Consider the following 131,604-nt stretch of genomic DNA (forward strand, 5'->3'; position numbering starts at 1 on the left):
AAAATTATTGAAGACTCTAAAGAGTTTTAGTTTGGGTCAGTTATATCTATGCATTTTATCATATTAGAAATTAAAAGTGATTGGGCCGGCCCCGTGGCTTAGCGGTTAAGTGCACGAGCTCTGCTGCTGGCAGCAGGGTCCGGATCCCGGGTGCGCACCGGCGCACCGCTTCTCTGGCCATGCTGAGGCCACGTCCCACATACAGCAACTAGAAGGATGTGCAACTACGACATACAACTATCTACTGGGGCTTTGGGGGGAAAAAAAAAGGAGGAGGATTGGCAATAGATGTTGGCTCAGAGCCGGTCTTCCTCAGCAAAAAGAAGAGGATTAGCATGGATGTTAGCTCAGGGTTGATCTTCCTCACAAAAAAAAAAGAAAGAAAGAAATTAAAAGTGATAATTTTTTAAAATAGTTATTCATTTAAAAATTGCACTAAGCTCATTACATGAGGTCTGGATAGAAGATGAATGAAAAGCAAAGAAAGATGTAAATATGTGGACAAATATGAGCAAACATTGGCTGTAAGATGTGGGGTTAAAAAACAGGAGAGGCTAGGGGCTGGCCCCGTGGCATAGTGATTAAGTTCGTGTCCTCCGCTTTGGCAGCCCAGGGTTCACCGGTTCAGACTCCGGGCGCGGACATACACACACTCGTCAGGCCAGGCTGTGGCGGCGCCCCACAGACAAAAAATAGAGGAAGACTGGCACAGGCGTTAGCTTGGCAACAATCTTCCTCAAGCAAAAAGCAATCTTCCTTCTCACCAAATAAATAAATAAGTAAAGAAACAGGAGAGGCTAGAATTACAACACAAGACAACAATAACTTGTGCGTCTGCACTGGTTAACTGGAGTTACAGCGTGTTAAGCTCCCGAAGGAGGGTGCAAGTTAGATTAATTGTATATTTTTCCAGCGATGTTATATTTCTTGAGCTGGGTGGCAGTTACACAGATGCTGTTTTATTACTATAAGCAAAACTGCACATATGTGTTTTAGGCCTCCTTCTGTCTGAATGTGATATCTAACAGTTTAAAAAATGGTTAGAAAAATTTCAAAAGGCACAAAAGGATATGGGATGACAAACTGCATCCTTGCAGAGATTCCTTACGCATAAACAAACAAATACATGGGGTTCTTTTCTTTCTTTCTTCCTTTTTGTTTCCTACCTTTTACATAAGTGGTAGATTTTAGGCTCACTGTCGGCACCTTGCTTTTTTTACTTATAAATTTTTGGAGATTGCTCCGTATCAGTTTATAAGGTGCTCCTCATTACAGCTACACACTGTTTCACCGTATGGATGTACCATTTCTTTAACTAGTTCCTTATTGATGGATACTTAGGTTGTTTCCAACTTTTTTGTCTTGCAAATGATGCTACGGTGAATAGCCTTGTTAATATACCATTTTGTATGATTACATCTATAAGATAGATTATCTGAGATTTTTAATGATGATATTTTGACACGATGCCTCAAGAATTTTTTTTTTACTCTGGCAACTGCCTATCTTAACACAATACGTCTCTCGATCATGTGTTTATTTATTTATTTTTTTAAAGATTTTATTTATTTATTTTTCCCCCAAAGCCCTAGTAGATAGTTGTATGTCGTAGTTGCACATCCATTCCAGTTGCTGTACGTGGGACGCAGCCCCAGCATGGCCGGAGAAGCGGTGCGTCGGTGCTCGCCCGGGATCCGAACCCAGGCCGCTAGCAGCAGAGCGCGTACACTTAACCGCCAAGCCACGGGGCCGGCCCTCGATCATGTGTTTAAATAGGCTGTTTCAAGTTACGTCTACAGAGGCATATGTCTCATAATCACAGCTGCATTTTGAGTGTTTCTAATTTTTTTTTAAATAATTATATTTATTTATTTATTTTTCCCCCAAAGCCCCAGTGGATAGTTGTATGTCATAGTTGCACATCCTTCTAGTTGCTGTATGTGGGACGTGGCCTCAGCATGGCCGGAGAAGCAGTGTGACGGTGCGCGCCTGGGATCCGAACCCTGGCCACCAGCAGCAGAGCGCACGGACTTAACTGCTAAGCCACGGGGCCAGCCCATGAGTGTTTTTAATTTTTGTAATATCTTTTCTCATTTACCTGCAGCTGTAGGAAATGAAATGGCATTGGCTTAAGGTTCTATGGTAGCAGATGACAGAACCTGGCTCTGGCTAAACAAGCCAGAAAGAGGACTTTATTGAACAGATGGTGGAGAAGCTCACTGAATCCAAGGAGGAGGATCCAACAATAGGTCCAGGAGGTGCAGAGCCAGTGCAGCCCAGAGGCCTGCCTGGATGAGGAGTTCACAGCACAGCCCTCCTCTCTAGCAGGCACCATTAAAGCCACTTGGCTCCAAAACCACAGCCTCTGAGGTTCCGTTCGTGGTCAGGGACCTGGGAGAGAGCGGCCGACAGGCTTAGCATGGGTCCAGTCTCTCTCCCTGGATCACTTGACTGGGCCAGAGGGAGCTCAGGCCCTCCCTGGGCCTTGCGACTGTTCCCAGAGAAGGGAGCATCGTGAGCCACTTGGCCGTGCCAACCAGCACCTACCACCAAGTGGAGCAGGGAATCATCAAATGGACCCTGGGGTGGCGAGCACCTGGTTCTTTCTTCTCCTTAAAAAAAAAGTGTGAAAATCCAAAACACTGACAACACTAAATGCTGGTAAGATGTGGAGCAAAAGGAACTCTCATTCACTCCTGGTGGGAATGCAAAGTGTTACAGCCACCTTGGAAAACAGCTTGGAAGTTTCTTACAAAACTAAACATACTCTTACCATATGATCCAGCAATCGCACTCCTTGGTATTTACCCAAATGAATTGAAAACCTATGTCTACACAAAAACCTGCGCACGGATGTTTATAGCAGCTTTACTCATAATTGCCAAAACCTGGAAACAACTAAAATGTCCTTCAGTAGGTGAGTGGATAAACAAACTGTGGTACATCCAACAATGGAGTATTATTTAACACTAAACAGAAATGAGCTACCAAGTCATGAAAAGACATGGAGGAAACTTAAATGCATATTAATGAGTGAAAGAAGCCAGTCTGAAAAGGCTATATACACGATATGATTCCAACTATATGACATTCTGGAAAAGGCAAAACTATGGAGACAGTAAAAAGATCAGTGGTTGCCAGGGCTTGGGGGAAACGAGGGAGGGATGAACATGCAGCGCAAGAGGATTTTTAGGGCAGTGAAACCATTCTGTATGGTACTATAATGGGGGATACATGTCATTGTACATTTGTCCAAACCCACAGAATGTACAACACCAAGAGTGACCCTAATGTAAACTATGGACGCTGGGTGATTACGTCGGTTCATCAGCCGTAAGAAATGGACCGCTCGGGTATGTGCGGTGTGTTGATGGTGGGGAGGCTATGGTGTGCAGGGACAGGGCGTATATGGGAACTCTCTGTACCTTCTACTCAATTTTGCTGTGAACCTAAAACTGATCTAAAAAATAAAGTCTTTTAAAAAGTGTTCCCTTTTACAAAGTTAATACATTTTACGGCAGCAAATTTAGAAAATACAGAGGGAAAAATTACTCACAATGCCACCCAGAGAGAATCAGGCAACACTTTTCCCTTGCAATGATTTTTCTAGGCATGCCTTTTCTCCTTCCTTCCTTCTTTCTTTTTTTTAAGAAAGAAAGAAAAAAAAAACAAAACAAAACAAAAACCCAGGCGTGTCTTTTCACTTAACAGCACCTCATGAATGTCTTGGGGAGTCTGGATCCAGCATGCCTGGTTCCAAGTCCCTCCTGCCACTTACAGCTGTGTCACTTTGGGCAGCTTCCTTAACCTCTCTGTGCCTTCGTTTCCTCAAAAGTAAAATGGGGATAATAATAGTACCTACCTCTTCAGCTGCAGGAAGGATCAAGTTGGTTGTTTACATAAAGCACACAGGACAGTGCCTGGCACACAGGAAGTGTTCACTATCATCATCTTTCTATAATATTCGAGATTTTTCTCTAAGACAACGACATCACTTTTATTGGCTGCATACATTTCTTCTGTTCAGACGTAGTGTAATTTGTTTAACTAGTCTCCTAACCTAAAACATTTGGGGCCCTTTTGTTTCTTTTATAACCAGCACCATGATGAACATCTTTACAGCCACGTTGAAGTAGAATTAGACACATTTTAAAACTGGAATCATGGGTTGCTGAGTTGCCCTGGAGAATGCGGTACAGTTAATACCTCCTCCAGCAGTGGGGGAGGCCCCTGCACCACACAGGCATTGCCCTATGCGAGTACATCTTCATCTTGGCCCACCTGACAAGCAGCAAATGACATCTCATTGTTTGCAAGCCATCTTTCCATCAGGTAGACACGTCCCCTGACCCGAATCCTGGGGATGCCTTCCGTCTGCTCCAGGGAGGGGGTGGAAGCCAAGCCTGGCTCTGCCCTTTCTGTCCAGACCTGAGTCCTACTGAAAACTTTTCCCAGAAAACAGAGAGCAAAGATAATCCTCTTCCATCCTCTAGCCAACTGGCCTGCTCTCTTTATTGATTGCTCTCTTTGTCGCACGTTTATGCCTCCGTTGTTTTCTGTGTGCTCTGACAAAAGCTCCCAGCGGGGACGGGGATGTACTCCTCACCTTCACCGGGGCGGCTGTGGGCCCCACGTGCTGGACGGGGAGGCCTCCCTCATTCCCTCCACCTGGGCCGCCGCCACAGCGGGTGCTCTGCAATGAGTTGGGGGCCGCTCTGACTCTCCCCAGACTCCCCAGGACGCAGGTATTGTTGGGTCCCTTTTCTTTTAAAAAATATCTTTTTGTTGTGGTAAAATATACATAAAATCTTACCATTTTAACCATTTTTGAGTGTACAATTCAGTGGCACTAAGCACACCAACAATGTCGTACAATCCTGGCCACAATGCTTTATGGAAATTTTCATCATCCCAGACAGAGACTCTGTACCTGTTAAGCAATAAGTCCCCATCCCCCTCCCCCAGGCCCTGCTAACCTCTATGCTACTGTCTGTCTCTATGCATTTGCCTCTTCTAAGTATCTCACATAAGTGGAATCATGCAGTATTTGTCCTTTTATGTCTGGTTTATTTCACTTAGCATAATGTTTTCAAGGTTCATCCATGTTGTAACATGTTTCAGAATTTCATTCCTTTTTATGACTGAATACTATTCCGTTGTATGTATAGACCACATTTTGTCTACCCATTCATCTGTCGATGGCCACTAGGGTTGTCTCCACCTTTTGGCTACTGTGAATAGTGCTGCTGTGAACATAGGGGTACAGGTGTCTGAGTCTCTGCTTTCAATTCCTTTGGGTGTATACCTAGGAGTGGAATTGCTGGATCATATGGTAATTCTATGTTTAACTTTTTGAGGATGTTGTTCCCGTTTTAACAGAGAAGAAAATCAAGTCTCAGAAAGGTGAAAGGACTGGCTTCATTCCAGGGTGAGTGTAACGCAGGATCGTCTCCCTCTGAGACCCACGCTATTTCCAGCACACTCTGCCTCAGCGTTGAGAGGTGGTGCTGAGATGTGGACGGGTGCTGGGGCAGGCACTGTAGGACAGTCGAGTGATCCTCTAAACCGCAGCTCACACTGGTCACTTTTTTCCATTTCCAGTGCTACCACCCTGGTCCAAGCAACCGTCTGGTCTCACTGGGATTCTAGCCACAGGATCCAGTCTCCCTGCTGGTCCCCTCCAGCCAGCGGAATCTTACGAAGACACAAATCAGATGGAGTAACGTCACTCCCCTGATTAAAGGCCTTCAGTGACTTATCCTTACACTTAGGGCCAAATCCTGGGGCCTGCTGGTCCAGCCTCTGCCTGCTTCTCCAGCTTCCCCCTAGACCATCCTCTTCCTGCACAAGGTGCACTGATCTGCAGTCTGTCCCCTGAACCAGCAAGGCCCCTTCTGTCTCAGGACCTTTGCCCATGCTATTCCCTCTGCTGGGAGCCCTTCCACACACTCATTGCCTGACTGGCACCTTCTCAGTCTTCTGGCCTCCTGTTTAAGGATTACTCCTCAGAGAGGCTTCTCTGGCCCCCGTATCCAAAGCAATCCCCCTCTTCCCACCTTCTTCTCCATAACTCCTGCTTTGGCAGTCCGTGATTCCAGAAGAGCCCCTTCCAGCCAAACGTAGACATCTGTCCTTCAGATCCAGCTCACACAAAAGAGGGGCCTGGGGTTGGGTGAGGTCACCTGGGCCACCAGTTACCCTGGGGGAGGGCAGCTCCCGCCTCAATCTGGCCAGGACCCCCAGGTCAATTGGCTATCTCAGAGGAGGAGGCTTCTGAAGTCCAATCTGATGGGGTCTCACCCTGTGTAAACGCTCTGGGACTCCGTGCTGCCCTCTAGGGACATGCAGGCACTTGAAGCTGCTGGGGCCTTGTTCGTCTCCCTTCCCAGCCTCAGCTCCCCCACCCCCACCCACACCCTAAGCCCCAGGCATGGTGACTGCAGAGGGTCTGCAGGGCACCAGTCCCTGCTCCAGTGAGGCACAGGGAAGCAGATGTGTCACTGAGGACCTGACCAGGCATCAAATCTACCCCGACACCAGTGCCCACCTGCCCAGGCCCAGCTCCCAGCCCCCGTCAAGGCCACCCACAATCTGGCTAACATCTTTGTGAGTCTGCTGACAAGCATTCTGATGAGATGGTGCCAGTAAAATGCAAATCAAGGGCAAATGAGAAGACAAGTCTCGCGAAAGACGCAGGAGGCCATGAAGCTGAGGACAGAGCGTCAGGGAGCCTCACGGGGCCCAACTCAGTCACCGACAGTCGGGGGCCGGAAGGGAGGCGGGTGGACAACCATCAATGGAGAGAAATATGACAAGGAAAATGATGCGACTGAGGCAGCCACAAACAAGAATGACGTGACACACCAGGAGGAGGAGAGGCCCTGGGGAGCCCGCCCACCTGTGGCCTGTGCTCTGAAATCAAATGCAAGGTGAAGGATGCAGCTGACTTGGCCAGAAAAGTTACACCTTTCCCCAAATCAACGTTTGATTCCGTTTTGGTTTGCTTTAAGAATTGAAACAACTGGGCCGGCCCTGTGGCTTAGCGGTTAAGTGCGCGCGCTCCGCTGCTGGCGGCCTGGGTTCGGATCCCGGGCACGCACCGAGGCACCGCTTCTCCAGCCATGCTGAGGCCGTGTCCCACATACAGCAACTAGAAGGATGTGCAGCTATGACATACAACTATCTACTGGGGCTTTGGGGAAAAAAATAAATAAATAAAATTTAAAAAAAAGAATTGAAACAACTGTTAATATCACAACATTTATTGACCATAAGATGAATTTATTTTCCTTTTCATTTCATTTTGTTCAAGACAAAGTCCCAAAGTTATTTTTTTTTCCCCTAGAATTTTTTTTCACATTTTGGACTCCATTTATTTTATATAGCCCTTTTTCTGGCATGAATTTTCCTTAGAAAATGATCCCTGTTCTTACTGTGTCAAGGACAGAACTTTCTCTTATATACACTCACATTCTTGTGTTTGAAGTGCCTCCTTTCTACCTGGTGAACTCCTATTCCTCCATCAAGGTCCATGTCATATGGCCCACCCTTTCTGAGAAGCATCCCCCACTGTTAGAGAATTGACTTTGTATCTTGGTAATTACTGTTGTGCCTGACTCATCTCTACGCCCACAGTGCTTAATACAGAACACTCTACGTAGTAGGTGCTCACATCTGACGAAGGAATGAATGAATCAGTCAACGAATGAAGCCTGAACGTAGGAAGCAGCACGCCAGCAGACCCCTAGTCTCCTGTACTTCTTCTCTGTAGCAGTCATGGCATTCGTAAATCCTGCTCTAATTCTGTCTCCGCTGCTAAACTGTGGGCGCCGCAGGGGAAAGACAGTGTTTTCGTGCTCACCCTGCACAGAGCCTGCCTCATAGCAGGCTTATAACAAATAGGCACTGCCTGAATGGAAGAACAGATTTATTTATTCTGACTTTCGAGATAAAGAAATGCACTTCTAGGGAAAGAATAAAAAATATGCCTGTTTGCAATTTACTCGCCACCTTTTCCAACTCCCCTCCTCTGCTCCTCCCTGGCCAATAGTACACATTTATTAAACACTGTGGAAGACACTGGGGAACCCAACAATGAGCAAGATCCCTGCCATCATGAATCTTCCACTCTGCTGGAGACAAACAATGAATAAATAAACAAATGCATATATAAGACCATCTGAGATAGCAATCAGTACTAAGAAGAGAACTCAGCTGGGTGATGTGATGGAGGGTGCTTGGGGGTGGCGGGGGAGAGGTGTTTTAGACGTCACAGTCTGGCAAAGCCACACCCTGGAGGTGATGTTTGTGTTAAGTCCTGAATGTTTAGATGGAGCAGCCGTGGGAAGATCTGAGGAAGAGAGTTCAAGGCAGAGGGAGCAGCTTGTGCAAAGGACCTGAGGTGGAAATGACCTTGGCACGCTCAAGAAACAAGAAGTGTGGTCAGAGCTTGGAGCACTTGGGGATTAGGTGGGGGATGGAGGCACATGACACGGAGTTGGGGAGGTCAGCCTCGCAGGCGTGGGGCAGGTTGATTCGTTGGTCATAGGTCTCCACTCCCCTGCCTAGTATTTGCACCCATGCCTAAACTTCCATGACTCTTGACTTTGGGCTCGCCCGTGGGACTTGCTTTGGTGAATGGGACGTCAGCAGATGTGACACAGCAGAGACTTGACATGTGCCTTCATAGTGGGGTTGGCTCTCTTGTGCTTCTGCCATCACCGTGGGAAGAAACTGCTCTGCCCGCCCGGGGTCCAAGGAGGAGCAGGGGTGCCTGGAGCAGGCCTGACCCAGCCTAGGCCTGGGCCGAGCCCCCAGCCTGAGCCGATCTCCAGCCAACCCAAAGATGTGTGAAAGAGAAAACCTGATGGCTTCAAGCCACTGGGTTGGTGGGGCAGGCGTGCCTCACAGCGTTATTGTGAATACAGTTGACTAACAGAAAGCCACGGTAGGAAGACGAACGAGAAGCCGCTGGATGAATGCTGCCTTAGATGGCCCTTCGCTCCGATGTCTCCACAGCAGACGCGGCGGCCGTGGGGGCAGTCCACACACACTCTATTTGTCCTCCTGCGGGGCACGTGACACGATTGCACTTCCCCACCACCTTAAAGTTATCGTGGCCACGTGACTTGTGAGTAGAAGCGATGTTAACATGTCACTTCCAGACGAAAGCTTTAAGAGCCAAAATACTGCTGCATCTCCCATGTTTCCTCTGCCAGGACAACCAGTAAATCTCTCTCAATTCCGCCCACTTCTCTCCGCTTCCACTGCTCCCACCTTGGTCCAGGCTACTGTCTCTCTCGCCTGGGTGACCACGGTGGCCTCCCAGCCAGTCTCCTCCTTTCCACTCTTGCTTCCTGTGTTAAGCAGAATAACAGCCCCCCAGTGATGTCTGCAGCCTAACCCCCGGAACCTGTGAATATGCTACTTTATATGGCAAAAGAAAAAAGAAAAAAGAAAGCCTTGCAGGTGTGATTAGGTTAAGGGTCTTGAGACAGGAAGATTATCCTGGATTATCGGGGTGGGGGGTGCAATGTGATCACAAGGGTCCTTATAAGCGGCAGGAGGGCCACAGTCAGAGAAGGTGTGCTACTATGCTGCAGCCAGGAGCCAGCAAATCAGGCAGCCTCTGGAAACGAGAAAAGGCAAGGAACAGCTTCTCCCTAGAGCCTCCAAAAGAAATGCACTTCTGTCGGCACCTTAATTTTAGAACTTCCAGCTCCCAGAACTACAAGATAATAAATTTGTATTGTTTTAAGGTACTAAGTTTGTGGTAATAGAAAGCAAATGTACTTCCCTACAGTCTATTCTCCACACGGCAGCCAGAGTGATCTATTAAAAACCAGAAATTGGACACTGTCACTTCCCTGCATTAAGGCCCTCCAGGGTCCCCAGTCCTTCTAGGGGATTCTGAACTCCCTGCCTGGGCAACAAGGCTCTGCCCCCTCGCCAGTCCCATCGCTCACTTCTGGTCACCAGCTGCAGCTGCACTGGCTTTTCTCAGCTCCTGCCTGCACATCCCTTCTTTCTGCTCACAATGTTCCTCTCCTCACGCTTGGTGTTATCTCCTCCTCCCCCCTCAGGACTCGGCTTGAATGCGGCTTTCTCAGAGAAGAGCTCCCTGAGCTCCAGTCTAAATGGGGCACCCCCACGTCGTCTGCTTCAGTGCCCCTCATTTCTGTCTGTTGCTCCGCATATGCAGGTGCTTTGGTTCATTGTCTTCCCCTCTAGACTGTAAGCACCATGAGGGCAGGCACCGTGCAATCATAGCCAACACTCATTGAGCAATTACCAAGTGTCAGGCTGCACTCGCAACATCACGTTGAGTCCTCACCACAGCCCTGGAGATAGACATCACCGTGATCTTCATTTTATAGATAAGGCCCAAAGTCTTAGCCACAAGACACAGAGAGGAAGGGACAGAGCCAGGACTGAACTCAGGACCCAGGCAGTCCAGTCCAGCGCCTGTTCTTCTATTCACTGGACTCTACCGCTTCTGTTTGGTTCACCACTGCCTGGCACACAGTAGGTGCTCAATAAACATGTGGCAAAAGAATGGATGTTATCGGAGGTGCAGTCAGAGCGCTGAGAATGTGCTGTGCCCTTCTTAAAGAGTGGTCATGCCGCAGAGAGCCCAGCTGCCTCGGCTAAAATAAAACACGAATGAAAATCAAAAGATGACAACACCAAAATATTTGGGGCCATCTATAGCCCAACTGCCCATCTCTTCCCTGTGCCACCCTGTCCCCTTTAAGTGTCAAGTTCAAGAAGTTTCCTCTCAGGGCCGGCCCCGTGGCTTAGCGGTTAAGTGCGTGCGCTTCGCTGCCGGCGGCCCGGGTTCGGATCCCGGGTGCGCGCCGAGGCACCACTCCTCCAGCCATGCTGAGGCCGCGTCCCACGTACAGCAACTAGAAGGATGTGCACCTATGACAGACAACTATGTACTGGGGCTTTGGGGGAAAAATATATAAATAAAATCTTTATAAAAAAAAAAAAAAAAGAAGTTTCCTCTCGTTAGAACTGAAACCAAGCCCCTCCTTAATAGTGTTTACAGACAAGGAGAGAGCCACCCGGCCTCTTAAAATGAGGGCTTTTAAACCTGACAGCGTTTCCCTCCAGGAAATGAACTGTTTGGTCCTGCAGGAGTCATCTTCAAAGCCAGAGAACCTGGGTTAAGCACGGCATTCAGAAGAAGCTAATCGTGCCTCTGGCTCCCACCAACCAGATGGCTGGGCGTCTTCCCCTTGTGGAATCGGGGGCCTGCTTCACGCAGCTGTCTGAGCTGCGGGCTGAAATCAAGATGCTGGAATTCATCCTCTCTGCTCTTTCATCCGCAGCCTCTAGGGCCTGTGGTCCGCAGTCAAGTGTGGGGTGAGCCGCAGGGGCTGCGGCAGGTGAGGCCTCTCAAGCAATTAGCGTCCCTGCCCAGACACGTGCTCCTTTTTATGTTCCTGATCTTTTTACCAGAAACGCTGCAGATTTTGTTCTGAGCTGTGCTAGAAGCAGCATCCTCCTCAGAGGGCAGTGGGAAGTCAGGCGTTTTCAACGCCAGAGCGGTCAGGCCAAGCTCTGTGGACCCTGCGGCCTGGACTGATGGGGTCAGGAGACCAGAGAGGAGGAGAGATGGCAGAGCACGACAGTGGAGGACACCAGAAGCCAGGGAGTGGAAACCAGGACATTCTATTAGAGGAAGAAAAAGTCCTTGGACCTGTCAAAATTCTTTGATGTTTGGGAGGCAACCTGATGGGGAACCAGAAAAGTGGGGCCTGTGGGGAGACATTGCAGTTATGGAGAAAAGACACTTTCTCCTAAGTTCTGAGATTCTGAACCTGGACCAAAATGTCTGCCCGGCATCAACAGTGCTCATCTCTGGTGGGATCATGTGTGTCTCTTTTCTTTCCTTCTTTCTGAATTTTTGGAGTCATCGTATATTTCCTTGAAAAACTGAAAAAAGTAAATTTTATGTTGAAAAATAAAGAAAAAAAAGTCTGGCTGTCCCTGCAGGATCCTTAGAACAACCCTAGCAAGTGCTCAGCCCAGCGTTCAGTGACTGTGCTTCCTGTGAGGGCCGAGGTACACCCCCGAGCCAGGGGGCACCTCCCTCTTGGAGCTGTTTGCAGAGAGAACGCCCCGTGTCACCCTGCCCCTAACAGCCAAACACTGACCTTGGAGTTGGTGCCTTGGCCGGTCACTTGAACTTTAGGCTTTCCTATCCTCAAATGAGGGTGAAAAGATTTGTTAGGCAGACTTGTGAGCCATCAGTGACCTGATACGTGTGCAAACGCCGAGCCAGAGTCCAGCATATGCAAAGCAACTGATAGAATAAAAACTCGTTGGTTGGACTGGAAATCGGAACTCAAGCCAGCCGCATCACTCAAGTCCCCCCTTCACAGTGTCGACTACGGCCACCCCCCACTTGTGTGGGTATTTATATTTTCCGTTAGGTTCACTGTAATTGACTCACTGCTTTCACTCGCCTAATCCTGAACAATAATATCTGGGAAATGACAGCTTTGATATGCCGGTATATTTCCCCAAGGTACATGAAAATAAGTGCAAAACTACTGAAAATAATACGTTTCTTGTGCACCATCTAGAATTGTCTCTCGTGCTCCTGGGACCTGCGGTCACCCCGCGGGAAAGGCTGCCCTCCCTAAGCCGAGCGCCTGTCGGGCGTCCACGCTGGGTTGCCAGTGCTCAGAGGGGTTACAGTACAGCAGGGATGAGGCTCCCAGAGAGGTCACCCTGCGGGGCCAGCATCCCTCAGTCTTCCCAAGCGCGCACCCCACAGCGAGCCTCGGCGCCCCCCAGAGCACAGCCAGATGCCAGTGGAAGAGGCCAGTGCACTCCGCCCGGCAGCAGCCCTGGGCTCTGGCCTGTCCTCTGCGTCCCCATGGTCACCACCCTAGTCAGGCTCCATTGCCTCCTACCGGCCTGGAGGGGCTCTGTCCCCGTCTCTGTCCCCACCATCACCACTCTAGTCAGGCCCCATTGCCTCCTACCGGCCTGGAGCACCAACCCTGCCTCTCACTCTCCAATCCATCCTCCACACAAATCTCTCCCCACCACGTCCTTGTTCAAATTCTATCACGCCCTCCGTCACTACAGCCAAGGTCATGAACTGGCTGCGTTGAGCCCAGGCAGGGTTAATTTTTTTTAATGAACACAATGTACGTGATTTTCATGAATATTTATGCAACGGCTGTAAAGATTATACCAGGAGCTCAGAAAATGCCTTGTGGTTCCTCCTCACCGCAACAGCGAGGCTGCGGGGTCAGGCTCTGTGCTGGTCCGGGCTGGCTTCTCTTTTGTCCCGCGTCATTTCCGTCCCAGCTGGCCTGGTGTGCATGGGACTCACGCTGCTGCTGTCTGGAGGAGCTACAGTACTGTCCCTCCAACCCGAGCTCTGCCCGTCTGAGGCCTCGGGGTTGGCTGCTTTCTCAGGAGGCCCTGTGCTCCTCCTCTACACAGGCTCGGTGAAAGTTAAAAATCCAGATTACATAACTTGAAAAATTGGGATATCTGGCCATGGGAGGTTCATGTTCCCACGTGGCAGCAACTAGGAGAGGCTGAGTAGCAGCTGCCCCTTGACCTGAGGCATCTACCCTCCATTCACCACAGTCCCCACCACTCCCTGTGGCTCCCCGGCAATGAGGTGGCGCCAGTTGTTTCTCTTATAGCAGAGTTGAGAACAGAGAAATCTTTTTTATATCTGTGACTCACAAAATTGGAGAAATTAAAGATAGATGAAGAGGATCCTGTATTTCAAGAAGAGAAAAGAAGATATTTCTTGGTGAAAAGAAGCACGCAGTCTGCCTTACTCATCTACACGGCTCGCCTGGCTCCTGTCGGCCTTTGAGTTTGCAGCCCCTGCTCTGGGGATAAAACTAGACTCCTCTGCATAGTGCAATGAAGTTGTAGGATACAATGGTTAGGATAAAAGTTAGGCGGCTATAACAAAGAGACCCCAAACTAGAATGGCTTAAACAAGTAAGAAGTTTATTTCTCTTTCATGTAAAGTTTGTTGCAATCTATGGTTTAATGGTATTCGGAGCCCAGGTTCTTTCTAACTTGTTCTGCAACTCATTCTAAGTACGCAGCGGCCACCGCATGGTCTGAGATGGCTCCACCATCTCATCCACATCCAGCAAATGGGATGGGGAAAAGCGGAGAGGGGCGCTGTTCCTCCTTTAAGGGCACAATCTAAAAGTTTCACTCAGATCTTTGACTCTTAACCCATTATCTGAAAATAGCCACTTTGCCAAACCCACCTAGCTGCCAGGGAGGCTGACAAATGTAGGTTTAAGTGAGTATTCATGTTCATGCCCATCTAAAAATTAAGTTACTGCCGTATGATTTCCCCACTCATCCCTTCAGCCTCATCTCCCACCTGTCTGCCTCTGGAAACTTGCTCTCCCACACAGTCTCCCGATAGCCACAATCTGTCACTCCCTGTGCCTTTCATATGTCCTACCCTCTGTTTGGAAAGCCCTCTCCAGACTGAGTCCCTGGAAAGATCTCCTCATCCTTCAAGTCCCGGGGGAAATGATGCCTCTTGTATCCCACCGCTGCCCCCTGCCCCAGCTGAGCTCAGTGGTCCCTGCCTTGGGCTCACTTTCTGTTTTGTAGGAGCTCGGACTCTGGTGCTAACTGCCTAGGCTGTGTTCTGACTCACTTACACAGCCACGTGACCTGGGGCCAGTTACTTACCTTCTCTGGACCTCAGCGCTCTCATCTGTAAAATGGGACTATCAGGGCCTACATCGCAGGGTTAAGACAATTAAATAAGAAAATAGAAGTAAAGCTCTTAGCACAGTGCCCGACACATAGTATGTGCTCACTAAACATTAGCCCTTATTATCATCATCTATGGAGAGCCTGGTCTCTGTCCAGCCCTGTGCCAGGGACCAGGAATCCAGCAATCATGCAGCCTCCGGCTAGAGCCCATGGTGTGGTGGATCGTTCATTATTCCCGTATATTTACTCTCATCCCCCTACTTCCAGACAAGGAGTACTTCCTGGCCCCTGACTCTGGGCTCAGCCATGTGACTTGCCTAGGCCAATGGGATGTTAGCCAAAAAAACGGCAGCAGAGGCTGGAAGGGAGCTTGCGTGGTTGGGCTTGTGCTCCTGTGTTTCTGCCTCCACCAAGAGAAGAGCAAGCCCAGGAGAGGCAAGCTCTGGGAGGAAGGGAGACACACAGGGGGTGGAGCCAGCCAGCTGAGATCAGCTCAGCCCAGCCAATGCCCAGCTGGCCCACAAGAGCCACAAGAGCTAATTTAAGGCTTACAGTTGAGCGCCACCAAGGTTCTGTGATTTTTGTTGTTGTTGTTATGCAGCATTATTGTGGCCATAGCTAACTGATACAGAGAGAAAGAATTATAAAGAGCAAGTGTGGGGCCGGCCTTGTGGCTTAGCCGTTAAGTGCGCACGCTCCGCTACTGGCAGCCCGGGTTCAGATCCCGGGCGCGCACTGACCCACTGCTTGTCCGGCCATGCTGAGGCCGTGTCCCACATATAGCAACTAGAAGGATGTGCAGCTATAACATACAACTATCTACTGGGGCTTTGCAGAGAAAAAGGGAAAAAGAAAAAAAAGGAGGAGGATTGGCAATAGATGTTAGCTCAGAGCCGGTCTTCCTCAGCAAAAAGAGGAGGATTAGCGTGGATGTTAGCTCAGGGCTGATCTTCCCCCCAAAAAAAGAAGAAGAAAAAAAAAAAAGAGTGTAAGATGACATGGCAAAGGCTGTAGTGGCAGAATAACAATTACCGGAGCCAGAATATGAACCCAGGCTTTTAGCCTCTGTTCCCTCCCTCTCCTCCTTCTTTTCTTCCTCCCTTTCCCTCCCTTCTGCCCAGTGCTTGGTAAACATTTGGTGAATGAGGTGCCCACTGGAGCTCAGGGGCCATCTCTAAGGGCGTCTCACCCTGGGGCCCTGTCAACCTTCTTGGTTATCTGCAGAGTATCCTCACCCGGAATCTACGGAAAGGCTCCTGAGGGTCATGGTCACCTGGGCCTTGGGCAGCATGAGGGCTGTTCCCGTCCCTACATGCCTTTCAGCCCAGCCCAGCCCAGCAGTCCCCACCCTCTTATCTCCAAAGGGTCCAGCCCTGGGTGGAAGGACCAGTCACATCCTGTAGCCACAGGCAAGCAGGGCCCATGGTTGACCGTCCTGGAGCAAGAAGCCCTGTCGGACAGACAAGGACCTGTACTCCTGGGGGACAATAGAGGGAGGTTCGAGGAGATCTTCTGGAAGGGACCATGGGGTAGTGGAAAAAGCACTGGTTTTAGCACCCACTGACTTGCGTTATTATCCCAGCTCTGCCATCATGAGACTTGGGGCAACTTGCTCCATCTCCCTGAGCATTGATTTCTCCACCTGTAAAATGGGCTAATAAAGCACCCCCCCCCTGCTGTTGAGAGGATAAAAATGGGATAATACAGGGTCTCAACAAGTGTCAGTTCCCTTCCCCACTTTCCATGGGTCTCTGTCTCAAGCAGCAGGAGACTGGCCAAAGGCAGTGTCAAGCTGAGCCCCCAAAGCTGAGGTTCCTTGCAGACGGTCCCAGGCGGGTGGAACTGGAGGTGGGGTGGCGGTGTGGCTAGACACAGGCTCCAGGCACAGACAGCCCTGAGCGCTGCTGACCAGCCGCGTGACCTTGGCCAAGACCCTTCGCGCCACTGTGCTTTGTGCTCCACTTGTGCGCTGTTGGGTGGGGTCACGACATCCCACCTCATCGAACTGCCTTGAGTGGACACTGGGCCGTGGAGGCATCGCTGAACGGCAGCTGTTGCAGGACCTGGAAATCACTGAATGGGGTTTGTGCAATGAGGTTTGAACAGAAAGAGATTCTAATGCTGGCTCTGTCTGTCCAGTGGCCAGCAGCCGGCCGGTATGACCGTTTCTTGCAAGAGGTTTGCCGAGTGCGTGCGTCCACTCTGCTGTCACCGTCCCTGGTCACCTTGGCTGCATTCAGAGACCAGAAAGAAAAGTTGTAGTGGCAAGATGGGCCTGGAAAGGGGCAGGTTAACAGGCCTCGCTTAGCCACATGTACCGTCACACAGTTGGAAGGGAGGGGCCCGAGCAGCCCGCTGCCTGCTTTCAAGTTCTTCTATATTTACCAGCGCTGCTCTGTCTGTGGGGCCGGGTGAGCGCTGATCCCTGCCCAGCGCCTCCCTGGCTCCCAGGGGCGCCGTTATCACTGACACGGGCGCCTTATCTCCAGGAAGGCTCAGGCAGCAGCTTTGCTTTCAGTTGAAACCTCCACAAATCAATTCTTGAACGTTTTCTACGTGACAAACTGAGGCTGCGGTCACCTCCTTGGTCCCCTCGACTTGGGTCTCTGCCCCTCCACAGTGGTTCAAAGGGAGCTCTCAGAAATGTATTTTCCCTCCGACAAGTCTCCATTCCTTCGTTCATCCATGCATGCCTGCACGCAATCAGTGTTTATTGAGACATTGTGCTGGGGGCTGGGGATATGAGTGTTAATATGATACATCAGGGCCCTGCCCCTCCCGGAGCTTGTAGAGAATCAAACAATGACGTGTGGTAGTGAGTGCTGCGGTGTGAAGAGATGTGCAGATGGACAATAGAAGGGGGGAGCACCTTTGGATGGGGCGGTGAGCTCATGGTATAGCTGATGCATCGGGGTCCCCAGAGGTCTCCCCCGGTGGAGAAGGGTGGGTGCTCCACGGGGGACCTGGTGAATCCCCCCAGGCTTGGTTCTCATCCGCATCCTGCTGGCTCAGAAGTCTTTTGATCAGTATCCTGGAAGCAGATCCTTATCTCAGAGGTGGACTTATGTTATCCAAGCTGTAATGGGTTGAATTGTGTCCCCCATAAAGACATATGAAGTCCTAAGTCCCAGTACCTCAGAATGTGACCTTATATGAAAATAGGGTCATTGCTGATGGAATTAGTTAAGATGAGGTCATCAGGGCGGGTCCTAATCCAGTATGACTAATGTCCTTATAAAAAGGGTAAATTGGACAGAGGCAGACATGTACAGAGGGAAGACTATGTGAAGACAGAGGGAGAGGACGGCCATGTGACAATGTAGACAAAGACTGCAATGATGCATCTACAAGCCGAGGAATGTCAAAGATTGCTGGCAACTACCAGAAGCTAGAAGAAGCAAGGAAGGATTCTCCCCTAGAGCTGTCAGAGGGAGCAAGGCCCTGCCCACACCTTGATTTCAGACTTCTAGCATCTAGAACTGTGTGACAATAATTTTCTCTTGTTTTAAGCCACCTACTCATGCACCAAGTACTTACTGAGCAACTACTATATGCAGACACTGTGCTAGGCCCTGGGGACACACCTGGAGGCCTGGAGGCCAGGTCGGGGGACGGATAAGCTGGTGAAGGGCCTGGGCCAGAGGTGGCAGGACCAGGACACCACCATCTTGGAGAGTCGTTTGTGGGTGAGACTGGAACCAGAGGCAGGGAGGTGACGACCACTCCTCCCTGATGGACAGAGCTGGGGGTTCTGTGAGGAGAGGCTTCAAAGGGGCAGCCCTTTCCTATCCTTTTGGCTGCGGTAGGCCCAGGTTGTTTCTCTTGATCGGCACAACACAACAGACAGGGCTTCTGCTTCCAACGCTGCTGTCCCATCCCATAGTTGGTCATCCCGGAGATTGCCCCAGATGACGTGCGTTGGACTTTGGGGTGGCCCCAAAACTCTTCATTCACACTTACCAAGGTATTACTGGTTTAATCCTGATGTCACAAAGGGCTGCCCCCACGGCCATGAGGTGGGTGTTCTGTTTGCAAGGCAGTGTCTTTGCCCCAGGCCCCGCCACCCCCTCCCGAGGCCCCATTGCCACACTTTTCCTGCATGCCCTGCCCCAGGGAAAACGCCTGTGCTCAGACCTCCGGCGGCTTACTCAGCCCGTCGGTAATGCTCCATTGTCTACCGCCGTGCAGCATAGACCACTGCCGCCTAACTCTCCGTGAGTCAAGAACTCAGACAAGACACGGTGTGGACGAATGGTCTCTACTCCTTGTCTGGGGTGCCAGCCGAGGAGACGGGAATGAATGGGGGCCAGAATCCCCTGGAGCCTCTTCACTCACTGTCTGGTGCCTGGGCTGGGGTGACTCGAGGATTGGCCTCAGCTGGAGCTGACAGCCCGAGCATCCACATCGGCTTCTCCAGGCAGCGTGGGCTTCCTCGCGGCATGGTGGCCTCAGGGTAGTTCTTACATGGCAGCTCAGTTCTCCGGGGGCAAGCGTCCCGGAGAACCAGGCGGAAGCCGTACGGCCTTTGCTCACCTAACCTTGGAAGTCATGCAGAGTCACCTCCACCGGCCTCCATCGGCCAAAGCCATCCCAAGCCCTCCAAGTTCCAAGAGGAAGGACACGGAGCCTGTGGGCATAGACACAGACTCCTCCTCCAAGGAGCAGCGTCAGAATCTGCCGCCATGTTTCAAAACCCCCGCAGACAATCACATCCACTAGGTAGGCCACCCGATTTTCCTCAGTTCTGGGTTTGGGGGTACATGTCACTTGACTGACAACAGCTGGCCCTGCCTTCCAGCACAGAATGAGGTTGAAACCCCTTGGCACGAAAATCAAACTCCTTCATAGCCTGTCCCAGCCTGCGTTCCCGCCTGCTCCTCTGGCCACCTGAGCTTTCCCAGAACTGGCCAGATCCTGTCGCACAAGGGTGCCACCCACTGGCCAGCCGTGGGCCAGAGGACCCGTGACCCCCGGAGGGGCACTCTTTCCTAACTCCCCAAAGGTGCCATTGAGGCTGGTGACGTCCCGGGGTTATTCTTCCAGAGGCTCGGAGTTCCCCGAGGGGACGCTGAAACCCACCGGGAGCTCCGGATGCTGGGCCCGAGGATGCTGTCCCCTCGTCCTCTGCTAATGACTCAGCCATCTGTCTTCCTCCCTTGAACTCTGCTGCTCTGGAAGCTGCACAGACGCCCCAGCTGGGGCTTCAAAGCCGGGTGGATTGAGTGGCCCTAAGCACAGGAATCGGAGCTGCCTGCGATTCTCTAGAATTCCGGCCCAAATTCATAACTGTGGCACACGGCACGGACAGCTGAGCCCTGTCTGCTCTCTTGAAAGGGCCACCTTTGAAGCCAGTGCTGGGGTGCTGAACGGCCCCCCGAGTGGGCACCACATCCAGCGAGGGGGAGACAGGGGACACGGGGCCACACCTGGAAGGGCCACCCTGTTAAAAGGACACATGGCCTCTGCCAGGTGGGCGGGAAGAGAGACAGGAGGGATGTGCTTCCGCTGTCAGTGACCTCTGGTCCCCAACAAAATGGATGGCCATGGGACGGGAGGGGACTGAGGGTCCAGGAGCAAAGCCACTTCCCATTTCAGCTGACAAAGCTGCAGCCAGATCCTTTCCTGGTGGACAGTGATGACCACAAGGAAAAGGACCCTTGCTCTTTGGAGGTCTTTGGAGGAGGGAGTTCTTTCCTTCCTCCCACCCTTCACTCGTTCACTCATTCGTTTGTTCTTTCCATCACTCAACACATAGTCGCTGAGAGCCCACCTTGGACAAGGCCTTGCTGGGCTCAGCACCGGAGGTTAGCAGGTGCCCAGGACAACACCCACCCCCTTCACGCCCTCCCCGGCCTCCAGACCATCAGACTGGCCTGAGTTCACATCCGGTCCCGCCACCTGTTAGCTGAGCCTCTACGGGCATGGTGGGCTGAATGGTGGCCCCCAAAAGACATGTCCACGTCAAACCCCTAGAACCTGTGACTGTGACCTTGTTTGGAAAAAGGGCGTGTAACAGGTGCTCAGGAAATATTGGCCATTTTTTTTATTGTACCCCCTGCCCCATAAAGTGACTCTTGGTCTCCAGTGAATGTCTAAGTGGGGCCCTGAAGTTAAAAATGCAAGACTGGGTTCTGATGCCATTTAGAGGTTTCCAAGGGGCTGCTCATGCTTCCGCCACCTGAACTGCCTGCATTCCGTGGTGTGTTGTCTGAAGGTCCTCGGGCTCCTGGACAAGAATGAACTCTATGGGGATCAGACAAGTCAAATTCACGAGCACAGAAGCTAAGGGACACTCTGTGCTGGGACTCATGCCCCCGAGCAGTACCTAGTGATTCGGGGTGAGTAAACTGAACTCCAGCGTCCAGCGCAAAGTTTTCTTTTTTGATTTATATTCATCTGCAGTAACGCCTAATGTTTAGGGTTTCTAAAAACTTTTTATTTGGAAATCATTATAGGCTCACAGGAAGTTGCAAAAATAGTGCATCGGATTCCATGGACCCTTCGCCCAGCCTCCCCCAGTGGTGACATCTTCAAGACCGATAGTCCAGCGCCAGAAGGAGACTGACGTGGGTCTGTGAACTGGGCCACCCGCCTGATTCCGTTTGCACCAGTTTTCACACATGCTTGTTTGTGTGCGTGTGTTTCTATGTAAGTTTATCCCACGGGTAGATTGGTGTAACCACTACCACAATCAAGACACAGACCCGCTCCATCACCACATAGGAATTCCCTCACGCTACCCCTTCACAGTCACAGTCCCCTGGCAACCTCTGAGCTGTTCTCCATCTCGTTAGTTTTGTCATTTTGAGAATGTTGTATAAATGGACTCATAGAGCATGCAACATTTGCAATTGGCTGTCTTCACTAAGCATCATTCCTACGAGATCCATCCAGGGTGTCTCATATATCAATACAGTCATGTACCACATAACGACTTTTGGTCAACAATGGACAGCATATACAATGGTGGTCCCATACGATTAGTACCATATAGCCTGGGTGTGTAGTAGGCTATACCATTTAGGTTTGTGTAAGTACACTCGGTGATGTTCGCATAACAATGAAATCTCCTAACGACGTATTTCTCAGAACGTCTCCTCATCACTAAGAGACCCATGACTGTAGTTTGATCTTTTTTATTGCTGAGTAGTATTCTATTGTGTGGATGTACCAGAATTTGTTCAGCCCTTCACCTGTTGAACGACACTTGAGTGGTTTCTGGGTTGGGGCCATCCAAGCCACCGTGACCATTCATCTACAGGTTTCTGTGTGCACATAAGTTTTCATTTCTCTGGGACAAATGTCCAAGCAAATGTTTAATTTCAAGCTTCTCTGTCATCCAGCACATGTCTGTTAAGGATTCACAATCTGCAAAGACTTTAGACTTTGTGTTTTAAGGCCCCGTGTAGTTAGTCACCTTGGTAAAGGGAAATCATCTTGTTCTCACACCGATTTTGTAAATGGGGCTTTCTCTATGTAGAATTCCCATAAAAGAAAATATTTGTGTCAGTTTTATCCAGGAGATAATTGTGCTATTCTTATAACCAATTTAAAAAACAGAGACGAGACAGGCACTGTACTGCCATTCCACATACAATGACATTGAAATCAGTGGTCGACATGCTTGTTTTTTCATACTCCGGAGCCTGAAGTGTGACAGTGGACTGACTATCCATGGGCTTTCAGTGGGATCCTGAGGGGATTCGGAGGAGAGGACACAAATAGTACGGTGGGCCTGGATTAGAAAGATGTTGACAACAAGGGTGATCCAGGCTTCTGGATTCCTAGTCGTCACACTTTAAAAAAGATGTATGTCAGACATACCAAGAGGTATAAAGCACTTTTACCAAAATGGTAATGTTTCTATGGCAAACTGCAGTAAACAAGAGGGTTTTGGCATCTCTCTATGGGGCTTCATGAAAAAATTCACCACACCTTCATATTACATAACTCTGATTAAAAAATAAATTACGAAGAGTAGAAAACATTTTTAACAAGAAATTTGAATGAAATGTTTTCAAAACTCTGAATGAGAATTTCCTTCCATGACTGTAACTTTCGTGTCAGGCTCCAGGCTGCCGGCCACCTGCCGTCCCTGCTTTAATGTTGAGAGCTTCAATCCTTAACAATTATTGCTGAGAAATTTTGCTTTCACAACACAAGTGGTTAAAAAAAAGGTTTAGAAAATTTTGTTTTGCCACTTTGAAAAATTTACAAAGGTCAAAACTGCATTTAAAGAATCTTTTCTCTCATTGGCAATTATCGCATAGGAACTCCGGGTTTTGAATCCAATCACATTTCTTCATATGGAGTATTTCAAAATAATGAGGAAGCTCTAACTCGTAGAACACTCGTGCATGGCTAGGACGGTTGCCTGCAGGTGGTATGGTTACCTCTAAAGGGGACACATCAGCCACACCTGCAGAAGTGTCTGTGCGAAAACGGAGACTCAAGCCAGCAGACTGGAGCTGGGCCTGCGGCGGCGCCCACCCCCATCCTGCCCTCCCACATCCCTGGGCCCCACTGCGGGCTGTAATCACTGCTTCTGAGCACCTGGAACATAAGCCCCTTCAGCCCCATGACCCTTGCCCAGCTCAGGCAGCAGAGCACTCTGGCTACTGTCATCCACATCCATGTGGCAGCAGCATCCTACTGACTGGGCATGCCACCGAGGCTCACAGTGCTCCTGAGGACTTTGGGGCACCACAGGGCCACCGTCGGGCCCGCCCACTCATCTGGGCTCCCTTGAGTTGGCTCACAGCCAGGCTGCCCCGAGGACTGTGGGTGTCAGTATCGCAGGCAAATCTGGGCGTCAAAAGCAGCACACCTGTGTGCTGGGTGCAGCACACGTGCTCTGGCATAGAGAACAACGTAGGGTACCTCATAGCACTCCAGCACCAGGCTTAGAGAGCAAGCTATTGCAAATCCCACTGAAGCCCCATGACATTGTGATTTATGATGAGCAATATATGTTTGGTTTGACCTCTTTCCAAGCGTAGACCTCCTAAAATCCTTGGCGTTTCCTAAGAGATGAGAGCAATAAAGGTGTCTTTTGTTACATTAATGAGGTTACTTTTGGAAAGCCCGTAGTTAACCTAGGGGTAGGGGCTGGTTGCCAGGGGAACCAAACCTGTGATTAGAGGGTTGGAACTCTCAGAAGCATCCCCCTAGACCTCCAGGGAGGGGAGAGGGGCTGCAGATTGCGTTCAATCACCAATGGCCAATGATTTAATCAGTCATGCCGATGTAATGAAGCCTCCAGAACAACCCAAAGGACGGGGCTCAGAGAGCTTCTGGGCTGGTGAATGCGTGGGAGCGCTGGGAGAGGGGTGCTCTGGAGGGCATGGGCGCACCATGCCCCTTCCCCGTCCCGTGCCCTGTGCCTCTTCCATCCGCTGCTCCCGAGTTATAGCCTTTTATGATAAACTCATAATCTAGTAAGTAAAAGGTTTCTGTGAGTTCTGTCAGCCACGCTAACACATTAGTCGAACCCGGGGAGGAGGTGGTGGGAACCTCTGATACAGCCAGTTGGTCAGAAGCCCAGGTGACGACCTGGACTTGCGACTGATATCTGAAGGAGGGAGGGCAGTCTTGTAGGACTGAGCCCTTAACCTGTGGGATCTGATGGGTAGATAGTGTCAGAAGTGAATTAAATTGTAGAACACTTGGCTGAAGTCAGAGAATTGGTTGGTGCTGTGGAAAAGACTCACACACATTGGAATTGGGTGCAGACTATTAAGCCCCCTGCATGCCCCTCCCCAATTCCATCTCCCCTCTTCGCCACAGAGGCAGCCACTATCCCGATTTTAGTGTTGATTATTTCCATTCATTTCTTTATATTTTTACTACCACATGTGTATGTGTCCATAAACATATAGAATTGTTTTGCATGTTTAAAACTTTATGCAAATAGTATTCCACTATAAAATTCCTTCTGTAACTTGGTTTTCTCGTTTAACATTGTGCGATATATCCATGTTGATACACATAGATTTCATACATTCCTTTTCACAACTGCATAGTAGTCCATTGAGTCAATACACCTCAATTTACCCTGTAAATGGACATTTAAGTCATTTCCAATATTTGCTATTACAAACAGTGCTTTAATGCCTCTTCTTGTGTATGTCTGTGCTTAGGAACCTGTTCAACACATGCCGTAGGTAGCAGAGCAGAAGTGTAGTCAGAGGAACCCTGGGGATCACCAGGATACTTCAGGGGGCTCATGAGAACCTCCCTTTTCTAACTACATATATGCATGAGGCCACATTTTCTTTGTATACTTCAACCAACACAGCTTATTGCAACAGACTGAATGCAGAAGCAGATACAAGAATCCAGCTGCTTCTACTGAGTCAGATATTAAAAAGATTTTCAAAAATGTAAAACAATGCCACTCTTCCCACTATTTTTTTGTTTTGAAAAACATGACAGTTTTTCATTAAAATTTGTTATTTAAGTTAAATTATAATTGGTTTGTTACTGTTGTAAATGAGAGCTCTTTAACTAACTCTCAGTGGTCATCCATTTTGGTTAGCTGCATAGCAAATAGCTTCCCCCAGTTGCAGCTGTCACTTCTCTTTTCCTCTATAGTGTCTCTTTCTTTTATTTAACTGAGGTATATTGACATGTAACATTATATTAGTTTCAGGTGTACGACCTGATTCACTCTTTGTACTCTATGGTGTCTTGACTGAGGTACAACACATTTAGTTTTAATGCAGTCAAATGTATTCATCCTTTCCTTTAGAGTTCATGTTTTTGTTTAGTTTTTTTTCTCTTTTTTTGCAGGGGAAGATTCGCCCTAAGCTAACATCTGTTGCCAATCTTCCTCCTTTTTTCCTCCCTTTCCCCACCCAAAGCCCCAGTACATAATTGTGTATAGTTGTAAGTTCTTCTGGTTCTTTTATGTGAGTCACTGCCACAGCATGGCTACTGACAGATGAGTGGTGTGGTTCTGTGACCGGGAACCGAACCCAGGCTGCAGAAGAGGAGTGCACCGAACTTTAACCTCTAGGCCATCAGGGCTGGCTGTTTGTTTCTTACTTAAGAAATCCTTTTCCTCACCAACACCCCCCTACCCTGCCCCAAATATGGTCTCAGAGATAGTCTCTTGGTTGTCTTCCTAAAGTTTTGAAGTGTTTCTTTTAGCATTTAGCTCTTTGTTCTGTGTGTGGGTCCTGGCCATTGGCCTCCTGTTCCACCCCCTGCCCTTGCTGCTCTGCTTTGCAGCACAGGGCCTGGCCCTGCAGGCTGTGCCTCCCAGCCTCCCCGTCAGCTGACTTCCAGGCACTCAGCCAATGGCAGGAGACCAAGCTGGAGGAAGGGAGAGACCAGAGTACTTCTCGCCTCCCTCTCTTGGCCTTGGGGAAGTGCCTCTGGCAGCAGCTACATCTCTGGTGGTTCCAGCTCCTCCAGGCGACCGCAGCCTCTGAACTCTGTCCCTGACACCACCTCCCCTCCTGCCCCTACAGCCCAGGGGTGGGGGTGGCTTCCTGCTGATGCTAGCTCCTTGTCCCCTTGTTAGTTTCTCAGACTTGTCCATCGCTTATATGACCAATTCCCTGCATTAAACTGCCTCTGTTTTAAATCTTCAGGAGGTTTCAGTTTTTCTGGTTGGACTCTGACTGATAAATCCACTAGAAATTTACCTCTTTATTCATCTATCTATTTATTTTTATTTTTAATTGTTGTAAAATACACATAACATAAAACTTACTATATTAACCATTTTTAAGTGCATAGTTTGGTAGCATTAAGTATATACACATTGCTGTGCAACCAATATCCAGCACTTTATTTTTTTTAAATGGTGTGAGATGGGGATCTAATTTATCACGATCATGATTATCCTTGGTGGTGTTAATTGGAAAACCAGTTGTCCCAGTGCCATTCATTGAGTAGCCCATCCTTGTCTCAGTGATTCAGAATGCCACTTCTGTGGCATACACAGTTTCTGTCTACGTGAGGCACTCTTTCTGGTTCCTCTCTGTCGGTGTATCTGTGCCAAAACCACACGGTCATAATCATCACAACTTTATAATCAGTCTCGAAACTGATAGGGTACATACTCCCAACCTCTTCTTCAAAATCGTCTTGGTGATTCTGCTATTCCCTTTAAATTTTAGAATTAAATGATCAAGTTCTACAAAAAATTCTATCAGGATTTTACTTTATTTTTTTGGAGTTGCATTGAATTGAGAGACTAATTTGGGGAAAACTGGGCATTTTTACAATATTGAGTCCTCCTATCCATGGACTGCTAAACATGTTTTAGATCACTTTATTTATTTGAGGACTCTTGATTTTCTTTTTTTTTAATTGACATATAACATTATAGTAGTTTCAGGTGTACAACATAATGGTTCAGTATTTGTATCTATTGCAAAATAATCATCACAATAAGTCTAGTTAACATCCATCACCATACATAGTTACAAAAATTTTTTTCTTGTGATGAGAACTTTTAAGATCTACTCTCTTAGCAACTTTCAAATATGCAATACAGTATTTTAACTATAGTCCTCATGCTGTATACTATATCCCCCTTTATTGTTTTTCAATACATTTTTATAATTTTCTCCATAGTGTTCAGGCCCAGATCTAGGCCCATCTGATTTATTCCTGAGTTCTTTTTTTTTCCCGCTATTATAAGTGGTATTTTTTTGGATATGCTTTCCATTTTTTGCTTGTATTAGGAATGTAATTATTTTTTATACTGATCTTATATCCAGAAACCCTGCTGAGTAATAATAATAATAATTTGTAGACTCATTTGAGTTTTCTGTATAGCCAATTATATTGTCTGCAAATAAACAAAACAAAACAACAAAGGTAGTTTTGTTTCTCTCCCAATCTGTCTTTATAAAAGTGTTATGCTCCCTTCCTGCACAACATTCCCAGAGAACCAGTAAGTGTCTGGGGAAGGCTGCCACTGACCCCATGCCCCTCACGAGGCCAACCTGTGTGTATGCCTGGAACAAACTCCCATCCCCCCACCTGGGATCAACATTCAGGCCAGGGCTGTCCCAGGAGCCACCCCTACTCTGAGGACCTCTGGTTTCTGGGACAAGTTGCCTCCCTTTAAAGTAATGTGGTCATTGAAGTGTTGTTTTTAACAGTAGAGGATTGATTCTGTAAGCACGAGACATCTATAAAATGGAATACTACTATGCAGCCATTAAAAATGAGGACATAGGGCCAGCCCGGTGGTGCAAGCGGTTAAGTGTGCGCGCTCTGCTGCAGCGGCCCGGGGTTCGCCGGTTCAGATCCCGGGCACGCACTGACGCACTGCTTGTCGAGCCATGCTGTGGCGGCGTCCCATATAAAGTGGAGCAAGATGGGCACGGATGTTAGCCCAGGGCCAGTCTTCCTCAGCAAAAAAAGAGGAGGATTGGCAGATGTTAGCTCAGGGCTGATCTTCCTCAGAAAAAAAATGAGGACATAGATCTATAGTTATTGACATGGAGAGATGCTCAGAACATATTGATAAATTTTGGTTACGGAGAATTTGTTATTTTTGCTGTGTAACATGTCACCCCAACACTGAGTAGTTTAGAACACCAACACTTATAATCTCACAGTTTCTGTGGGTCAGGAACTGGGGTGAGGGGGGGTACCCTGGTTGGCTCCTCTGGCCCAGGGTCCCCCTCAAGGCTGCAGTCATCTCGAGGCTCCATTGGAAAGATCCGCTTCCCAGCTCACTCACGTGGTTGTTGGCAGGATTCAGTTCCTCCCCAGCTGTTCTCTGGAGGCCTCCCGTGGTTCCTTACCACGAGGACTTCACCACAGAGCAGATCCCAACGCGACAGCAAGCAAGCAAGAGGGCAAGAAAGAAAACCAGCAAGAGAGAAAGAACTAGCAAGACAAAGCCACAGTCCTTTGTAACTCATCCCTTTTGCTGTGTTCTATTCGTTAGAAGCAAGTTGCTGGGTCCAGCCCACCCTCAAGGGGAGGGATTACAGCAGGGCCTGAATACCCAGGGCTGCAGCGCTGGGAGCCACGTCAGAAGCTGCCTGCCCCAGAGCAGCTACAGGAGGATGTTGTTTTGTTTAAAAGAGAAAACAAAAGAGCTCACCATATCTCATCAAATCTAAGGTGCCCTAGACTGTAAGACCACCGTTATCTTATGTACCACAAAGAAAGAAAATATGCTGCCATTTAAACTACAACACACGGTTGATTGTGAGACACATTCTAAGTTCAGAGATGTTCAGTGTAAAACCATGAGCATCTTGGAATCGATGGAATTCAGGACACGAAAAATCAAGATGCACTCTCCGGAATGGGTAAGATTCCCTCTGCGTGGAGCGCCTCGTCCTCACCTGGTGACTTCTACTTCCCTCAGGGCTCAGCTCAGCCCCAGAGAGGACGTCCCAGGACATTTGGACTCTATTCTGGAGCCCAGAAGTTGCAGACGGATGGCCTGCGGGTCAGTCTGGTCCAGAGATGTATTTTGTTTGGCTCATGCAGGGTTTTTTTGTTTTTGCTTGTTTGTTTGTTTTTTAATTAGTGGCTAACATCTAAAAATCAAGAGAGTCACAAAAAGTTCAAATATCTAGCTTTTAGAGAAAAACCTGGAAGTTTGGCACCACTGGGCCTGGGTCCCCGCTTAGCCTGAGGCCGTTTATGTTTATGACCCCTGCCACAGGCGGTGGGACCACTGAGGGTTTAAGGAAGGCAAGGCACGAGCCTCTGAAAGAGAGGGGCTGCTCGTGGGCGCTGATTTAATGAGGATACTGACTGCGACAGGCAGAAGCTGCCAGAATGATCGAAGCAGGAGACAGGCCTGAGCTAGGCAGAGGCTGAATGTAGACGTGGAGCCTCAGTGACTGACCAGTCAGAAGAGAGAAAGGCGAAAGAGGCCGAGTTTCTGATCTGGGCGTTGGAGGCCACTGGATGCGAGGAGCTTCAAGGTGGCAATTAGGTTTCAACCAACATGAGCAACACGGGCTGGTAGAGATTTTGACACCAGCTTCTTTATTGGTGGTCACTGGTGGGATTTAAGCAGGCATCCCTCACCCATTCTCTGTGGTCAGGTGGGGCCTGGTCTTGGGCCAGAACCCAGTGGTGAAGCCAAGGGTCAGGCTTAATGTCAAGAAGGGCCGAATCCCAGACTTTGGGGCAATGTTAGTCCCAGCTCTGGGGAAGACCGGTCCACAGTCAACTGAACAGCTGGTGGTAAAAGTAGAAGTGAGCCACGAGGGCCAGCGGCCTGCACCGGGCCTGGGCCTTTGCAGGGAGGTCTAGACAGAAACTCTTATGCTTTTGGACATACTGATGTGGAGGACTCTTCTCTGAAAGTCTTATTGGGGAGGGGATTGGCCTGCCAGTTGCCTCCCTCTTAGTCTTTCCCTCCTCCAATACACAGGGGCTGCATTAGTAAGGACACTTTGGGTTGCAAGTGATGGAAACCTAAAGTAAAGTTACTTTTTGGCTGATCTAAATAGGAAGACCAGAGAGAGATTTAGTTTCAGGCATGGCTGGATCTAGGGGCTCAAATTATATCACTAGGATGCTGTCTTTCTGTCTCTCAGCTATCCTCTTGGGCAGGCTACCCCAAAGATGACCTCTCAGTAGCTCCAGGGTCCCTTCCTATGAGCTTATTGATCCCAGACAAAGAGAATGCTTCCTTCCTGAGAATTCCAGCAAACATCCCAGGACTGATGCTTGGCGGCCTGGCTTTGGTCATGTGAACCAATCAGTGAGCCAACTCCTCAGCCTAATTGTCCAGGTCACATCTCCAACCCTGGCATTGAGGGTTGGGACAGCTCCACCCTCACCATGTAGACTGAGAGTAGGGAAGGGTGGTTCCCCAAAGGAAAACCAACGGGGTATTCCCAGATGAAGGAGAGTGGATGCAGGGCAGGCAGACACCACAGATGCCCACCACAGGGCATGCTCGCCACCTGAGGCTGAAGGGAGCGGGACATCCTTCCCTGCCCTGCTGGTCCTTCTCCTAGACCGTTCCTACCACAGCCAAACAGCCTCATCTTTGCTTAGCTAGACCCATTTCCCCTATCTCTAAAGAAAGGGGGGAAGTGCTTCTCGCTAGCCAGGGAGGCCCCCCTCAACCTCTGCTCACACCTGTTTTTACCAGTTACGTCCCTGCTAGAAAACAAGAGGAAGAAAGCAACTTCGAGTGTGTTGTAATGCATAAGGAAAAACATTACCCTTGTGAGTAGAGTCTTTCAAGTCAAGGAACGGGAAGTATTTTGGTTGGAGGATTAATAAAATTCTGGATCACTAATGCTATCTGCTCAAGCGTACTTCTGCTTTTTGCTTTCCAGGTTTTTGGTTTAGAAAATGGTTAATAATTTGGCTTCAGTTGCTGCCACATTCCTTGTAGACCCTGGGATTACACAACCACATTTGTTCCTGAGAGTAGCTGATGGCAATGCCTATTCTTGCTGGGTAGAAGTGTTTGAAGTTCGTGTGACGCTGAGTAACACGTGCAGCACGATTGAAAGATGGATGTAAATATCAGCCCGAAGGCTCACCTTCCTATGGAAATCTGTTTTCCAGAACGAAGATGTTTGTGATCTCTTTACTGACCTGGGGTGAGTCAGTGCTCCGGATGGGGGAAAGCTGACAGCACCAAGAAATGCTTTTCTACCTGGGAAAGCCTAATGTTAAGGTTGCAAACCTTGGGGCGGCTTGTCTGACTCTAATTTGCTGTATCCTGCTTCCGTCTTGCTCAGCACAGGGAATTCCAGAAGTCAAGAATCTCCCACCCTAAAAACCTGCAAACAACCTAAATGCCCAAAAATGGACAGAAGGGGTCAAACCCAACATCCTCCACCCATCAGGTTCATTCACTTACTCAGCAAATATTTATTGAGCGCCTGTTATGTGCCAGGGATTATCTCTGGGTAATAGGTTTTCAGGTGATTTTTTTTTCTTCCTTAGAATTTTTCAGTTTTCCAAATTTTCTAAAATAAACATGTATCACTTTTATCACCAGAAAAAAATTAATGTTCATGCAAAAATGACAAAATCAACAAAAGGAACTGATGTTCTGAGAGCAGTCTGGCAGCATGAGCCAGTTACCTGTTGCTGCATAACAAGTCACCCCAAACACAGTGGCATAAAACAAGCACATTCACTCATGATTATTTTCTCTCCTAGTTCTGGGGTTTGACAGGCCTCAGCCAGGCGTTTCTGCCTTGGGGTCTCTCATGCAGTTGTAGTCAGATGGTGGCTGGTGCTGGAGTCATTTTTTTTTCTTTTCAGTGAGGAAGAGTGGCCCTGAGCTAACATCTGTGCCCATCTTCCTCTATTTCGTATGTAGGACAGCGCCTCAGCATGGCTTGATGGGTAGTGTAGGTCCACACCTGGGATTCGAACCTGCGAACCTCGGGCCACCAAAGCAGAGCCTACCGAACTTAACCGCTGCACCACCAGGCCGGCCCTGGAGTCATTTTGAAGACTTCCTCTCTCACGTGCCTGGCATTTGATGCTGTTGGCTGGGGCCTCGGCTGGGCTAGAACACTAGCACGTGGCCTCCCCATGTGGCCTGGGCTTCCTTACTGCATGGGGGCTGGGTTCTAGGGGCAAGCGTCCCAAGACAGCCAGATGGATGCTATATTGTCTTATGACCTAGTCTTGGATGTCATACAGTGTCACTTCCTCCACAGTCTATTATTAGAAGCAAGTCACAAAAGTCAGCCCATACTCAAGGGGGGAGGACTTACACTTCACCTTTGGATGGGAGGAAAGTCAGGAAATTTGCAAACATCTTTTAAGGTGATTGCATAGTGTTTCCTGAACCAAAGATCCCAAGAACCTCTGCAGTGCTCTGACACTACAACCGTCCTTCCCACCACCCCGTGAGTCCCTGTCTTGTCCATCTTCTCAGCAGCCCTAAACCCCACCTTGGACCCCCTGCTCTCAGCAGAAGACCTTATCTCCTCATGAAAGGAACCCAGAGACAGCAGATGTCTCCACACATATACCCTCCCTCTCTCTAAGTGCTCTTGGAACTGAACCTGAACCTCCTTCCCAAGGTGGACCCTCTCCCATCACCTCCTCCATGACCTCGCCCAACCTATTGTTCCATCCTGTCCCTTTACCCTCACATTCTTGGAATGTGCTTGGTTTCTTCACCTTAAATAAGCCCATCCTTCAGACCATGGTGGAAGGAGACCATTCAGAAGGTTATTGCAACAAGCCAGCCACAGTCAGACCAGGGCAGTGGGAAATGGCAGGGAAAGGGCTGGACAAAGGAACGCTCACTTTGGAAATAGAATGGCCATCCCTGGGAGGTGATGATACGGGGGTGAGGGAGTTTTTGAACGTGACTTTGAGGTTTCCAGCTTCTGCATTCCATGAATCCTTCCCTAGTATCTTTCTCACTAAATACGGGAGAGTTCCCTCTGTCCTCTTAAATCCCAGAGCAGTGAGTAGCCATATATCCTGCTGTGAAGGATATATCCATCTGTTTGGTTTGTCTTTACATTTTTGTGTATTAATTAACTAGTTAATTAATTAAAATGAAATGGAGCATGAACATGTTATCATTGTAAAATGTCAAATAACACAAAGGCATATAGAGTCGTAAAGAAAAGCCCCCTTCTCCAACCCCGCCACCAGCCGCTGACTCCTTAGCAATAGCTGCATCAATATCAAGTGTTTTACAGCCCTCCAGGCTGTTTTTACACATTTACACACACGCACACACACATATCCAGATAAAAACATATAGCTTTGTTTTAAATGTGGATGATTTCCCAGAAATGGCTTCCTTCTAAGTCTGGCTCTGCAGCATCCTTTGCTCATTTAACAGAGTGTCCTGCAGGGCTCCCCGCTGCTACACATCAGAGTCCCTCATGCCTTCTCGCTCTGCCTTGTCTCCCTACGGTACGGATGTCTCTGAAGGTGCTGAAGGTGCTGCAGGACTCCCTCATGTCCGCATTAACAGACATTTAGGCTGCTGCAGGGTTTTGCTAGTACAGTGTTGCACATGCCCCTCCTCACACACAGGTAGATACGTCTTTGGACTGACCCCTGGAAGTGCAATTCCTTGGGGGAAAGGACACACACATTTTACATATCAACAGTCATTGCCCAATTGCCCTTCTCAGAAGCTATGTCAGTTTATCCTCGCCTAGAGAATCAGGGTGGCAGCTGTCACTCACTATCTGCAAGCTGTGGCGGCTTGCAAAAATGTTCACCCAAGTTAGCTAGTTGAATTAAAAACTGGCTGTCGTGAACCTGCGTGCATGCACCGGCAACCACATGGACGCTGTGCAGGGCCTGGGGAAGAGGACGGAGAGCCTGTCTCAGCTCTTCAGGGTCCCATCTCAGGCCCACGTGTTTAAACAGGCTGAGAATTAGCATATCAAACACCCCATCAAATGGAATGGAAATGTCTTCTTAAAAAGTAGAACAGCTTCTGAAGAAAGTGTATTGCCTAAGAGACCTAGAAGAGAAGTTGGAAGTGACAAAGAATAATAGATTAATATCAAAACACACAAATAAATAAGGAAAGTGTCATTGGTATCAGATACGTTGAGTATTATTTGTGTTGAACACAGGCACACTCACTCTGTGTGTGAAGCAGTTGCTTAGAGTCCAGAGTGCTAACCATTACACCATGGGGCCTTGAAGCAATTGTTTAACGGCTTGATACTACGCAGAAATTTTTGAGGCGTTGTGTATTTAGGTATCTAAGACTGCATATGTGCAGTGATATTTGGGGAAATCGGTTGGGATTTTTCTGGATGAACTGGAAATGCAGTCTTTCCCATTTAAATAAAGGATTGCATAGCCTATTGCTTTCTCAAATTCACAACCCAGCAAATTTCAGGATTGGGATAATGAAGGGTGCTTGTTCCCCTCTACCCGCACCTTTGCCAACACTGAATAATTGTGGGTCTTTTTCGTTGTTGCCACTCTGGTGGGCAAGACATGGTATCTCGTTCCATTTCGTACTGTGGATGGCGAGTGAGGGGGAGCCTCTTTCCATCCTTTACTGGCCGTTCATATTTCCCACTCCCGACAGCTGCCCGGCACCTCTGGGGCTTCTCAGTCCGCAGACCATCTTGCCTTGTGCAGAAAGAGACCCGTTTCTGGTCTGTGCCCCAAACTCCCAGCACTACCCTGTCCACCTGGCTAACCTTCCAGGGATTCTCAGGGGCCCCTACAGGCTCAGCACAAGCAGCTTCCAGAACTAGCCGACAGGCAGAGACACCCCTTCCCAGAAGTAGAGTTGTCTGAGCTTCTCTGGGAGCAAGTCTGGCCCAGGCACCCGAGTCCCTTCTCCAGGCCTCCAGTGTCTCCCTCCCAGCAGATGAGCCTGGGGCCCTGGCGGGCTTGCTCAGGGAAGTGCCCAATAAGACACCAGCTGGCATGGCCACACTGAGTGGACAGAGCATGAGGCATATGACCGAGGGGACATGACACTTGCCCAGGCCTTTGGGAGAGTTTTCCATACTACGATGCCACTTGTCATTTGGAAATGCTGTAAGGAGCAAAGAGGCATGATCAGTCAGGGTGGACCGACTGTCTCCGATGTGACATAAGACCATACGGTTTGTGTGACCACAAGCTTCCCCGACCTACAGAGCCAACTTCATTACCCAATTGCAGTAACCAGCTGCATTTGTCAACTCGGGGGCCCATGTGGGTTGGCTCTCTGAGCAGCGGGCCAGGAGTAGGGACCCCGAGTTCCAGACAGTGCTGGCTTTCTGACTGGCTATTTGTCTATATCAGGAACAGGTCAGAGAAGATAAAGACACCTCAGTGACTCCTGCTCATTAGTGTTTTGGCAGGAGGGCAAGTCGCCTAAATCACAGAACCAAACACATACACCTATGATTGAGCAAAAAAACACATTTTTTTTAATACAACTTACCCTTAGAGTTCCTAAACAACTTCTAATTTGCAACATTCCATTTTTTCATTTAATTCTCCCCCAAACCCTACGAGTTGTTAGTCTCTTTTTATGGCTGAGAGTTGCTGAGGCTCAGAGAAGTTTAGGAACTTGCTCAACATCACACAGCTCAGAAATGTCAGAGCCTGGGAACGTAAAATGGTGCAGCCACTTTGGAAAGCAGTCTGGCAGTCCCTCAGAGAGTTAAATCTAGAGTTACCACATGTCCCAGCAATCCCACCTCTACATATAGACCCAAGAAAAATGAAAACAAATGTCCACACAAAAACTTTTACATGAATGTTCATAACATATTCATAATAGTCAAAAAATGGAAACATCTCAAATGTCTATCAACAGACAAATGGATAAACAAAATGTGCTTCCATACACTGGAATATTATTCAGCCATAAAAATGAAGGAAGTTCTGATACATGCTACAACATGGATGAACCTTGAAAACATTATGCTAAGTGAAAGAAGCCAGTCACAAAAGACCACGTACCATAGGATTTCAATCATATGCAAGTCTAGAATAGGGAAATCCACAGAGACAGAAAATCGATTAGTGGTTGTTTAGGGCTGGGGGTTGGGGGCGGGATGGAGGAGTGATGGCTAAAGGGTACTGAGTTTCTTGTCGCGGCGATGGAATGTTCTAAAATTGGCTGTGGTGATGGTTGCATGTATCAGTGAATATACTAAAAGCCATTGAATTGTACACTTTAAGTGATAAATTGTACAGGATGTGAATTATATCTCAACAAAGCTGTTAAAAAAAAAAAAAACCAAAGCCAGGGCCGGCCCGGTGGCGCAAGCGGTTAAGTGCCCACGCTCCGCTGCAGCAGCCCCCCCGGTTCGGATCCCAGGTGCGCACCGAGGCACCGCTTGGCAAGCCATGCTGTGGCAGGATCCCATATAAAGTGGAGGAAGATGCGCACGGATGTTATCCCAGGGCCAGTCTTCCTCAGCAAAAAAAGAGGAGGATTGGCAGATGTCAGCACAGGGCTGATCTTCCTCACAAAAAAAAAAAAAAAAAAGAAAACCCAAAGCCAAGACTTACCACACGAGCTTTGGATTATCACTCCACCCACTCCTCTGGCAGACCACGCTGCGCTCCAGAGGGTCAGCACGACTCACGGGGCGCCTCAGCATGACCGCAGAGACAGCTGACTGGGTGGCGAACGTTCACAAGCAACAATGTTATCAAACAGCCTGATGAAACAACCTAGGCTGGGAGAAAAGATGTACGTATAAAGATATTAACCCAGCATGATTCCAATAGCAGAAAAAAAGTTACTGGCTGAAACACTCTTTGAACTACGGAATTGGTTAATTGTATCATGGAGTACGATGCAATCATTCAAAAATGATGTTATACTAGAAATAATCTTGACATCCACCAACAGAGTACAGAGTAAATCATTTCAAGTATGTCCCCACAGTGGAACACTACATAGCCATTTGAAAGAATGTGGCAGCTCTGTGGGAACTGAAAGGGGAGGATCGCTAAGACATACTGATGAGGGTGCAAAACTGGGTGCACAGGATTCTTCCACTTGTGTAATTTTACACAGTTTTTACAGACGTACATATAAACTCAGACATATATACTTGAATACAGGCGCAATATTCAAATATTTAACCACTAGTAGAGCAGGGCACCACCCAGTTAGCACGGATGCTGGCAGATACGCCACGTTGCTACATCCCAGCTGAAGGCTAAGCCTGCTTTTGTGGATACATAAGAACATTTTTGGAAGGAGATATAAGAAGCTGATGGCACTGATTACGTATTAATTACGGAGCTTTTGACTGAAAGTAAGATAATACACAACTAATACTCAACAATAAGAAAACAATAAAAAATGGGCAAAATATTTTAATAGATACTTGACCAAAGAAGATATATGGATGGCAAATAAGCACATAATATCATTAATCACTAGGGAAATAAAAATTAAAACCACAATAAATACTGCCACACACACACCAGAATGGCTCAAATTTAAAAGGCTGACCGTACCAAGTGTGGGTGACGATGTGAAATAACCAGAACTTACTCACACTGCTGGCGGGAATGTAAGAGAGCGCAAACACTTTGGAAAACAGTTTGGCCGTCTCATAAAAATTTAAACATACACTTATCATATGATCCAACCAATACACCCCTAGGTATTTTACTTAATAGAAATGAAAGCATAGATCCATACAAAGACTTCTGCATGAATGTTCATATCAGCTTTACTTGTTATAGCAAAAACTGGAAATAACTGTAATATCCACTATCCAGTTCAGATAAACAAACTGTGATAGATCCATATAATTAAATACTACCCAGCAACCCAAAGGAATGAACTATTGATACATTCAACACAAATGAATCTCAAAATAATTATACTGAGTAAAAGAAGCCAATAATTATACTGAGTGAAAGGAGCCACACCCCCAAAATAGTATATACTGTATGACCCATTTATATAAAATGATGAAAAATGCAAACTAGCCTATAGTAATAGAAAGCAGATCAGCGGTGCCCAGAGAAAGTGCGAGAGCAGTTGGGGAGCAGTGAGGGCACAGAGATTACAGGGGGTCACAAGAACACTTTTAGCGACAGTGGGTATGCTCATTTTCTTGATTGTAGTGGTATCAAAACGCATCAAATTGTACAGTTGAATTATGTGCAGTTTATTATGTATCAATTATATCTCAGTAAAACTACTTTGTAAACGCACCCAGCACAGACTGTAGCCAGAGCACACGCTCAGTAAGGTTCTGGAATGGATTGGGTGGGGGTTGGGGGGAGGTCATTCCGGAAGGCAGCCAGGAGCTTGCAGAGTCTAACAGCACACCCCCTTGGTCCTCTAATGCACTGGTTCTCACCCCTGTTGAGGTGGTGGCAGAGAACGCCACGGAAGAGCCGCCTCCCACAAGCCAGGAACACCTCTCTCCAATACCATGGCATTCGTCAGGAGCACTCCTGTCTTCCTACCAGTCAAGTTGTCAGATGAAAACTGATTGGCTATTCCTCATTTTTCAGTCTGTATTCATTTGCTACTTGATGGATTCATTTTATCCAGGAGCGCTCTTTGCCAGCAAACAAGATTGCAGGGGGAGGAGAAGAGCAAAAATTTAAGACTAATAAAAAAGAGAACATTTTACACTGAGCTACTCTGCTCATTGACTTTTTTTGATGGATTGGGAAAGATGCCAGTTTGCCCCAGCCAGCTCTGTCCCTCTCAGCCCTTTGCCATTTGAGAAACCACACTGCATCCTTGGGTCCTGATTCCTTGCCAACCCCAGCATCCTCTTCTTTGCCTAGGCACCATTCCCCCAGATAAAGCCCCAAAGAGAAAGGGGAATGAGGCCACGGGCTCTTGATTAGGAATGAATGCAGCGGCCCTACGGGTTACTGTGTGACTCTGGGCTGAGCTCTGTGCTTTAATCCTCCCAGCACCCTCTTAGGGCTGTTGGCCATCCCTGTGTTCCAGATGAGGAAACAACGGGGGCGGGGGGTGGGGGGGGAGGCAATCCCTTGCCCCGGGGCTTAAGGCCAGGAAGAGTACAATTAGAACCCAGGCCTCTCTGCCACCAAAGGCCACACTTTTGACCACTGTGCACTATGGTTCATTGAAAACACAAATTGACCAATACCACGGGCCCTGGGGCTTTGTTGTTGGGGACCGAGGGAGGGAGGGTTGATAACACTCAGCCCTCCCCTGCCTCAGCCTGCAGCCCTTCATTCCTGACAACACTGCTGAGCCTCCCTCTGGTATCTCTTAGATTAGTCCGCAGCTATTTTTATTCTGCCCTTGCTTAGGGAAGAAACACAGCTTGGGCAACCCTCAGGCAGGGCCCCAGGGGAGACCAGCATTAGCCAAGGAAGAAAACAGAGCTTATTTTACATTATACTCTTTTTTTTTTTTAAAGCATACGTAGTTTTATTTTTTTTATTTTTATTTTTTGTGAGGAAGATCAGCCCTGAGCTAACATCCATGCTAATCCTCCTCTTTTTGCTAAGGAAGACCGGCTCTGAGCTAACATCTATTGCCAAGCCTCCTCCTTTTTTTTTTCTTCCCCCCAAAGCCCCAGTAGATAGTTGTGTGTCATAGTTGCACATCCTTCTAGTTGCTGTATGTGGGACGCAGCCTCAGCATGGCCGGAGAAGCGGTGCATCGGTGCGCGCCCGGGATCCGAACCCGGGCCGTCAGTAGTGGAGCGCGCGCACTCAACCGCTAAGCCCCGGAGCCGGTCCCTCTCTTTTTTTTTTTACTGTCTTTTTTCCTTAGAAGCATCTCCTAATTGAGTCACCCTGCTACATTGCCTCCAGCAGGGCCCTTCTGAGCACCTAAATTCACCCGGCACAATGTATGTACTGATACCTTCCTTGCAGAACAATGTTGACAGGTATCTGTTGAAGGAAGTCTCATCGCCTGGACTGGGTGGGAACGAATGTCAAGGAGAGGGGCTTGGTGAAGGGAAATGGAAAGCAGGAAGGGGAAATGGGAGGCACGTCAGAGAAGATGGAAGCCTGGAGAAGGGCAGGCTGTTTGTGGGACGGCAAGTCAGGGACACGCTGAGGGGAGGAGCCTCAGAGACACCCGGATGGAGCTGACAGAGGGGTGGGAGCTCTCCTGAGAATCCCCAGTGGAGCTATAACTCTGGAATTACTGAGGATGATCCTCTAGACGATGACCGAAGCTGTGGGGACGTGGATGGCCTGGCCTTTGAAAGAACATATGGAGGGAGAAGAGCTAAGATCTAAGCCAGCATTTAAGGCTGAACAGAAGATGAACGAAGAAGAGTGAGAGGAGTTGCCAGAGAAGCAAGAGGAAAACCAAGAGCGGGTGTGTCACAGAAGCAGGAGGTTTCTGGGGAGAACTAGCGACCAACGGGATCAACAACTGCCGAGAGATGAGGAAAGGTGGGCGCAGCAGCCTCCAGATGAGCGGCCTGGGGGTAACTGAGGACCTCAGCAAGGCTTGTTTTGGAGAGGGTGATGGTAGCCAAAGCCAGATTGAAGTGGCCTGGGGAGCAGGAAGGGAAGAAATGGAGACCCGTGTCAGAGTTGGGCAGTGAAGAGACAACAGTGGCTCATGGGGGAAGCAAACTCTTCCGCATCCTGTCCAGAGGAAGGCTCTCTCACCCCGCAGATCCCACACGGCACCCAGTGCACAGGCACCGCTGGCATTCTGTATTGTCCATGAGGGCACAGGGCCTCAAATTTCTGTGCAGTCCTCGGGTATCTGACATAGTGGGAACTCAACAAATATTAGATGCTTTTGATGACGGTGATGATGACAATAACAACGACGAAGAAAAATACAGATTCTTGAAGATCAGAAAATCTCCTTTCTTGGTGATTAAAAGCACAGCTAGACTCCCCAAGAAGCATCCCTGGTGAGAGCGCCTCCTCTCTCTGGTCGTTCCCTCTCAGTCTCATTTGCTGCTTCCTCTTCTCCCTTTGCCCTTTTCTCTATACTCAAATCTCTGGGTGATTTCACCCAACTTCTTGGCTTTAAATTCCATCTATACCCCAGAGACTTCCAAATTTATCCCTCTATCACCCTGACTGCTCTCCCAAACTCCAGACTTACACTGTGACCCGTGTACCTGTCATCTTGACCTGGGTGTCTAATAGACATCTCGACCCAACGTGTCCTCAACCCAACTCCTGATCTTCCTCCTTCAGTTACGTAGGCTAAAAACCTCATAGTTTCTTGCTCTCTTTCCTTCAAGAATGACATCCATTCCTTCGGGAAACCCTATCCTGTTGGTTCTATCTTGAAAGTACATCCAGAATGTGACTACTTCTCATCACCTCTACTGATATCAGCCTGGTACAGCCACCATCATCAGCCACCTGGACAGCTACGTTGTCCTCCTAACTGCTCTCTCTGCTCTGCCCTTATCCCGGTGCACTTTGTTCTCAATCCATGTCATGTCAAGTCACTCCTTTGCTCAAAGCCTCCCAGAGGCTCCCCATGTCCCTCAGAGTACAAGGCCAATCCCTCCAGTGACCTACAAGGCCTTTTATGATTTTGTCCACCACTGTCTCTCTGACCTCCTGTTTACTTCTCCCCGATTCCTCACACTCTGCTCTATCCACACTGGCTTCCTTGCTATTCCTCAAATATGCCAGTCATGCTCCCATTCTGCACCTAATTGCAATGTGGGTTTTTTTCCCACACCACCAAGCAATTGTCCAACATCAGCTGGGTGTTCTACAATTCAACTTAATTCTGAAACTATCTACCTGGAGAGAGTGTCAGATCCCACAGGTTAAGGGCTCAGTCCTCCAAGACTGCCCTCTAACCCCCCACTTCAGAGGCCAATCACAAACCAGATTGTCACCTGTGCTTTTGACCAACAGGCTATAGATTGGAGGTTCCCATGACCTCCTCCTCCTTGGGTTCCATTAATTTGCTAGAATGGCTCACAGACCTCAGAGAAACATTAAGATCACTTACAAGATCACCGGTTTATAATGAAAGGGCATAACTCAGGAACATCCAGATAGAAGAGATGCATAAGGCAAGGTATGGGGAAAGGGGGCGGAGCTTCCATGCCCTCTCCGAGAGTGCCACTCCCGCGGAATCTCCATGTGTGTTCACCAACCTGGAAGCTCTCTGAACCCTGTCCTTTTGGGGTTTTTTGGAGGCTTCATTACACAGGCATGATTGATTAAATCACTGGCCACTAGTGCCTGAATTCAATCTCCAGCTCCACTCCTCTCCCCTCCCCAGAGGTCAGGGGGTGGGACTGAAGGTTCCAACCCTCTCATCACATGGCTGGCTCCTCTGGCAACTAGCCCTTATCCTTAGTGCTTTCCAAAAGTCACCTCATTAACATAACAAAAGACACCATTAGCACTCTCGTCACAGGAAATTCCAACGGTTTAAGGAGCTCTGTGCCAGGAACAGGACGAGCACCAAATATAAATTTCTTACAATAATTTACAACAGGCCTTTGCTCTAGCTGGTTGCTGTGTGGACCTCGGCTGTCCACATGGCTAAGTTCCCCTGCCTCCAGTCTATGCTCGAATCTCACCTTCTCAATGAGACCAACTCTGACCACGTTACTTAATATTGCAAACGTGCCCCCACGCCTACGCGCCAGCTCGTCACTAGCCGGCTCCACCTCCCCCCAAACACTTACCTTCTAATGTAATGAATGACTGACTCAGTATGGTAATTGTTTATCATCTGCCCGCCTTCCCCCACATAAGTTCCATGATGACAAGCACTCCTCGTTTTGTTCACTGTGAATCCCTAACAGTGCCTGGCACAAAGTAGGTGCTCTATAAACACTTCTAGAATGAAAGATCTCTTGACAACTGCTCTATACTTTTAATTCCTTGACTGTCAGCTAATACAAAATGTGGAATACAAGTTTGCCTTACTGTTTAACAGTGAAAACTCAGGTCATTCATGAAATGTCTTCCCAAAACAAGATATATAGGTAAGCTTCGTACATTTGTATTTTTTTAAAAAACCTGTTAAAAAACAAAAATCCATAAAAGCATTTCACACAGACTGATGGAGATAGTCGTACTTACAGCAAGATGATAGAGCGAATGTGAACACTGCCCCCTCATGGCTGAACATGGAGATGGCCTCGTCCTGCACAGCCAGCCCGCGTGGGGACGACTTTTAACCCTGGCGGCTGATTGGAGTTGTAAGATAAAATGTTGTCGGTGACATTTCAAAATGGGTCAAATTCAACCCTATTTTCAGAAGCAGGCAAGTAAAAGAGGAATAAAGTGTCAAAGGGAGAATTTTTAGGGAGTACAGAGCCCACATATTTCCATATTGTGAGGAGGATGTTGACAATTAGCGGGAAGTAGTAAAGAAAAATGTTAAGACAAGAAAATCCTAACTTGGTAACATCCATCTGCTGCACTTACAGCTGGAATCTGAGTGGGAATTTCCCATCTGTGCTTTATTCTCAGCTTTAATTTGACTATAAATAAGACACATGCGTGCACAATTTGCACTGAGTGTCTTCTGGGGCCAGAAATTGTTTAAGGATGATATATAAAGAGAGAGAGAGAGAGAGAGAGTGTGTGTGTGTGTGTGTGTGTGTGTGTGTATGTGCGCGCGCGCACGCACTCAGAACCTACACATTAAACTAACTAGTCTGAGATGTGCAGCCAATCTCTTATAACTTGGTCCCACCACAATCTGGCATTCCATAACTGAGGCCTTAACTGTTGACACCCCCTGCCCAAACAGATCTAAACAGAACTTCCAGTGCCCAGGCCAGCTTTCCCTAAAGCCCCTGGCTATTTCCTGCAGGAAACCTCAGGGCCCAGTGTCCTGGAGGCGGCTACATTTGGGAAGCCCATTGCTCAGTCAGACAGAAGTTGCACTTGCTACTTTACATTCTTGTTTGATTCTCAAATTGACTCCCTGAGCATCTATATGGACTATCACCTCCTATTTTACAGGTGGGGAAATTGAGGCTTAGTGACATAAGGTAATTTGCCAAGTCATGTGGTCCATTAGTAATAGAGCTAAGACTCAAAACCAAGTCTTTGAGCCAAGCTTCAAAGTCCATGTTCCTTCCACTTTCCCCTCTGCCTCTACATTACCCCTCTAAGGCTATAATTAGTGTGTGTTGTGGGGGGGGGCTGGGATTTCATGTGCAAGGTCAGCCAGGCCTACAGCACAAGGAAAAACGAACATCTCCAGCCTGGCCTAGCCCAGGCCCTATCCCCCTGGCCTCAACAGAACTCAGGCCCAGACAGGCCTCAGCTTATCACTAGCTTTGCTCTCCCTGGTTATATTTAGCTCTGGACCTCAAAGAGAAAGGCGTGGGCTGGCCCCTGAGACACTGCACACTCCCAAGCCAGGCCAGGCCACTGTGCACAGAAAGAGGAGAAGGCTGTCTGCCTCAGCCTTTTCAGATGTTGGGTGAGCCACCTCCAGTGGGGGCTGTTTGCACGCTCCTTCCTTAGACTCCGAGGGATCTTGTTCTTCTTGCTCCTTGAGGGAAGGAGCATGGCTGCTTTACCAACATATTTGTAACAGTCAGCAGTGTCTATAATCCACTGTGTGCAGCTGCTGCTTAATAATTCGTTTAACGAACAAATAAATGATTTAAGTTTACGTCCTACAAATCTGAACATCACAAAAGAGGCACACAAATTCCCAGAGGTATACCTTATACAACCAAATGCATTTCATTCTGCTAAATACAGTCAAGTTTATTCAAGGAATGGATTTGAGTTTTCATCGTCTTTCTTCCCCCGCTTCTCTCTTCCCTCCACCAGACCTGGCATTAAAGCCACAGTGGGAGAGAGAGAGGAGAAGCATCAAATCCTGGAGGCTGGCCTCTGAGTGCCCTACATGGCAGCCACCCATAGTGTGCGATGGCTCTTGGAGTCCCTGTGGCCTGTAGGTATCCTGATGACAGGCCTCTCCTTGCTCTGCTCGCCCTTTAACAGCCAGCCACCTGCAGAAACCTGGGGGGCTGTGTCTCCATTCGACCTGCTGAGCAACTGTATCCGACTTGGGGTGCGTGGATGGGTTTGGCAGCTTGGGCCAGGGCTCAGGAGCACGGCTGGATCCTGACACTGGAGCTTAAAGGGCAGAAGCTGGCAGCACTCAGATCTTACAAAAATGGAAAGAGCCGCTTTTTCACAATATAGAGGACTGTAGCAAGAAAAAGGGCCAGGGCAAGGAAAATGAGAAGCTTGTCTGTCAGCTCTCGGCGATTATATTTTGTGATGAGCTTCCGGCCCAACTGGATGGTCCCCGACATGGACTTAAATTCTTCATTTGCATCCAGGAGAGTCCGTGAAGAACTGACTGAAACAAAAGAGGGAGGAAGCCTGCCTCAGAGACTGTAGAGCACAAAATCCAAAGACTTCGCTCTGCCAACTGGATTACCAGCATAGAGCACTGCACTCTGGAGCAAGTTCCTCTGGGCCAGAAGCAAAGAATGTGAATAGGGACAATCCAAAGGAACAAGGGAACAAGGACATAACAAGGAAAGGCACCTCCCTAGGTCCCAGCCAGTTCAGAGTGACATGGCTGTTTACATACAATGTCACAGGGCCATAACTAGGAGTCCTCTGACATGGATATCACTAGGGAAAAGGGCAGAAGAGGGTTCCTTTCCTCACTGCTAACCTCAGCTTTCTGAAGCAGGCAGGCGCTGCTGAGAAAAACCAGGAGCCACAAAACTACCCCGGGTGATTGTGGACAGGCACTGTGAGCTCTGCATGGGGGCAGAAACTGGGAGGCACCAAGACTTTCCACCTGTGAGGTGCACCCTGCCAGGACACCTGATGGTCAGATCTGCTCTTTGTGGGACCATGAAAGCTTCGGCTGGGCCCTGCCACAAGCCGTCACACATATCAGTCCTTCTGTCCTGGGACAGTGGCTGTAGCTTTGAAGATGTGACACCTGTGCACTGGCCGCTGTGTGAAACCTAAGAGGAGGCACATATCCCCTAAGGCTCATTGTGCCCAGGCGTCAAATTTACTTCTGAGCATGGCTATCTGGGCCTGACAACTGGGGAAGGTTTACCTGGCAAGACTCTCCTACAAAGCTGACAAGCCGTCATCAGAACATCCACAGAATGGAACATGTTGTTAAGCGAAAAGGCGAGGTGTGAAAGAATGTGTGTGACATGCTTCCATTTATGTAAGAAAGGGGGATAAATAACATTTAATTTGCTTGTGTCATGCGCACTTGGAGGATCTCAGAAGGATATAAAAGAAACTGGCAACAGCAGTTGCCTCTGGGGAGCAGACCTGGTGGTCAGGGGTCAGGGGGGTCAGAGGGACAGCTTTCTTTCTGTTTTCCTTTTGTCCTGTCTAGGGCTGTGCAGCCCAATACAGCAGCCACTGGACACACATGGCACTTGAGCATGTAAAACGTGGCTAATCCAAATTGACATGTCTCTAAGTGTAAAATACCCATGTGGTTTCAAAAACTTAGTATAAAAAAAAGAAATTTAAAATATCTCAATAATTTTTAATACTCATTGCATATTGAAATGGTAATATTTTACATATAGTGGTTAAATAAAATATATTATTAAAATTAATTTCATAAGTTTCTTTTTACTTTTTTTAATGTGCTTACTAGAAAATTTAAAGTTACATATGTGGCTCACACTGTTTCTATTGGACAGTGCTGGCCTAGAGGTTTTTTCCTTAACCATGTAATTTATATTACCTTTTCACAAAATTAAAAGTTAATAAGTAAATAAAAGAAATTACCAGAAGAAACACAGCAGCGTTTTGAAAAAGGGAGTTAAGGGGGTAAAACAAAGACATAACAAAAATCCCTCTCCGCCCTCTTTCTCGATGCCTGCTGCCATTTCAAAAACCTAAGTAAGTAAGAACCTGTTAAGTAAAAACCTAGTAGGCCTTTCTTTTTAAATTTGCTTTATACAGAATTTTAAACCATGACAAAAGTAGACAGAATGGTATCATGAAATGCCATGAGCCCATCACCCATACCCAAGAACCACCAACTCCCTGGCAATCCGTCCCTTCGCTACTCCCACCCAATTCCCCCCACTCCTCTGATTTTACAGCAAATTCCAGACATCATAACCCTAACAGGATTTTTTAAAAAGTTATGGTCATAATAGGCTTTTAAATCCACGCTGAATTTGTGAGCCATAAGGAAAGGATTAAGAACTGCCTTCTTTCTTCAATAGCTCTCTCTCCTACAAAACATGCCCCAAGAACAACCCTCAACACCCTAGAAACCATCGGTATCTGTGCACCCTTCTCACCACTTAAATTCACTGTCTGTTTCTGTGCTGGGGATGGGGTGTCCCACCACCGCCTCAGATCAGAGAAGCCCTCGACTCTAAAGTCAGGTGGTCTCCTCTTTCTCACGTTCTCCGAAGCCTCCCCCAAGGCTCAGGGCTGCCCTCAGCACTCACTTAGAGGAGGTGACTGGCAGGTCCTGAGCCTGAATGTCCAGGTAAGTTTCAAACACAGGCAGTGACCTTGGGGACAAGCTGCTTGCTCTCCTTTTGCTTCTGCCTGTTTGAATAGTGCACTGAAAAAAACAAGTGGTTCAAAATTACAGATAATTTTTAGAGGTAATAATGGTATTGTGGTTTTGTTTCAAGATTCTCTTATCTTTTAGAGAGACATACTGAGATATCTGTGTACGATGTCTGGGATTTGCTTCAAAATAACCCAGATGGGGGCACAGTGAGGACAGAGTTGAAACAGGATTGGCCGTGAGCTGACAACTGTTGAAGCTGGGTGATGGGTTGGTGGGATTCAAGTACCACACTCTCTACTTTCGTCTCTGTGTGAAATCTTTCAAAAGTGTCTCAAGGAGTGAACTCTCTTCTGTTTTCCTACACTGAAGACCCTGGAGAGAACCAATTCTCTTCTGCATTACAAGGGAGACACCATGGGGGCCGGCCTGGTGGCACAAGTGGTTAAGTGCACATGCTCCACTTTGGCGGCCCGGGGTTCACAGGTTCGGAACCCGGGTGCGGACCGATGCACTGCTTGTCAAGCCATGCTGTGGCGGCCTCCCATATAAAGTGGAGGAAGATGGGCATGGATGTTAGCTCAGGGCCAGCCTTCCTCAGCAAAAAAAAAAAAAAAAAAAAAAAAAAACGAGGAGGATTGGCATCTGATGTTAGCTCAGAGCTGATCTTCCTCACAAAAAAAAAAAAGGAGGGGGGGAGACATCATGGAAAGCTGCTGGAGAGAACCAGATGGTCTCAAGCAGCTTCTGCTGTGGCCTCTGACTATATCTCTTAAAAGGAGCTCACAGTAAAAATAACATTGGGGAGTATAATTGTAAGCTGAGGTCCTAGCAGACTAGCTGGCAGTCAATACACTAAACATCTCTTGGGGCAAGGATTCCCAAACTAGCCTGGCCACATGCATCCCCAGAGCCCTTGATAAAAAAGACTCCCAGGCCCCTCTCCCTGCCCTGCTGGCACCCACTCTGCAGGAGAGGGCCTGGGCATCTCTGCTTTTCACAGGAGCCCCTGGGAGCACTTCTGCTGGGGAAACATTTTGACACGTGTGTGCGGATCTTCCAGTATAACCATAAAAACCAAAAAGAGAAATAAGGGCAGCGTATCCAACTCTGGGCAAGACCGTGCTGTCAAAGAAGTGAGAAGCCATACACACAAGTCCGTAAGTTTGGGGACCGAGTGGCCGAGCAGAGGCGAAGGAGTTCCCCCGGGGGCAGGTGCCGGGGCAAGGGCTCTGGAGCCTGAGTCTCTGGGAGAAGCCTCCTGCTCCAGGTCCGGCTTTACCTAGCGTCTGCACGGCTTCCTCGCTCTGCTGGACCTGCTGGGACATCATCCTGCTGATCCCCATGAGGCTCTCTGTGATGGCACTGGACGTCTGGGCCAGGCTCTCTTTGGTGGTTTTCCTAAGAGTCCAGAGTGAGGAGAGGAATGTCAAGAAAAGCCTGGCTGTAAGAAAGCCCCATATTCCAATGACATCCCCTTTTTTTTTAATCTATCAAATTAGTACATATTTTTTAAATGATCACAGTCAACACTGACAAGGGTGTGCTGAGACCACACTCGTAAAGACTGCTTGCAGGAACGTAAACTGATGCTTCCTTCAGTAAAGCAGTTTGGTAACATGTATTAGGAGCCTTAGAAATGTTCACGCCTTTCACCCTATTCTCATCCCTGGGAATCTCTCCAAAAGAAACATCCAAAATGTGGATAAAGCCTTATGTTCTAAGTTGTGCCTTCATGTGTTATTTACAATACCGCAAAACTAGAAATGTAAACAAACACAAACAGGATTAGTTAACACCAGGGAATACTATATGCTGTTACAATTTTGTTTAAAGAGATTTTTAAAACACAGGCAAGTCTTTGTGCTATAATAACACACGAAGGGCCGGCCCCGTGGCTTAGCGGTTAAGTGCGCGCGCTCCGCTGCTGGTGGCCCGGGTTCGGATCCCGGGCGCGCGCCAACGCACCGCTTCTCTGGCCAGGCTGAGGCCACGTCCCACATACAGTAACTAGAAGGATGGGCAACTGTGATGTACAACTGTCTACTGGGGCTTTGGGGAGAAAAAAAAAAAAAAAGGAGGAGGATTGGCAATAGATGTTAGCTCAGAACCGGTCTTTCTCAGCAAAAAGAGGAGAATTAGCATGGATGTTAGCTCAGGGCTGATCTTCCCCGCAAAATAAATAAATAAATAAATAATACATGAAGAAGAGCAGGATACTAAGTTTTATATATGGTAAGATGATGACTTTGTAAAAAATAAGAAAAAATAATGGGAGGAGGTAATATATTAAAATGTTCATAACGATTATGGCTTATTTTCATCTTGTAATTCATATTTGTCTTCATTTTACCAATTTACTAGAAATAAGCACATATTTCTCCCATAGTTTAAAAAAGTATTACTTACATAATAAAATTAAATACCAACTTTATGCTGAAAACAGGAGGGGGTTCCCTACAGTGGCTTTGCACTTAGCCAACTGTTATCTATTCTATCATCAGAGACCAGAAACACAAAAAGATGGATACCTTTGCCTTAAGGGGTCTCCTCCCTGGAGAAGTTCTGCTTTCTCAAGACTGTCGATAGCAATTTTGCAAGTAAGATTAGCTTTCCTCCAGGAGGTCTGATTGCTGGAATCAGAAGGGTCACGCGTGAGTTTCTGTTGACTCCACCAGGCTGTCAGTCAGTTCACGTCACAGCAGTTGCTCCTTCCGGCAGGGAGTGATGCAGAAGGCACCCACAGAGTCCATCTCCACCTTCTGCCACCTCCTCCTCTTGGTTGCCCCAGCAACTGCTGTCACTCAGGCTCCAACACCTCTCGTCTGGACCCTGGAGGCTGCCTCCGGGCTGTTCTCGTCCCCCTCAGGCAGTGAGAGGGAGCAGTCTGGCCAAGGGACTCCTCTGTTTACAGCCTGCAATGGCTCCAGACTTCAGGGTAACATCCAAACCCCCAAACTGGGCACATGAGGTCCTGTTCTGTCAAGTCCTCTCTAACACTCTACTGCTCTTGCCTATGCACTGGTGGCTTCCGTTCCTTGAGAACCACGCCTCACTCATCTTTGTATCACCAGTACCTAGAACAACAGCTTCTGGTCCAGTAGCTATTCAATCAATATATATTGTAGGAAGTAGAAAACTTATAAAAGGACAGTTTTCCTCAATGTTTCTTTAAGATCTGCTGTTCTTTACCCACCACAGATCAGTCATGGACAACACGAGAACACTGTATTAGCAGGGCCCAGTTTGACATGATTTATTCACATTCTTTACCTGATCTCCCTTGTGAGAGACAACTCAGATTTGGTGAGCAGCTCCCTGGAGGTAGCAGTGCAGCCTTTGTGGATGGACTATAAAAAAGTTAACTGGGCCCTCAGAGAATCAAACTCATGCGCTAGAACTCTAATGCACCTGGCTCAAATCAATTGTGCTAACCCCTGAAATAGTTAAAAAGTCAGTGAACTGACAGGGTGAACTGATAGGGTACGTGACCTGATAGGGTGGTTTTCTAGTAGCACCTCTACGCTTAAACTCTTCAAATGAGCTCTCTGACGCCTGAACACCATCTGCCATGCCTTTTCACACCTGACATTTAAAAAGAAGCAATTACATTTTCAAATTGTTTGCGAGGGACTTCTGCTGGGCCCTGCAATGCAGAGATGAATGAGCAAGAGTGCCTGCCCTCAAGGGACACAAATTTACTGGGGAGAAAGACAAGCAAACAAATATTTACTGTACAATGTGACAAGCACAATAACCCAGGCAAGCACAAGTACTGTTTCAACACACAATTGCCAAAGTATTAATTTCCTGCTTTCTCTCCTCTACCCTGCAACTCCACATCAAGAATGGCCATTCTCAACTTTAAACCCATGCACAGTTGATTCTGTCTGGTGTAAATTACTATACTTTATACAAGGGGTCCTCTTTCCCAAGTGTTTGTAATCTGAATTCTCTTGGTGGCCTAGGGAAGCAGAAGCCATCAAGACACAAAGTATCACCACTGAGCAAAGCACCTGATCACTGGTTGCCACTCACACATCTCCCTACTTACACTAGCCTCCACCACGCCCACATCTCTGTCAGTCCACCTCCTCCTGACTGCTGCGGGTTATAAACACAGCTGCTGTCAGCGAGGGTGATGCTGAGGAGTTACTCAAACCAGAAGCAAAGCCATAGACAAATACGGATCTGGCAGAGTTGGACCAATTAACAAGGACGAAGAGAACAGCCAGGAGGATGATGACCTAGGGTCTTCAAAAGAGAATGATCTTGCTACCAGAGGATTGGGAAAGTTGATGGAGCCCTCAAATATTTTTGTAACAACCACCCTCTTTATGATTATGGTGCAAAAGCCAAAGAAGGGACAGGTACTATTTCACGGCCTCTGGCAATTTTGTTGGAAAAGTCCCCCAATTCAATACCAAGAAATAGCACATACTTCAATTATATAATCAAGGATTAGCACATAGCTGCAATGACACTTTCAATTTAATTTAACATAACATAAGCTTATTTACATTTTTTGTTTCATTTTTTAAGATAAAGTCCCATTCAAAACTTTCTAAATTTTGTCCATCTTAAACAGGTTCACTTTCAGCAGATTTTTCTGGTATCAATTCTCCTTTGAAAAAAGGACCCTGTATTACAAAAGCAACCGTTTGGGGGTTTTGTTTTAGAAATATAAAATATAGTATAACATTAATAAGCTTTTGTAAACTATGCACAGTTCCACCTCCCCTGTAGCCCTTGCTTGCCCCCGCTCTCTGAGAATTACTGATTTAGAGAGAACATTCAGTCTGTGTATCAAGGACACAACTAAGTCATTAAACCCAGGTTTATTAGGCAAACCCTGGCACAAGCCTCCCAGGGAGCAAGTGACCCAACAGAGGCTGCTGGCAGGAGGCCAGGCCCCACCTACCTGAGCATCTGCTTTTTGTGATTCTCTACTTCCTGGAGCAGAACTTGCTTCTCTGACTCTTTGTCTTGCTCTTTAGCAGACTGCTCAAGCTCCTTTGGGGGAAAACAGCTCTATATTAAAATGATTTTAAAAGCCAATAGAAAAAATGAAGAGCACTTCTATTTCTAGCAAGGTCACACAATAGCACTTTAAAACCCTCCTAGAACACCTAGCAATGCCATGTAACATACAATAAACATCCTTTTAAATATGCAGCTGATTTTGCAAGAAAGTAAGGACAATCCCCAGAGCCCCAAAGTGCGAAGGGAACTAAGAGCCAGAGAGGTCAGCCTGTGAGTGACACGTGGCTGTCCTGCAGTGGGGGACGTGCTCCTGTAATCTAGCGCATGCCTGACATGAAAAGGGAAAAAAAGTTGCTAACTCCGAGCCCACTGCTCCCACTCTGAGACATCATGGAAATATTAAACTGCTACATGTTTCTAAATGCTCACTCTCAATCTCTGTACCTATTTCTTTACGGACTGGTAATAAGCAGTTTGAGGGTTTTAAAGCCCAGGTAGGGACAGAAAAATGAAGCCTTGGGCCATCTGAGGCTAGGAATTGGAACTGAGAACACCACAGATCCAAGACCCACAAAGCGATACGCCCTCCGTGAACAGGTGAACTAGGAACATGTCTGTCAACCAGCACAGAGAGACAACACGGAAGCTTGGCCTTTTTTGCTGTGGGCTCTGGCTAGAGGGATATAAAATACCTCCCCTAAGAATTTGTAACCAGGGAGCTACCCTCACGCTGATTTGGGACTCAAACTCCTCCTCCCTGAGTGGCTTGAGAACCTCCATGAAGAGAAATTAACATAAAAAGTGCCCCCAGACTTGTGATAATTCCAGGAGACCTGGCAGAAGCAAATGCAAAATCCTCTGGAGAGCCGGGCCCTCTCCCACCTCACCCCCAGGCTGCACAAACGTCCCGCAGGTAAGGTGTGCAGAAGAGGAACGCTCACAGTCCAGATAACCAAACACCAGGACACAGGCAGTCCGCCGCAGGGGTGGGGGTCAGACATAACAACCGGCAGTCTGAGCCCCCAAGAAATTCAGATGATGGAACTATCAGACTATAATTAAAGATGTCATCACACCTCAAGTCTCAAGTCATATTTGTTTACAGATTAAAACAAGTTCCCGTTTTAATCAAGCTACGGATGCTAAAACATCAATGTATTAGCTCATTTATATACTAATTTATGTACTTATATACTAATTTGCACATGCTGGTCTGTCGTGTCTGTATTCACCACTTCAACAGCTCAGAGGTGACTTCTAATTTATGGCCTCAGACACTGCTGAGGTAGAGAGAAAGAAGAACGTGAATTGGAAAAGGTCTGCCAATGTAATCAGTTAATTATTTGTTGAAAATCTAGATTCCCTACTAGAATGTAAATTCTGTGAGAGCAGGACTGTATCTAGTGTTCACTAAGTATATCTCTTGTACCTGGCACATATGAGGCACCAAATCACTCAATGGAAGAATGGAGGTATGGGAAGGAGGGAGGAAGAACGGAGAGAGAAATACAGAGTTTCTTCATGACAGGCTGCCTGGAAGTTCTGTCACAGAGAATCAGAGATAGTTCTAGAAGAAAAGGAAACGGTAAAGTAGCTCTCAAATTCCAGTTTAGGGGCTGGCCCCATGGCGTAGGGATTAAGTTTGTGTGCTCCGCTTTGGTGGCCTGGGTTTCAGAGGTTTGGATCCCGGGTGTGGACCTACAACACTCGTCGGTCATACTGTGGCGGGGACCCACATACAAAATAGAGGAAGACTGGCACAGATGTTAGCTCAGGGCTAATCTTCCTCAGGAAAAAAAAAAATTCCAGTTTGAGAACAATATACAAAGACATTCACACACATATTTACACACCGTTAATGTCTAACATTTACTATATACAGAACACTATATTTTGAGGATACAAGGCCAATTCTCCTAGATCACACAATCTTGTTGCAAATACACAAACAAGACATTCATATAAGATCTAGAAACGTCAAACAAATAGAAATCTTGTATATATTTCCAGGTATAAATGTTTAGGAAATGCAGATCATAACGAGGATGGGGTTATTTGTTCATTGACCAAGTGCTTAGTAGGGCCTCACTAGGTGCCAGGTATGCACTGGTGCTCAAGGAGCTGATGAGGAGGAAAGGGACATAATAAATATGTAATGCATTGGTGAAGTCATTTTCATTAGTGAAGGAAATAAACACTGGGTGAGCAGGCAGATACTTAAACAGGAAGAACAAAGAAATACTTATAATTAGGATGGTGGGTGTGGTTGGAGAGTTGAAGCCTTATGAGTTGAAGAAAGGTCTTTTAGGGAATCAATTAGCTTTAAAAAGCAAAAAAACATAGAAGTAGTCCAAATAAATGCACTTTGATAGAGAACTGTCTAAAAAAATTATGTCTATAAAAAAAGAATGAGGAAGCTCTCTAATACTGATATGGGAAGATTTCCAACGTATATTAAGTTTAAAAAAGTGGTATTTTAGGGGCTGGCCCAGTGGCGCAGCAGTTAAGTGCGCTCTGCTTCGGCGGACCGAGGGTTCGCAGGTTCAGATCCCGGGTGCACACCTATGCACCGCCTGTCAAGCCGTGCTGTGGCGGCATCCCATATAAAGTAGAGGAAGATGGGCACGGATGTTAGCCCAGGGCCAGTCTTCCTCAGCAAAAAGAGGAGGATTGGCATCGGATGTTAGCTCAGGGCTGATCTTCCTCATAAAAAAAAAAGTGGTCTTCTAGTGTGCTACCTTTTAGATGAGAAATGGGAAAGAATTAAGAAAATATATTTGTTTTAGAATCTGAATGGAGAAACTATGGAAAGATCTGTCAGTAACAAAGGTGGTTACTTGTTTGGAGGAGGGAACAGAGAACAAACATGCGGCATAACCAAGACTTTTCACTGCATGCTAATAATTACACACATACACACATATACATAAATACACAACAGTAACAACCTTTCAAAAATAAAAAATTACAATGATTTCATCAGTGCTAGAGATGGAGGCAGAAAGAGATCAGCTAGGTTCAGTGACATTGCTGAAATTCTAAAGTGAATTCCTATGACGACAACTGCATATTTTCAAAATTGCCCTTGAAAATCCCTTAGGAAGGCAACACACAGGACACAGACATACTGTTCTCAGGGTCCAAACAGCCAGTTTTTCTACCAGCTTTGAAACAGACTGTTGTCTTCTGTTAAGCAGCAAAAGAGTTTTTGGGGGGCCTTTGGGGCCATGTCATATGAAAAGCACAAGTCTTTAAACCCCAGTTCCACATGCAACCAGACCAGGTGCCCCAAGACCCACCCAACAAGGATGGGCAGATCTGTGCCACGCACCTCACCCTCGCTGAAGGCACAGCAGCAGAACACCTATGCTTTCATACTAGGACTGCCCACTCGCTTGTGTTTTGACACAGCACATATACCATAGCTGAATTCAGGAGAGTTACTGCTCATGTGATGCAATTGGTGACTACAGAAACAGAAAGGAAGAGGCTGGGCAAAGCAACAGTATGAAAAAAACCCAGGAGACACTGGTGATGGATTGAGGTGAATGGGCTGGAGAGAGTGCTAGAGAAGAGAAAGCAGTTGAAGTAGCTTCAGAGTTTTCAAGTTGAAAAATTCCAGGGACAATGGTGTCCCTGCCATCCACTTAAGACAGCTGGCAGTGTTAACTTGCTGTTAACTTGTTAACACAGCTGGCTCTGCATGTAAAAGTTCCTCATTTTGACCTGGATAGCAGGTTAGTACAGTCACCCTGGCTGTCTAAGCGTTCACTGAAGAACCTGGACAGCACGCAGGCAGAGGTGAGTGCCAGGACCCAGCCCCGTTCACTGCTGCCCATTCTCAGCATCCCAGTTTTGCAGCCACTCACCTGTATTCTGTGCCGCAACTGCTGAAACTTCTCTTTCACTTTAGTATTCAGTTCAGTGAGTGAGCTTAATGGTCCTGAACAGTCTCGAATATCCTAGGAGACATTGAAGAGATGAGAGGGTCTTTCTTAAGGCAACGAAATGAAATGACACCATCTGTACAGTGAGAGAGTTGGTGTAGACCACACCTAAGGTTGGCCTACTGACTGTAATTCATTCTAATCTTTGCTCTTTACCTCTGCAACACAAGCAAAAACATTATCATTTTCATTTTTCTCATCCTTCTTTAGATTAATTTTGAGCAGGTAATATAAAAGCATAAAAAGAAAAACAACTCTATATACAAGACAATACTACTCAGCCATAAAAAAGAAGGAATATTTGCCATTTGCAACAACATGGATGGACCCTGAAGGTATTATGCTAAGTGAAATAAGTCAGATGAGAAAGACAAATACCATATGATTTCACTCATATGTGGAATCTAAAAAATAAAACAGGGCCGGCCCCGTGGCTTAGTGGTTAAGTGCGCACGCTCTGCTGCTGGCGGCCTGGGTTCGGATCCCGGGCGCGCACCAACGCACCACTTCTCCCGCCATGCTGAGGCCGAGTCCCACATACAGCAACTAGAAGGATGTGCAACTATGACATACAACTATCTACTGGTGCTTTGGGGGAAAAAATAAATAAATAAAATTTAAAAAAATTAAAAAAAATAAAACAAACACACAAAACAAAAACAAACTCATAGATACAGAGAACAGACTGGTGGTACCAGAGGCAAAGGGGGTAGGGGGACAGGCGCAATGGGTGAACAGGATCAACTGTATAGTGATGGATGGTAACTAGACTTACGGTGGTGATCACTTTGTAGTGTATAAAAATATCAAATTATACTGTTGTACACTTGAAACTTTTATAACGTTATATACCAATTTTACCTCAAAAAAAGAAAAAAAGAAGGGAAGAAACACAATTCTGTCTTGACTTACGAGTTCCTAAAGTTTAACAAAACACCACCTGGCCAGTATGAAAGGCTTAAAGCAGCTTGTGTGTCCAACAAGAATGGACACCCAAAAGTGATCCTACAACTTTAGATCTTTCCAACTGGAAAACCAGGATGCTAAATTCCTGGCCTAATATGACAAGATTAACATCTTATCTGATCTTTCAAACCACATATTATAAATCACAGTGTTTACAGACATGTTCAATTTAGAACATGATTTAGAATTTGTTTCTGGACATTCAGAATTACTAGGACCAGGATTTAGAGCAGGCTCTGGAGCCAAAGTATGTGGATTCAAATCCTGGCTGAAGCAACTTATTAGCTGTGAAACCTTGAAAAAGTCATTTGAGTTCTCTGAGCCTGAGTTTCCTCATCACAACATTACCTAGCTCACAGACCACGGACGTATGTGAAGTGCTTAGCAGAGGAGCTGGAACAAAGCAAGAGTACAATAAATCTAGCTATGATCAATCTTTCTCATTAGCAATCACGAGAGCCCAAATGTTAGAGAGTACAAAAGGAGATTTAAGCAATTTAGATTATGTGAAAAAGTGATTTCATTTGTATAAATCCTAAATTTATTTTACTAGAATTGGCCCAGAAGTTTTGTAGTTTATACATGGGAGACATGAAGTTCAAGAAATTAAAATGTTTGCATCAAGTGTCCTCACTTGTTCTCTGGCTCACTCGTAAATCACACTTCCTTGCACCCTAAGATGAACCACTTATTTGGCTTATTTTGCGTCTGGTTTCCCTGAGGAGTCCTACTTTCTTTCGCTTTTTGTCGAAGCCAGTTGCAAACTCTGAGTCTACATCCAATGCTTAGTAACATTTGTTGGAAATGGAAACGCTTTCCCTTAAACCAAGGTTTAAGACTCTTGGTTTCTTTTTGCTAAACTCAAGGAACCATTTCTCCATTCCTACCTCTTGCCTTTGTCAACTGGTTTATTGCACTACTGCCTTTCACCCTTAAATGGCCTAAGGCAACGCACCTCAATTACCCTATTAAACCGAGGAGTAGAGGCTCTCTAAGTCCCTTCTCTAGGCTGACTTTCACTATCTGCCTTCTGACCTAGGCCTTGGCAGTCTACGCGATTTCCTCATTTCAAAATCCCCACTACGGTCCAGGTTACGTTCATTTCCCCGGTGCTTCCAGCGCCAAGTGGCCTTGGGTGCCACGAAGCACGGGACCAGCGGAGCTGGCCAGCAGGGGGCGGGGCTCATGGTCCCAGGAGGCTACCAGATGATGGAGAGGGCGGTGTCAGAAAACAGGGCCAAGCAGGGTGACAGGTATGTTGTGAGGCGCTCCGGGGCGAGGCGACGATCAGGGGTATGTGTGGGAGGGACCAAACGGGGCCACAGGGGAAGCCTGGTCAGGGGCGGGGGACCCGGGGGTGTCCCGGAAGAGGGCGAGCCGACAGCACTGGATGGAGGATCAAGGCCAACGGTCAAGGGGACGGGACTCAAGCGTTAACAACAAGGGGATAGCCGGCCATGGCGTGGGGCCAGCGACCTCGGAGACTTGACCAAGCGGGGAGAGCTAGGGAGTGAGACCACCGCGCTCACAGAAGGCCAGCGGAGCTTGGACTTAGGGACGCTGGGGCCCGGCAGCGGTCTCGGGAATTAGTACCTGGATAAGCGCCTTCACCTCCAGGTCGAATTTGACAATTTCTTGGTTGCAGATCCGGACGTGGACATCTTGGGGAGCCGCCATGTTGGGGACGCCAGCTACGGGCAGCGGCAGTGCCCAAGTGCAAACGCGTTCTCGCGCCCCGGCCTTCCCTCCCCGCCCGGTCTCACGGCAGCGCCCCCTAGAGCCCGGTCTGGGGCGTGCGAGGGTGCCGCGCTCGGTGCTGGGGACTTTCCCTGACACGTCGGGGACTCAGCCTCTCCTCTTGGCGTGGTCCTAGTAAAACGCAGAGGAAGGGAAGAGGGAATCGTAAGAGCGTTTTAACAGCGTTTAACGTTCCCCATCTTCCGCCTATCAGCCATTCTAATGACTACATATTTTTTACATGGGCGGGGGAAAGGCTGGAAGAAAAGTATCAATTGGGATATTTCTGGAAGGTGGAATTAACAATTTTTTGTATTTCTTTAAACTTCCTTGTGTTTTCATATCTTCTACAGTGACTATGAATTGTGGAGTAAAAGAAAAAATGGTAAATGTTGTTGTTATTACTTTTTTTTAGTGTCTGGAATTCAAGGCAGGCCACTAGTCCAACACATGGTCCGAGGGATCTTTCTAAAACGCGTAACTAATCAAGTCACCTCCCAGCTTGCACCCCTTCTATGGCTCCTGGCGGTTCCCTTTTGTGTACAACTGGATTTATTAAGTCTACATCACCCGAGTAGTTTTGGTGGATTAATGTAGTTTTGATGGAAATAATTAAGAGCAGACCCTCAACAAATGGAGGCTCTTTCATTTTACTTTTATTATTAAATAGTCCCAAGTTTCTTAGCTGGTCCTCAAGGCCATCAGCCACCTCACCCAGCCCCACCTCCTCCCGAGATCCTTCAAGCTCTTTTTGGATATGTAGCCTTGGAATGTGCTGTTCCCTGTTCTTGAATGCTTTTCCCCACTTGCCCCCAGCCCCATTCACTTTTGTTCACTTCAGTTCAGCAAGCATAGATTGTGACACCCTGAGGGCCTAGCTGTGTTTCTTTTAGTCCTCACAACCACGCTTGAAATAGGTGATACTCCAGTTTTACAGACTGGGAGATGGACTAAGAGTAGATCAAAACAAAGCAAAACCGGACATCCCTGCCCCCACGGTACCCAACTTGAAAGTGGCAGTGCCTTGCCTGAAAGCCACATCTTCCCTTAAGAACCAAATATGGCCTTCGGGTAGTGTACAAGGGGGTCTGTGTGCTCGCCCATCTGTGTTCCTCCAGCACGCCGCACACCCTCCCTGAAGGTGTTCATCACCCCACTGCACCTAATAGAGAGGCGGTGTATTGCAGGCTTGGGCGTCTGCCTTGGCTTGAATCCTGCTCCACAACCCACTTCACATCTCTGTGCCTCAGTCTCCTCAGAGGCTGACTGGGGGTAATCACAGGCTTGGTGGGAGGGTGAAATGAGGTAATACATGAAAAGCACCAAGCACAGTGTAGTAATGTGGCATGTGGTAAGAGCTCTGTGTGCATTAGCTGCCATTATTATATTACTAACTGACATGTTTGGAGCACTTCCTATGTGCCAGGCACTTTATACTAAATGCTTTATGTGTATCATCTAATTCTCACAACAACTCTATGAGGTAGAATTAACCACATTTTACACGAGGAAACAGGCACAGAGAGAACAATGAGTTGCCCAATGCAAATGGAATTGCTAGGTCAAAGGATATGTGCATTTTAAATTTCTGATATATGTTACCAAATTGCTCTTCGTAGAGGTTATATCAGTTTACACTCCCACCAGCAATGTGGTATAAATGCCTACTTCCCCAGGGCCTCACCAACACAGTGTGTTAAACGCTGGGATTTTTGCCAGTCTGATTAAGTGAAAAATGCCATCTCTTAATTTGCATTTCTCTTATCATGAACAAGGTTGAGAGGTATTTGTATTTACTCTATTGTCTGCTCATTTCTCTATTGGGTTGTTGGTCTTTTTCACATCAGTTTCTAGGAGCTCTTTATATATTAGGAGGATTAGCCCTTGGAGATGAGCTTTTTCCCTAGTCTATAAAATTTTGACTTAGCGCATTTAATTTTTGGGGGGAGTTCTATAATTATGTTTCTTTCCAATGTTTGTTATCACCAGATCTGTGTTTCCTATTATTTTTATAAAAAGATTATTTAGCTCTCTTTGTATTATTGGTTTTTCTTATGGCATATGGTAGCCAAAGTTGTATGAGAGTTAAAGGAAAATTCCTAAGAAACTGTATAAGCCTTTAGACTGCTTCTTACTTGGGACAATACATTTTTCTAGTTCTTACCAAGAATAACAACTTCCACTTTTCTTTTAAACTGCACTTTTTTTTTTTTTTGGTGAGGAAGATCAGCCCTGAGCTAATATCCTCCTCTTTTTGCTAAAAAGAGGAGCTAATCCTCCTCTTTTTGCTGAGGAAGACCGGCTCTGAGCTAACATCTATTGCCAATCCTTCTCCTTTTTTTTTCCCCAAAGCCCCAGTAGATAGTTGCATGTCATAGTTGCACATCCTTCTAGTTGCTGCATGTGGGACGCAGCCTCAGCATGGCCGGAGAAGCGGTGCATCGGTGCGCGCCCAGGATCCAAACCCGGGCCTCCAGTAGCAGAGCGCACGCACTTAACCGCTAAGCCACGGGGCCGGCCCTAAACTGCACTTTTGACCTTATTTTTTTTTATGGTATATAAACAATAATTTATAAACATGATGTAAAAACCCATCGTGTTTTCTTAGACTTTTGATATTATTTGATATGGTACAAACTTTATTAAATCAAGATTCAAGACCTAAAAAAAAACAAAAAATTTTTTTGACTTAGCTTATGGTGTTTTTTGGCCTTAAAGAAGTTTTAAGTTTTTTATTTTTGTTTAACATAGAATTTATCAATCTTCATTTACGACTCCTGGATTTGGGATCCAAGTTAGAAAGGCCTTCCTCACACTGTAGGGGTTTAAAGGAATTGCCCACATTTCCTTCTAGTGTTTTTACAGTTTTTTTTTTTTTTTAAACATTTAGATCTTTACCCATTTTGAAATATATGTTGGCTTATGGGGTGAGGTATAGAGCTAACTTTACTCTTTCCAGAGTGTTACCCAGTTGTTCCAACACTATTTCCTGAAGAATCCATCTTTTTCTCACTGATTCTGGATGCCTCATTTACCATACTGAACTCTTATGTTTGAATTTATTTCTAGATTTTCCATTCTGTTCTATTGGCCTGTCTATTCACTCATGCACCAAAATGACACTTTTAATTATTATAGTTTTATGTGTTTTAATAGGTTAACATGAACACTGCTTTTCTTTTTTTATTCCCCAGCATCTTGCAGCTATTATTTTTTTCCCCAGGTGAACTTTAACTTTTTTTTTTTAACCCCCTGGTATGTTTTAAGATGGCATTAAATTTTTTAACTTAGGAGGACTGACAACTTTATGTCATTGACTGCTCCTGTTCAAAAACTTGGTCTGTCTTTCCATTTGTTCAAGTCTTCTTCTGTGTCCTTCATAATATTTTAAAGTTTTCTTTATCTAGGCCTTGTACATTTTCTGTTAAGTTCATTCCTGGTGATGTTTTAAGACTAAAACCTTTTAAAGAAACCAAGTTTGACATTTTTCAGGTCACTCAACTGTTTTGGATCCTCAAATAGAAGCTCCCTATTTAGGACAGGAAGAAGCCCAAAGTCTGCAGGCAGCAGATCTGCCCACATGACCTTGGGCCCCTTTCACATCAGGCTTCTTGCTGGAAACTCGTACGCAATCAACAGTCCCCAATTGCCTCTCAATGCAGCAATTAAAGAAAAGATAGCTCCCTTTTTCTCCACCCTCCAACACACTCTCTTCTAACAGAGCCCCAATTCTAAGCCCTTAAGCTAGAGACCATCTTTGAGTGATAGACATGCAATTTGGTGACCCACATCCCCAATTACTGACTACTGCCAACGCTGTTTTGCTCCCATCATCTTTATCCACTGATCCTGAGATCAGCTTTTGGTTACTACATCTGCTAGGTTTTGGCTTTAGTTCTGATTTTCAGATTCTAAACCCATTATTTTCCTCCTATATTGACATCCAACCAAATTGCCTATGACTTGGCCTGGTCCCTTAGAGATGAGTAAGAATCGTCTCTGAGTGCGGCAAGCAGACTGGAATTTAAATTAGAGTTGTCTATCACATAAGCTGGGTCTGGGGTGAGTGGCCTCATCGGAGTCTCGTCTGACTCTTCTGTAAAGTGGACATGACTGCTTACCTCACTGCGCCACTGAGAGCAGCAGCTGAGTTCCCTGATGCGAGAGCACCTAGCAGGGGCTTAATGAATGCCACCCTAGCCTTCTAGACTTTCTAATGCCCTCTTCCTATTCTGAACCTTTCAGCTGGGATATTAAAGTATTTCCCAAATAATGTCTTTCTTTCTGGCCAACTAGCTCTCCTGGTTCTGAAATCACTGTTGGTGAGGAGGGACAACTGAATGACCCACCTAACTGGGTGCTACCCACAGAAGGTTTAGTTTCCTAAGGACTATACTGCCCTGGCTCACCCAGCTCCTTAAAGTTCCCAGACCATGACAGAGGCCCCTATGAGGAGTGGTCTTGAGAGGTCAGGTCCTGAAGCAGAACCGGTCTAAGGCCATGTCTGCTTTGCTTCCTGACGGCCCCAATGTCAGTCAAATGAAGCAAAAAGGCTTCTTCAAGGTCCCAGGATGTCATGAACACAAGCCTCTCAATTCTTCTCTAACATACCCCACTGGATGTGGTACCTGTGTCCTTGCAAATACCTCAGTGATAAAGTACCTAGAGCCCTCTGCATGTGTAACAGCTCTTGTGTTGTTCTGTGATCCTGTTCATGTGCCAACTCCCTCAGCAAACTGAGTTCCTTGGAGGTCTCTTTAATCTCCTTATAGCCCAGTACTTAGCACAAGTCTAGACAGGGTATGTGCTAAACAAATGTTTGTTGGCCTAAGGAACACACTGCCACAGTGATGTTCACTCAGGTCCCCTGACTTAAGGCTCTGTGTTCGGAGACTGACTTAAAATTATTAAACATACAAATGCATAAACATGTTTACATCAGGAAAGACTCAAAATATTTTATTTCTCTCAGAGAAATTGCTTGCCCAAAGAATCAAAGAGGAGAAATAAGTATAAACTAAACTATGCTCTAAACTATGAAAAATGCAAATGTTTTTATCAACAAATAATTCTACATAATAGCTAAATTTCACTAAAGTATTGAAAAATCAGCCCGAAGTGTGAAAAACTGTTAGCTCTGTGTACACTACACCAAGAGAGGGGCAGCGCGATCAGCAGTTCAGTGCTGTCTCTGGTGTGGAATTTCCCTGCAGTGGGTTATCTGGAAGAGGAGCAGATGGCTACCTTGGTAAGCAACAGAAAAAAGAAGGGTGAAAACATGAGGCAAACGATTCAAAACCTTTTCATCTTTTTTTATTTTAAATTACAAAGGATGTTGCATACACTGACGAATCTGTATCTGACTAGAAGTGCTGAGGGGTTGGAAGGTGACAGAAAACAAAGGCAACATTTGAATTGCCTTTTCCTCTGAAAAGAAAAACTGCACAACTATTAACCAACATTTAATAGAATAATTTTTAAACAGCTCATGCGTCAACAAGATAAAATTCTTTCTAGACAAAAGACAAGACTGAATCCAATAAAAAGTTTCATAGCTCCAGTTGGGAGGGGGTGGGGGAAACAAAACTACAGAATATTTATGATAGCATTACAAACAGGATCCTACGCAACTATGCAAAAGAGGTTGCCACATTGTATGAACAAATGCTTTGAATTCTTGCCCTTCCGCTCTTCTCTTGTGACTTCTCATGTGCGGTCAGCCCTAGTATCACTGTTAACTACAAATGCTAAGTTATAGGACAAATCCTAGGGAAAGAAGGTCAAAAAAGCAGGCAGTGGAATACAGTGTCATAAAAATGTGGTGGAAAGGCAGATACAGTACACACATACACATTTCTGTTATTTGGTTCTGAAAAAAACAAAGGGCGAAGAGCAAGACACAGTAATCAGTCCCGCTCCCATCCACCCAGAATTTAATTAACTACACCATTGTGTTTACATTATTATGAAAAAGGCAAACCTAGTTCACCCAAACTTGGCACACTGAAATACCCAACTGTGATGTTCTTCACTAGCCACCAAGTCTTCAATTCCAAAATACTATTTGGAAGTAGTTTTAAGGTTCTATTCCCTCATTACTACCCCAAACCTCTCTTTTCTAAACAAAAATGGCAATTTGGCATAATTCAGTTCCTAGGTGTAATTTCTACAATTTCAGTCAGTTTACTAAGCATGAGGATTATGCTTCAACACATAATCCCACCTGCCTGTGGAAGTGTAAAACTTTCAGTAGTACATTTTTGTCATCTTTCCCCAACATGCTTATTCCTTAAAACGAAACAACCATTCCTACAGTTGACATTCATTGTTACATCCCAATGTGTTTGAAATATTAAAAAAACATGGAGTCATCTTCTCATAATGCCCTTATTAAGATTACAAAGATTACAAAAGAATCCACAAGTATTACGGCACTGTGTGAGACTTATTTGTCATGATCCAAGGGAAGAACAAGACTGCAATTCTGTGCAAAGTTGTGGAAATGGCCTCAGTTCCATGGGAAATGGTATTCCACAATAGACTTCACTAGAAGGATAACTGAAACCTTTACTTTAACACTGAAAGCATAATTCAATGCATTCTCAAAATTCAAGTTTCAAGATTTGGAGAGATGCTAACATTCTGTTACATAATTAACTAGAAAATACTTGAACAGAATTTTAGGAAGACTATATAAAGAAAGGGAACATAAGTTTTTAATTCCTGCTGAAGGCAACTCGAATTCGTTTCTTAGAAAGTTAACTAAATCTTAGCAGCTAAAATATTTTTAAATGTATGGAATAAAGAAAAGCACATCCATTCTTGACATTTTGGTGAATAAACTAACAGCTTTATTAATGAAGGCAAACATCAGATAATTGTATGAATATTATATATAAAAAAAGAAATCCAAACTAACAGCATTGTATTTCAAAAGTACTGTACTTCTGTTTCTTTTAAAGAGACTTGTCATCTGTTTTATAAAACAAACAAAACGGGTACTCTTCTCCTAAAAAATTCTGGAAAAATGAAATAGTCAATTTCAAGCTGATGAACTGAACACACCTTTCTTTAAATGCAGACTATTGCTAAAGAGCAAATAAAGTCAAGCATCAGAAAGAAGATGTATGACAAATTCATGAAAGTCAGGAAAAAGGGATGTAGTGAAATTACTGCTAATCTTTCCCCCTCATATTCAAAGACCATTCAAAACTGGTCTTTCACACAAATATAAAATAACTATAAAGAGAGGGAATTTGAAACCATACCCATCGGAAATCCTTCATGATGTTTTTATAATAGCTCTGATTCTCTTACCAAAAAGGTCAAAGTGAAAGATTTAGGAAGTGGAAGGGAATGAAGACGTTTCGTTTAAATGTACAAGTAAGGCACAATATAAAGCCACATCATAATCTGTCATGAAAGATATAGGAAAGGACAAGAATCATACATGGTACAGTAGAACAAGCAATCATATCGACTGAAAAAGTGTGGCACCCAATTCAAAACTCAGACAAGATCTTAACAAGAACAACTGGACAGCATGCTTTCATATGGAGACAAACTCTATAAAGAATCCAGTGTATCTGAAACGAGGAAGAACGTTTTTTGTTTTTTTTTGTTTTTTTTTTTAAATCATAGTAGTTCTAGAGTCAAAGTTTATAATTGCTTTTGGAACAATGGGTTTATTTGATTGAGGTGAATTCACAATGCCTTCACTTAAAGTAAGATTCTGGACTTCATTATGAGCTATCTGTATACCATGTATGAACACAGAAAACCTTTAGAGAGCTCTTCTCTAATGATCTTCACCCAAAAATACATGCCACAATTTTCAAAAACAGAACATGTACAATTGTTGGGGTTTTTATGTTACCCTTATAAGATTTGTTTGTGTGATACACTAAACGTATATATTTTAATGACAATAGAGGAAGCAGATTATTACTGGCATTAAAGTACAACCATTTCTAGACGGTTTTAAATGCCACAGAGTCCCCTGGTTAAAATGTAAAGCTGCACAGCTTGCCTATGTCATCTTTATGATAAAGTTAAACAGCAAGAGGATTTAACTTTCACTCTACATTTTACTGCCAGGTTTTTATGTAGATCAAGTATCGCTGCAGCATTCTGACCAGCCCAGATTTAGCAGCAAATGGCAGGAATCATATAAAATGCAATTTTTTTTAACAAAGTGCTTTTCTAAGATATACATACATATATAAATAGGTACAAAATAAAGTGTCAACATTAAAAAGCTCAACTATTTAAAAGCTTTCAACTATTTAACTTAAGTAGTACATATAAAACACTGAAATGCAAGGATAAGGAATCTACTAAACAGATTCAAAGTCTTTTTTTGAAATGCAAGACCAAAAAATCAAATTCTGGTTTGCAGACAAGAAAAAAGTATCAAAAACCAGAATTCCTAACAGAGCAGCTAGAAAGGGGCAATTTTATAAACCTCATCAGCTGAATCTCTATCATGAGGTGACTTTCACCTGATTGCGAAACTGCCATATTTTGGAACACGTATTGATTTACCAGACATACGCTGTCAAAACTTTATATAATCCCAAGTTACAAACCTGTGCTTTGCCTTCTCCCACTTAAAAAGGAAAAGCTTTAAACAATGAACTTACATTCTATTGAACCATTAGATCTGAGCTTATCTCTGTTTAGCGTGAAAGCACTAGCCAGGTACATTTCCACCAAGCACTCAGGAAAAGCTTGTGCATCACAGTTCAGCTGAGGTGTTAAGACAATCTTTCTCAAAGTTTCTTTTGCATGATGTCAAAGAAGCCTGTAAGCACACTGTTCAGGTGTTACTGTGTGTTTCAGAAGCTACAGCTTCAGGTGCTATCGCTTACAAATGGGGAGGGGGCGTTGAGGAGGAAGTAAAAGAAAAGGAAACACACTATATAGACAAAATGGAATTAAAGAATAAATTCTCCAAGGGGTAATGGAGAAATAGTTGGAGAAACAGATACCTTCCCAGCAGCTAGGTCTGAAATTTTTGGTACTTTTTTTCTGGCTAGATAGGATTTTTTTTAAAGTATAGTTTTTAAGCCACCAGTTTTCAGAGTTCAAAACACAAGATCTGAAAATAAAACAGTAAGAGAGACAGGATGGAAAGATCTGTGGGGAAGGTTTATAATGTTGCCTTGACACAAGAAATTTCTCATTAAGAGGTAAAGCTTTAACATAGTTAAAACACTGACTAATGAAGCTGTTTTATGTGAGCAAAAAAGAGCACCTAAAAACTAAATGTGTTAATATTTCTCAGTTCTAGAAACTATAGAAGAAGAATAAGTCACATGTAAGTTTGAAGAAGCTAGTTTGAAAATACCTGTACAAAAATATAAAAATCTATAAATTTTTTTTGTTTTTGTTTTAAGCTTGTGTTGATCTTTGAAAATATTACATGCACAATAATACATCAATTGGAAAAGTGGCAACTAAAGAATTAGATATTTTTAGCTTTTTTCTTTCTTTACATATATATATACATAATACAATAAAAATAATCTGTATTTTGGTTGTTTGGTGGAAGTATACTACAATAAGCTAAATAAACTTTTTAATTTTCAAGGTCAAAAACTATTTACCAATAGCTTACTAAAATGAAATATATTAAAATTTCCTACGTAAGTGCAGAAATAAAAAGACTTACAGACACCTAAATGGCCACCAACTTATCTACTATGGAAGCGAACTAGAGGAACAGCAAAATAATATTTGTATGTGTGGATGCTCCTTCTGTAGATAATTGGACCCAAACAGAAATAAAATTCACAGTTCAGTAAGATCCCTAACCCTGACCTTTTCATTTTTCTTTTTTTTCTCTTTTTCATACATTCATACAGTATCATGTAAGCTGTGCAAAACTTTACTTAGACTGGCAGTTTGCCATATCAGTTGCATTTGTCTTTGGTACAAAAAATAAAACAATCGCAATAATGTGCAAGTATTTGTCTTCTTCCGGTCAAGTACCGAAATATGAGTTTTCTAGAGCCATCTTTTTTTTGTTTTTTTGTTTTGTTTTTTATACAATACACAGACTCTGTGGCATATATCTACATTTCAACATAGTCCTATATACATTCAAAAAATTTGAAAAAGAGTTGGAACAAAAAAACATTTAAACCCCATAATTTTTCCATCTATATATCTTGTTTTTCCTCATTAGGGTTTTCATCATACAAAATATTACCAGTTTTATAGTTTCCCCAAAATACAAGGCACAAAGAATATGCTTTTTTTTCTTACTTGCACAGACATTATATATATACTTATATATATATTTATAGATACCATATTGAGCTCGGAAAATGAACATCTAATATGGCACACGGGCATGAGTGCTGGGTTGTGCCATGTACAAGTGAGATTAAAGGTTGTGGAAAATTAGAACAAAAAGCAATAATTCTAAAAACAATCTAAACTGACTGTTTGAAAAAATGCTTCCTCAATTTTTTAATGTGGTTCAGAGCATAAACCTGCCACAATATTTGGCATTTACTAATATCTTCACTCCTCCAAAATGTTTTGCTGTAACAGATTTTTGCAATCTGTATCTAAACATTTACTTAAATGTATGAGTTTCAATTCTGATGCCAGTAGCAGTTTTAAATGGTTTATGCTCTGAAAATGCAATAATCAAGTATTTTGGATCATGCTTCACTTATGCTATTTAGTTCTTAAAACAATGTAACCTAATTGTAAATGTTTACATAATGCTAAACTGACATGCAAAACAGAATGAAAATTTACAATGAATAATGCGACAAAGACAGACATTTCTGACCAGTGGTCCAATGAAGCTGATTACACCTTTGATGTTGGTATCCTTAGTCCTACAAGGCCTCCAGTGGGATTGCCTTCTGCAGTCTTCTCTAACACTTGGTTAACAAATTCTGAGGTTTGTCCAGCAACTGGGAGACCTGAGGAAAAGAATAAAAGGCACACTCAGACACAGAAATGGAGAGGGCATGAATGGAAAATGAGGACTAAGAAAATCTGAGGGTCAGGGGTGGCCCCCAGCTTGATACTGGTCCCAGATGAGTGCTCTGCTACTTGCTCCTACAGCCCAGAAAATAGTTCCACCCACCAGATTAGAGCCTACAATTTTAAGATTAGAAGGGTCAAACCAAGAAGAATCATGAAGAAGGGTTAATTAACATTTTAAAGAGGGGTAGATGACAAGTAATAACAGTCCAAATAATAGTCCAAACCTAAACCCAATGCCTGCCAACACGCATTGTTCCCTAAGCCTATGGAACAAGTTTTCTCCCTGTTCTCTCAGCCAGTTTCTTCCAACTGCTCCAACCTCACTACATCCTATGTGTGGGCTTCACCCACATAACTGAAAATATAGATCTGAAGAATGTTTTTAGTCCTTTTTCTTCATTTTTAAAGAAAAGTGAATGAATAAGCAAAGTTGGAAGAGAAGAGGGAGAAAACGTGGGAGACAGAGTAAATATGTTGATTTCTTTGTCTTCTTCATATTCTATAGCTGAGGTCAAAAGACAGTTAAAATCAGTAAATCAAATAACAGAGGTATAAGTATGTTTTAAAAGTAATAAGAAAAATAATAAACAATTAAAAGTAAATGGAAGCAGAAAAACAGTCATTGTTGATAGGAAGAAGTCAAAAGATACTGTAAAAAATAGAGAATTGACACTACCTTAACCATGTGATCACAAATTTAGCACAACCCATAATGGGACAAACTGATATACGTGCCTCTGCATTGATGGAATGAAAAGGATATATTGCCTATGATGTATTCTTGCCAAGAAAAATTTAACTGCATCTAATCATGAGGAAACAGGCAAATCCAGATGTTGGGACATTTTACAAGATCAACTACCTGGATTTTCCATAGGGGGGAAAAAAACGCTGGGAGACTGATCTAGATTAAAGGAGACAAAAAAGACATAACTAAATGCAATACATGATCCTTACTTCATCAAAAACAGTCAGTCAGTCTATGAAGAACATTATTGAGGTAACCAGGGAAATTTAAATATGGACTCCATATAGATACTATATCAATGCTGAAGTACTTGAGTGTGATACTGGTATTGTGCCCAAGTACGAAAATGTCTTTGTTCTTGAGAAATACATGCTGAGGTAGTATATTCAAATATTTAGGGAAAAAAATATTGTAGATAGAGGCAGAAATAAAGCAAATGCAGCAAAATATTAACAACTGATGAATCTATGGGCCGGCCCAGTGGCTTAGCGGTTAAGTGTGTGCGCTCCGCTGCTGGCGGCCCGGGTTCGGATCCCCGGTGCGCACTGACACACCACTTCTCCAGCCATGCTGAGGCGGTGTCCCACATACAGCAACTAGAAGGATGTGCAGCTATGACATACAACTATCTACTGGGGCTTTGGGGGGAAAATAAATAAAATCTTAAAAAAAAAAAAAACTGATGAATCTAGTTGAATGATACATAGATGTTCACTGTACTATTTCTACTTTTCTTGTAGGATTCAAATCTTAAATGAAAAGTTGAGAAAAAAATTAAGTATACAGGTTATAACTGAAAAGTCAACCCATAAGACAAAAAGGCAGAACTTGCAAATTATCAGAGGACACACACAAAAATGAAACTATAATAACGGATCATACAGTGAATGATATAAAAGGCAAAAAAGCCATATGAACTAATCCTAACAGATCTTTTGATGACAGAACTAAAACCAAACATACATCAATAAATGAAAATAAGCTGAACTCATCTATGAAAGAAAAACTCCCAGACTGACTAACAAAGAAAATCCAACTATATGTGACATATAAAAATTTAAGAGTGAATTTTATGATATACAAATCAAAATTAAATTAAATTTTAATTTAATTAAAAATATTTTTAAAAGAGATGTATCCAGTATAAAGTGATTCAGAAAGACTGAAAATAAAAGGTAGGCAAAGAGGTACCAAGCAATCATAAAATAATAAGAAAGCTGCATTCATGATTGTAATATCAGACAAGACTGAATTCAGGGAAAAAGTTATAAAAAAGACAAAAGAAGTGTGCTTTATGATGATAAAGACCATAATCTATAATGAAGAGCTAGCAGTAATGAATCTTATTCAAACACCCTAGCATTCAAAACCAAAAACCCAAAAAATATGAGAAGAAACTGAAACACATTAGTGGGGGCTTTTCTCAGTTCTACATAGAGTAAATAGATACTGCCTACAAAAATAAAAAGGAAAAGAAGACCTAATTAAGATTATCTAATCAATATATAACGGAGTCTTAATATAAAACAGAAAATATATCTTCTTTTCAAATTCCCACAAAACACTGAAAATTGTAATCATATATTAGGTAGCTAAAAAAAGCTCAATAAATCACAAAAAAATAGAAGTTAATAATACAACTAGAAAATAATAATCCCTACCTTCTAGAAACTTTCAAATCTCTCTCAAACAATTTTTGGGTCAAAGAGTAAATCAAACCTAAAACTTCCAAGTATTCAGAAAACAATTAAAATATGACATATTAAAATTTATGGGGCCGGCCCCGTGGCTTAGTGGTTAAGCGCGCGCGCTCCGCTGCTGGCAGCCCAGGTTCGGATCCCGGGCGCGCACCAACGCACCGCTTCTCCAGCCACGCTGAGGCCGCGTCCCACATACAGCAACTAGAAGGATGTGCAACTATGACATACAACTATCTACTGGGGCTTTGGGGGAAAAAATAAATAAATAAATAAAATTATTAAATTGATGACATAGCTAAAGCAGCACTTGAAAGAAATTTCAAAGGCTTTTAATTATATTAATGAACAAGAAAGAATAAAAAGAAATGACTTAAGCATCTAACTGAAGAAATTAGAAGAAGTGATAAATTCAAGAGCTGCTTCTTTGGGGGAAAAAGTAGAATAACCTATAACTAACCAATTCAAGAAATAAAGGAGAACACAACAGATATAAAATAAATGGAAATGGAGCACTAGCCACTAATACAGAAGAATTTAAAAACAAAGACAATTTTAATAAATTTGAGGGCCTGGAGGAAGTGGATTTTCTAGGAATATATAAACTATCAAAACTGATTCCAGAAGAGCTTGTAATCTGACAGACAAATTATCATAGAGGACACAGAGAAAGTTTTCTAAGAGATAATCACAAAAAACACACTGGGCCAGAGAGTTTCAAAAAGTATTCTACCAAACCTTTAAGAAAAAGAAACTCTAACATATTTAAACTGCTCCAGAGGGGAATTCTGGGAAGATATTTGCACGGCAGCACAGATTTTTAATCTCCTCAATTCTCCACATAAAAACAGCAATTAAATAGCATGGAAAACATTAACAAGTGACAAGGTATCTCCATGAACCTGAAAATTCAAGAGGGTGGGAACAAACTACCAAAAGCTCTAAGACCTGCATGGTATTAACATTATCAATATTTGTGCAGGATGAGTCAAAAGGAAATAATAGACCTGAAAACAAACGAAGTCTAAAATAGCCAACAGGTTACTCACTGGAAGGCACAGGAGGCCAACACGAGAAAGGCTGAAGCTGTGAGAGATTTTGTCCAACCGAATAGAGAATACAAGGAGCCCACAGTGAGATGTGAAGAGGCTGGAGCAGTCTAGGCTCTGTGAACTCAGAAAACTGACCAGCCAGGACTCCCTTCCAGGATAGGAGCCAGCATTGATAAGAATCAAAATTAGCAAGACAGGGCACTAGATATGAAAGAAAGAGATGGTCCAGATAAAATTGTGGAAGGGTGCAGAACAAGAAATAGAAAGCAAGCTGCCATGTGCACTAGTGTGATAAGGCTGGCCCCTGCCACATGTTCCACTTCTTGCCCTCACCTGACTGTGGTCTAGTGACATTCAAGTGCACCAAAGAAATCCTCTCACACCTTTTGCTTTTGCACTTCACCTTGACCCCCAACAAAGGCACTTGCCCACGGATTCATTTGTTTCTCTGTCTCCTCCCTACCTGCTTGATTGAGAACGCTCCCTTAGTGCTCCCTCTAGGTGTCCTCCTTGTGGCATGCAGTGACTTTACCTCTCTGGGAAAAATTCTCTTTTCCTGCTCCTTTCCTATGTCCCCTCTTGTGGCTGTACTGAATGACCACCTCATAAACGAATACAAAACATTTTTTTATATTAATTGAAAAGAGGGGACTTGGTGAACTCTCAAGTTAGGAAAGCTACCCTGAACCAAACTTTCTTTTGAAAGTTCAGAAAAACTAATTTCACATACAAATGAACAACAGAAAAGAATCAAGGTCAAAATCCCATAAAAAGTTATTATAAGAAAAAAGAAGATTCCTACAAATAAAGAAAGTGTGCCTGAAAGATATGACCAAAAAATGGTCAGAGCCCACTATTATTATCCCCAAATGGTCATAATCCACTATTATTTTAAAATGAACTAATTATTTCAAAATTAACTAAAAGACATTAAAGACAATGCTACAAGACACGAAAGAACAACATAAATCAGAACTAGAAAAACTCAGAAATAAGGTGACAGAACTCAGAAAAGAAACAGAAATAAAAGAAAAAATTAATTCCAGAAATTAAGACAAAACTAAAAAGAATACAAGAGCAGCAAATAAACATACCAGATAATGCTTTTAAGAGAAATGGAGGTGAAAAGGAGAAAGAATTTTAAAATAAAAAAGAAATTGAGATACAAAAAGATCTGAGAAAAAGTGAATACGCTTCAGAAAATACTGAAGATAGGCAAAGAAGATCCAACACACAAATAATCAGTCCCTGAAGAAGAGTACCAAAGCAAGGGAATAGGCCAAATACTAAAAAGATTTGAAACTACATATTGAAAGAGCACAGTGCATACATGATAATATCAACCTAAAATGACCAACTCCAAGACACAGTCTACTAAAAGTATTGGGATTTAAAGAAAAAGAAAAAAAAACCTGTTGACAGCTAGGCAAAAATAGTAAAGGACTTATAAGGAAAAAAAAATTAGGCAATTATTAACTTTTCAATAGAAATAGTTTATGCCAGAAGAAAAATGGAGAAATATATTTAAAATACTCAAGGAAAGAAAATGTGAGTCCAGGGCCGGCCCCATGGCTTAGTGGTTGGGTGCGCATGCTCCGCTGCTGGCGGCCTGGGTTCGGATCCCGGGCGCGCACAGACGCACCGCTTCTCCAGCCATGCTGGGGCCACGTCCCACATACAGCGACTGGAGGGATGTGCAACTATAACATACAGCTGTCTACTGGGGCTTTGGGGGGTGGAAATAAATAAATAAAATCTTTAAAAAAAAAAAAAAAAAGAAAATGTGAGTCCAGGATTTGGTATCCGGTAAGACAGATTTTTAGTCGTAAAGGAAATACACAAACCTGGCAACATACAAGGCCTTTAAATTAAAAAACAAAAAGGTAAAAAGAATTTTTACTTGTAATATTAAATTCCTCCCTCTACCTAACAAAGGATGACTGCAAATGATTTTAAAGAACAAGAACGAAAAAACAGAAATACACTGAAAGAAGACATAAGAAATAGCATCAAATCCCTTTGAAGAAAAAGTCAAGCAAATTCACCATTGCTATTCCCTGTTCTGCTTAATATTTGGGTACTGAATGAATCCACATAGAGGTTAAGAAGTAATTGGTTGTTTAGGAAAATATTGATATTTACGATCTACTCTTCAGCTAAGATTGTTTTTAACACAAATATAGTTTTGTTCAAGATAAACTTCTGACCTTTTCATAGTGTTCATTTTTTGTACACATATACTGTTCTTAATTTTGTTTCATTTCATATATACTTTATTTTTATATGAATTTGCAACTCTACTTTTGAGTAAAGTAATTCTGCAAATATAATAATTGCATATTCAATTCATTTTACTATTCCATCAACTTAGTCACTATTTACAAATCATTTTCCAAAGCTTAGCAAAAGGAATTTATTATTAACTACTGATAAGCAATAATCACCGAAATGTCCTACTATTTGGAATACTCAAATAGGAAATTATATCTATTTTCTTAGCACATTATATTACAAATAATCTTCAGGATAATACTATGTTGTAAGTGTGCAACTTACACATTTAACTAATTTTAATTGGCTCTGTCATGAAAAAATCTTCAATTTGCTAAAATATGAATGATGTATTTCAGGAACAATGTGGAAATAAAAGTTTGTTGTTTTTTTTTTTGAGAAAGATCAGCCCTGAGCTAACATCCCATGCCAATCCTCCTGTTTTTGCCAAGGAAGATTGGCCCTGGGCTAACATCTGTGGCCATCTTCCTCTACTTTATATGGGATGCTGCCACAGCATGGCTTGACAAGGGGTGCACTGGTGCACACCCGGGATCCAAACCTGCAAACCCCGGGCCGCCAAAGCAGAGCACGTGCACTTAACCACTGCGCCACTGGGCCAGCCCCTAAAATTTTTTCTTTTAAAGCATACGCTTTTATTTTTTATTTATTTTTTTAATTTTATTTATTTATTTTTTTCCCCCAAAGCCCCAGTAGATAGTTGTATGTCATAGCTGCACGTCTTGCTGTATGTGGGACGCGGCCTCAGCATGGCCGGAGAAGCAGCGAGTCAGTACGCGCCCGGGGTCCAAACCCGGGCCGCCAGCAGCGGAGCGCGCGCACTTAACCAATAAGCCATGGGGCCGGCCCCCTAAAATTTTTTTAAGAAAAAAAATCCAAATGTTTAAGATGTAATATGGTAGCATCATCAATAGCTAATACTTATTGAGTATTGAGAATTTATGTGTTCAGCAGTGTGCTAAGTGCTTTATATGCACTCTTCCCATTTAATTCACACAACTGTCCACATTTTATAGACGAATAAAATTAGGTTGAGTGAAGTGAAGTCACGTTCCTGGGGTTCTCATGTAGTAAGCGGCAGAGCCAGGACTTGATCTAGAACTGATTTCAAATACTTTGATTTTAACCACTATGCTAAACGAGCTTTTGTTTTTTGAAAACATAATCTTAATTTCTGCACATGACCAGTGGGTATCACTAGAGCCAGAGAGAAACCACTAGCATTTTTTAGTAAAAAGATAGGAAACAAGGCACGCAGAACCTAAAGTGCCTTAAAATAAAGAAAATGTTTCAAGAATGAAGATAAATGCTCACAGAATGTATCAAATGCTACACAGAATGTCAAGAAAAATAATTCTCAAGTAAGCGTATTGGATGAGGCAATTAGTGGTCCACTTGTGAACTATATAGTTCAGAAACTATATAGAGATGAGTGTCAGATGAAAGGGCTAAGTGACAATATGTGGGTACAATGTGAGCACTGGAACGAGGAGAACTGACTTCTACTCCTAGTTCTTCCACTTACTGGCTGTATGACTTGTAGCAAGTTACTTAATACCTGGCTGTGCTTCCAATTCCTCATTTGTAAAACCAGGATAGTAATACTTCCTTCATGGAATTACAGAAGCAAATGACTAAACACCCTTAAAAGACAGGTCCTGGATCACACCAAGTACTCAATAAATATTAGCTGTTTATCCTTTCCTAACACACCTAAGGAATCGTTTTTTCCTGGCTCTTGATCTCTGTTTAATATCTTCTCCTCTGGCCTTCAAATATGAAAATTGTCAAATTTCATGAAATTGCTAGGTCAAAATCTATATGCACAGCTAATGTTACCAATGATTCCAAATTGCCCTTCAAAAACATTAGTGTATTTTACATTCAGTATGAACACAATGCTGCCAAGAGAAACTAGTAAGCAATTTTGAAGACCATGAGAAACTTACTAAGAGCATGGAAGCATTCAATGAGTATTTATTTTTAATTAAAGAAAATGCCATCATTTGAGTAACTATGAGAAGTATAAAGAGAAATAAATGATTCTTGCTCACTCCACTCCATCTAGGCATCTTGATTTCTTCATAGCATTTACCACAATTTGTTATTATTTTTGTTTTTCTGTTTATACTCTGTCTTCTATTTTTATATATATATATATATTTTTTTTTTTTTTGGAGGAAGATCAGCCCTGAACTAACATCCATGCCAATCCTCTCTTTTTGCTGAGGAAGACCGGCCCTAAGCTAACATCTATTGCCAATCCTCCTCCTTTTTTTCCCTTTTTCTCCCCAAAGCCCTAGTATATAGTTGTATCTCATAGTTGCACATCCTTCTAGTTGCTGTATGTGGGACGCCACCTCAGCATGGCCGGACAAGCGGTGCGTCGGTGTGTGCCTAGGATCCGAACCCTGGGCCGCCAGTAGCCAAGCGCAGGCACTTAACCGCTAAGCCATGGGGCCGGCCTGCTCTGTCTTCTATTTTTAGACTACAAGCTTCATAAGGATAGCGACCAAGTCTCTGTTATTCATCCTTGTAACCCCCAATACCTGGCACATAGCACATACTGAAAAAAATCTGTGGAATGAATGAATTTATAGTAACTGCAAGTCAGAAAAACTGTCTTAAGAGAAATGTAAAAAAATTCCAAGATATTTACAAGTAAAAAAAATAAAACAAATTATAGTGTTTGTCACTATAAAATTCAGGTAAGTAACTAATCAATGATTGAAAAATAAGCTCTAATTCTTTTAAGTGACCTGATTCAATACACAATCAGCATCCTGTGGAAAATTAACTGGAAGAAAATTCTCAGGTAACTGAAGTTTACCACTCTACACAATGACTATGTAAGAACCAGTTTTTAAGAGACTCCTAGGGCTGGCCCCGTGGCTTAGCGGTTAAGTGCGCGTGCTCAGCTGCTGGCGGCCTGGGTTCGGACCCTGGGCGTGCACCAACGCACCGCTTCTCTGGCCATGCTGAGGCCGCGTCCCACATACAGCTACTAGAAGGATGTGCAGCTATGACATACAGCTATCTACTGGGGCTTTGGGGGAAAAAAAATAAATAAATAAAATTATAAGAGGATGATTTGTTTAAAAAAAAAAAAAAAAAAAGAGACTCCTAGAATAAATACTGTTAAACAAAGAATACATAATATAGCTGAACCAATTTTATGATGTTTCAGGGTTTTCATGAATTGCATTATGCTGTAACGCCCGCAGAGATGCTACTAATGTGTAAGGTGATTTGCTCATATGGCAGCTAAGCTGCTAGGCCTCTAGAGTTCTCATATCTACGTCTACATTAGCTATCTCTGCCTTCTCTGTCAGATATCACTCTGCCTGACTTCTGGATGCCTTCCTCACTGTTCCTCTCCAAGTTGTGTCTTCTGTTCAGGGACGGAAAACTAGATAATTAAGTTTGTTAGAATCCTGTGAAATGTATTACTGAATAAAACAAACAGGTAAGAACCTCCACTAAAGGATAAACTGCAGGCTTGACAGTTCAGGGATCTTTATTTTCCACATAGAAGGTTCAAGTTTCTAGAAGTTTATCTTTCCTAAGTGTTAAAATAGTTCAGTGATGGTCTAAATAACTGGTCTAAATAACAAACTGTAGTAACCAGCAGTACATGTTTATGAATGTTCAATCTCAAAAGACAAAACTACTTGTAAAGGAGACTAACGACAATGAGAGCACTTGAGTTTTTCCTTAAAAGAATTTTTAATTTCCCCTTGAATCATATATCTCACACTGCATGTTATTATTTGTTATTAATTTATCCAGTATTCTTCTTACCAAGAGTATCTTTGATGAGGATTTCAAGCTTCTGCCCCATGTTGGGTCCTCTCTCCTCTCTTGGATTCTGTACTCGGTTTACAATCTCTTGCTTGATGGAATTGATTACAAACAATAAATTATCTGTAAGACAGAACAAGACACTTGGAACACATCACTAACAGGGAAGAATTTGCTTTTAGTTATGAATATTAATATTGAACAGATATTCAATTAAAAATAGACAATGTGTAAGAAAACATTAAGCAGTGATGGTTATAAGCTTTCTTATCCAAAGAGACTAATTTCAAATGATGTTCCACTTTTGATAACACATTGCAGACATGTATCAATGTCCACTATCCTGTAAGCAACTTGCCTTACTTGTCTTCATAGCTTTAAGACCTATGATAGTGCCTGGTATATCGAATCACAGGATCTTAGTAAATGTTTATTAAATAAATCAAATGAAATCCTTCAAGTCCTTCAAAGGCAAAGCTTTAAAAACAAATTTCCCCATCTTATGAAGCTTAAAAAGGAGGAGCAAAATTAACCAAAAGTAAATAGAAGGAGGGAAATAATAGAAGTACATATAGGGTCAATTGATTTGACAAAGACACAAAAACAATTCAATGGGGAAAGGAAAGTTTTGTCAATGATTGGTGCTTGATCAACTAAATATTCATATGGAAAAAAATTAACATCAAATCTTATCTGACACCATATATAAAAATTAACCTAAAATGGATCATAAATCTAAATGTAAAACCTAAACTATATGAATTCTAGGGGAAAACACATAAGAAAATATTCACAATTTTGGAGTTGGCAAAGTTGCTTAGAACACAAAAAATATGAACTATAGAAGGAAAAATTGACAAATTGGATTTCATCAAAAATTTTTCCTCTTTGAAAGATGTCAATGAGAAAACAAAAAGGCAAACCAAAGACTAGGATAAAATATTTCCAATACATAGATCAGACAAAGAACTTGTATTTAGAATAAATATAGAATTTTTAGAAGATAAATTTTTTAAATTGTAAAATATCTGGACACTTCACACACAAAAAACAGATGAACAGCCAATAAGCACAGTAAAGATGTTCAATGTCATTAATCAAAGAAACAAATTAAGACCACAATGAGGGGCCGGCCCTGTGGTGCAGTGGTTAAGTGCGCGCGCTCCGCTGCTGGCAGCCCCGGTTCGGATCCCGGGCGCGCACTGAGGCACCGCCTGTCAGGCCATGCTGTGGCAGCATCCCATGTAAAAAAAGTAGAGGAAGATGAGCACGGATGTCAGCCCAGGGCCAGTCTTCCTCAGCAAAAAAGAGGAGGATTGGCTCAGGGCTGATCATCCTCACAAAAAAAAAAAAAAGACCACAATGAGATATTGCCACACACCTATTAGGTTGGTTAAAATTAAGAAGATTGACCCTACCAAGTGTTAGCAAGGATATGGACCAACTAGAAACCTCCTACACTGTTTTTGAGAATGTAAAATGGTACAGCCACTTGGGAAAACAGTTTGGCAGTTTCTTATAAAGTTAAATATACACCTATCCCATGATCCAGCCAATCCACTCCTAGGTATTTAATGAAGAGAAATTAAAACATAAGTCCACCCAAACACTTCTACAGGACTATTCATAGCATCTGTGTTATAGTAGAAGCTAGAAACAACCCAAGTATCCATCAATAAGTGAAGAGATAAACAAACTGTAGTATATCCAATACAGCGGAATACTACTCAGCAATGAAAAGGATCTAATTATTGATACAGGTAACAACATGGAGGAATTTTTAAGTAATTAAGCTGAGTGAAAGTAGCCAGCCAAAAAAGGAGAACATATTGTAGGATTCTATTAATAAAAAATTTTAGAAACTGCAAACTAATCTATAGTGACAGAAAGCAGATCGTGGCTACCCAGGGATAGGAGTGAAGACAGGGATGGCTTACAAAGGGGCACTAAGAAACTTTTAGAGGTGATCGAAATGCTCATTATCTTGATTGGTTTCACATGTATATACAGTGTGTCCAAACTAATCAAACTATACTCTTTAAATATGTAGAGTTACTGTACTTCAATTATTTCTCCATATAGTTAAGGAAAAACACATTTCCAATTTCAACACACAGGATTCCCATGGTCTGAAATAAATCTCTATCTCTTCGGAGACTGCTCTGAAATCAGTGATTTGTTATCCCTCATCTAGTAAGACTGAGAAGAGACCAATCTAAACTGATGGTGAAGAGGGAAGTGAGAAATAACTGGGGGGCGGGGAGCACAGTTTAAAACTACACACAGGGACAATATATGTAAAATATGTCACTAAATAAGAAAAGCACAGCTGACCCCTAAATCACATAAAACAAGAAATTTATGCTTCTTCTCGATGAATAACTGAGAGAGAACACCATTTACTCAAATACAGTCATGCATCACTTAACAATGGGGATACGTTCTGAGAAATGTGTTATCAGGCAATTTCTTTGTTATGCAAACATCACAGAGTGTACTTACACAAACCTACATGGTGTAGCCTAACACACACCTAGGCTATATGGTATAGCCTATTGCTTCTAGGCTACAAACCTGTACAGCATGTTACTATACTGAATACTGTAGGCAATTGTAACACAATGGAAGTATTTGTATATCTAAACATAGAAAAGTTACAGTAAAAATACAGTATAAAAGATAAAAAGTGGTACACCTGTATAGGGCACTTACCATGAATGGAGCTTGCAGGACTGAAAGTTGAAAGGTGAGTCAGTGAGTGAGTGGTGAGTGAATGTGAAGGCCTAGGACATTACTGTATACTACTGTAAACTTTATAAGCACTATACATTTAGGCTACACTAAATTTATTTTTAAAAAATTTTTTTCAATAAATTCACCTTAGCTTATTGTAACTTTTTTACTTTATAAACTTTTAAATTTAACTTTTTGACTGTTTTGTAATAACACTTAGCTTAAAACACACATTGCATAGCTGTACAAAAATATTTTCTTTCTTTATATCCTTATTCTATAAGTTTTCTACTCAATTTTTTTTTAAACTTTTTGTTAAAAAACTAAGACACAAACACATCAGAATCCTCAATTATCTTCTACCTCCACATCTTGTCCCAGTGGAAGGTCTTCAGGGGCGATAACAGGCATGGAGCTGTTATCTCCTATGATAACAATGCCTCCTTCTGGAATACCTCCTGAAGGACCTACCTGAGGCTCTTCTTGACGAGGTGTCACTCTTTTCAGAAGTATGTCCATGGTGGTTTGCTCAGTTTATTTTTTTCATCATAGATTTGCTTGTAAGCAGATAATGCACCATGAACATTCCTATTATTGGTGTTCGGGTTCACGTTTTCAAACTTTTTAAGGAGGTTGTGGAGGTCTGCAAAAGCTTCTGCTGAACGTTTCACTGTGAATTTCCCTGGAGGCTCTTCTTCACTTCCTTCTCCTGCAGTTTCCTTTTCTCTTGTCTCTTCTTCAACTACACATTCCTATTCCAGTTGCAACAGCTCCTTATTAGTCCACTCCTCAGGAACCACCTCTAGAAGCTCCTCAATGTCATCCTCTTCCACACCCAGGTTAAAGCTGTTTGCCATCTCAACCACAGCCTTGTTGATTTCTGCAACCTCCTCATCCTTGGCAAATCCTCTGAAGTCATGGACAAACCTCTTGAGTATCTTCTTCCAGATGCCATTCATACATTCCTTGGTGACATCACCCCAAGCCCAAGCAAAGTTCTTGATGCAGCACAGATGCTGTAATCCCTCCAGAATTGCATCAGTATCTTCCTCAGTGGAAGCAATAGCCTGGGCAGAGGTCCTCATCAGGTAGTAGGCCTTAAAAGCTGCTGTAACTCCTTGATCCATTGGTTGGATCAAAGAGGTGGTGTTTGGATGGAGAAACACTGCTTTGATGTTGAGATGAAGATCATCAACAAAAAGAAGATATCCGGGAGCGTAACCAACGATAAGCAAAATCTTGAAAGGTATGTCATTCTCCAAACAGTATTTCTCCATTTCACTGGCATAGCAATTCAGGAAGGCGTCTTGGAAGAGGAGCTGGGTCATCCATGACTTCTTATTGCTCCTGTAGTACACTGGCGGTGTGCTTACTGACATGCTTGAAGGCCCTGGGGTCCTCACTGTGCCAGATCACAAAGGGTTTCAATTTGTAGCCCGCGACACTGCTTCCAAGCAAGACTGTTATCCTGCCCTCAAAAGCTTTGAACCTGGCACTGACTTGACCTCTTTACAGATGAAATTTCTTCCAGGCATCCGTTTCCAGAATAGAGAGGTTTCATTCATACTGAATATTTGCTCTAGCAAGTAATTTTCCTCCACGATCAGAGTTTATCTAGAGTTTCCAAAAAGTCTTCAGCTGCTTCCACATCAGCACTTGCAGACTCACCACTCACTTTCACATTATATAATGAATAACGATTCTTGAATCATTTAAACTACCCAGAGCTAGCAGTAAATTCAACATTGTAGTTGGGTCTAGTCTTTTCTTTCAACACTGCAAACAAACTTTTGCTTTGGCCATGATTGTCATAGTGCTGAGAGGGATACACTTCTGCGTCTGGTCTTCAATCTAGGTCCTTAGAAGTCTTTCCATGTCTGATATAGGCCCTTCTCAAATTTATGTTAGTCTCGTTGCCTTCAATGAAGCAGATCCTTTAACAGCTTCCGTCACTTTGTTTTTCTTCTTCAAGATTGTAGCTATGGTGGCTTGGCACACGCCTGACTGGCGAGCAATAACCATAACTGATTTTCCACCTTCGTAGTCCTTAATCACTTTTAATTTCATTTCCAGGTCAATCACTCAACGTGGGCTCTTACTGCCAACATTAGCAGTGGATTTTGTACGCTTAGGGGCCACGACGGACAAAACAACATGAGATTAAATCAAGCACAAGAGAAAATGATGCAGTCAAGACACAGGGTAAACACAAAATGTATGAGGCTGCCGCCAGCATAACATGGTATACTGCTTTACAGTAAACTTTTTTTATATAAGTAGAAAGAATACACTGTAAAATAATGATAAAGTATAGTATAGTAAATACATAAACCAGTAACAGTCATTCATTATCATTATAAAGATTGTGTACTGTACATATAATTGTATGTGCTATACTTTTATATGACTGGCAGCACAGTAGGTTTGTTTACACCAGCATCAACACAAACATGTGAGTAATGCCTTGTGTTATGACCATTACGATGGCTACGATGCTGTAATAGGAATTTTTCAGCTCCATTATAATCTTATGGGACCACTGTCATATATGCAGTCCATCATTGACCAAAACCTTATGCGGTGCGTGATTATCAGGACATTTATATGCAGGCTGGACTTATGAGAAACAATGAGGTTCCCCTATCCTCAACAAGTAAATAAGGTCACTTTAAAAAAGAAAAAAAATAATAACACTATAAAATCAAAATTAAAACAGAGCAGAATAGCTCTTCTCAAACCTGGGTAGTGTCCATCCCAGCACACTGGGTGTAGGGAGGGTAGAGGCGAAGGGCTGCTACACTACCAAAAACTTCTGGATTGGGAAACGGAGGCATCTGACACTCAGAAATTGAGGCCAAACATTAAATCTACAAACTGACCCCTCCTGCTGTGATTCTGCGTTCATTCACAATTCTTCCAATTTTAATTTTCCCATATAGCTTGCTTAGGGACAAAATACGTCAGTCAGTGAAGGTCCAGTCCTCTCAACAGTTCTATTTCCCATTCTGAGTCAACAAATCTACATGTGAGTCACAGAGCAGCTTCTTGTGAGCTTTGGTAGAAGGAATCAATAGAAGGAGAAGGTTTGGTGGGACCAAATGGGATGAGTAGTAGAGTACTAGGTCCCTGAAGCTGGTCCTTGAAACAGTACTAGTTTGTGACAAATTAAAAAGGATAAGGACAATAGAGTAAATTTTTAATAAAGCTAATTTTATTCTATTATGAGATTATGTCTGTCTCAATTTTTTAATGCTAAAATATCCTTCCTTGTATGAAATTACAGTAATTACAGATGATGTTCTTTTTAATGTCCTCACCTGGCAAAACATAAAGTTGGCAAGCCTATGGTTCCCAAGTCCCAAAATTTTTTTCAAATGTCACTGATTTGTGAATCACAAATTCTAGAAACCACTGGGTTAACAGATAGGTAATGGATAATAAGTGTTCCACAAAGCAGTAACAGAGTGACTCCCAGATATTTAGAGGAATCAAGGGCACCATACCCTTTCAAGATGTACCAGAAACTCTGGGAAGAATTTTCAAACTACATGTGGCAAACTACACAAGGGCATCTCATTGGTTCTGAGATGCCTTCTAAACCAATAGTTGAGGCTCTCTCTCCCAGAGACTGGAGAAGAGACACTAGCAAAAAAGAAGTGGAGGAGAAATAAATGAATGAGAAGATCCTCCTCCTCCATGCCGCCTAACTGAGAAGAAAACGCTACCTTGTAAGGACAAGCCTTTTCCTGCATGAAAATATCAGAGGCTTTAAGTTAGCTTTGGAAACAAGAAAAATTTCAGGCAGTTATCAAAACTCAATTTGAGATAGAACAACACATTCAGAATCACACATACTCCCGGCCCTTGCCAACTTCTCAATTGTTCTCCACTCCAGAATATATTTACATCACAGACAGAAAGCATATGCTTGTGGGCGTGCATGTGCATATATACAAATGCAAAAATATATAACCACACAGATGTACATAATTATGGATAAATACATTAACTGAAAAACACACAGATAAATGCTGACATGTGTCCAAAGAAACATAGACCCAGAAGGCTCCCAGTGGCCCACCACATCTCCCTGCAGGGTGAGTCAGCAGGGTTCTAAAATGAAATATGAATGCCTATAACGTTGCAATCATTATATATATATATATATATATACACGTATATATATATATATATATATATATACACACACACCCCCACAGAGCTCAAGGTCAAAAATGCTTCAACAGCAAGAAAGAATAATAGGAAAATGGATAAATTTCCATTCTAGCAAACCAACTATCATTTTACCTAATTCATTTACCTTGATTAGAGTTCCTGAGTGGCCATTAATAAATAAAACCATCAGTTCATTTCACAAGTTGTAAACTTCACAGTTGGAAATCCTCTTTCTGCCCTCACAAATGGAAACAAGATAATCAAGATAAAGGATTAAGAAAAACCTCACAAAGTTTATTGAGCACCTATGTGCCAGACATCATGCTGGACTTAAGAAAACCTCTAGAAACAAATAATAATTCATCCTTTTTGCCACTGCTCCATTTTCAGATACCACTTAGCCCAAGAGCTACACAGTGAAGAGGACAATTTTAGAGGCAAAGGAACATACAAACTCTTATGATACCAGGTTTAAGGAACAGTAACAGAGCAATGGGGAAAGGAGGGGTGGTTCTTATGACAAAAGATCAAAACCCGAGCTTTCCAACTCTCTAGTGTGCTGTAAAAGGATTCTAGGTGTGCGAGATAATGATAGTCTCAGCCCATAGGGGACTCCTCCCATGAGCAGCCTACTCTGCTATATTCCGGGATGCCTTAGAGATGATCCTTTTCTTCATGTGCCATGATGTGAAAGATTGGGAAGCATTCATCTAAACCAATAATTCCCAAATATGTGCTAGGACGGCTGCATAAGAATAATCTGGGAAGTGGTAAAAATATGAATTCCTGGGTTCTACTTGCACAGACTCCAATTCAGGGGATCTGGGGAGAAGCCTAGGAATCTTTATTTTAACGTGTACACAGAAGATTTTAATGAGCAATCAAATTTGTAAAGCACAAACCTAAACTATCCACTCAAAGGTTAAAATAAACATTAGTCAACAAAATTGGCCAACCCAGCAACACAATTATAAAATGGAAGGAAGAGATGACTGTGGTTACAAGTGGATGAGCTCTTTCGGGTAGAGATGAGATTTGGCTTTGGTAGCCACAGATACAGACACTCAACACTAAAAGGAGGACATGAATGAATAAAAGTGAGTATGTAGCTTACTGAATGGAGGAACAAAAAGAAGGCTGGACTAAAACTGGGCAGAATACAGGGAAAGCAAATAACAAAACCAAAGAAAAAGAAAGTGGTCAGCAAAGTAAAAGGAAGTTAATCAAATTCTTAAAAGTTTAGGTTTACCATATTCTGTGTTGAGGCCCCATAATTTCACTTTATTAGCTTCATACTGGGCTTTTTTCTTTAACCGACAAGCCCTGTGAAAGGAAGAAGCAATTAGTTCACTTTTTTTTAAGTGAACATTCAGAATATACTTCTTTTTGCTGCTGTCAAACATTTTCTAATAGCAACCAAAAATCACTGTCTACTGATGTTTATATCAAGGAACTTGGTAACCAAAAACACACAATATAACCTTTTATCCAAACTGATTTTTAAAAATTTTAGTACACATTCAAAAATGAAGCTATGACCAATACACCCAAATAAACAAACAAAAATTGACAATACCAAGTGTTGTAGAGAATGTGAAGTTAAGAGGAACTCTCATTTGTTGCTGATGGGGACGTAAAATAGTACACACAGCTACTTTGGAAAATAGTAAATATTTTTTAAATTTACTTCATTACTTTGGAAATAGCTACTTTAGCAGTTTCTTATAAAGTTAAACATACACTCTCAGGTATTTACCCAAGAGAAATGAAAACTTAATGTTCACACAAACACCTATAAGTGAATGTTTGTGGTGGCTTTATTCATAATTGCCAAAAACTGGAAACAACCCAAATGTCCTTCAACTGGTGAATGGATAAACTGTAGTATATCCCTACAAAAGACTACTACTCAGCAATAAAAAGGAACAAACTATTACTCCACGCAACAACATGGATGACTCTCAAATGCATCATGTTAAGTCAAAGAAGCCAGACTCAACAGGCTACATTATAGTATGATTCCATTTATACGACATTCTAGAAAAGGCAAAACTATAGGGACAGAAAACAGATCGGTGGCAGTGAGAGGTTAGGGGTGGGAGAAGGGGTTTACTTTTACAAAGAGGCATGAGGAAATTTTTTAAGGTGAAGAAAACATTCAATATCCTGATTGTGGTGGTAGTTACATGATTGGATATGTTTGTCAAAACTCAGAAAAGTGTACATTAAAAGGGATGAAGCTTACCAGAAGTAAATTATACCTCAAAAAAAAAAAACCTGACTTACTACAAAACAAAAAATAAAGTTATGGTAAGTTTTTTCATTGTTATACGATAATATAATGCACTTGAGTCCATTCACCTCTTCCCTTTAAAAACTTTTTCCATGAAACATAAATAACATCTTTTACTTTCAAAGAAAAAAATCACGATACTCTCATTGTAGTATTTATAAGAGAAAAGTATATTTGTGAATAAATGGTTGAGGATCATCTCTTCTATAAAAGCTCACTGAAAGTCTAACCTCACCTCCTAGACTTTATTCACATGAGCGAACACGATTAGCATTTACCTGGAAGCCAGCTTATTTTTTTCTTTCCTTGACCTTGGCCGGGCTGTTAAGGGAAGCTCACTGACTGGAGTCAGATCACTAATCACCTTATTCAGTTTCCGTAGTTCATTGCCTATCTGAAGTAGTTTTTTAGGATTTGGAGTCAGGTCTTCTACATCAGTTCTCCGTGACTTCTTTACTGCATATTTTCCTATAGATGGTTTAAAAGAAGTTTAAGTTAGATCATTTTATTTAACAAGAGATACATTTTCTACAGCCATATTTTAAACCCACTTCCCCCCGCCCCTTTTCTTCTTCAGAAGTCTTGGCATGTTTCAGACATCTCAGCATGCTGACCACCTAAGCTGGAAGGGCCAGCCTCCTCTCCTCCCCACCTTGTGTCTGCAAGAAATGGGGGTAATATGGCACACTCCAGCCTGTTACAAGTCTTTCTCAACCTTAGGTTTCCAGCCCCAGCATGACAGATTCTTAATTATCTGCATGGCAGTATAAGCATCTCAAAACTCAGGACTGGAGTGCAAGTTCACCTGCACACAAAAATCAGGGCCAGGGTATAATATACAGTCAGAAAAGAATCTGGAGATTTTACCCAAACCCAGATGTTTTGATGCTATGACTGAATATTTGTCAGATGTATATATTCTCGCAGTGAATTCAAAAGTCCATCAAATAAGGATTGCTTTTTTTGAAAGCTCTTCTTTGGTTAGTTTGAAAAACAGCATTATGGAAGACTCAAAGGGTCTTGCCTTATCACTGCAGGCAAGACAGATGGCTCTGTCCTCTCAACTACAATACACCAAACAACTTTCCTAGTATTCACCACATGCTGCCTGCAACTACTTACTGGACCTGTCTTTTCCTTTCTGGTAGAAAACTGATCTGAAGGCAAAAATTAGGTCTTTATTCACTGAAAGACAGTGGAGTACAGACCTGAGTGCCAATGGAAAGGGAAAATGAGGCACAAATACACTTCTGATACAATTCCTGTGTCAAAAATGCTTAGCAACTTAAATCTGTAGTATGAGTGATTACTAAACTATTTACTGAGCACCAAACTTACTAGTGCCCTCTCCTCTTTTGGTAAAGACTTTGGATTAATGCAGAAATAACATTTATGCAGAAGACATTCTACTTAACTATATCTTTCTAGGTTCACAATTCAAAATTTGGCCTTCCTAAGATTATAAGCTTCTCCTGACTCCTACTATTCAACTCTTCTCTCTCCATTCCTTTCGCTCCACAACTATTCTTCCTTTCTTTTCCTTCCCCTTCTCTTGTCTTCCCACCATTGTTTTGATACCAATCTCCTCATTTACATTACAGCCTGGAGACTGGATGAGCAGGGAAGACAGGGATGTTGGAGCCCATTCTGTTGCTCCCCAACCCTTCTGGTTTATAGCAACTATGACAGGTCAGGACTCAGCAGTCTCCTGGTCATTTCCTGAGTAGGATAAGTAGAATAAGAAGTGACTAGAAATCATTTTTACACAGCCTTCCTCCCTGTTTAGGTGATGGCTTTCAATACCGGTAAAAGCTATTTATTTGTGAGTGTATTGGTAGTCATAGCAAATACGCAGCTCTACTATTCCTCTCTCCAGTTTGCTAGAAAGGGTTGAATACGTAGGTACACTGAGTAAGCATTATGGTTTAGTATCTCTATTTAAAGTGACATGAAATATTTGACAGCAATCCCCTCTTACCATGATGTAAGCCATTTTTCTGATACATATTACTTGGCAAGGTGTCTCGGTTCCATTCAGACGGCCTGAGCATCCTCTCTTGCTGTGATGGCGTGAGTTGTTCACTATACTCCCAGAAGTACCTTCTTTTCCCTCTCTTCCGAGAGGATATTGAAGTCATCTCCTTCAAGTCTTCCACGGAATCATTTTCATAGCCTTAAAAAAAAAGAAAGCCCCCCACCCCCAATTTTTTAAGTTTCATAAATTTCTACAAACCAATCAGAACAAAAAGATTCCTTCTATTTGTCACCTGATACATTTCCTTTCATCTGGAAACATCATTGGCATGTCAAAGATAATAAACCAGGTCTATAAAATAACTTTTAATATGGAAATCTCGAACTTATCAAATATTCAGAGATTAATAAACATAGATAACTACACTGTTTATCTTCCTTGGGTTTCTCTTTGGTTTTTATAAGTTAGTATAGACACTTTTTTGTGTGTCTTCACATAGGATTGAGAAAATAATGAAATACAGCTACAGAATACCGTAAGTACCATTAGATAACAGCACTCAGACACTACACTGTGATTTTAAATGTCTTCGTTCTTATATTGATGCATCTGAGGCATTCCCAGGCAGACAGCTGTAGGCATGTCTATGATGGTATCCCACTAGGCAGAATGGTGTCAGGCTGCAGCAGTTTTCCGCCTACCTCCCACCTTACCCCTTCTGTAAAAGGACAAAAATGACAGTTCTTACACAGGCTATCAAAAAAAAACTTATATACTTAGCCTAACTAATATTTTACTGAAAGCAATTTGTATTTACTTCACTTTTTAAGAAGTTATTTTCTTTATTAATGGGAAGTTTCATAAAATATTTAATTCTGAGCTGCTAGAACTATTGGTCACACTCAATACAGGATGACCTATAAATTTCAGACACTCTCTGAGAATGCCCATCTTAGATGTATTCCACATCATTAGTGCTAGGTACATGGAGTAGTGGGGGGGGGACTGTGCACAGGATGTACACAACCCTAAACCCGAGGAGGCCAGGAAAAACTGGGCAACACTAGCCAAGCAAAATGACCACTTTCCCTCCTAAAAACACGGCTCCTCTGGAACTGACACTAAGATGATGACATCTGCGCGTTTGGGAAAAAGTTAGAATTTTACCAGGTTTTCTTCAGATTAAGAATTAATCAGGAATATGATTCCATTTATAGGACATTCTGGAAAAGGCATAACTATAGGGACAAAGTGTTGCCAGGAGTTGGGGGTGGAGGGAGGGGCTGACATGAGGGAAATTTGGAGGGTGATCAAACTATTCTCTATCTTGATTGTGGTGGTGGTGGTTACATGACTACGTGCACTTGTCAAAACTCACAGAAGTGTACAATTAAAGAAGATTAAATTTTATTGTGTGAAAATTATACCTCAATAAATATGACCTTTAAAAAAAAGAATCAATTTGGAGAGCAGAATGATTTCAGGGCAACAATCAAGACAAACTTCTGCAGGGCCGGCCCCGTGGCTTAGCGCTTAAGTGCGCGCGCTCCGCTACTGGCGGCCCGGGGTTCGGATCCCGGGCGCGCACCGACGCACCGCTTCTCCGGCCATGCTGAGGCCGCGTCCCACATACAGCAACTAGAAGGATGTGCAACTATGACATACAACTATCTACTGGGGCTTTGGGGAAAAAAAAAAGGAGGAGGATTGGCAATAGATGTTAGCTCAGAGCCGGTCTTCCTCAGCAAAATGAGGAAGATTAGCATGGATGTTATCTCAGGGCTGACCTTCCTCACACACGCACAAAAAAAAGACAAACTTCTGTAGCACTGCTGGCATTACCAGCGTTAGAGTGCACATGTGAAACTTGAAGACAACATGGCAAGCAGTGTTGACAGTGAACCTTAGGTTCTTCTGAAGAAATGATACACAAGATGAGTGACAAAATCACTTCTAGGAGACTGTTTTTTAAAATTGTGTTAGATACATACAGCACCAGCTTTGGCCTATTGACTTGTGCTAATGTTTCACTTCAAATTAAAGGATTTTATCTTATTCCAGTTATCAATCTAGCTTGGAAAAGGTGCAAGGGCCACATTGTGCCACTCAGTCCCCACGACTCAAGGGCCTTTTTAAAAAGGCCCTTGCTCCACCAGGGCAAGCAAAAATTACTGGCTCGCAGAAATTACTAGCTCACAGAGATTACCCTAGTATGGCTGGGAACACCTCAACACAGGCTGATGGACCAACCAAAACACTCCCATCTTCCTACCAACATCAAGAACTGGTGTTCCACATTTAAATCTATCCTAGCCCAAAGCATAAGGGAAACAGCTTCCTCAGGCAACCCGTCCCCCCGACACTTAATTTGATATGCTCCCTTAGCTAGCAACTCTCAAGTGGCTTGGATTTCTGGCAAAACACTGTCCCTCTCACTTCATGTGCTTACATATTTCACTTACAGATATTTCATTTGAGACTTCTAAGAACTTGGTAGAAGAGGTTATTAACCCCACTTACACAAAGACACAGCTCATGGAGGCTTTAGGTGATTTGGCAGAGCTGGGACTGACTCAGGCCCCATGACTCAAGGAGTCTAGCTACAATTGGGCTTCCCACTTTCCATGCACCTATCCAGTTAAATGGTCTAAATGGATTTTTTTTTCCATACATATTCCATGTTAAACTCAAAGAGTCAGGAAGATTTCAATTTCTTCTGCCCCACTCAAATTAGTTACCAGTTTTACTTACTTATATACGTTCAGTCTTTTTCCAAAAAACATGTTTAAGGGCCATCAGTTTTCTTTGACCCAATATATTGACATTTTCTAACAGTATACACCATAAATTCACCATAACATACAGAGACACACACAATGGATTTGTTGGTTAAAGCCATCCACCTTCCAATACAGAGAATACTGTGATCAAGTAGAAGGCAGAAAAATTATATTCCCAGATCAGTGTCTAGAATTTAAGGTAATTATTTCTCAAAGTATGTTCTAAGGAACACTATTACCATAAGATATGTCTTCATCCTCAAGTGAGTTCTGTGGTCAAATAAGTTTTAAGAAAGTCTCATCCTGAATCTCTCTCTTGCCAAGTCACAGTACACACAAGTATCTTAAAAGACTAAGAAATCATAACAGTAAATAAACCTACTCAACTCTTAGTTCCATGAAGACAAGGATCATGTCTGTTTTGTTCATCTCTGTATAGCCAATATCTAATACACAAAGTGCCTGGCACAAAAGTGGGCACTCGAAAAAATTTTTTTTAACAAATCAATTTTGTTTAATGCAACATCTCCCATGGAATCTTTTCCCTTTTCTTTTTTTTTTTTTTTTTTTTTTTGTGAGGAGATCAGCCCTGTGCTAACATCCGCCAATCCTCCTCTTTTTTTGCTGAGGAAGACGGCCCTGGGCTAACATCTGTGCCCATCTTCCTCCACTTTATATGGGACGCCGCCACAGCATGGCTTGCCAAGCAGTGCATCGGTGCGCGCCCGGGATCCGAACCAGCGAACCCCGGGCCGCCGCAGCGGAGCGCGTGCACTTAACCGCTTGCGCCACCGGGCCGGCCCCTCCCTTTTCTTTTCATTTGATGGATCACCATACTGATCTAACTCATTCCTTCCTGACATGATTATCAAAAAGGAGTAAAAAAGGCCAGATTTACTGCCTAAAATTCCAATCACACATCTTTGGTTAGTGCAGACTACTGCCATTAAGCTGGTAAAGTCAATCGTGAAAATGTTGAGTAGGGACTGCAAAATAAACTCTCATTCTGGGGACTTAATTCTTCGTGTTACAACCACGTAATTCCATGACCCCGAACAGTCGTAGCCTGTCCACAGAATGGGCTCTATTAAAACCTGGGAGCAAGTCCAGAGTAGGGACTGAAACTTCATTTTACACCTTTCCTGGAGCTTTGTAGGCTCAGGCACTGTTGTAGCCAACTGCCAAAAAACAGCATCAAGGGAGCTAGTCATCACAAAAGGGCCTTTGTACACTGTCTGCTGCAAATTAAACCAATCAACCCACTCTAAACCAAGCACTCTGAAGAAACTATAACTATCCCCACTTTTCTGCTTCAAAGAATATCTTCCTGCTTCTCACCAATAATTCACTTTTGCATGCCTGAAATCACATGTTTAGCTCTTTCTTCCAGGAAAAAGAGAAATTTTCATTAGCAAATGTGAATAAACCCCAAATAATACCAAAAATCGTGCTGCTCTTGTGGTTAAGTCATGTCATTCATTAACATTTGTGAGAATTGTCCAAGTAATACTAACCAAAGAAGTTTTACCTCAAGTCAACTGGAAGTGAGTGAATTAAATGCCATCCAAACATTCAGCATTGTTAAATAGTGCCAAAAGGAGAGAGTTTTACCCTGCCGAGTGCCAGCTAATGCATTTCTGGTTCTAAAGCAGTGTTGGTTGTTTAACACCAACAAGCTCACAAATCAGGGTTCTTAAAAGAGACAAGGCAAAAGAATGCGGCATGACAGGACAACACCAACTATTACACTGGTTCCCCCTCCCTTGAGAGTCAAAAGGCTGAGAAAATGGAAATGAGGGTCAACTTACCAAGTGGTCTCTCTTCATGGACCTACTCATCTCTCAACACATTTATCCAGGTGAAACCAAGTCAAAAGATCAAGGACTAATTTAAAGGGGAGTTAAAAGTCAAAGAAGAACAAAACTACAACCAGAAGTGGGGTAGACAGTATAGTCCTTGCCTGCCCTAGCTGGTGATGGCAGGATTTACCAACTCCCTCTGATTTCTATATTCCTTTAAGCACCAGCTGGTAAAGGTATCTCCTTCCCCACACTTTCCATTTCCCTTCGTTATTACCCATCTACCCTTTGTCTCACCCTTCCCCTACCCTCCCACCCCAATCCTAAATATGGAACTCAAAGCAATAGGGCTGATCTTTCAGACTTTAAGGACCACTCACACACAGCACTCTGGTCTTCCTGTGGGAGACAGAGATATAACTTACACTAGCAACAAAGACAACTTTCCTTGAAACACCTACCTCAAAGCAGATTTTATTAATTTGTTGAGAGAAAAATTTTCCTGCTAGGTAGAAAAGACAATTGTTCTATCTAGACTATACAAAGTTATAAAGTAAACCAAAAAAGGCATAAACTCTTTTCCTCCACATTAAATTTAAAGTACCTTTTCCTTACTTGAAACTCCACCCAAGTCAAACAACTTGGTTCTATCAAATACATAAATCCAAGCATTTGTGTAATAGAAAGATTTCACTGAAAGGAAAGTCTTTCAGCAATAATAATGCCTCACTGGCTACAATATAGCTACTATGGCTTAAAAACCTTTCTGAAAATTAAATATCAATGTTTATACTGCCAGAAATTCCAGCAATCATCATCCAAAAGGGCTCTCTTTGACAATTTATAAAGTTTTTTTAATAACTTAGTTTTTTCATGTGGAAGTTATAGTATCAACATTATTTCTGAAGAAAATAACCTTTGCTGAAATTTGAAGATCTTTACTTCTTCACGCATTTTTACCCGCGTGCCACTTGGCAATACTATTTTCATAAATAAACTGCATAAGCCAACAGTGGCAATAGCCCAAGCATGTAAATGCTGAAGTGAACCAGTTCCCCACAGGTTGCAGAGTCTCCTTCATGCTAAATTATAGCATGTATTTTTCTTGAATGGAAAAATACTGTGCAAATGAAAGATGCAGCAGACACAAAGAAAAAGCTCTCTTTTACATTATTCATTAAGTAGGTTTTGTTGGTTAGAGGCAGGAGCAATACAAACCTTCATCATTTGGTTCACCATTCTAGGGATTCCTAACTTACTAAACTATAATAGAGGGACACGCAGAAATAGGAATATTTTTTAAACTAATCAATTGGCATCTTTGCAGAGCCGCTCAAGAGAGTGACAAATCAGGTCACTTAACATAAGACAAATTAAGGAGAAGTCCTCTAGGAATCAGCATATGAACTACTATATGAGCAAAAGTAATTATTTTAGAACTGCTTGAACAGAAAAAAGCAATTACATACCTGAGCCAAGATATTAAGTCATTTAATCCTCAAACTAAGACAAAGAAAGTATCCACAGCAAAATTTTCTATTTCAAGATAGTATAAGAAAGGTCAGTTTGGTAAGCCTCCAAGCATTACGATACCTGGTTCAGAGAAAGTGTCACTAATATCATCATCTTTGTCATCTTCATAATCCTCTTCCTCTTCTTCCTCCTCCTCATTTTCAGAAAGTTCGTGCTCGCTGCCAAATCCTTCATCATGGTCCTCATCATCAACATCCTCCTCATCCTCCTCATCTTCTTCAGGACTGCATTTGGTTGGCGGTTCACCCATGTTGTCAGAGACAAAAAGAGAATAATTGTGCTCTTCTTTTTTCTGGGATGAATCTGAGACCGACGTGCTGGCAGAAAGGCTGCTACTCTCTCCTGCTGCAATTGACCCAGGACCCTCCTGGGGCAGGGGACTGAGTAATAGTTCCTGGGTTTCTTTAAAAGGCAAAGCTGGAGTGGCATGACCCTGAAGAGGCTCCATCCCTTTTTTCTCTGGTCTCTTTGCTACTGCACCACAGTAGCAGGTGTTCTCCTTTGCTGCATCTGAGTGAACCTGGCTCAATAAGGGCCGGCTCTGCTGCACTGGGTTGATCTTTACTTTTGCCTTTTTTACATAGTCTTTACATTCAACATGAAAGTTCACCTTTTCATTATGATACATGTTGGTCTTCACCATGATTTGTGTGCTTGAAGTGGGTTTACTTGCTTTTTGGACACAGTCTGACAAAGGGACCTCAGCCTGAAGAGTCTTAGAAGAACACACAGGGGCAGCTGCTCTGCTTGCAATCTTTTTACCAGGGAATGAGGAGGGCAAGGGATTTTGTTTGACACTGAAAAGTGAATCAGGGTAATAAAGGGAATCAGAAACAGACTGAGAGTCCTCACTATTAAGCTGGGCCAAAGTTGGAGTTTTACTTATGACCTCTTCATCTTGGTAAGGGCTAGAAAAGTCATCAAGACCCAAGTAATCCACTTCTTTTGTTCCCCAGATGTCACAGCTGGTTAGTTTGGTATACTTTGTTAAGTCTTCACAGTATGTATCCCACTGTTCCCAGTTTGAGGTTACAGCACCCTCATTATCCAGGACATCTGTGAAAGACTCCAGATTTTCAATGTCTTTGCAGTCCTCCAAAGAAAGGAAGTTGTCTCGAGGATTCTGTTGGTAGTTCATCTCTCTATCCTGAGAAAGGTTTAAAAAAATCATACATCATATTTTAGGAAAGAAATATTCACCTCCATCCTCACTTCCATATATCAAATTGATAAATCAGTACTGCATCTCTGGTCTGTTTTATTTTAAGATAAAGGCTACTTACATGATGCTTTACCATTCCATCCAATATTTCCTTGGGCAAGGGAAAAAAAAGAGGGAAAATATGTCCCTTGAGAGGTTTAGGTATGGTCCAAATATCAAGGACTCTTAAACTTTACTATAAACACTCTTTCTGAAAAAAGTTTGTATTTCCTGATCCTTGACTTAGAAGGATTTGGGGATCTCCTTAGAAACAAGCTTCAATTATAAAGCAAATAATGAAGACTTTCCCTTCAACAGAGAGTCTTCTTAAGTGGGAACTTAAATATAGAGGCAAAGAGCAACACAAAGAGAGTTGGAACTCAGCCACGGAAAGATAAGATCTTTGGTAGGACCTTATAACAACTCTTGGGCATGGGGAATAAAATACTCCTCCTGAGTACGATACTCCTCATGAGTAGAGATGTGATTTTTAAAATGCCAGCAAGACTACACAGCCATTAAAAGGAATGCAGTGAAGCTCTAATGTACTAACATGACAGGATGCTCATTATATATTTTTATGTTAAAAAGAGTAAGTTACAGAATACTGTATCTATAAATATGTCATCCAACTAAAAATATTCATATATTTATATATGCATAGAAGACTCTGTTAGCAGTAGTTACCTTTGGGGAGAAGTTTTGGAGGGTGGAGGCTCAGGAAGGAAATAAGGAAGTTTTCAGTTTGTTTTTTTTCTGTTTTGATTTTTGCATTTGTTTGTTTGGGTCTTTTTGTTTTGTTTTTGCTTGTGTGTGGATGTCTGTGTGTCTTAACAGATTTAGTGCAGTATAGTTTACATACCATAAGTATCAAGTGTACAATTCAATGATTTTTAGTAAGTGAACAGATCTGTGTACTTAGTTTTCCAGTTTTTATATACTTTTTTTTTAAGTGTTTTTTTTTTTTAATAATTTTATTTATTTTTCCCCCAAAGCCCCAGTAGATAGTTGTATGTCATAGTTGCACATCCTTCTAGTTGCTGTATGTGGGACGCGGCCTCAGCATGGCCAGAGAAGCAGTGCGTCAGTGTGCGCCCGGGATCTGAACCCAGGTCGCCAGCAGCGGAGCGCACGCACTTAACCACTAAGCCATGGGGCTGGCCCTTAAGTGTTTTTTTTATTTATTTATTTTGTGAGGAGATCAGCCCTGTGCTAACATCTGCCAATCCTCCTTTTTTTTGGCTGAGGAAGACTGGCCCTGGGCTAACATCCTTGCCCATCTTCCTTCACTTTATATGGGACGCTGCCACAGCATGGCTTGACAAGCAGTGTGTTGCTGCGCGCCCGGGATCTGAACCGGCGAACCCCGGGCCGCCACAGCGGAGCATGCGCACCCAACTGCTTGCGCCACCAGGCTGGCCCTTTATATACTTCTTTATTGCTTAAGTTGTATGTAACTAAATTTATTTTTTAAATGTTTTTCTTAGGAATCTTAAGTGTCTATTTATCTCAAGAATAATGATAAGTATATTCAGATATCGCTTGTAATTGCTATTTTTGTCTCACATTCTCTGGCTCATACACTTTGCCCAATGTTATCATTCCTAAATTTTCCAGCTGAAAAGTCCTTTAGCAGTTAGGCATTTTTAAAAAGACAGCTTCTCATCCTCATCATCAAAAACTGGACTTAAAGATATGTAGATAACCTTTCCTTTTACTATTTTCAATAGGTTCATACATCCTTCTAAAATTATGAGACTGGTATCACAAGAATCAAATTTGGCCTAATCACATCTTTTTTCTTCTCAGACATTTATAAATAAAAACTCTACCACAATACTTTTACCTCAAATCAAGTAAACCAAAATTCAAGAAAATGTTACTTACCAGTTCATACATGAAATCTGGATCTGAACTGTTTGCTAAAAGATCTGTGCTCATCAGAGTCTGTTCTGAAAAGGTGTGGCTTCGAAAGGCATCCCCAAAAGGCGGATCCATTCCGCTTACACTAGGCTACAACAGAGTGATTTTAATTTTAGAACGTTAGAGACTAATTCAGGACCAAATTATTACACATAAGCCCCACTCCCACGCCTACTAACTTACTTATTATTTTCAGAACACAAGTCTGCATTTTTTCCTACTGCTTAGTACATTTAAGAGATTTAACTACATTAAACCGTGGACTTAGGAAAATTACTAAGATGCACTAAAAAACAGAAAAAAGGGGCCGGCCCTGTGGCGTAGCGGTTAAGTGCGCGTGCTCCACTGCTGGCGGCCCAGGTTCGGATCCAGGGCGCGCACCTATGCACCGCTTGTCAGGCCATGCCGTGGCGGCGTCCCATATAAAGTAGAGGAAGATGGGCACAGATGGGCACAGATGTTAGCTCAGGGCCAATCTTCCTCAGCAAAACGAGGAGGATGGATGTTAGCTCAGGGCTGATTTTCCTCACACACATAAAAATAGAATAGCAATTGTTAATAATAAAACCTAACGCTTATTTAGCCACTAGAGTCAGCACACAGTACCTAATGAGTACTTTTATTTAGCTATATAACATTTCTTCAAATCCATCTCTAACAACACTCCCTGAAGTGGAGAATTCTCTGCCATTTCCTGGAGTCTGCGGAAGTAGCAAGTCAGTCTCACTCTGTACTCCTAAGTGAGTCCAATGCCTTATTTCCCCAAACAAGCTGGAAGACAATTTGGGCATCTTTAGTCCAACAAATGCCTCCAGGAACATGATGGAGATAGGAGTAACCAAATATCCAAAAATCTCCTAAGTGAGACTAGTAACTTGGGCATGAGCTCAGTACCCTTAATCCTGATCTCTGAAGAGGGGACAATTCATTCCATAATAAATAAGAAGGGAAAAAAGACTCAGCACCCAGAATTAATGCTCCTTCTTTTCTCTCCATCCTCCTTTTCCATTTCTGGTGAAGTCAGGGCTCACACTCCTGAAATGGCCCAAACAAGTAAAAGGCCTCACTTTGAAATCTAACTTGGATGAAGAAAGAGGACGGGAAAGAATAAGAATTTCCTCTTTGCCCTTTTGTCCTTCTTCAAGTTTCTGTCGGAACTTTTAAAAATTATATTAGTCTATTCACTTATATTTCTCTATCCATATACCTTCTACCTACCACAGACTGGCCTTTTCATACACTCTCTCACGATGTTTATCTTCACTGGTACTTCTCATCCCATTCTTTTCTTTCTCTGATTTCCCCCAACCCTACCAGGCTGCAAGAACTTTATCTTCCTAGAAAAATTTAGCTTGAGAAAATAAGTGTTTAAGATTAGCCCTAAATTCAAGTATTCAATAAACAGCAAATTAAACCTTGAATGGGAAAGAATTCTAAATGGGTATATGTAGTCCACTTGGCACAGAGGTTGGGGTGGAGGTAGGCAGCTAGTCTTTCTAATACCAGCTAGCATATTCCCTTTCTTTGCTTCTGCTGCCTGCCTCTGAGTCACCGAGCAGTCCCAGCAAGTTGCTGATTTTTGTGTTCCAGGGAAGTTCTGCCTGGCCCCACATAAAGCCACCTAAGAGTCCCTGTCCTCTCATTATTGCTAGGTTTCTTCCCAGTACTGAACACAAAGAGGGGAGGGGTAAGAGCCAACCACTGGAGGTGGAAAGGAAGAAGTTTGGACATGCAGAGTGGGGACTAACAGGGCTTCATTTACTGTTTCAGTGATTACCTCAAAACAAAACTGATCAACTCAAAGTAGCTATCATAATATAAATAGATATAATCATTCTTAGACATATTTTGTGGGGAGTATATATATGTGTGTATGGATGTGTGTGTGAGTATGAAAGAGAAAGAGGCTGAAGTGCCTCAGCATTTCCTCTTAATTACTTCTAAATTCAACAGGCATAAATGGAAAGGAAAAATTGGGTAATAGGAAGAAGACAGAGAAGATGGAAATGGACTTTCTGTGGCAGATTAATTTTCAAGGGAGTTGGTTTAGCCTCCATCAAGCCAGCAGATGTCCACCTTCTAAGCAACTTTTCATTCACCATGTTCCTTGTGTCAAACTCATTAAACTTCAAACCTGTAGCAAAGAAGGAAATAGAAGCAATGGAAGGAAGGACATGACATGTATTCAAAACTAGCTAAGATCAAAAGCAAAATGTCTTAAAAAGGTAGTTAACGTCAAGTTGTGTTAAGATTCAGAGAATTTACAGAACCAATGGTACCGACTTTCTGCAGTGGAAAAATATAAAACTTTGCACCTACTCTGAATGATTTACCTGAGGCATTTCCAAGCCCAGATCCTGTGAGTCCGATCCCAAACTTCTTTTTTTTCTCGTTTGTAAATTCCTTTCCAGCTTTAATTTTAAGATCAAGGACGATTTTCACCATAAACAGCAGGTTTCTCCAGAATGCCTTCAACTCAACTGCTTGGATCACTGCCTTTTTTTTTTTTTTTTAATAATTCTGTATGAATCTGTCAAACAACAACACAAAGTAACTTCACCAAGCTCCATTAAAAACAAGCTGACCTTTCAAAAAAGACATTGACAAAGAACACTTTAAAGGAGTAAGTCTTGTGGTTGCAATATCAAGAATTTCGTCCTTTCTTAGTACCAACTCTTCCCAAAGTCACCATTCCTCCCTTTGTTTCTAAAATAGGATTAGTCAATAATCAATTGGCAACATTTTTTTTAAAACACCCTGACAAAATTAACATAGGTCCATCTTTCCTGTGATCTGAAAGACGTATTATACTTAATGTTAAAGTAAAGCTTCCATTCACACTTTATGTTCTGTATGAGAAAACATGTCTCAGCATTTAATTCCATCTATTGTATAATCATTACTGCTAAATTAATCTACATTTTATATCTCACAAATGTACAAGAAGAGTAACGAATACATAATAGTCAATGACAGAATTTAATATATTCCTACATTAAATAAAATCAACATTCCTATTGGTATATGCAACATTATTGAGTTATAAGTGAAAGGTATCCCTGAAGTAAGAATTATTCCAGTTAAGTTTTTAACACATGTATGTTGAGGGGGAGAAATGGGAACAAGGACTACTTTGCAGAGTGGTTTCAAGGGTTAAATTAAACGATGATTGCAAATCACCTGGCACAGGGTCTTATGTAGTAGGGACTTAAATGTTAGTTTCCTTTTCCTTCCCCTGTGAAGGTCTTAATTGAGAGGAACTAAACAACTATACCCTACTTCATCTTTTCCTAAATCAGCGGTCCTCCAAGTGTGATCCCAGGATGAGCATCATCAACATCAGCATCAACCTGGAAATCTGTTAGAAATGCAAAATCCTGGGCTCCAGACCAGACTTACTAAAGCAGAAACTCTGGAAGTGGGGCCCAGTAATGTGTTTAACAAGCCATCCAGGTGATTCTGCTTCTCCCTAAAATCTGAGAACCACTGCCCTACAAGTGAACTTCTTGCTCTCATTCAGTCTAGATGCAGTATCATTTCTTCCAAAGAAATGTTAACTCTCTCTGCAGCTAACACATTCTCTGGGCTAGAAGGTTAGAGTGGTACATTATTTCAACTTCAAAGACCTCTTGCTGAACAAATAAGAGATAGTCAACAAGGGACTCAATAATTGTTCTACCTAATTAGATTACTAAATTGACTACCATTTGTATTTCCTGGATCTTTGCTGGGCTCTTCCCTCTTGTAGGCTGTCATTCCCAGCTCGCTGTTCTAGTCTAAGAAACACCGCCAAGTGCCCAGTCTGGGCCTAGAAACAGAATTAACTAGATGTCTCAATCCAGTGCTACTGTCTAAGTGGATTGATCCCTGCTCCTGCCAAAGGCCAGCTCTCGCCCAACTTCTCCTCACATGGCCTCACGCCTTTGTCCCATTCCTGATACGCAGTCTCAGTCCTAACTCTTCCCCTGATTCCTATAAGAAACAAGGTCAGTTGCCTTTTCTACTCCTATTACTTAGACCCCAAAAAGGCATATGATTCATATGAAGCATTCAACAAAGCATACAGTGTAATCCTGGTTTGATACCCTCTAAAACCTGAAACTTATCCTTACTAGCAACAGAGCTAAAGACTCAAGAAGAGATTGAGCTCTATTCAACATATATCTATTGGCATCTACTCAAGACACTGTCTACCACAGCATAGTTTATCAGGGAAACACTGGACAAAAAAGGCCTAAGTTCTAGTCGCAGCTCTTGCTTGCACACTATACAACACTAGGTAGGTCAATCTTCCTAAGCCTCATTTTTCTTACCTCTAGAAAGAAAACACTACTACTCTCTCCTGGCTACCGAATTTTCTATACCATAAAACTTCCATACAAATACAAGTATTTATTTAAAATCTTATTTACAGTCTTGGCCTCAAAACAAACTTCAGTAAATGCAGTTAGCAAAAAGAGCACTTGTCTGGGAGACAGGAGACTTGGATTCCAGTTTTGATAATTAAAACTAAACAGCCTTCTACATTAGAGCAAGTTACTTAAATTTTTGCCTTACCTCCTAGTCTGAGGAATTACAATTATCCTCCCTTAACTATGTAATAGGGATGTTATGAGAATTGAAAGAGATATTAAATTAGTATATAGTAATAAAATAAATCTTAAAGGTGATTATTATCAATAGGTACATTTTGCCAATGCTTCTTTTGTCCCATAGCTAATCCAGCTCAGAAACTCAACATCTGTGACAGCTGTTGGCAGCAAGCCTGAATGTTTTAAAGACACCAGTTCCCAAAGTGAGGGTATCCACTATGTAAAGCGTTCAGTTGGTTCCCCAGGACAGTTAAAGGTCCTTACTTGCTTCTCCTAGTCTCTCAGGTAGTAGCAAACAGGAAGGGGGAAGGGCCAGTTCTTTTTTTATTTTTCTTTTTTTTCCCCCAAAGCCCCAGTAGATAGTTGCATGTCATAGTTGCACATCCTTCTAGTCGCTGTATGTGGGACGCGGCCTCAGCATGGCCAGACAAGCGGTGCGTCGGGGCGCGCCCGGGATCCAAACCGGGGCCACGAGTAGAGGAGCACGCGCACTTAACCGCTAAGCCATGGGGCCGGCCCCAGAAGGGCCAATTCTACTCCAAACTGCAGGACCTCTTTCAGTGATAAACTCTTCCGTTCTCTAAAACTAATGACTCAAGTTCACAACAAACTATCCTCATCCCCAACGTTCTGCACCCATTTTCCACAAATACTTGGTACCATTCCAAACATTTATTGTGAAACAATCATAAAGAACAAAATTCCTCAACCAAAAGTGAAACAAAAATAATATAGGCTTCTACAGCAATTACCATTACATAGAATCTTCCAAAGTGATACACTGCTCCATAACTATATCCTATACCAGGGAGCCATATACAAAGGGTACATTAATGCTTAGATGGCCGAGTAACACTGAGGAGGAAGATGTAACAACTTGCTTTTCAGGATGCCTTCACACTTCTTTCGGCTCAAGAATACCCACATTTTACTCAAAGCTTTGATATTCAAGTACACAGATGGCAATGGTCTAATTTCCCAATGTGTAACCTGACGAATATCTGTTCCAAGGAATGTTAGATGGTTACTCAACAAGAGGGTTGTGAGGTTTGGAAAAGATCACGTTAACAAAACTGCTACAGTGCCTTCATGCAGGACTTCTTGGAAACTTTAAAGTGCTAGGTGCTAATGCATGTTATAAATCACCAATAGGTAAATGGAGCAGATATCATTTCCCAAAATTATTTGATCATAAAACCCTCCACCCTGTCCTCAAGCAGACCTTAAGACTAGTGTTTCTTCAAAAACAACAACAACAACAACACTAGATGAAAGGCTAAATAAATTCCCCTAGTTATTACTTCCTTGTATTCACAGCTCTGGCTCACCAGTTCCCAACACAGTTTTGTGAGTTTTTCAAGGAAGAGACGACTGTGGGTCCATCAGAAATAATATTTACCAATAGATCTTCTGTACCTGGGCTCATTCAAAACTATTCAACAACAGCTCCTAGGCACAGGAAGATACTCTGGTAACAGAGAACTAGCTCCCTGAAGCAATGAGATGGGGCAAATGACTGATTTACAAGCAGCAATGGTACCACTTGAAGACAGCCACAGCTTCAAATCTCTTTCATAGCCCTTTCCACCAGGTCGTACTCTACGCTTTTTGGTTTTCCACTTGAAAATATGTTGAGGCTTACTACGTATGATAGGTAAGGCAAAAAGTAAAGTAAGATGATAGGTAAGGTCAAAGGACTTCTTACAAAAGCTCATCCCTGGGAGTGCTCAAACCACTAATCCAAACTTTAAAAGCCAAACCCAAGAGCTGCCTGGTATGCCCCAGCAGTTCACACATATCCAAGAGCTCCTAAATTGTGTCCCTTCTGAAGCTGAGGGTTTCAGTTGATCCCTGAGAGTCCACATATAAAAAAAGGTTGACATCAAGGAAAATATAAACCTCTTTATAAATGAAAATGTCTTAGGAATAAGAAGATACTAGTTATGATGGCCAGAATCCCTGCACCTCTCCTTTTATATAGCACTGGCTTAGGCCACTGTTCCCTTTCTATAACTTGAGGGAACTGCTTCCTCACAATGATAAGTAGCACTTCTGAATCATTCAACATTCACTAGAGCAGATGTTAAAAAATTTTTGACACACCATTTAGGATGGCTATTATCCAAAAACAGAAAGTAACAAGTGTTGGTGAGGATATGGAAAAATCGGAACCCTTGTGTATTGCTGGTTGGAATGTCAAATGGTGCAACTGGGAAACAGTTTAGCAGTTCCTGAAAAAGTTAAAATACAGAATTACCATATGATCCAGCAATTCCACTTCTCGGTACATACCCAAAAGAACTGAAAGCTGGGACTCAAACAGATACAGGTACACCCACATTCAAAGCAGCATTATTCACAATAGCCAAAAGGTGGAAACAACCCTAGTGGCCATCAACAGATGAACGGATAAACAAAATGTAGTACATACATACAATGAAACATTACTCAGCCATAAAAAGGAATGAAATTCTGACATATGCTATATCGTGGATGAACCCTGAAAGCATATGCTAAGTGAAGTAAACCATACAGAAAAGGACAAAAATTATATGATTCTACTTATATGAGGTACCAGAAGAGACAAATTCATAGACAGAAAGTAGAATAGACATTACCAGAGACTAAGAGAGTTATTGTTTAATGGGTAGAATTTCTATTTGGGATGATAAAAATGTTCTGGAAATAGTGTGATAGTTACATAAAATTGTCAATGTACTTAACGCCATTGAATTGCATACCTAAAAAGGGTTTAAATTGCAAAATTTGTTTATTTTACCACAATCAAAAATAGTAAAAAATTTTCTTTGACTTAAGAAATGCTGACACATTTATACTGTTATTTAATTCAGATACCATGGTTTATTCTGATCTTTCCTAATCTTTGCTGGTTCATGCTCATCATTTCTTTCAAGTGGGCAGAGTTCTTGGGTTCTCTCTGTTGTCTTTAAACTGTACCAGATCCACACTTCTAAGATGTGGTTACTGTCCTGACCCCTAATTTAAATAAAACATTTCTCTTGAGGCTTAATCCTCAAGTAAAGATGAAAGAAAGAGTGGGGAGGGAGGGGGGGAAGGGAGGGAGGGAGGAAAGGAAAGACCACTGACTTGGTAATTTAAAAGTTTATACAATGTGTATAAATATGGGACTCCCTTATTTTAGTTTATCAGTTTGCCCAAGCTCCTTAGTAGACCAGGACCCATCACCACACGTTCCACCCATCCTGTTATACTTCATATGTCCCATTCAACAATTCTTTTCCTTTTGAAAACTACTGAGAAGGAGCTGAACAAAACAGTTCTTCAGATGCTTATTAAATCAACCTGTTTCATGGTGCAGCAGAAATCAGAGATCCCCAAATCTCCAAAACCATTGAGGAAACAGAGGCTGCCTATGCAAGAAGCACACTGGTGGAAAGGTGGGGGCCACCTCCACCCTTTATCATGGAATATAAATCCTGTGAACACAACTGCAGGCAAATCGCTATTCTTTACCCTTCAATAGCAGTTCTCTAGACTCTAACATTTAGACAATAGGCAAGTAAACTTCAAACTAGATGGTTATAGTTGATGTCAGGAATTATTAGCAAAAGACTCCCATTATTTATTTTCCAAATCCTGAGGCTGCTGGTCTTTTAAGTAGGGAAGAGAGGAGGTAGAGGAGAGTAAGGAGGGAGAAGATAGATCTTTTCCCTGAGATGAGATGAAAAAAGATCATTTTCCTAGCCAAGCAGTACTTGTCGTGACCTTATAAGCAGATGTACTCCTTCCGCCACAACACCTTGTGAACTCGTTATCCCTGGGTCAATTCAATAGTCTCCTTTGATTCTCACACTCAGCGAGTTTAAAAAATATGGGGTTAAATGAGGTTTGCCACAAAAATTTAATTAAGCAAAATAATTAAAACTACATTTTACTGAGAATCCTGAGGAGCTAAGAAAAGATGCTAAATTTCAAAAGTGATCTCTCCTTAGAATGAAGTCTTGGAGGAAGACACAAGACCTCTTAGAATTTTATTCGATTCCTTTCCAAAGACTTCTGCCCAACTTTAATCTTTGGGCTACAGAGACAACATATGGGAACTTATTTAAAACCTATATGGAATCAAAAAGAAAGAGCATTAAAGCAGGTTTATGGATCAATGTGAGTTGAATGGGAAGAGCTACTTTTTATTTCTGAGAACTATCAACTACAAGATTATTAGGGGCTTTCTGCAGCCTTGATACTTGTCGATTATTCTTGTTCAGAGCATAAGAATAAGAGCGTGGGACAGTTTTAGACAGAACCAAAGAATGCATTTCTAACCCCAGCCACCCTTGGTTACCACTGGCAACAAAATATTCAGAGTTTATATTTGCGTAGCTGTGTACAGATTACAAAGCACATTGCTATATACCCTGTCTTTTGATGAAACAACTTGGTGAAGTAGTTAGGAAAAGTATTAGCATCATTACCATCCTCTACCCTCTGTCTAACCATTTTTACATTAAGAAAAGTTCAGCAAAGATAAGAGATTTGTCCAAGGTCATTCTGTCAATGGATGCCTCTGTGCAAACCTATCAGACCACCTCTACCCTCAGTGCCTCAAAGATCATCTCTAGACGACTCCCAAATCTACATCTTCAGCCTAAACACGCGAGTGCACGGGCCCTACCACCTGAGATCCAGGTATTTTCATGTTCACTCACATGCCATGACCTCAGGCACAACATGCCAACTTCCCATCCAAACGTTCCTATTCTGTCAATAGTACCATCACTCTCAGACATCCAAGCACGGAACATTGAGCTCAGCCTTCACTCTCTTCTTCTTCCTCCTCACTTGCTTTGTTAAATCATGCCAATTCTAACAAAGATATACTTACAACTTACCTTGTACTGAGCACACATGCATCTGTACGACTTTGCCCTTCCCACTTTCTCAACTCTTACTAGGGCCTCATCATTTTATATTTACCATTCCAATATTTGCCCTACAGATCCTTCTGTCTCCAGCCCCTCCCTCCAGTTCTTATGCCCCATTATAAAATTATTCTGTGCTCGTAAGTTTTCAGCAACTTCCAAACATCTCTTGGATAATGTTCAAAATACTCAGACGCAATCAAACTATCTTTCCAACCCTATCTTCCACTACTCTTCTAAAAATATAACACTAATATTAGCTTGATCTTACAATTTCCCCCAAATTCTTGAGGTACTTACAATCCCACTTCACTCCACTGAGGATCTCCAACAGTGAGACTCTGGCCTTTCATGCCCTTGCTCACAATGTTTTTCCTCTTCCTCCTCCCCAACTCCTTGCCTCCACTAACCAGATTGTAAAATCTTTGAGAATGACCATCCTATCTCACATCTATTTCACTACAGTGCCAAAAGCTATGTGTTGACCAGCACAGGCATCCAGACAAGAGTTAACTGACAATCAATGGAAATCCCCTAAGACCACAAGTCCTTCTGGATAAGGAGTTAGAGGTGCAACGTTCTTCGCACACAAAGAGGACATTACAAAGAAGTTAGTCATTCAATATATATCGGGCATCTTTTATGTGCTCTGAACTATCTTGTAGTAGCTTGTTAATTTGAGTCTTGAATCATTGTAGTATCATATAGTAAAAATATTTAAAATTGTACTCCTGAATTTTAAAAAAAAATTTCCAGGAAGAGTGCTGTTTGAATTACAGTCAATTTTAAAGACCTGAGATAATTCTTGTCTAGGGAAGAGAGGATAGAGGAAGGAGAAGGATTAAAATTATTGAAACCAACTGAATCTAGGTACTGGACTGATAGATGTTACATTGTCTTTCTCTCTCTCCCTCTCTCTTGCACACATTTTTAATTAAAACAAAATATTTTATGCAGGTTAAAGATTTGAGTTTTAAAGAATCATTAAATTTTCTGAGCTGTTCTGCAGAAATCTACAAAATGTAAAAAGGGAACAATACAAAATTAAAGGTAGTAGCATAAAAACACACAGCAGTGCAGGTGAGAACACACTGGAGCCATACAGCAAGACTCCAGGGAAATACCCATCACAGGACAGTCTGGACATATTCTAATAACTTTGGCACTCCTGTTATCAGGGATCTGGGCTCTTTTTCAAAATTTATTGTCTCCTTCCTCCTTTTCCAGATTTGACACTTTTTCAAAAGTAGCTTGAATAATAACTAGAGACAATTTTGAAATTCCCTTCAAATTCTTTCCTACTGTGTGAAATGGGCTATACAGTGGTCCCCCCTTATCCGTGGGGGATATCAGACCCCCAAGTGGATGCCTGAAACTGTCAATAGTACCAAACCCTATACCAAACCTGATACAGTCAATCTGATAACCAAGACAGCTAGTAAGTGACTAATGGGTGGGTAGCGTATATACAGCGTGGATACGCTGGACAAAAGGATGATTCACGTCCCCGGCGGGATGGAGTGGGATGGTGCGAGATTTCATCATGCTACTCAGAACTGCGCGCACTTTAAAACTTATAAATTGTTTATTTCTGGAATTTTCCATTTAATATTTTTGGACCACTGACGACCATGGGTAACTGAAACCGTGGAAAGTGAAACTGCTGATAAGGTGAGACTACTATACCACCAGCACAGAACTACTGAACATCTGGTACAAAGGTTATAGGCACAGAGCTACAAAGAGGTTCTGAATACAGTTTTGCAGTCATTTCTTTCAACACCGAGAAAGGCTGGCTGTCTCTTCGGCTCTAATACTCCTAAAAGGCTTGCTCTATAGAAGCAAAGTGTAGATTCAAGATAAAAGGTTCTGCCTTATAACTGAATATTTGGAATTTCATTCCAGATACCCACTTGCCTTCCTTTATGTGTAAATGCAAGAACTCCCCCTCTTACTTTGTAGGGATATTCTGATTTGTGATACTATGTAAAGTATCTGACCCTGGCACAAAACAGACACAATAAATGGTGGCTATTTTTATTCTCCGATTCTTTCCTTGGTATAAGATGTCCCTGGGATGTTGCTGCTGTGAGGATATAAACCCAAACTCAACTCAGAATCCTAGATTGGGGCCGGCTCCGTGGCTTGGCGGTTAAGTGCGCGCGCTCTGATGCTGGCGGCCCGGGTTCGGATCCCGGGCGCGCCCCGAGGCACCACTTCTCCGTCCAACCCGGGGCCGAGTCCCACGTACAGCAACTAGAAGGATGCGGACCTATGACGTACAACTATCTACTGGGGCTTTGGGGGGAAAAAATGAATAAATAAAAAAAAATCTTTAAAAAAAAAAAAAAAAAAAAAAAAAAAAAAAAAAAAAGAATCCTAGATTGTCTAAATTCCACATTTAATTATCACAAAAACCCAACTGGCTGGAACTAGGGCGAATAAGGGATACGCAGGCAACACAGGTCATTTAACACCCTTGCCCCCGGCTTCATGAGGGTGAATGTCAATTATGCTGGTCCAATCAGCAAAAGAATCTCTGTATTCACAAAGAAATTCATAAAGCTAGCAAACTAGTCATCTCTATACACAATAAGAACTGGCAGATAAATTACAAGAGGAAAGGGCTTCTTCACAGAGATTATTGCTCTTATCGTTCAAAAAATGACATACAATTTATCTCTTTTTTTATAGTTATACTAGCTTCACCATAGGTTCTGCACAACTCAAGGGAATGGACTTATATAAAATTTATCTTTATATCCATAATACCTTACACAGTTTCTAATAAATACACACACACAGTTTAATCTATACTCTACTTGTCTCAACAGGCTTCAGAATAAATCAAGCAAAGGACGGAGGCTACCCTAACTGTCGGGAAAACACAGCATTGAATAGAATCAGCAGCTATCAGAAGAAAAGTACAGAGGAACCAGAACTTGGTCCCACCCTCCCATCAGACACTCAATATTCTTACATCCCTCCAATTAGAAGAAAGAGTAAAATTCATTTACAATAATTCATTAGTTTTTAACTTGGAAGTTTGGACAACCAGTAAGTTGTTATGCCAAGCTATAAAACAAAGGTAACAGGGTCCTAACAAGTTCACTCTACCAGGAGTATGTACATTTTAAAACAAAACATGAAGTTAAGTGAAGATTTAAAGCAAAGGTCTCAAACTGGACTGCAGCCACAAATCAACGCCTACCTATGGGTTTTGTTCCGCCCACACATTAGTATTTTCAAAAAATTTAATTTTAACTGCCAGCACTTAAATTGGAAATTTCACATAAAATTTATGACTCCTAGTATCAAATGCCACTCTCTTGGGAGAAGAAAATCAGACCTGACAACACTAGGTACATATTCCTGGCAAGACGATCACTTGAACTGAAGTGAGAGTTATCCCTTTGAACAGGCCTGTGCTCTCAAGCCTGCTCTCATCTCCACCTCACAGATGGGGACTCTAAGCTCAGAGATTCTCAAAACCACAGAGCTAGCAAAAAGCCTATTTGTGAATATAGCTAACTCCAGGACTTTCACTCTTAACCATCTGCAACTCCATCTCCAACTAAAAGGTAATTATCTGTATACGATAATATCTGTATACAAATATCTGTATACAAATAAAGTTTACAGCACTTTATTCACAATAGCCTAAAATCTGGAAGCAACCCAAATATCTGTCGACTGGTAAATGGATAGACAAATTGTGGTACATCCATACAATAACAAGCAGTCAACTGATACTCGAAATGACATGGAGAAATCTCAAAAGCGTTATGTTAAGTAGAAGCAATCAGTTTCAAAAGACAACACATTCCATGATTGCCTTCATATGAAATTCCAGAAAAGACAAAACTATAGTGATAGAAAGCAAATCACTAATTGGAGCTGGGGTGAAGGGGGGCATGTGGGAACTTTCTGCAGTGATGGAGGCAATGTTCCATATCATGACTGTAGAGGTAGTCAGATGACTGCAAACCTTTGTCAAAACTAAAAGTTGGGTGAATTTTATTTTATATAAATTATACCTCACGGGGCCGGCCCCGTGGCATAGCAGTTACGTGCGCGTGCTCCGCTGCTGGCGGCCTGGGTTCGGATCCCGGGTGCGCACGGATGCACCACTTGTCAGGCCATGCTGTGGCGACGTCCCATATAAAGAGGAGGAAGACCGGCACGGATGTGAGCCCAGGGCCAGTCTTCCTCAGCAGAAAGAGGAGGATTGGCATGGATGCTAGCTCAGGGCTGATCTTCCTCACACACACACAAAAATAATAAAATAAAATTATACCTCACTAAAGCTTATTTTTAAAAGAAGTGTTTAGAAAACTACAGAGAGAACACTACCATCTCTATCCAGAACGTTTGAGAAAGCTTCGGGAAAAGGTGAAATTTGAATGGGATCTCATCACAGAACAATTTTAAGGTACATAACAAGTAAAAAACACAGCATATAAGTAGTCATATTCTGCATTGTAGCCTATGAGAAGTGGCGTTTCTGAATACAAAGGAAAACGCTTCATAAAAGGAAATTCAGAGATGGATAATTAGTACCTGGATAGGTACCAAAGACAAGTTGATCTTACAAGATTTCCCAAGAGAGAATCAACTCAGACATACATTGCTGTCCATGTGGAAAATAAGCAGATAGTGCGAAAGAAGTTTTGTTTTGTTTTGAATTCATAAGGCAAATGAAAAGGAAAAGCAAGAGTCAAAAAAAAAAGGAAAAGAAACCCAAAAGGAATAAAGGAAGGGATTGTGGCAAGAAGGTGAAATTCAGGCAAGGGACATACTGGGTCAGAATCAAAAGTACCTTGGTACCAGCGGATTAGAACAGAGAAGAACAAGGGAGGTGTGTCAGACCTTGATGAGGGACTAAAAAAAAAACTAAGGGAAAAGAGACCAACCAAAGCCAGAGCTACAGAGAAAAGAGACAGGAGACCTGACAGTATAGAGCAGGGCCAGGAGAATTAGAGGATAAGGGGAAAGTAAAAATGTTCTTTCCTCCTAATCTCACAAAGTAATCTCCTCCTCTTCCACCCACCCCCCTCCCCACGCCTCTGCCCTAGTTGAAGCCTTCTCATACCCAAGGCGATTTCATACATCTTGTGTACCTTTTATACGTCCCTGACTGGACTAGAATGCTTCCTTCACTATTCTTCAAAATCCAGTTCAAGTGCCACCTTTTCTGTGACACTTCTCCAATTATCCCAGGCAGAGTTAGTAGTCCCTCTTCCATATTTTCAGAACATTTTGTTCTAAATATTATCATAACGTTGAACTGCAATGTCTGTCTCCTCTACTAGTCTATGCACAACTCCAGTAAAGGATTCAACAGTAAGGATGAAAACTCTTACTAAAAAAAGCAGTTCAAAAAATCGTGAAGTCCATCTCATCTTATACAACACTACTAGGATGCTAGAAGCCTTGCTGTTTTAAGGGATTCTACAATTAATCTGTTGAACAAGAGTACATCCACCCTACCCCTATTTCCTCCCCATATCATCAGGGACCTTTGTTTAAGTTTTATTTTTGTAAGGCTTTAAACTTCTTGGTGAATGGCAATCACACAATGGAGAAGGCAGCAAATTGCATCGGGAATGGTATGTAGCAGACAAAGAAGGAACTTGCTTTATAAAATAAAAGGAGCACCTTAAACTCGCAAAGCCAGAACATTATACTGAAGAAAATCAGCGTACAACAAGAGTCGGAAGAAGGATAAGAAATCAGCAAGCTCATGAAGCTTTCATGGGAAATTGTCAAAGTCAACAATACCTCAAGATAAATAAGTAAAAACATGACTTTGTAACAAAAGATGTAAAAGTGGTTTTGGTGTTAAAAGGACAGAATGATGGGATGATCAGAGTTGCTGGGAATTAGTAGGGAGATGAGTAGTTTAGAAAGCTGTTTAGGGAGGAGAGTTCCCATACAGATTTTGGAAGAAAGGTCATGAACTGGTGAACAGGCATACAAGGCTTGGCTGGCAGTGGAATGGGATGGTACTGCAGTTACAAAGTACCACTGCAGCCCCCTGCATCAAACTCTCTCCAAGTCCAGCCCTCCCCACCGGAGTGAATCAGACTTATAGCAAGAATGATTTTATGGTGCCTCCCCCAAAAAGGGACCCTGCCATATAGATGAACAATTATCCCAAACCTCTAAGAAATAAGAAGTTCCACTCACATTTGCCAAACACCCAGAGATCAAGTGTGCCAAGAGCTAATGACAAATCCAAAGGACAAAGCACAACTTTTTTTTTGTGCCTGGAAGGAATATTCAACAAGTCTAACTAATGGAATGTATCTGAAAACAAATTAACAAAAGAATGCGAGGGACTTTTAGACATCATTAAAATAGCTTCTCACACACACACACACAAATAGCTTCTCTATAAACTTTTTTTTTTTTTTTTTTGTGAGGAGATCAGCCCTGTGCTAACATCCGCCAATCCTCCTCTTTTTTTGCTGAGGAAGACGGCCCTGGGCTAACATCTGTGCCCATCTTCCTCCACTTTATATGGGACGCCGCCACAGCACGGCTTGCCAAGCAGTGCGTCGGTGCGCGCCCGGGATCCGAACCAGCGAACCCCGGGCCGCCGCAGCGGAGCGCGCGCACTCAACGGCTTGCGCCACCGGGCCGGCCCCTCTATAAACTTTCTTAAAAGAAAAGGTCAATTTTTTTTTTTTTTTAGATTTTATTTATTTATTTTTCCCCTGCAAAGCCCCAGCAGATAGTTGTATATCATAGTTGCACATCCTTCTACTTGCTGTATGTGGGACGCGGCCTCAACATGGCCGGACAAGCGGTGCGTCAGTGCGCGCCCGGGATCCGAACCCGGGCCGCCAGCAGCGGAGCGCACGCACTTAACCGCTAAGCCACGGGGCCGGCCCGAAAAGGTCAATTTTAAAATGAAAGCTTTTTGCACAAATGGTGATTAATTCCTCCCTTCCAACTAAGAAAAGCCCAACATCTCTACTAACAGTAGACTGACTTTCTTACCTTCTAGATAAGCAGCTTTCAGCAATTCACTCATTTATTTAAACAGTTCAGAAGCACTAAAAGGATTCAGGCACAGTACGAGGCACTGGGAATACAGAAATAAGAGGCAGACTCTGACCTCAAGTTGCTCACTATTATATGGGTAGAGAAATACTGTAGAGTGGGGCAAATGCTAATAAAGATAAACTGAGAGGCAATTAGGCTAAGAGAAAGAAAATCAAACCCAGATTTGAGAGGTAGTTCCAAGCAGCCTGAAGTATTAGCATATTCAAAGCACAAAAGCTTGAGAACACAATAACTAACAATTTCCCAATATCCCTCTATGAGGTAGAAAACATCATTAATCCCTACTAGTACAAATTAATAAACTGAATTACCCATGGTCACCCAGCCAAACAGTAGGTTAACTAGAACCAGAAACAAGATTACAAGCCACATGATGCTTTTCAGTTTTAAGAGGTAAATGTATTCTCCTTTCTAAACTTTCATGCTTGCACTTGCAATCCAGTTCAAGTCAACAACACTGGTGAAATATTACATAAAAACAAGGCAAAAAGCTATCCATGAAAAAATTAAGTATTTGCCTGTGTAATATTTTTAGGTTATAGCATCTCTGCTTCAGTGGGCACTTAGCACCACTTGACATTTTCCAAAGAAGGGGAGTGGCGGCAACCTGTATCCGTGTGTGTGCGCGTGTGCGTGTGGTTGAGGAAGATTCGCCCTGAGCGAGCCCCGAGCGAGCATCTGTGGCCATCTTCCACTATTTTGTATGTGGTTCGCTGCCACAGCATGGCGGCCGATGAGTGGTGTATGTCCGTGCCCAGGAACCAAACCTGGGCCACCAAAGCAGAGCACGCTGAACTTAACCACTAGGCTACAGGCCGGCCCCAACCTTATCTTTTGAGTCTTGTTTGAAAAAATATCCTACCCTATCTAAGTAATTCTACAAACATCTCAGGCAACGGCACAACCAATGTGGCTTCCAAATTAACTGTATGATGTATATAAGAGCTAAGTGTGTTGACTAATCACTTGACTAACATCTCTTGAAACAGCTGTACATAGTTTTGTTAGGAATGATATGCTAAATGGACTTTCAAACCTCAATAGGACCATACCTTTGAATATATTAAGGTTCTTAAGTATCATACCTTAAAACTAAATTTTTTCAATCAAAATGCATCTCTAAAATAAACAGGACTTAAATATTCCAACATTTGCTTTAAACAGTTTTTCAGGGGAACATCTATTTGTAAATGAAATAAAAATATAGAATACGATGTTGCCATGTGCTCTTATTCTAAAAACTCTTCAAGGCAGGAGATATGTACATTCTGCAAGTGCTCAAATATTACCTGAAGTGAATGTTTGTATATTCTTCAATATCTTAACATCTAAGTACTTGAAACCCAGTGACTGATGTCCCAGAACGGGGTTGACAAACAAACTATAGCCTTCGACCACAGCCTGTTCTTATAAATAAAGTTTTATTAGAATATAGTTCAAACATACTGTCATCTATGGTTGTTTTCATACTACAATTTGCAGAGTTGAGTAGTTGTGACAGAGACCATACGGCTCACAAGTCTAAATACTTACTACTTGACCCTGTACAGAAAAAGTCTGTTGACCTCTATCTTAGAATCATCGGAACCCAATGATCTGACAAATTTATGTCTAGCCTAAGAGTTGATCTACCCTGGAAGATGAACACTGAATACGGTAAAAGAGAATTCTTCCCCAAAACATTCAAGTACAAATCTACATGGAAACAAACCTCTACTGATTCATTCAAAGTCATATAAGTGTCAAACTTGACTAAAAACTAAACTTTAAAAGCAAACGGTGAATTTAGTTCTCAATCTTTTAAAAACTGCTACATTAATAGAATCAACATACAAACTCACTGTACTTTTGTCATTTGTATTTAGTTCACCACCACCAACAATCATACTAGTTATTACTTTACTCCTTAACACTGGCATCCAAGAACCCACACACAATGAACTAGTAAACTAAGTAGAACACAATCTTTGTAAAAGTTTGTTTCCACCTGCCATGACAGATAGAGAATGGGATGTTAAATGGAGTATCCAAAGTCTCTTCTTCTGGATGTATTTAGTCTCTTCTATGCTTACTAGTCTAAAAATCCCAAAGCTGCTATATCAGTCATATAAAAGAATTACACTCAAATAAGTCTTGTTGGATCTATTTGCCATTCTCCGAATAAGAGAAAAAATAAACTATTATTTTTATTTGCTGTAAAAGTTGTATTAAAGAACCAAACTCTATCAAATTATCAGGGATTATATTTTTACATATCATTCTTAACAGAACTGTGAGTCCATCATGTCATATTAATACAGAAATCGATAAATCATTTATTTACCAATTATTAGTTTTCTCTAGTTAACAAAATAGGAGATAATGCAAATTCCTAAATAAATATAGTCAACTTGAATAGCCCCTGCATGCTATATCTACGGCGTGTTCCTACCCTAAGTGCTTAACCAAAGATGCATCAACAGCCTGGTACCCTTGACAATATCAATGCAGTCACAGGTTGTAAGCTGATGTTAACATAAAGCTAAATTAAGCATTTAATAAGGCCGATATGATGCCAAAATAATCACAAAACTAAGTAAAATAAGTGATTTTCTAATTACTCATTTCCCCCCTCATCTTTGATGTTTCTCCTAGCTATCTTGGGTTAAAAGAAAACAAGAAAAAAAATTTATAAGTACAATCAAGTGACAACCAGTTTACCTCAGATCACAAGATTTACATAGAAGTCTTATTTTCTGCTTTTTTAAAAGAAATAAATCAGATCTTGATCCTATTTCTCACCTGCAGGGTATTCGCAAGACAAAGTCCTAAAGAACCTTCAAACCTAAATAATTTTCTGAAGGCTCAGTTTTCTCATGAAGTTGATTTACGTGAGCTACCAATTTATGTGAGCAGGAGGGGCAAATTACTACTAAGACTAGGGCAAGCACGGAGGCCTGATCTTTAGAAGGTATTCTGACGAAAAAATGGAAACCCCGCCCAGCCCTTAACTTTCTCGGCTTTTCTAATCTCGATGTTCTCTGTGCAAAATCCAGAAAAGCAGAACTTCCTTCTCACTGTCTGCCTCTATCTGAGGCCTGGTGCAGAAATTCAGACCGCTAGTTATCCAAGTACCTTCTCAAGGTAATCTTAAGGCTCAAGCCCGCTCAGAAACAGCAAAAAGGTTTGCTTTCTTGGGTTAAAGGAGGGCAATTACAGGGTTTGGCCGCCGGGTTTGTCAGGAAGCGTAGGGCCGAGAAAGAGGGAGAATCCAGAGACTGAGCTTCATCTAGTCCCAGGAACCACCCCCAGGGGCGGCTAGACTGCCCTCGGTACTTCCCTGCCTCCTCTGCTCGGGTGGGGAGAGCGCTGGGTCGGGGTCAGGCTCCCCTGAGCTACTTCCTGGTCCGATCGGACTCGCCTTCGGACACCCGAAACGCCCCCGGCCCGGCTCCCTTGCCCTTTGCCCTGTCTCCTCCCCTCTTAGCGACCCACCACCACCGGTCCCCTCCCATCTAACATGGCCGCCCCACCCGTCCCACCCCCGGCACAGCCTAACCAATTGGGGGCCCGAAGCACCGCCTCCCCCACACCCATTGGCATTGCAGCCTCCGTCGCCCTGCCCCATTGGACAGCACGGCCTGCCACTCCGCGCAGCGGGCTCCGCCTCCGAGCCGCTTCAAGCTGCTTTGAGAAGACATATAAACAAATCCCGGGAGGGAGGCCCCTCTCGCCTGTCGCTGGGGCGGGGACGGGAAGGGGGAGCGGCTGCCCCCGAGACACCCCTGCCTGGACACCCCCCTCCCCAGCCCGCGCCTCCTCGTCTCCTGCCAGCCCGGTTCCAACCTTCGTGGCCCCGGCCCTTCCTCACACGCCCCTCTCTCTCCTCCTCCCCCGCCAGCCTCCCCTCCCCTCCCTTCCCCGGCCCCTCCCACCCGCTCGCTTCTCTGACAGGCCGGTTGCCGGCAGCCACGGCCCCGGGCTCGGAGGCAGCGGCGAAGGGCCGAACCTAGCAGGGCGGACGCCCGGCGCTGCCCACCCCTGGCCTAGCCTGCCGCCCGCCCGTGGGTCCCATCTACCGCCGCCCCACGCTTTTATATAACCGTCCCGGGCCGGAGGGTGGGGGAGGGGGCCGGAGCCCCCGTGACCGGCAGGCGGCAGCCTGCGGCCCGCGCGCCCCCAGACTCGGCCCTGGTCCCGGCCCCCGCCCCGCGCCGGCCCGGCCCAGAGCCCCGGCGCTGCTGCCTCCTAGGCCAGCGGCCCTCCTCCGCTCCCCGCCCGGCTCGTTCCCCAGCCCGGGCCCCTGCGGGCTCCGGGCGGCGGGCAGCGGAGCTCACCTGTGGGTGTGGGGGCACCTCAGGGTCTCGGTCCAGTTCCGCTGCAGGGGCCACGGCCCCTCTCCATGCTGCCTCGGGTTTGTTTTGTTTATGTCCTTCCTGACGGGTTCCCGGAAATCGCGTGACTCGCCCCCCTCACGTGGGCCGCGGCGAGGAGGAGGAGGGAGGCGGGGGCCCGCCGGCCTCCGGCCAATCGCGAGGCGTTCTGCAGCCCGGCCAATCAGGAACTCGGCCCGGCAGGGCACCCCTGTCACATGACGCCGGAGGGGCGGGTTGCCGGGAAAAACCAGGAAGAGGGGGTGGAGCGGGAGCTTGGCGCCTGCTACTGCAGCGTGGGCCGTCTGTGATACCGAGCCACACTCACGTTTGTAGAGAATGTTCGTTTACAGAGGCTTTCACATCCAGCGTTTTCTCTGATCTACAACCACGCGGTGAGGCCTCAGGTGTCCGTATGCCCAACTTACAGTTGAAGTTCACTGAAATTTGAAGGGGGCTACGGGAACAGAGGGCATTAACTTAGGAGGGGGATTGTATCAACCTTCTGTTTTATAAATGTCCTCCCCATCTGAACCTCTAAATTCACTGAGAAACTGGCCTTGCCTTCAGTCGTTCGTTCATTCATTCAACTAATATTTATTGCGCACGCATGCCCAGACTCTCGGATCAGATTGCCTGCACCTTTAAGAGAGAGAATAGCTGTACACAATTGTACAGACAATGCTGCTAGAAGCGCCTAGACAAACAAGCCTTCATGACACATGGGCCTGAGGTTTTCTTGTGCTCCCTGATGCTATTAATAACAACAGCGACCCTTTATTATTAAACGTATACTATATGGTGGGCTTATCATCTCATTTAGTTATCCCTACAAGCGCCCACCATGGTAATATACCAGTTTTTCAGATTAAGGCTCGGACGGGTTAAGTTACTTGCTTAAGGTCAGGCAGCTAGTAAATGACCCAACTGGGACTGGAACCCAGGTCTCTTATCACAGCCTGTGCTTCCAGACTGTTCTTTATACTTCTTAAGGGCACAGAAGTTATCTTCTGAGCACAGAACAGAAATCTGATTATAGTAAGCTTAGAGAAAGGAGGATTGGGGAACAGAAATGCTTGGCCAGATTCCTTTAGAATGCCAGTTTTCTCTTAGAAGTAATTGCCTTTGAAAACGTGGCTCCTCTTTGCACAGATCTAGGGAAGTAGTATAATGTTAATGTCAAAACTGTGGACTTGGGAATCAGAAAGACTTCTATAGGTCATAAGTTTCAAGAGGGCGGGGACTAGCCGTGTTGTTCATCCTCTAATTTTCATGCCTGGCACATAGGCAGTCATTAAATACTGGTTAAATAACAACTGGATTTGAATCCTTGCTCTACCACACGTGAAGCAGCACAAATTATTTAACCTCTGTGAGGCTCCTCTGTAAGTACCTCATGGGGTGGATGTGAGAATTGAGTGAAAAAATTCACATAAATCACTTACGGTAGTGCTTCACATGTAGTGTGCACTTAATGAATGGTAGTATTATTAGATTGTTTCAAGGACATCAGTTAGAAGATCTACTGTAGACCAAATAGGAAGTAAGGATAACTCTAGACTTTAGCAGTTTAACAGCCATTAAAATAATGCTTTTTACACAATATTAATAGGTAGGTATATGTAGATACCAAAGAGGAAAGTAAAAGTAAATCTCATCTTTCTATCCTTCAGAACGCCTTAAGGTCTCAATACGCAATGAATAAGTATTTTCCCTACTGCACAGGAAGTAGCAGGATTATCATTATTTTCTTTTTTCAAGTCTAACATACCACATTCTAATTTTCCACATCAAATGGAGTTTAAAACTGAAATCCCAATAGAAAAACTAGCTTGGGAAGTTTGAGCCAGGTTCCTCTCGCTCATTCATATGTCAGTCATACACTAAATCTCCATGGAATACATCACAGACTATCCTCTCTTGTAATACTATATTTGGAAAAACTCCAGCAGATGGTTAGTTCTTCCATTGTTACACTGCCCTCTGAACATAGGCATTTTCATGGCCTTTACTGGGCAACAGTTCCTTGGGGTCAAGGTGCAGCCTGATTCTTCTCGTAGCACGAGGCTCTGCCTGTGGAAGGCACCTACTAGTGAATTACATTGGATTCCCGCCTTTGCATCTTTCGTTGTCTTGGGAAGGACAGGGTTTTGGCTAACACAGACCTTTCCATCAAGGTTTGTGAATGACTATACCCTGCTCTGAAGTGAATGAAATCACCAACTGCTAATGGATTTGTGTTTCTCTGGGTTTTATCCTGCTAGATTGTGCCACAAAGTTGGCAGGAAGTTGGGACTCTGGAATAGCACTGGCTTGAGGTTCGGGAGGCTCTTCTTGTTCTAGCCACAAAGTAGTAACCACCTGCCATCGCCACTTCCAAAGTGCTTAAATTTGCTCTTGCAGAATCATTTGTATACTGGGATAGCCTGAGTCAGAAAAATACGTTCTACACAAACATGAGACAATGGAGGAAACAAAGCAATACTTGGGACTCCATTGAATTCTTAAAAATAAATTATTTATTTTTTGCTTAGGTAACATATACATGGTACAAAATTCAAGATATAAGATGATGTTCAGTGAACATTAAATCTCCCTTGGGATCCGTTTCCTGGCCACTCATTTCCCCTTCTCAGAAGCAGCCAGTTACACGCGCTCTCTGTATCCTTCCAGAGATATTCTTTGTATATGCAGACATCTCACCCATTTTAAACTTTAAACATTTTAAACCTTGATTTATTTGGAACACTGTTCTTGGAGCCAAGACCCCAATTTGAGCTCTACCACCAACTATGAGATCCAGGGTGAGGGGCTGGACTTGTCTGGGTTCCAGTTTCTTCACCATAAGGAATCTGGACTAGAACTGACTGTTCTCTGTGATCCTTCTAACTTCAACATTCAGTTCTCCTGAAAAAATTAAAACAGTTGCCACAGGTCCTAACTTTCCTTATGACCTAAGTTTGCACTGTGTGTAATTCTTTCTTAGAGCACAGACTGAGCCCTGCCTGCTGATCATGTGCACATCTTCTAAATGAATGTTATCCTTTTGAGTCCAAGAGTTTTCTTTCCTGACCCCTATGGACTTGTGTGACATGTTAAGATCTCACAGCTTCAGAAGTGAGATTACCTAACTCAAAGCTGGAAGATCTCCAGGAAAAGCTGTGTCCTTCTGACACTTTTAAAGACCAATTTTCTTCCTGGGAAGACTGGAGCACTGCTGAGGGTGAATCTAAAAGAGATACTAATTGATGGTTGGCAGTTGGCACCGATCCCTCATTCACCTCTCCTAAAAAATATTCTTTGGGGGAAGGAGAGAGATCAAGTCTTCCCATTGCCTTAACCTCTCAGTAGGATGCAGTGTTCTTTATGTGACATCTCTGAGCTTTGGTTTCTTACTTCTCCTAGAAAGCACCGAGTTCAATCCCAAATGCCCTTCCCTAGTCTATCGCGTTTACTTATTTACCCTGATTCCTCACTCCCCGTACCCGGAACCAGGCCTGCCATGGGATAGGAGCTTAAAAACCGCTTGTGGTCTGAATGCACAGATAATATCCAAATCCTACCCATCCTCCATGGCTCAAGATCCCACATCTTTTATGAAGTCTATTTCTACCATATCTATTTCTGCCCTCATTAATCTCCTTTCCTCTTCCACCTAACTGAGCACTTAATGTACTTATTGGTTTGTATTATTTGTATCATGTATGTTGATATTATTTCCTCGATTAAATCAAGTAGCATAAACTAATATTTCCTTGAACTATGGAGAACGCTTGGCACATCATTAGATGGCATAGTCAAGCCTGTGTTTAGCGATGGGTGGGAAAGGGAAAGGAGAGATAAAGAGACTGACATTTGTTGAGTGCCTAATGTGTACGTGAAGGCACAGTCCTTGCCCTGGAGGAACTCAGAATTTGGTGAAGGAGACTGATGTGGAATGCCGACAATATAACAACAGAGTTTATAAGAGGGGTGGCCCTGGTGCAGCTGTTCAGAACATGATACATATGTGTTTCAGGGCCACTTTCTTGCTAACTTATTTGGGCAAGTTACTAACCTATCTCTTGATTTCTGTCATAGCCTGCCTCACAGGTTGATTTTGAGGATTAAAGCAGGGCCTGACAGTGTTGGCCCCCCTTCTCCTCCTCCAGGGAGGAATGTGACCGGAGGCTTCTTAGGAGAAGCAGCAGCAGAGAAGGGTGCCCAGCATGGCAAGAGGAAGCAGCAAGCCGCTCAGACCACGTGATGACTCTGTTATCTTCCAAGGCAGCATTCCTGTCCAGATTGTTTGGTATGTTTCACCAAGACTGAAAACTTCTAGGACAACGAATGTGGTTTTATGTCGTTTGGTTTGTTTTTTGTCAGCACTGAGCTGAACAGACACTGTTCGTATCAGCGACTCCAACTGATAGCAAACCAGGAAGCCAGGGAGGGAGAACAATCCAGCACTTGTTGTAGGAACGACTCCCAAAGGACAGGTACAATGAGACATTCTTGTTGGGGAGGCCAGAAGTAGGACGATAAAAACACAAAGGGGAGGACTAGACTGATAAGCAGCAGGAACCAAGACCTGTAGCCATGATAAGAGTTTGTTGAACTACAAACGGAGGCACACTCCAAAAGACCCAACCTAGTATCAGGCTGTGAAGTTAGATTTCCAAATACAGGAAGTACACAGTCAGGAGAGGTTGCTAAAGGAAAGATATAAGTAATAATAAAAAGTTCAGGGCCGGCCCCGTGGCTTAGCGGTTAAGTGCCTGCGCTCTGCTACTGGCGGCCCGGGGTCGGATCCCGGGTGCGCACCGATGCACCGCTTCTCCGGCCATGCTGAGGCTGTGTCCCACATACAGCAACTAGAAGGATGTGCAACTATGACATACAACTATCTACTGGGGCTTTGGGGGAAAAATAAATAAATAAAATTAAAAAAAAAAAGTTCAGAGAATTGAGGGTGAAGATAGGGGGTCCTGTGTATCTAAGGTTTTTTTTCCCCCCACAAATTCACGAGGTCATAAATTTCCCTCGTGCTGCAGCAAAACCAGAGACGGGGCCCACCGGTTTTGAGTTTTCATCCTGTTTGTACAAGGCACAGCCCAAGAGTGAGATGTGTAAAATAAATAGGTGCAATATTCTGCACCTGCATTCACACTCCAGTCACAGTGAGAGACAGAGCACGTGACAAACCTGAATGCCAGCTGTCGATTCTATCCTGTGTGAGGAGGGGCAAGGCCAGGAGGAGCCTCGTTACTCAAGCCCCGTGACTCAGTGCCCACCAAGGCTCCTGCAGGGCTGCCTGCCTTTCCATACAGACCATGAGGGCACCTGCTCCCTGCCAACCTGAGCGGTGCCCCCTCACTCAGGCTCAGGCCAGAAGGATTCTGGCTGCAGGAGTTCTGGTGAGCTGGCTACAGCTCTTTCCTGGTTCCCCTACACCAGTCAGCTTGACATGAGGGGGCTTCTTGCTCACTTAGCCAATCACCTCTTTCCAAAAGAGGAAGTCACCTTTGGGAAATTGAGTAGCGGTGGGAATTGAAGTGGGACTAGGACAAAGTAGGGGGCAGTTCTCCTCTCCTCCTAACAAAGCAAGTAATAATAGGTTTAGGCTCCTGTAAACACCATGGGAGAAGGGAGGACCAGGTCGGTGGTATTCTTCTTTCCTCTCTAGGTGGGGAACAGAGGAGTTGGGGGTATTAGAAAGGGGGAAGTGATCAATGCTACTCTTTGCCCTGCCCCAACCCAGTTACAACCTGGTGAAGGGAAAGGCAACACATGTAAAGTCCTTATGGCCTGGCACATGACAAGCCCTAGGTAAAGGTTAGCTATTGTTGTTATTATTACTAACAATGGTTCTGAACTTTTCTGGGGGTCTGATGAAAGCCATAGACTTGCTCCCCAGAAAAACGCACACAAGTATACACGCACCTAATTTTGCAGCAGTCAGAGGGACACACTCCAGTGTGCAGGAACAGCTGCATAATTTGCAGGTCCAAGTGCAAAATGAAAATGCAGGGACCCTTCTTCAAAAATGAAGAATTTCATGACAACGAGAGCAGAGCATTAAACCAAGTGCAGGGCCCTTTTAAGCATGGGGCCCTGCGCAACTGCACAGGTCCCGCGCCCATGAAGCTGGCTCACGAGCCGGGACCTCAGAGCTCTTGCTCAGACAGCCCGACCTTTGCTTTAAGCCAACTCAATATCTAGAGAATGGAATTTACAAAATGTGCATGTGAAAGCTGGCCTCCCACAGGACTTTCAAGGAAGTAACACTTATTGAGCACCTACTTTGTGCAAGGTTGTAGGGATCAAACACTTGAAAAAGCCTGAGATTCTGCCCAGCAAAGCTTTCTCAGCCTTGGGGAAAAGACCTGTAAATTATAGTGTGATGACAGAAATACGCGAAGGTTGCTGTAGGAACCCAGCAGGGAGGGGAAGGGAGAGCGCCCCCAGGGCCTGACTCGGTCAGTGTGGCTGAGCTGAAAAGGGTGTGAGGTGTTCCAGGCAGGAGGTCAGAAAGGGGATGATGCTTTTCCCGGTCGTACACTCTGTGCACACGCAATTTTATATTGTACTCAAAAATTCCATTCTGCCCCCACTTTTCAGAAAAGCCGGCAAAGAGCAGGAAGTACCGCACCTCACCCAGACACGGAGGTGCCGGTGCAGACTGCTCCTTCACCGCAGATACTGCGGGGACGAATCACGCGAAGGAGCTAAGACTGCAAGACCCCAGGAGGGAAACGTGAGGAAATGTACCCTGGAAAAATGCCATGGAGACAGTGAAAGCCCTGGCCCCCAGACCAGACTCCTCTAGGTTTACATCCCATTTCCTCTACTTAGCAGTTTGTAGCCTTGTGCCTCAAATTTGTCATCTGTAAAATGGGACTAATAATAGTACTTACCTGAAAGAGTTGTGAGGATTAAACAAGTTAACATATGTGAAGCATTTAGAACAACGTCTTGCTACGTAAGTGTTAGCTGTTGTCAGCAACAGGACTGATAACAATGAAGAAAAAACAGCAAAAAAAAAAAAAGCTGTAAAAGGGCCCTAAAATCTCAGAAATGGGAAGAGGCTGGGGTGTGGGAGAGTGAGGGAGGCAGGGTTGGAGGCCCTGTCACCATATCTGCGGAAGGGGCAGCAAAACCTTTGGAAGGAGAGGGAGTTTGATGTGTTGGAAAGATAGACTTGTGGGTGGAATTGGCTTTGTTGACCTCAGTTTCTCCGAATATAAAATAGGAATAATGTGTGTCCCACTTACTTCACGTGATAATGTATGTAAAAATACTTAGTAAGCTGGAGGTCAGGGTGGTGCTGACTGCTGTCCAAGCCATGGCGTTTACCATGGATCTCCCTCACAGACTCTTCTGCCTCTGCCCACCCCTTAAGAGTGGGGACTGCTCAGGTCTCCAGCCTAGACTGCTTCTCTTCTCTACGTACTCTCTTCCTGGCCCCTTTGTCCACTCCCACGGCCTCAGTTAGCTCCATGCTAGTGCCTCGCATCTCCACCTCCAGCCGTCCTCCTCCTCAGCTTCCAGATCCATACAACAAGTGCCCACTGGCTATCTCCACGTGGATACCTCAGGCACCTGCCAACTCTCATTGTGCATTACTGAACTTGTCGCTGTACCTCCATCTCAGTGCAAGGCTCCACTGTCCACCCAGCTGGGAACCTGGGTATAATCCTTGACCCCTCCCTGTTCTTTACCCTACCCGCCCCCCCACATCCAACCAATCATCTGTTCGTGCTAATATGGCCCAGTGCAGCTACTTCTCTGGCTCCACTCCATTCCTATTGCTGTCATCCAGCACCCTTCTCTCTCCTGGACTCCTGCAACAACTCCATCACTGGTTGGCCTAAACACCTCAACCACTCCTCTTTGCGTAACTCTTACTCATCTTTTGGGTTTACCCTTAAAGATTATTTCCTTTAGGAAGCCTTCCTCCACCATTAGTTTAGCATTTCTACTGCTCTTACCCAGGAAGCTTACTTCCTAAGATTCAGCACCTGGCTACAGTGGGAGCATCTGAGAGCTGTAACTGTCTTCCTGCTAAACTCTAAGCTCCAGGAGGTCAGGGGCGGAGTCTCTTCCACTTACCATTGTCTTGAGCAGCTACATCAGGACAGACAATAGGGGCTGAAATACCTGTTGAAAGTTGTTGAAGAGCTTTTGTGGCTTGCAGTGTCACACTTAGCTTCTTAACTCACGCCTCCTCAAATACAGTGCTTACTTTCACAAAACATCTGCGCTGCTTGTTCCGTTTAGGGGTGCAACCCACAGTAGTACCACCCTTTGGACAGTGTAAAGAAACAATGGGAACCATGTCAAAATCCTGACAGCATTTTAAATAGAATCCTGACTGGATTCACGTGGGTAGCGGTCTTAGTTGCTAAACATCCTCAGCCACTACAATACTCTGGTTTTGGAGCCGGCCTGGGGTGGGGGGGCGGAGAGTCAGAGTTGGGGAAAAAAGGGCCAATACATTTCACAAGGAAGGGGTTTTAAGTGAAGCAGCGACACAGCCTGAATGAAAAACTTGCTTGCAGCAGTTGGGAGTGTAACAGTGGGACTTTTTCTAACCCATGTGGGACCCCAGAACATTAATACCCCAGGCTTCCACTTTTCTGTGTGGGCAGAATCAAAATCAATACTCCCTTTTCATTTCGCCATGCCGTCACTGCGTCACACCTATACAAAAGGAGCCCAGAGTTTTATAAGCTGAATGCTCTGCACTCTGTCCTGCACAATGGAAACAGTTAATCAGAACTGCTGTGTGAACGCGCTGATTTTCATTGATTCAGAATAGCTTCAGTCTTCTAATAAATCTAGCTGACTTCATTTCCCCGACCCTGAATTACTCTAAAAAAAAAAAACTGTGTGTGTGTTATATAACATTTGAAGGAAGTACTAACAATATTCTGACACTGGTCCCCCCCCAAAACACCATTTTTTTTCTGATTATAAAAGTAATACACGTTTTGTGGAAAATTTGGAAAATACACCAAGTTGTAAAAGAAATAATCATTATAAACATTTTGGTCTCTTTCCTACCAGGCTTTTTTCTGTGTACATAATATTAAAATCCTGTTCTTCCCTTTTAATGTAATGTTCTCTTTTGCTATTAAAGTGACTTTTATTGTTTCTTCTTTTTACTGAAGCATTTATATTTTCATTGGAGAAAATGCTGAAAAGAAAAATTAAAATCATTTGCAATTACCACCCAGAGACAATATTAATACTTTCGCTGTTTGTCTTTTCCATCTCTTTTCTAGACATATAATGCGGGAAAAAAAAAATTATTTCAGGCCCCAAGATACTTCTTCATTTGGATGCAGCATGACTTATTGAAGCATCTCCTTATGCTGGGCATCAAGGTTGCTTTCCATTAGTTGTGCTACGATAAATAACCTTTACAATGGTATTTTACATTTTTTTTCCTTTGAAAATTACAGATTTTCTACAATTAATTTCATCCATTCAACTCTTGAGAGAAACTTGAAATAAGGGGCAGGGAAAAAAGTAGTACATAACTCTTGCTTAAGAGTCCATCTCCATTTTAAATACATTTCTTCCCCAAACAGAAGAGAGCTCTTGAACAGAGGGATGGAGTGATGAAACCATTCTACAATGCCTAGATACATATTTAAAAATACAATTTAAATATAATTAATAAAGGAGCAATTGACTTTTCAAATTTTTGGAAGATGAAATCCAGGGCCAAATCTTCCACGAGTGAGCAACAATTTTCAATAGTTTCTCAATTCCAAATTTGCCTCGGCATTCCAGAACACTTACCATTGCTAAAAAACTGGCTGGAAGAAATGAACAAAAGGGGGCTACTTCTGAAGCAACACCAAAGAAAGACATAATAAAATATTGCTGGGTCAGTGATAAGGGTATAGATATACTATATGTTTAAAGAAAACAATGTTAAAAGAAACAAATGACCCTCAGATTACACCTTCAGAAGCAGGCCAGAAATACTCCTTCCTGGTACTAGAGCTGGTAGAACCTGAAAGGCCAGGAAGGATGTGGTCCAGACACTTGTGCTATGATTGTTTCTAAGAGATCCATCTCCCTGCTCAGAGCTCAGGCCTGGAGCCGGGTGCGTGCCTTTCATTTTTCTGTAACCCAAGTACAAATGACTAATCAAAAGGGAAACCAGATGTAGAAGAAAAAAATCAGTTGGCTGCCCCTCCGGGGCCTATTTTTATAGAAAAGTACTGACAGTGGGTCCTGGGGATTTTGTCATTTCTTTGGAAAATACCCTTTGTGTACTGTTGTAATTTACAAATCATCTTCACCACCACTTCATTTGGTTAACAACCGTGTATAGCAGAAAGGGCAGGTATTATCCTCATTTTATAGATGAAAAAATGTTGGCTCAGAAATGAAATGATTTGCCCAAAGTTACATCGCTAGCAAGTGATGGAATAAGACTGCAAACCTAAGGCTTCTCCTAGT

At 43.3% G+C, this 131,604-nt stretch overlaps 2 protein-coding genes and 1 long non-coding RNA gene across 7 annotated transcripts; 1 reads left to right on the plus strand and 2 right to left on the minus strand.

Moving 5' to 3' along the window:
- Nucleotides 1-42,941: 42,941 nt before the first annotated feature.
- Nucleotides 42,942-59,186, minus strand: BNIP1 (BCL2 interacting protein 1). 4 transcript variants are annotated; one of them, XM_087429406.1, is made up of 7 exons: nucleotides 59,074-59,186; nucleotides 56,437-56,529; nucleotides 52,506-52,597; nucleotides 50,116-50,217; nucleotides 48,867-48,985; nucleotides 47,517-47,635; nucleotides 45,312-45,418 (listed from the first exon to the last, which is right to left on the minus strand). In XM_087429406.1, the coding sequence occupies exons 1-6, from the start codon at nucleotides 59,155-59,157 to the stop codon at nucleotides 47,565-47,567; spliced, it is 561 nt and encodes a 186-aa protein (XP_087285532.1). In that variant the 5' UTR covers nucleotides 59,158-59,186; the 3' UTR covers nucleotides 45,312-45,418; nucleotides 47,517-47,564. The 4 variants fall into 4 exon arrangements, with proteins under 4 accessions (XP_004428571.1, XP_087285532.1, XP_087285530.1 ...); XM_004428514.3 differs by lacking the exon at nucleotides 47,517-47,635 and having other exon boundaries at nucleotides 42,942-45,418; XM_087429405.1 differs by lacking the exon at nucleotides 45,312-45,418 and having other exon boundaries at nucleotides 45,431-47,635.
- On the plus strand, nucleotides 58,562-59,607 carry LOC147917197 (uncharacterized). Its single transcript, XR_015551907.1, has 2 exons — nucleotides 58,562-58,733; nucleotides 59,126-59,607. It is a non-coding gene; the product is annotated as an uncharacterized LOC147917197 (long non-coding RNA).
- A 6,438-nt stretch (nucleotides 59,608-66,045) lies between these two features.
- On the minus strand, nucleotides 66,046-121,230 carry CREBRF (CREB3 regulatory factor). Of its 2 annotated transcripts, none has more exons than XM_014786099.2 (9): nucleotides 121,111-121,230; nucleotides 102,564-102,760; nucleotides 100,195-100,320; nucleotides 97,167-98,253; nucleotides 90,998-91,192; nucleotides 89,298-89,487; nucleotides 87,976-88,049; nucleotides 79,818-79,940; nucleotides 66,046-70,160 (listed from the first exon to the last, which is right to left on the minus strand). In XM_014786099.2, the coding sequence occupies exons 2-9, from the start codon at nucleotides 102,570-102,572 to the stop codon at nucleotides 70,045-70,047; spliced, it is 1,920 nt and encodes a 639-aa protein (XP_014641585.1). In that variant the 5' UTR covers nucleotides 102,573-102,760; nucleotides 121,111-121,230; the 3' UTR covers nucleotides 66,046-70,044. The 2 variants fall into 2 exon arrangements, with proteins under 2 accessions (XP_014641585.1, XP_087285534.1); XM_087429408.1 differs by lacking the exon at nucleotides 121,111-121,230 and adding an exon at nucleotides 119,576-120,205.
- Between the last annotated feature and the right edge of the window lie 10,374 nt (nucleotides 121,231-131,604).

Source organism: Ceratotherium simum, chromosome 4 (assembly GCF_057802395.1).
Source record: "Ceratotherium simum simum isolate JZ-2026a chromosome 4, ASM5780239v1, whole genome shotgun sequence".
In the NCBI taxonomy this organism is placed as follows: domain Eukaryota; kingdom Metazoa; phylum Chordata; class Mammalia; order Perissodactyla; family Rhinocerotidae; genus Ceratotherium; species Ceratotherium simum.

What these genes read in the sequence shown, in the direction of transcription:
- BNIP1 (XM_087429404.1), bottom strand. Translation starts at nt 59,157, where the DNA reads ATGGCGGCTCCCCAAGATGTCCACGTCCGGATCTGCAACCAAGAAATT. An exon ending in AGGTGAAGGCGCTTATCCAG is followed by an intron (nt 56,530 to 59,073) that starts GTACTAATTCCC and finishes AATGTCTCCTAG; the next exon opens with GATATTCGAGACTGTTCAGG. An exon ending in CACAAAAAGCAGATGCTCAG is followed by an intron (nt 50,218 to 52,505) that starts GTAGGTGGGGCC and finishes TTCTGATTCCAG; the next exon opens with CAATCAGACCTCCTGGAGGA.
- CREBRF (XM_014786099.2), bottom strand. An exon ending in TGACACTTTCTCTGAACCAG is followed by an intron (nt 91,193 to 97,166) that starts GTATCGTAATGC and finishes TTTTTTTTTAAG; the next exon opens with GCTATGAAAATGATTCCGTG. An exon ending in AAAAATAAGCTGGCTTCCAG is followed by an intron (nt 88,050 to 89,297) that starts GTAAATGCTAAT and finishes TTCCTTTCACAG; the next exon opens with GGCTTGTCGGTTAAAGAAAA.